Here is a 106,438-nt window from a genome sequence, read left to right on the forward strand (position 1 = left end):
TTTTGCATCTCCTTGTTCTTTGTCTCAGAGACGCGGGAAGGCAGGGTGATAATCAAAATATTTAACCTGGAGAGCAGACCGCAGCAGCAGCAGCTCTGAGAGAGGCACTTCCAAGGAACGGAAAAAGGGGTCATCTCAGAGACGGGAGACAAGCGAACAGGATGGGATGGAAGCAAGACTTCTCAGTCCCTGCTTTTTTTTTTTAGACGGAGTCTCGCTCTGTCACCAGGCTGGAGTGTACTGGCGTGATCTCGGCCTCAGCTCAGTGCAACCTCTGCCTCCTGGGTTTAAGCAATTCCCTTGCCTCAGCCTCCAGAGTAGCTAGGACTACAGGCATGTGCCACAATGCCTTGCTAATTTTTTTTTTTTTTTTTTTTTTTTAGTAGATACAGGGTTTCACCATGTTAGCCAGGATGGTCTCGATCTCCTGACCGCGTGACCCACCCGCCTTGGCCTCCCAAAGTGCTGGGATTACAGGCGTGAGACACCACGCCTGGCCCAGTCCCTGCCTTTTTATCCTGTTTTGATGTTTGGACCATGGGACTATATTGCCTGGTGCAAAAATCATCATTCTTTTAAAAAGCACTGCACATGGAAGAGTAGCTTTCCTTCCCTGTTTCCCACATCACAGAGGTATGGGGAGGCCTTGGAAGAGGAGCAAGTTTGGTGGATGGCGGTGAGCTCTGTGTGTTCCTGCAACACTTCGGCTACATCTGTCAATCTATCTGTCCGGTACTCCAGCTCAGGGGTGAAGCCTCAGACCGTCTCTGGGGGCGTTGACCTCCGTTATATTAGCCGAGGTATATAGAAGATGACACAGGGTAAGGGACAGGGTGCTTCTCCCCTCCTCAAAGACTCCTCAAGCTTTCTATTGGGGGCAAAGACCCTGGAGCTTCCTCAGCTGCCTTAGTACAATGTCCAGCACATAGTAGGCACTTAGTAAGCCTTCGTTTAATTAACTGCTCCCCCGCCTGCCTGGTTGTTTCACCCTTCGGGTGGTAAGCCTCTTACTCACACAAATCTGCCCCTGTGGCTTAAGCCTCAGAGTTGCTGGTACAAGGGACCATATTATCATAATCAGATCATCAGATTACTTCCTCTTTGCATCTGGCAGAGATCAGTGCACTGAGCAAAGGGAAATCAAAGCACGAAGCATCCGTCCCATCGGGCAGAAATTTATCAAGTACCCGCTAAAAAATAAATGTATCAAGAACCTAAGCCATGGGTCTAGGCTCTGCAACGCAGCATGCCTCGGACTACCTGTGCCAGGGCACTCCCTTTGCTCTGTGCACTCCCTCTGTGGGGGTGACAAGTGGCAGCTAACATTTGCGGAGCACTCACAAGTGCCAGGCCCTGTGCCGAGCACTCCATACACAACGTCTCACTCAATCTTCACAAGTGCTTTCGTGATTAGACATGTGCAGGAGCAAGCAACAGAAACAAGACCCAAACTGGCTTAAGCAAGAGGAGATTCTATTGGCTCACACAACCGCAGGTTAGTAAGCCTCAGGTATGGTGGGATCAAAGCTCTGACTGTTTCTCTGACCTTCTTTTTCACACAGGCTTCCCTCATGGCTGCGAGATGGCAGCCAGGAGCAGCCGGACAGAATGCTTCCTATTCCTGTCCAGCAGGAGAGAGACTGAGCTTCCCAGGGCTTGCTTTCCAGAATGAGGAAGATGCCTTCCCAAAAGCCGAAAGTAAGCCTCCCTTTACATCTCATCTCGTTAGCCCAAATTGGCTTAGATCTGCCCATCCCATAATCCAATAATTCTTTTTTTTAAATTTGAGATGGAGTCTTGCTCTGTCACCCAGGCTGGAGTGCAGTGGCGTGATCTCGGCTCACTGCAACCTCCGCCTCCTGGGTTCAAGCGACTCTCCTGCCTCAGCCTCCCGAGTAGCTGAGACTACAGGCACATGCCATGCCTGGGTAATTTTTTGTGTTTTTAGTAGAGACAAGGTTTCACCATGTTACTCAGGATGGTCTCGATCTGCTGACCTTGTGATCCGCCTGCCTGGGCCTCCCAAAGTGCTGGGATTACAGGCATGAGCCACTGCGCCTGGACTCCAGTAATTCTTAACCCTGACTGCTCGTCAGAATTCAAAGGAAGTTTTTGAAAAAATATTGATGCCTAAGCACCAACCTGGCCCTATCAAATCAGAAACTTTGTGGGTGAAGCCCAGGCCTCAGCATTTTTAAAAACTTCCCAGGTATTTCTTTTTCTTTTTTTTGAGACAGAGTCTTGCTCTATCGCCCAGGCTGGAGTACAGTGGCGTGATCTCAGTCCATTGCAACCTCCACCTCCTTGGTTCAAGCGATTCTCATGCCTTAGCCTCCCGAGTAGCTGGAATTACAGGCGCCTGCCACCATGCCCGGCTAATTTTTGTATTTTTAGTAGAGATGGGGTTTCACCATGTTAGCCGGGCCAGTCTCAAACTTCTGACCTCAGGTGATCTGCCTGTCTCGGCCCCCCAAAGTGCTGGGATTATGGGCCAAACCACCACGCCTGGCCCTTCCCAGGTATTTCTAATGCTCAGTGAGTGCCTCAGGGTTAGACCTTGGGCATTGTCTACAAAGGAGGTCACCTGCTCAGTGACAGGGAACCTGGCCCGACTGATGACAACATTCATTAGGAAGCTTCACACCTGCGGCCCACTGCCCGAAGTGTACCAGCAATTAATAATTCTAATAAATCCTATAATTTTCTTGTGAATAGCATAATTATATTGCTTGGCAATTTGTGTGTGTGCTAAAAGCATTAATTTGTTAAATGTAAACATCTAAAATATGCCACAATCATCGTAAGCCATATTAGCATGTCTTGATTTTTTTAAAAAACCAGGAGCGGCGGGGAGCAGTGACTCATGCCTGTAGTCCCAGCACTTTGGGAGGCCAAGGTGGGCAGATCACGATGTCAGAAGATCGAGACCATCCTGGCCAACATGGTGAAACCCCGTCTCTACTAAAAATACAAAAATTAGCCGGGTGTGGTGGTGCGCGCCTGTAGTCCCAGCTACTCGGGAAGCTGAGGCAGGAGAATCCCTTGAACCTCGGAGGAGGAGATTGCGGTGAGCAGAGGTCACGCCATTGCACTCCAACCTGGGCAACAGAGTGAGACTCCAAAAAAAAAAAAAAAAAAACCAGGAGTTTCCAAAACTGGAAGGAGCTCGGGGCCACTCTTGGCTTCTAGAGAGTTCCCATCCTGATATCTGGCCACAGGCTGGTTGCCCAGCCCTGGGCCCTTCCCTTCTGTGAAAGTTTGAGTTCTTGATCCCAATTCTTCATTACCCTGTAGCGATGTTTAGCATTTTACCCATCAACCATGGCCTCCTTGTGGGTGGAGTGTACTCTCTTCTTCTAGACTTTGAGCTTGATCATGTGGCTTGCCAGGACTTGCTGTTCGGACATGAACAGAAGCTGAAACTAGCTTTCCTGGTTCCTTGTGCTTTTGCTGTAGCCACTGGAAGAATAAATACCTCCCAGACGGCTGCTGCTGCCCCTTCAGTCCAGGCCTGTGATGGTTAATTTTATGGACCAACTTAACTGGGCTAAGGGTATCCAGATAGCTGGTATTATTTCTGGGCGTGTCTGTGAGAGTGTTTCTGGAAAAGAATAGCATTTTAATCAATGGACTGAGTAAAGAAGGTTGCTCTTAGGCCAGGTGTGGTGGCTCACATCTGTGATCCCAGCACTTTGGGAGGCTGTGCAGGTGGATCACTTGAGGTCAAGAGTTGGAGACTAGCCTGGCCAATATGGTGAAACCCCATCTCTACTAAAAACACAAAGATTAGCAGGGCATGGTGGTGCATGCCTGTAATCCTAGCTACCTGGGGGGCTGATGAAGGAGAATCGCTTGAACCTGGGAGGCAAAGATTGCAGTGAGCCAAGATCGCGCCACTGCACTCCAGCCTGGGTGACAGAGCGAGATTCCATTTCAAATAAATAAATAAATAAATAAATAAATAAAAGAAGGTTGTTCTCGCCAAAAGGCGTGGCAGCACCCAGTCCCATTAAATGCCTGAATACCACAGAAAGGCAGAGGAAGGGAGAAGTCTCTCTCTCTCTTCTTGAGCTGGGACATCCATGTGCTCCTGATTCTTGGGCCTTCAGATTCAGACTGACTTATATATATGACTAGCTTTCCTGGTTCTCAGCTTGCAGACGGCAGATCGTGGGACTTCTTGGCCTCTATCATCATGGGAGCCAATTTTCATAATAAATCTCATCTGTATACACATACACACTATCGGTTCTGTTTCTCTGGAGATCCTTGACTATTATCGGGCCCCAGGGTGAGACACGCAGCTGGGCTGAGCTGGACCTACCATCTGCAGCAGAGCCACACAGCCAAGTCCGACCAAGTTGCAGGCCTGTGGGCCTGCGAATAGATGATTGCTGATTTAAGCCGCTGAGCTTTGGGGTGCTGTACAGCATTATCACAGCATTAGTTACCTAATATACCTTCTCAAACTGTGCTGTGCACAGATATATCAGCCCTTTGACCTCAGAGAACTTAAGGGGCCTAGCACAATGGAGGAGAGTGAGTGGACAGGGAACGCTTCCCTTTTGGAACCCGATGTTAGCATCTAGCCTTTATAAGGGTTATGGCCAGCCCATAGTCTAAGCACAGTGATTACAAGCATTTTTCTTTTTTCTTTTTTTTTTTTTTTTTTGAGACAGAATCTCACTGTGTCACCCAGGCTGGAGTGCAGTGGCACAATCTCGGCTCACTGCAACCTCCGCCTCCCGGGTTCAAGCGATTCTCCTGCCTCAGCCTCCCAAGTAGCTGGGATTACAGGCACCTGCCACTACGCCTGGCTAATTTTTGTATTTTTAGTGGAGACAAAGTTTCACCATGTTGGCCAGGCTGGTCTTGAACTCCTGACCTCAGGTGATCCACTTGCCTTGACCTCCCAAAGTGCTAGAATTACAGGCGTGAGCCACCGCACACGGCCCTGGCTAATTTTTGTATTTTTAATAGAGATGGGGTTTTGCCATGTTAGACAGGCTGGTCTCAAACTCCTGACTTCAAGTAATCCACCTGCCTCGGCCTCCCAAAGTGCTGGGATTACAAGCGTGAGCCTCCGTGCCTGGACGTACAAGCATTGTTCTTTTAAAAAAAAAAAAAAAAATTGAGACAGGGTCTTATCACTCTGTCTCCCAGGCTGGAGGGCAGGGGTGTGATCATAGCTCATTGCAGCCTTGGGCTCCTGGGCTCAAGGGATCCTCCCACCTCAGCCCCCTGATTAGCTGGGATTACAGGTGTGTGCCACCGAGCCTAGCTAATTTTTAAATTTTTTGTAGAGACAAGGTGTTGCTGTGTTGCCCAAGCTGGTCTCAAATTTCAGCCCTCAAGTGATCCTCCTGCCTCAGCCTCCCAAAGCACTGGGATTACATGCATGAGCCACCATGCCTGGGCCCACAAACATTACTTTCTTTTGAAACCAGACTGCCTGCCAAATTTGAAGCCCAGCTCCACCACTTATATGCTGTGTGAACTTGGACAGGTTGCTTAACTTCTCCGGGCCTCAGGATCCTAATCTGTAAAATGAGAATGATGATGATTGTACCTACCTCTGTTGTACAGATTAAATAAATCTTTGTGTAATGCATAGAACAGTGCCTGGCACATAGTAAGCATCATATAACCAAGAGCTTCTGTTATTAAGTACTCTACATGTATTTACCTCTCTCAACAAACCAACCAGCAAGTTTAATCACTATTTTTGGATAATGGAACTGAGATTAAGAGAGGTCAAATGACTTGTCCAAGGTCACACAACACGTGAGTCACTGAGCCAAGTATGAAAACAATTCTGTCTGATTCTAAATCTTTTTATTTTTATTTTTATTTTTTATTTTTTTGAGACAGAGTTTCACTCTGTTGCCCAGGCTGGAGTGCAGTGGCGTGATCTCAACTCACCGCAACCTCCGCCTGCCGGGTTCAAGCAATTCTCCTGCCTCAGCCTCCCGAGTAGCTGGGATTACAGGCACACGCCACCACGCCCGGCTAATTTTTTGTATCTTTAGTAGAGACGGGGTTTCACCATGTTGGTCAGGTTGGTCTCCAACTCCTGACCTTGTGATCCACCCGCCTCAGCCTCCCAAAGTCCTGGGATTAGACGTGAGCCACTGCGCCCGGCTGTATATCCCCCACATTTAGTTATCTGTATATCCTGCACGTTTAGTGGGAGCTTGGCCCACATTGGGCAGCAATGAATGTCAATGAATACCTGCGTGAACAGGCCTGGCTAGGTGGAAAGCAGGCTGGGTTGTGCTGGGAGTTCACCAGTTGCCCTCTTTACTTCACCTGGCTTCTTTTTTTTATTTTTATTTTTTTTTTGAGACTGAGTTTCACTCTTGTTGCCCAGGCTGGAATGCAATGGCGCAATCTTGGCTCACCGCAACCTACGCCTCCTGGATTCAAGCGATTCCCCTGCTTCAGTCTCCCGAGTAGCTGAGATTACAGGCTGCCCCACAATGCCCGGCTAATTTTTTTTTTTGTATTTTTAGTAGAGACGGGGTTTCTCCATGTTGGTCAGGCTGGTCTCGAACTCCCCCGCCCGCCTCCACCTCCCAAAGTGCTGGGATTACAGGCATGAGCCACCACACCCAGCCCTACTTCACCTGGCTTCTTACCGGGCTGGGGACTGGTTGGCCAGAGGGGACCTCCCCCAGGTTGGTTTGCGGGGCAGGGGCACAGTGGAAGCTGCCCTGGGTTGCGATGTGAAGTCAAGCCATATGACTTGGGCACAACCAGCTCTGCCATATCTGGCTGTGTGTCCAGGGCCAGTTGTTTTCTAGGCTTTCTGAGACTCAGTTTACTCCCGAGTCAGGGAGCAGAACCAGGAAGCAGCAGGACAGACAAAGCCGGGGCTACCTTCCGAGCCCCAGAGCCTCCCACTGTGTCCTCTGCTGCCTGCAAAAAGGCCGCCTCTCTCTCAGAAGGAAACCTGAGACCGGCTGAGTCAGCAGATTTGGGGGCCCAGACAGCTGTGTCCCCTCCCCGCCCCCCAGTGCAGAGCGAAGGCCCGTCCCTCTGAAAGGCAAGGACAGGTGCTGGGCTTCCTTGGAGCCAGAGCACGCCCTGATAACCCAAGAGCCAGATACACTAGGCCTCTCCTGATGCAGAAGGTCAGGCAGAGCCGTGGGGCCTGGCACAGGGGAAACAGAAAACATGTCCCAGCTCTGGTCACTTCACCTCTTGGAGTGTCAGTTTCCTTAACATAGAAATCAAAACTCCTCGGCCAGGCGCAGTGGCTCACGCCTATAATCCCAACACTTTGGGAGGCTGAGGTGGGCGTGAGGTTGGGTGTTCGAGACCAGCCCGACCAACACGGAGAAACCCTGTCTCTACTAAAAACACAAAATTAGCCGGGTGTGGTGGTGTATGCTTATAATCCCAGCTACTCGAGAGGCTGAGGCAGGAGAATCACTTGAACCTGGGAGGCGGAGGTTGCAGTGAGCCGAGATCGCACCATTGCACTCCAGCCTGGGCAACAAGAGCGAAACTCCATCTCAAAACAAAAAAAAGAAAAGAAAAGAAAAAAGAAATCACAACTGCATCTTGGGCCTGTGGAGAAGCCCCTGCAGGTTCAAGAAGACCCTCTATAAACTGCAAAGGCTTGTGCTCCAGGAGGCTGCTCTCGGGTCCTCCGTTTCCATGTCTGTAAAATAAGAGCAAGGAGCTTGCAGGGGCCTTCTAGCCAGGAAGGCCTCCAATCCAGTCCTTTAGGAAACCATCCCCCTAGCTCAGTATCACTCATGATGTGAAGGTGCTTCTGCTGTCATGCTGCATGGCATACCACCATCACCCATGATGTCTTTTTGCCCAAAATGCCTAACTTGGGTCCAACAATTTCCAGTTTACCCGAAATACAGGAGACTAACGAAGAAATGAAACAAGAGAAAAACAACACAATAAACCCTGAAGGTGGGACATTTTGCAAACAAGTCCAGTTTTATGACATGTCATTGTCATAAAAAAGGACTTGCCAGACTAAAAGAGACTTAAGGGCATCCAACCACAGGCTTTGCAGGGTCCTTGACTGCACTCCCGTTTTCAGGTGCCAGCATAAAGGACATTTTAGGAGCAATGAGAGAATTTGAATGTGGGCTGAGCATTAGATAAGATGGAGATGTATTGACAGGGAGAGGCTGAGATAACTGACAAGGACAGCATGATCTCATTTTGATTTTAAAAATTACATATGGCTAGGCACAGTGGCTCATGTCTGTAATCCCAGCACTCTGGGAGGCTGAGGCGAGTGGATCTCTTGAGGTCAGGAGTTCAAGACCAGCCTGGCCAACACGGTAAAACCCCGTCTCTGCTAAAATACAAAAATTAGCCGGGCATGGTGGCAAAGGCCTGTAGTCCCAGCTACTAGGGAGGCTGAGGCAGGAGAATCACTGGAACCTGGGAAGTGGAGGTTTCACTGAGCCAAGATGGAGCCACTGCACTCTAGCCTGGGCAACAGAGTGAGACTCTGCCTCAGAAAAACAAACAAAACACAAAAAATTTACATATGCAGGGCTGGGCGCCGAGGCTCATGCCTGTAATTCCAACAGTTTGGGAAGCTGAGGCAAGTAGATCACTTGAGCCCAGGAGTTTGAGACCAGCCTGGGCAACATAGTGAGACCCTGCCTCTAAAAAAGAATAATAAAAAATTACATAGGCATAAAAAGAGATTCGGGGCCGGGTGTGGTGGCTCATGCATGTTATCCCAGCACTTTGGGAGGCTGAGGTGGGCAGATCACTTAAGGTCAAGAGTTGGAGACCAGCCTGCCCAACATGGTGAAACCCCGTCTCTATTAAAAAGATACAAAAATTAGCTGGGCGTGGTGGCATGCGCCTGTAGTCCCAACTACTTGGGAGGCTGAGGCAGGAGAATTGCTGGAACCGAGGAGGTGGAGGTTTCAGTGAGCCAGGATCACGCCACTGTACTCCAGCCTGGGTGACAGAGAAGACTCTGTCTCACAAAAAAAAAAAAAATCTTAAGAAGAGATATGAGAGGATAGAAACGAGGATACTCCCTAGATGGTAGGAATACAGTGGTTTTGTTTTCTTGTTTTGCTCATCTGCAACTTCCAACTTTCCCCAATGTATGTGCACAGCTGTTGGGGCTCAGAAAATGGTACTCCAAAGTATGGCACTATGGCAGGCTGAGTACTTTGAACTAAAGGAAATTGGAAGGTCTCAAAAGCCAAGTCTCTCTCTGACATTCTCCCATCCTCCTGTCTCCTGCCCCGCTTTCACCCCCAGAGGAATCCATAGACACCAGAATTCTTTTTCCCCAGTCGTAGAAACTAAAACCCCTCTCCCCTAAAGCAAGCCATAAAACCTAGAAAGGGTCACTCTCTCCCTTCTCCCCTGAAGACCCCTATTCCAGAAAGGGTCCTGCCCCATACCTGCAGGAAGGAGTGCCATACAGAGAGGCCAAGAAGCATCTCAATAGACAGGGCTTGCTGGGTGTCCCCGCTCAGTCTATTCCCATGAGTCATGCTCTTTTGTCCAATCACCTTTCTACACGGCTGTCTGCTTTGCATAGAATCTAAGCATAAAAATAGACAGGTTTCCCTGAATCCTTGGGTCTTCATTCTGAAGGCTCCTGTGTCTTGTAAAACTTTGATTAAAATAAATTTATTATGCTTTCCTCTTGTTATCCAGTCTTTTGTTATAGGAGTGTCAGCCATGACCTTCATGATGAATGAGGAAAGAAAGTTAGCACACTTTTCCACCCCTACACAGCTTTACTAATAATAAAAGTTATTTCATTTTACTATTTTTCGAGATGGAGTCTCTCTCTGTCACACAGGCTGGAGTTCAGTGGCGCAATCTCGGCTCACTGCAACCACCACCTCCTGGGCTCAAGCCATTCTCGTGCCTCAGCCTCCCGAGTAGCTGGGACTACAGGTGTGTGCCACCACGCCCAGCTAATTTTTGCATTTTTAGTAGAGACAGAGTTTCACCATGTCAGTCAGGCTGGTCTCAAACTCCTGACCTTAAGCAATCTGCCTGCCTCAGCCTCCCAAAGTGTTGGGGTTATACGCATGAGCTATCACACCCAGCCAAAAGTTACTTTAAAGTAGAGAAGTTCTTGGCATAGCCCCGGGCTCTGACAGTTTCCTGTGGCCTCAGCTTCCTCTTCCAGCTCCTGCCCCATCCAGGACTTGCCCAGAACATTAACCAGGCAATGGCATCTCGGGTCACAGCTTTCCTCCTCTCTGAGCACCGCCCTTCCTTCCTCCCCTCCCTCCCCGACATCATGGTGCTTCCATGGGGAAGTGTCCATTGAATTACAGCAATGCCGTGTGTTCACTCCCTCCTTCTCCCCTGCAAAGAAGTGACTTACCTGATGGCCAAGCTTGGGAGGAGCTCCTGGGCATGCCCAGCCCAGTGCACCATCTCTTTTGGAAGCCTTTATTGGTCTGTTGCTGCCTGGCAGTTAGCAGCCTCTGGTATCCCCACTGTGCCAGGGACTGGGCATTTTCTGTGGGTGAATGTCAAGTTCAAGGGTAGGATAGCAGGAAGCCAACTTGGCCACTGCTCTTAAGTCACAGGAAAATATTTTGATCTCTCTCTGTCTGACTGTTGTGTGTCTCTCTCAGTCGCTTTCAAACTTGGATGGAGAAGAAGGAGCGTCCTTTACTGGATCCTCTAAAATCCAACATCTGTCTCTTCCCTGCCCCAGTGGCCCCTTCTCCCCTGTTCAACTCCACGCCCAGGTAGAAGCTGATTTTCCTTTCTTTTTATTTGAGACAGAGTCTCACTCTCTTGCCCAGGCTGGAGTGCAGTGGCATGATCTTAGTCAGCTCGCTGCAACATCCGCCTCCCAGGTTCAAGAGATTCTTCCACCTCAGCCTCCCGAGTAGCTGGGATTACAGGCGCACACTACCACGCCAGGCTAATTTTTGTATTTTTGTAGAGACGGGGTTTCACCATGTTGGCCAGGCTGGTTTTGAACTCCTGACTTCAGGTGATCTGCCCATCTCGGCCTCCCAAAGTGCTGGGATTACAGGTATGAGCCACCGTGCCTGGTCTAGAAGCTGATTTTCTAGAGGCATCTTCAAGACCCAGGAACTTCAGGACTGAGTTTCTAATGAAGAGAAGAATAGGAAGTCCTTGGGGACAGTCAGAAATGGAGGTGAAGGTGCAGGGGGTGTGGGGTGGTGAGGGTGCAGGGGTGCGGGGTGGTGAGGGTGCCGGGGGTGTGGGGAGGTGAGGGTGCAGGGTTGTGGGGTGGTGAGGGTGCAGGGAGTGAGGGATGGTGAGAATGCAGGGGGTGCGGGGTGGTGAGGGTGCAGGGGGTGCGGGGTGGTGAGGGTGCAGGGGGTGCGGGGTGGTGAGGGTGCAGGGGGTGCGGGGTGGTGAGGGTGCAGGGAGTGAGGGATGGTGAGAATGCAGGGGGTGCGGGGTGGTGAGGGTGCAGGGGGTGCGGGATGGTGAGGGTGCAGGGGGATGTGGGGTGGTGAGGGTGCAGGGAGTGAGGGATGGTGAGAATGCAGGGGGTGCGGGGTGGTGAGGGTGCAGGGGGTGCGGGGTGGTGAGGGTGCAGGGAGTGAGGGATGGTGAGAATACAGAGGGATGCGGGGTGGTGAGGGTGCAGGGGGTGCGGGGTGGTGAGGGTGCAGGGGGTGCGGGGTGGTGAGGGTGCGGGGTGGTGAGGGTGCAGGGGGTGCGGGGTGGTGAGGGTGCAGGGGGTGCGGGGTGGTGAGGGTGCAGGGGGTGCGGGGTGGTGAGGGTGCAGGGGGTGCGGGTTGGTGAGGGTGCAGGGGGTGCGGGGTGGTGAGGGTGCAGGGGGTGCGGGGTGGTGAGGGTGCGGGGTGGTGAGGGTGCAGGGGGTGCGGGGTGGTGAGGGTGCAGGGGGTGTGGGGTGGTGAGGGTGCAGGGGGTGCGGGGTGGTGAGGGTGCGGGGTGGTGAGGGTGCAGGGGGTGCGGGGTGGTGAGGGTGCAGGGGGTGTGGGGTGGTGAGGGTGCAGGGGGTGCGGGGTGGTGAGGGTGCGGGGTGGTGAGGGTGCAGGGGGTGCGGGGTGGTGAGGGTGCAGGGGGTGCGGGGTGGTGAGGGTGCAGGGGGTGCGGGGTGGTGAGGGTGCAGGGGGTGCGGGGTGGTGAGGGTGCAGGGAGTGAGGGATGGTGAGGGTGCAGGGAGTGAGGGATGGTGAGAATACAGAGGGATGCGGGGTGGTGAGGGTGCAGGGGGTGCGGGGTGGTGAGGGTGCAGGGGGTGCGGGGTGGTGAGGGTGCAGGGGGTGCGGGGTGGTGAGGGTGCAGGGAGTGAGGGATGGTGAGGGTGCAGGGAGTGAGGGATGGTGAGAATACAGAGGGATGCGGGGTGGTGAGGGTGCAGGGGGTGCGGGGTGGTGAGGGTGCAGGGGGTGTGGGGTGGTGAGGGTGCAGGGGGTGCGGGGTGGTGAGGGTGCAGGGGGTGAGGGATGGTGAGGGTGCAGGGAGTGAGGGATGGTGAGAATACAGGGGGATGCAGGGTGGTGAGGGTGCAGGGGGTGCGGGGTGGTGAGGGTGCAGGGGGTGCGGGGTGGTGAGGGTGCAGGGAGTGAGGGGTGGTGAGGGTGCAGGGAGTGAGGGTGGTGAGGGTGCAGGGGGTGCAGGGAGGTGAGGGTGCAGGGGTGCAGGGTAGTGAGGCAGCATTCCATTCAGAGGGAACAGCATGGGCAAAGGAGCGGAGGCTGGATGCAAAATGAAAGGGGAGGAGTGTGCTAAGCTGAGGCTGTGCCCTGCACATAGCTCAAGGGACAAACATAAATCATGGGGGACGTGGGGCCACATGAGTGTTTCGAGCTGAGAAGTGTTGATATGCTGGGAGCATCTCCTGGGGCCACTCTGTGGAGGACAGGTCCAGGGGAGAGGCCTGGGAGCAAGAGATTAGCAATGAGGTCATGAACCCAGAACACTTATAGGGAAGAGGAAAAAGCGATTCCAAAGACTAAAGGGCAGCAGCGGCCTGCACCTCTGGGCACTTCATCTCAGAAGCGAATCACTCCCGGTTGCCGAGAGCTCAGAAATGGATTTATTGAATTATGCAAAGGTAGAGAAGTCAGACCCAACCCCCACCCCCAATTACAAATATTTTGTAATGTTTCCTTCACCAAGCTGAAATGAAATTCATAAATAAACTAACCTACCCTCACACATGCTTTAAAAAAAAATCAATGATATCCTAACTATAATATGAAGGAGAAATAAAAGGGTAATTTCTAATAAAATAATATAAATTTCAGGATGAAAATCTGCAGGCAGGCTGGGCGTGGTGGCTCATGCCTGTAATCCTAGCACTTTGGAAGTCTGAGGTGGGCGGATCACCTGAGGTCAGGAATTCGAGACCAGCCTGGCCAACATGGTGAAACCCTGTCTGTACTAAAACTACAAAAATTAGCCGGGCGTGGTGGTGGGCGCCTGTAATTCCAGCTACCTGGGAGGCTGAGGCAGGAGAATCGCTGGAACCTGGGAGGTAGAGGTTGCAGTGAGCCAAGATTGTGCCACTGCACTCCAGCCTGGGCAACAGAGTGAGACGCCATCTCAAAAAAAAAAAAAGAAGAAGAAAGAAAATCTGCAGGCTGACTACAGCCGGAGATGAGGTGGCCCCACACTTCCTCCTAGAGGTGGGGCCACAGAGACCATGGTGGCCACAAGGCAGATGGACACAGGTAGTTGTGATGGTGATTCAGACCCCACAGGCGGTGCTGTTGCCAGTGACATGAAATGGGCAACGAGTCTTGGCCAAATTCCAAGCAAAACAAAGGACAATCTTCTCTTTGTGTACACAATAGTCATGTTCCTAGAAAATTCTGTGTATGTTGAAAGCATGCAAAAATTATTTATTTTGTGTTTATATAAAAACAGGTCTCTGTCTCCCATTTTGACAAAGAAAAATGCCCTTGCAGATTTCCCAGACTCCTCTGAGAGGCCGTCTTGGCCTCATTGGGTGTCATTGTCTTAGAGCCTTTTCTGTAATTACAGCAGCTGAGACCAGAATGCAGATGCCCTGTAAAACCAATTTGCATCTTCTTCTGGTGGCTGAGAGGCAGGCGGGAGGCTGTGGAACTTAGAGAACAGTTGGGAGAAGGGTCCAGAGAGGTGGGAAGTGAGCAGCCCCCAAGAAATGGCAACAGGCCAAGGCAAGAGGAGATGGCAGGCTGCTGAGACGCTTCCTGGGGTGGGGACAGACAAGAGGTGCTAAACTGTAAATCTGTAATCCCCCTCTGCTGTTCCCAATTCATCCATAAAAGTCAGTTACACAGGCTGGGTGCGTTGGCTAATGCCTGTAACCCCACCGCTTTGAGAGGCCGACGCGGATGGATCACCTGAGGTCAGAAGTTCAAGACCAGCCTGACCAATATGGTGAAACCCTGTCTCTACTAAAAATACAAAAATTAGTGAACCATGGTGGTGCGCACCTGTAGTCCCAGCACTTGGGAGACTGAAACAGGAGAATTGCTTGAACCTGGGAGACAGAGGTTGCAGTGAGCCGAGATTGCGCCACTGCACTACAGCCTGGGTGACAGAACCAGATTCGGTCTCAAAAAAAAAAAGTCAGTTACACACTATAGTGCTTGGAGGGGGATCAATAAAAATGATGGCTCATATTCCCTAACTAACTGCTGATGCTTTACTCACACTAACTCATGTGACCTGCAGCAAGGCCTAAGAGGTAGGGGCCACACTTACCCCCAGTTTATATTGAGAAAACCAAAGCCCAGAGAGATGGAGACCATTGCCGAAGGCCAATCAGCTCATCAGTTGCAGAGCAAGGCTTTGAACCCAGGCAGTCTGGCTCCTGTGGCCCCTGTTTGATCACTCCACTAGCAAGGGCCAGGCCTGTGCTCTAGTGAAGCATTGCGAAGGGAAATCGCAGCAGCACGCAGGGAGCTGGGGCGGGGTTGAAGAAATCTGGGCTAAGAGGTAACAGGAGATCATAGGCATTCACTGGAGATTCTCAAAAACATTGAGAAGGATGCTAGCCTTCCCTGGTATGAAGGACAGAGGCAGCCATTTTCACTGGATCTTACAAGGAAGGGTGACTCCAGGGAGGTGGAAGATCGGAAGCATCGTGTCCCAGTGGAAACCCCAAAATGGCCTTGTTGGTTTACATCCAGGGCCCATCTGAACTCTGTTTGTTTCTGAACTCTTAAATTTCAACAGCTTCACCTATTTCCATTCCATTTGTTAATAGCTGTATTTTAATGTATTCATTGGCTGAGAAAATACAGCACAAAAGACTACTTTGAATTCAGAAATGCTTTCAGTGAATTTGAATGTTATTAATCACAGTGGCATCCACATTCATTTGAAAAACATTACATCTGTAGAAGCCAAATGCTTTCCAGCGACAGTGCTTGGGCCACTTACGGCCGATGCTGAGTAAAAGGCATAGGTGGGAACTAGGAAAAGGCAAGAAAGAAGTGACTGATGCACCAGTGCCACAATTCCCCAGGCCCCAGATCAACCCCCTGGGGTGGCTCAGGGTCACTACCACAGTCCTGATCCATGTCACCTGCTCCCTGCTGGTATATGTGCTGAGAAAAGGCTTTGATGGGGCCGTCCTAGTGCCACTCATTATGGAGCAACTCTGTGGGGCACAGCTTAGGCCAGCCCCCACCAAGGGGCTAGCTGACCTCCTGTCCAGCCCAAATGGAGGCGCTGGACAGATTGGAGGTCAGTCCAGGGCAATCACCTGTGCCCAGGGGGGCCGTTGCAAGGGATGGATGAAGTGTCGAGGCGTTTGAACCACAGCAACTCCATCTTGAATAGAGGCTGGATAAAATGAGGCTGAGATCTACTGGGCTGCATTCCCAGATGGTTAGGCATTCTAAGTTATAGGATGAGATAGGTTGACATAAGATGCAGGTCATAAAGACCTTGCTGATAACACGGTCTGCAGTAAAGAAGCCCGCTAAAACCAAGATGGCAATTAGGCTGACCTCTGGTGGCCCTCACTGGTAAACAGTTTACAAATGCCATGGCAATGTCAGGAAGTTACCCTATATGGTCTAAAAAGGAGAGGCATGAATAATCCACCCCTTATTTAGCATATCCTCAAGAAATAACCGGTTGGGCATGGTGGCTCACTCCTCTAATCCCAGCACTTTGGAAGGCTGAGGTGGATGGATCACCTGAGGTCAGAAGTTCGAGACCAGCCTGGCCAACATGGCGAAACGCTGTCTCTCCTAAAAATACAAAAAATTAGCCTTGTGTGGTGGCGGGTGCCTGTTATCCCAGCTACTCGGGAGGCTGAGGCAGGAGAATCTCCTGCACCCGGGAGGCAGAGGTTACAGTGAGTGAGATTGCAGCATTGCACTCCAGCCTGGGCAACAAGAGCGAAACTCCATCTCAAAAAAAATAAAGAGGCCGGGCGCGGTGGCTCACGCCTGTAATCCCAGCACTTTGGGAGGCCGAGGCAGGAGGATCACGAGCTCAGGAGATCGAGACCATCCTGGCTAACATGGTGAAACCCCACGTCTACTAAAGAAATACAAAACATTAGCCGGGCGTGGTGACGGGCGCCTGTAGTCCCAGCTATTCGGGAGGCTGAGGCAGGAGAATGGTGTGAACCCAGGAGGCAGAGCTTGCAGTGAGCGGAGATGGTGCCACTGCACTCTAGCCTGGGCGACAGAGCAAGACTCTGTCTCAAAAAAAAAAAAAAAGAAAAAGAAAAAGAGCCATAAAAATGGTTAACCGGCAGCCTTTTTGTTCTGTTATTTTTCTAATAAACTTGCCTTCACTTTACTCTATGGATTCGCCTCAGATTTTTTCTTGCACAAAATCCAAGAACCCTGCCTTGGGATCTGGACCTGGGCCCCTTTCCGGTAACAAAAGGATCAGGTTGGGGCTACAGTCTTCAAAGAGTGGCTGGAAAATTGGCAAAATTGAAAGGAATGACAATACCAACTGTTGGCAAGGACGTACAGCAACTGAAACCCTCACACATGGTTGGGGAGTGTGTTAGGCCGTTATTGCATTGCTGTAAAGAAATACCTGATGCTGCATAGTTGATAAAGAAAAGAGGTTTAATTGGCTTGTGGTTCTGCAGACTTTACAGGAAGCATGGTGCTGGCACCCGCTCAGCTTCTCATGAGGCTTCAGGGAGGTTTTCTCATGGCGGAAGGTGAAGTGGGAGCAGGCACATCACATGGCCAGAAGGAGAGCATGTGGGAAAGGAGTTGCCACACATTATGAAAGAACAGAGGCCAAGTGCGGTGGCCCACGCCTATAATCCCAGCACTTTGGGAGACCAAGGCAGGTAAATCACTTGAGGTCAGGAGTTCGAGGCCAGCCTGGGCAACATAGTGAAACCCCATCTCTACAAAAATACAAAAATTAGCCAGGCGTGGTGGCAGGTGCCTGTAGTTCCAGCTACTTGGGAGGCTGAGCCAGGAGACTCTCTTGAACCCAGGAGGTGGGGGTTGCAGTGAGCTGAGATCGTGCCACTGCACTCCAGCCTGGGCAAGAGAGCAAGACTCTGTCCTCCTAAAAAAAAAACAAGACAAAAGAAAACAAAAAAAACAGATTTTGGGGGAACTCACTCACTATCGAGAGGACAGAAGCAAGCCATGAGGGATCCACCCAAGCACGTCCCACCAGACCCCACTTCCAACATTGGGGATTACATTCCTTTTTTTTTTTTTTGAGATGGAGTAGTCTGGCTCTGTTGCCCATGCTTGAGTGTAGTGGCCGTGATCTTGGCTCACTGCAACCTCTACCTCCTGGGTTCAAGCGATTCTCCGCCTCAGTCTCTGGAGTAGCTGGGATTACGGGTGTGTGCTACCACACTGGGCGAATTTTTGTATTTTTAGTAGAGATGGGGGTTTCACTATGTTGGCCAGGCTGGTCTCGAACTCATGACCTCGGGTGATCCACACGCCTTGGCCTCCCAGAGTGCTGGGATTACAGTCGTGAGCCACTCCACCTGGCTGCCTTTTCTCTTATTAATCACCCTTTTGTCAGGTGATTTTTCAGCAAACCTTCAGTGGGTGAAGGGGAACTTTTTCCATGGCTCCTACAAAAGGCCAAAAAGACAGGATTTCGGACAGTTGAACACCTGCATGTTCCTGTAGAGTGGCGCCTAGGGGAAAGCGTGGAAACTTAGAGCCCATACCTCGCCCAATGCATCCCTTTATCTGCGTCCTTTGTAATCCTCCATAATAAACTGGTTAACGTAAGTTTCCCTGAGTTCTGCGAGCCGTTCTAGCAAATTAATCGAGGAGGTTGGGGAACCCCAACTTGAAACCAGTCGGTCAGAAGTTCTGGAGGCTTGGACTTGCAGGTGTCTGAAGTGGGGACAGTCTGATGGGAGTGAGTTCTAACCTTGTGGGATGTAATGCTATCTCCAGGTAAACAGCATCAGAATTGAACTGAATGAGAGGACACTCAGCCGGTGTCTGCTGCTTGGTGTGTGGGGGAATAAAACACGCATTTGGTCACAGAAATATTCTGTGGTGTTGACTGTGGTTGTGTTGAGGGATAGGGCAGAAAAACACTTGTGTGTGTGTTTCCTGAGAAATATCTGGTGTGGCCGGGCATGGTGGTTTACACCTGTAATCCCAGCACTTTTGGGAGGCCGAGGTGGGCAGATCACAAGGTCAGGAGTTTGAGATCAGCCTGGCCAACATGGTGAAACCCCATCTCTACTAAAAATACAAAAATTAGCCGGGCGTGGTGGTGGGCACCTGTAATCCCAGCTACTCGGGAGGCTGAGGCAGAAGAATCGGTTGAACCTGGGCGGCAAAGGTTGCAGTGAGCCCAGATTGCACCATTGCACTCCAGCCTGGGTGACAGAGTGAGACTCTGTCTCAGAAAAGAAAGAAAAAAGGAAAGAAAGAAAGAGAGAGAGAGAAAGAAAGAAAGAGAGAGAGAGAGAGAAAGAAAGAAAGAAGGAAGGAGGGAAAGATCTGAATATCTGGGTGTATACATACGTGAAATAAATTCATTGGCCAGGCGCGGTGGCTCACGCCTGTAATCCCAGCACTTTGGGAAGCCAAGGCAGACCGATCACGTGAGGTCAGGAGTTTGAGACCAGCCTGTCCAACATGGTGAAACCCCATCTCTACTAAAAGTACAAAAAAAATTAGCTGGGTGTGGTGGTGCGCGCCTGTAGTTCTAGCTACTTGGGAGGCTGAGGCAGAAGAATCACTTGAACCTGGGAGGCGGAGGTTGCAGTGAGTCAAGATCGTGCCACTGCACTCCATCCTGGGCAACAGAGCAAGACTCCATCTCAAAATAAATAAATAAATAAAATAAAATAAATTAATCAAGCCTTTCATTTAGGATTAGTATGTAACTTTAATAAAGAAGAAAAAATCTTTTTTTTTTTTTTTTTTTTTTTTGAGACGGAGTCTTGCTCTGTCACCCAGGCTGGAGTGCAGTGGCGCAATCTGGGCTCACTGCAAGCTCTACCTCCCGGGTTCACGCCGTTCTCCTGCCTCAGCCTCTCCGAGTAGCTGGGACTACAGGCGCCCACCACCACGCCCAGCTAATTTTTTTTTTTTAGTAGAGACGGGGTTTCACCGTGGTCTCGATCTGACGTCGTTATCCGCCCGCCTCGGCCTCCCAAAGTGCTGGGATTACAAGCATGAGCCACCGCGCCCGGCCTAAGAAAACACCTTTCTTGGCCGGGCGCGGTGGCTCACGCTTGTAATCCCAGCACTTTGGGAGGCCGAGGCGGGCGGATCACGAGGTCAGGAGATCGAGACCACGGTGAAACACCGTCTCTACTAAAAAAAAATACAAAAAATTAGCCGGGCGTGGTGGCGGGCGCCTGTAGTCCCAGCTACTCGGAGAGGCTGAGGCAGGAGAATGGCGTGAACCCGGGAGGCGGAGCTTGCAGTGAGCCGAGATTGCGCCACTGCACTCCAGCCTGGGTGACAGAGCGAGACTCCGTCTCAAGAAAAAAAAAAAAAAAAAAAGAAAAAACCTTTCTTACAAGTGGCCAATAAGTACAGGAAAAGATGTTCAACATCATTAATCATTAGAGAAATGCAAATCAAAACCACAATGAGACACCACTTCATACCCATCAGGATGTCTATTAGAAAACAAAGCAGGCCTTCATGGTAGCTCACGCCTGTAATCCGAGCACTTTGGGTCGCCAAGGCAGGTGGATCACCTGAGGTCAGGAGTTTGAGACCAGCCTGGGCAACATGGTGAAACCCCATCTCTACTAAAAATACAAAAATTAGCTGGTGTAGTGGGGGGTGCCTGTAATCCCAGCTACTCAGGAGGCTAAGGCAGGGGAATCTCTTGAGCCTGGGAGGCAAAGGTTGCAGTGAGCTGAGACGGCACCACTGCACTGCAGCCTGGGCGACAGAGCGAGACTCCGTCTCAAAAAATAAATAAATAAATAAATATAATTAAGGCCGGGCACGGTGGCTCACGCCTGTAATCCCAGCACTTTGGGAGACAGGGGCGGGTGGATCATGAGGTGAGGAGATCGAGACCATCCTGGCTAACACAGTGAAACCCCGTCTCCACCAAAAATACAAAAAAATTAGCTGGGCATGGTGGTGGTCGCCTGTAGTCCCAGCTACTCGGGAGGCTGAGGCAGGAGAATGGCGTGAATCCGGGAGGTGGAGCTTGCAGTGAGCCGAGATCGAGCCACTGCACTCCAGCCTGGGAGACAGAGCAAGACTCTGTTTCAAAAAATAAATACATAAATAAATAAATAAAATTAAAAAAAAGAAAACAAAGCAAAACAAAACAAAAAACAGGAAATAACAAATGTTGGCAAGGATATGGAGAAATTGGAAACTTTGTACCCGTCAGTGGGAATATAAAATGACGTAGCCCCTGTGGAAAATGGTAGAGATGTTCCTTAGAAAATTAAACATTGAATTATCATAAGATCCAGCAATTCCACTTCTGAGTATATACCCAAAAGAATTGAAAGCAGGGACTTGAACAGGCATTTGTACACGTATGTTTATAGTAGCATTAATCACAATAGCCAAAGGGTGGAAACAACCCAAACGTCCATCAGTGAATGAAATGTGGCTTTCAGACATGGATGAAAATACGATCGATACATACGGCTGGGGGCAGTGGCTCACGCCTATAATCCCAGCATTTTGGGAGGCCGAGGCGAGCAGATCACCTGAGGTCAGGAGTTCAAGACCAGCCTGGCCAACATGGTGAAACCCCATCTCTACAAAAATACAAAACTTAGCCAGGCATGATGGTGGGCGCCTGTAATCCCACCTACTCAGGGAGGAGGAGGCGGGAGAATCACTTGAACCTGGAAGGCGGAGTTTACAGTGAGCCGAGATTGCGCCATTGCACTCCAGCCTGGGCAACACAGCAAGACTCCATCCCAAAAAGCAAAAGAAAAAAGAAAAAAAAAAGAAAACATGATACATACAATGGAATGTTATTCAGACTTAAAGAGGAATGAAATTCTGATACATGCTATTACATGGATGAATCTTGAAGACATTATGCTAAGTGAAATAAACAAACCAGTCACAAAGGACAAATATTATATGATTCCAGGCCGGGCGCGGTGGCTCATGCCTGTAATTCCAGCTCTTTGGGAGGCCAAGGCAGGTGGATCGCCTGAGGTTAGGAGTTTGAGACCAGCCTGGCCAACATGATGAAACCCCGTCTCTACTAAAAATACAAAAATTTGCTGGGCATGGTGGCAGGCACCTGTAATCCCAGCTACTCGGGAGGCTGAGGCAGGAGATTCAGTTGAACCCAAAAGGTGGAGTTTGCAGTGAGCCAAGATCACATCAGCCTGGGTGACAAAGAGAAACTCTGTCTCAAAAAATATATATATATATATTTTATATATATATATATAAATAATATGATTCCACTTCTATGAAATATCTAGAATAGTCAAATTCATGGACACAGAAAGTAGAATCCTAGTGGCTGAGGCTGCGGGGAGAGAGGAATGGGAGTTAGTGTTTAATGGGAACAGAGTTTCAGTCTGTGAAGTTGGAAAATTCTGGTGGTGTATGGTGGTAATGATAGCACAACAATGTGTTTTTGAGACAGGGTCTTGCTCTGTCTTGTGAGACCCCATCACAAACCTGCCTTCAGTGCCCTGGAGTTCAAGGGCTTGCGCATCCTTCTTGACATCAACTTCCCAAGGCAGAAAAGTATCTGAAAGGTGCTTTGGCCCCTTTGGGAGCCCATTAGGAAGCCACTATTATTCATGAATTTACCAAAAAGGCCACCTACTGGCTGACACCTCAGGAGAGGATGGGATGACATCAGTTTGCCCAATCAAGGGATCAGCCTTGAGTTTCTGCTAACTGCTCAAGCTCAGCCTTGAATGTTGCCAGTACCCCAGGGCAAAAGCTCAGGGAAAGCACCTCGACTGAGCACCTACTGTGCACCAAGCACCACACCTAGAATCCTTACCAGCACCCAAGGAGGACATTATTGAACCCATTTCCCTAATTAGGAACCTGAGCCTCATAAAGAGTCCCACAACCAGAGAATGAAGGATTCACACTTTAGAGCCAGCTCTAAATCCCAGTTAGGGACCTTCCAGACTCATGGCTGGCCTTGTGGGGTGCAGCAGGCTCTCTGAGCTTAGAGGTAACAGCAGCCCTTTCTCAGAGATAAGAGGCAGGAGAGAGAGGGCAAAGTCCACTCTCGGCCCCCTCTGCGAGGCCTATCAAAATAGAAGCCCTGGCTCCCTGCATATCTGGCAGGGTCTCTTCACCCAGGAATCTTTCAGGTAGAGGAGGCTTCTGGCTAGAGGGACTTCTGTGTCTCCCACAGAATACAGTTCTCCTCTCCTTTTTGCTTACCTCCTTGCCAACAGCCAGGGTCACCCTGATCCTTTACAGAAAGGGAAGCCTTGGGAAGAGAGAATGTACGTGTGTTGGGGTGGTGAGCATATCTTTTTTATCTTTTTTTTTTTTTTAAGATGAAGTCTTGCTCTGTCATCCAGGCTGTAGTGCAGTGGTGCGATCTCAGCTCACTGCAACCTCTGCCTCTCTGGCTCAAGCGGTTCTCCTGCCTCAGCCTCCCTAGTAGCTGGGATTACAGGCGCCTACCATCACACCCGGCTAGTTTTTGTATTTTTAGTGGAGACGGGGTTTCACCATGTTGGCCAGGCTGGTCTCGAACTCCTGACTTCAAGCAATCTACCGCCTTGACCTCCCAAAGTGCTGGGACTACAGGAGTGATCCACCATGCCTGGCCTCTGGGGAGCTATCTGGATTGGAGAAGTTGATGGCTCAGGAATGGGTGAGAGGGGTAGGGAGGGTGGGCATAGGAGCCAGGGCACTCCTAGTGCTCTTGAGTAGAAAGAGCCCTGGAGTGGCTTTTATTCCTAACTCAACCCCCACTATGCTGTGCAACCTGAGGCAGGTCCTGTCCCTTCTCAGTGTCTCTGTTTTCTTATCTGTACAACAGTAGGATTGGAGTTCATGGTTGCTAAGGGTTCATGTACTGGTTACATAAATATTGATTAAGCCCCTACTTCAGCCAGCAGCCAAGCTCTGGGGATACAGTTGGGAGCAAGACTGACCTGTCCCTTGCTCCAGAAGTTGATTCTAGTAGGGAAGACAGATACTGACAAGCAATCACAAAGGCACTGCACTCTGGAGAGAAGTCTAGGGCACTGCAGGGGCCCACAGCTGACAGATCCAACCCAGCCTTAGGCATTGGGCTTAGAACAAAGCAGCAGCTCAAAGAACAACTCAGCTTTTGCCTGGGCTTTGCCTTGGAGCCCCACATAGCTCTTTGTTCCCCAATGCTCCAGATCCCCAATGCTCCAGATCCCCACTACCTGGGGTCAGTACATCAGGGGCTCGGATCCTGAGTGGGCGGCTCCCACCCCTGCTTTCCCGATGAGTCTGAAGGTAGACATAAACTGTCATCCTCGGAACCGGAAACTCCTCAAATCAACCAGAAAGGGGTGAGAAGGTCAAAGGCAGAAGGGTCCATCCCACGGAGGTTTGCAAATGGGAGAGCTGGGACAGACTGCAGAGCTTCCTGAGGCTCCTCCAACAGGCGAAGGCAGAGCCCATTCCACATTAACAGCAGAAAATCAAGTCTTCTGTCAGAGGCGTTCGAACCAGAGCGACTCCATCTTGATTGAGGGCTAGGAAAATGAGGCTGGGATTTGCTGGGCTGCATTCCCAGAAAGTTAGCTATTCCTAGCCTCTAGATGTTACGGTTAAGGAAACAGATTGATAACGTTTACTAAACAGACCCAGACTTAGAGGAGTGTCCTGATATCCTGATGCCTTGAGAACAGAAGCATTCCTAATTTTGCTTTGAAGATAGTAATATCGATTCTTGCAAAATACAGTAATTAAGAAAAGTAATCCTTTATCACAAACCCTTGTAGCAGAGCATATCTCCCCATGATCTTTTTTTAATCCTATATGTAAATGAGTATTATACCTAGGGTGGACACATTCCTCTTCTTACTTTTGGGAACTCCCTATTCTGTCAATGGAGTAGCTGTTCTTTCATCACTTTACTTTCTTTCTTTCTTTTTTTTTTTTTGAGTGGAGTCTCGCTCTGTAGCCCAGGCTGGAGTGCAGGGGCATGATCTCGGCTCACTGCAACCTCCGCCTCCTGGGTTAAAGCAAATTCTCCTACCTCAGCCTCCCCAGTAGCTGGGATTACAGGTGCCCACCACCACACCTGGCTGATTTTTGGATTTTTAGTAGAGATAGGATTTCACCAAGTTGGCCAGGCTGGTCTTGAACTCTTGACCTCAGGCAATCTGCCCGCCTTGGCCTCCCAAAGTGCTGGGGTTACAGGCGTGAGCCACCATGCCTGGCCTTTACTTTCTTAATAAACTTGATTTCACTTTGCACTGTGGCCTCATTCTGAATTCTTTCTTGCACGAGATCCAAGAACCCTCTCTTGGGGCCTGGATTGGGACTCCTTTCCGGTAACACTTCCAGCACAGTGGTTTTCAACCTCAGCTGTATGCTGGAATCAAGAGTTTTAAAACTCCTGATGTCTAACCCCCAGAGTTTCTGAGGTAATTGGCTTGGGGTGCAGCCGGGGCAGGGGATTCTAATGTGTTAAGTTGGGAACAGTGGCCTGCATGAAGGCTGGAGTGTCCTCAGAGGCCAAGAAGGAAGGAGGCCAAACAGGTCAGAGGATGGCCAGCTCAGTCCAGGGAACAAACAGGCTGTGTTGTGGGTAGCATGGGCAGGGTCCCTAGAAAGGACTGCTTGGTAGTGTAGCAAGGATTATCCCCACCACCACCCTGAAGCCCTACCCCAACCCCAGATAAAATACAGAATGCCCAGGGAAATTTGAATATCGGATGGACAGGTAAATTTTTAGTATAATTATGTCCCTTGCAATCTTTAGGGGTACTTATATTAAACAATTATTTGTTGTTTATCTGAAATTCAAATTTAATTGTGTGTCCTGTTTTTTGATTTGCTGAATCTGGCAACCTTACCTCACCCCATCCCTGAGCGGGGAGTCAAGAGTCCCAGTTGCGGGTCCCAGCCCTCTGATTCTAACACGTTGGTGACCTTGGGCAACTCACTGCCCCTCTCTGAGTCTTGGTCACCTCACCTACTTATGATGTCCCTCTTGCCTCAGGGACAGGGCCAGCTGTTCCGAAGGGCAGTAAGCATGGATCACAAGATCCCTGGAAAGGCATCGAGTTGTCTATAAAGGAATACAGAGCCTTTCTCACTAAGAAATCAGCATTTTCCTTCTGTGGTTTGATCCCATCTGTCCATCCATCCATCCATCCATCCACCCACCCACTCAAGATTCTTGAATGGTTTTCAAGAATCTTCTTGTCCTGGGGATGCTGACCTGAGACTAAAGCTGAGGACAGAGGTGATCTCCAGGGTGTAAGTTTCTTTTTTTTTTTTTTTGAGACAATGTCTCACTCTGTCGCCCAGGTTGGAGTGCAGTGGCGCGATCTCGGCTCACTGCAAGCTCCGCCTCCCGGGTTCACACCATTCTCCTGCCTCAGCCTCCTGAGTAGCTGGGACTACAGGTGCCCGCCACCACACCGGGCTAATTTTTTGTATTTTTAGTAGAGATGGGGTTTCACCGTGTTAGCCAGGATGGTCTCAATCTCATGACCTCGTGATCCGCCCACCTCGGCCTCCCAAAGTGCTGGGATTACAGGCCTGAGCCATCGCGCCTGGCCTCCAGGGTGTAAGTTTCTCTCTCTTTCTCCCTTCTCCTCTCCCCTTCCTTCCTTTTCCTCTCTCCTATTCTCACGCTCTCTGACATCCTCATGCATCCAGTTGACAACTCCCCCTCCCTACCAAACAGAAAGAGTTCACCTTACATCCAGCAAGTGGCTGTGGTGGGCCTACTATGTGCCAGGCACACAGCCTACTAAGTGCTGAGGATACCATGGTGGCTCAGTCCCTGCCCACATGAAGCTTCTAGTCTGAGGGTGGAGTGTGAGGGGATAAAGTTAAATAATCACTGAAGTGAAGATGGCATGGCAAACCTTGGCAAGTGCCCTGAAGGAAAAGAACAGAGCACTGAGAGAGTACAAAACAGAGAACCTGGCCAAAACAGAGAACCTGGCCTTGATCCCTTGAGGGAATATCCTTTGAACTGATAATTGAAGGGCAGGAAGGGGAAAAGGCACTCAGCAGATGGCACTCACATGCAAAGGAGACCTTTGAGGAATGGCGAGAAGGCTGGCATGGTGGGAGTGCGGAGGGTGGGGCAGAGAGTGGCAGGAGATAGGGTGGACATGTTGGCAGGGCTGGCCGTGCTGGGTGGTGGAGACCATGGAAAGAATTAGAGTTTTGGCCAGATGCTGTGGCTCATGCCTGTAATCCCGGTACTTTGGGAGGCCGAGGCAGGCAGATCATGAGGTCAGGAGATCAAGACTATCCTGGCCAACATGGTGAAACCCCGTCTCTACTAAAAAGACAAAAATTAGCTGGGCGTGGTGGCACGTGCCTGTAGTCCCAGCTACTCGGGAAGCTGAGGCAAGAGAATTGCTTGAACCCGGGAGGCAGAGGTTGCAATAAGCAGAGATCATGCCATTGTACTCCAGCCTAGGCAACAGAGTGAGACTCCATCTCAAAAAAAAAAAAAAAAAGGAGTCTTTAGCCCCTCCCAGGACCCAGCAATCCTACTCCTAGGCTTCTTCCTGTTTCAGTTTCCTATCGCTGTCGTAACAAATTGCTGCAAACTTCGTGGCATAAAACAAATCTACTATCCTACGGTTTCGAAGGTCAGAAGTCGGAAACTGGGTGTCACTGGGCTGTCATCATGGTGGCAGCAGGACTGCTCCCTCTGGAGGCTCCAGGGGGAGGACCTGTTTCCTTGCCTCTGCCAGCTCCCTGAGGCTGCCTGTGCTCCCTGGCTTATCCTCAAAGCCAGCAATGGCCGGCTGAGTCTTTCTCACGCTGCCATCTCTCTGGTCCTCTCACTCTGCTGCCCTCTTTCACTTCTAGAGATCCCATGATTACATGGGGCCCATCCAGATAATCCAGGATAATACATCATCTCGAGGTCAGCCTATTAGCAGCTCTAATTCCATCTGCAACCTTAATTTCCCTATGCCGACCAGGCGTGGCAGCTCATGCCTGCAATCCCAGCACTTTGGGAGGCCGAGGCAGGTAGATTACCAGAGGTCAGGAGTTTGAGACCAGCCTGGCCAACATGGTGAAACCCTATCTCTACTAAAAATACAAAAATTAGCCAGGCGTGGTGGTGGGCACCTGTAATCCCAGCTACTCAGGAGGCTGAGTCAGGGAGAATCACTTGAACCCGGAAGGTGGAGGTTGCAGTGAGCCGAGATTGTGCCATGGCACTCTGGCCTGGGCAACAGAGGGAGACTCCATCTCAAAAACAAAAACAACAAAACAAAAAAACACCCCCAAAATTAGCCAGGTGTAGTGGCACGCACCTTTAATGCCAGCTACTTGGGAGGCTGAGGCACGAGAATTGCTTGAAGCCGGGAGACAGAAGTTGCAGTGAGTTGAGATTGTGCCACTGCACTCCAGCCTGGGCAATACAGCGAGACTCTGTCTAAGAAATAAATTAATTAATTAATTTAAAAAATTCCCGATGCCATGTAACCTAACACATTCATGGCTTCTGGCAGTTAGGACACAGTCATCTTTGGGGAACCATTATTCTGCCTACCACACTAACTCAAGAGAAATAAGTATAATATCTACCAAAAGACTTGTACAAGAATGTCCATAGCAGGCTGTCTTAGTCTGTTCCTGCTGCTATAACTAAATACCTTAGACTGGGTAATTCACAAGTAATAGAAATTTATTTCTTACAGTGCTGGAGCCTGGGAAGTACAAGATCAAGGCGCTGGCAGGACTGGTGTCTGGGGAAGGCTAGTTTGCTGTTTTCAAGATGGTGTCTCTTGTGTCCTCACATGGCAGAAGGGACAGAAGTTCCCTTGTACCCTTTTATAAGGGTACTAATGCCACCTGCCCTTATGGCCCAATTACCTCCCAAGGGCCTCCTCTCTTAATACCATCACTTTGGGGGTTAAGTTCCAATGTACAAACTTTGGAGGGACACATACATTCAAACCATAGCAAAGCTTTATTCATAAAAGCCCCAAACTGGAAAAAGCTCTGAAATCCACCAACAGCAGAATAGATTATCAAATTATGGTGTATTCATCTCATGAAATATTACACAGCAATAAAAAGAATGTACTACTGATACACACAATAACATGGATGAATCTCACATACATAATGTTGAGCTATAGAAGCTAGACACAAAAGACTGCATACTAGACGATGCCATTTATAGGAAGTCCAGGAACAGCAAAGCCAATGCATAGCACAGAAATCCAAATAGTGGTTACTACTTGGGGGTAGAAACTGACTCTGAAGGGCACAAAGGGCTGGAAATGATCTGCATCTTCATTTGGGTGTGGTCACAGGTATGCACATATATAAAAGTTTGTCATGCTGCATGCTTTACTGTCAGTGAGTTATAACTAAGAAAAATTGAAGTCTGTATTTCTTTTTTTAGTAGAGATGGGGTTTCACCATGTTGGCCAGGATGGTCTTGATCTCCTGATCTCGTGATCCGCCCACCTCAGCCTCCCAAAGTGCTGGGATTACAGGCGTGAGCCACTGCGCCCGGTTGAAGTCTGTATTTCAAAACAATGGGAGATCACAGCAGGGTTTCAAGCAGTGACGTGACATAATCTGGTGTTCACTTATTTTTTATTTATTTATTTTTTTTTGAGATGGAGTCTCGCTTTTTCACCCAGGCTGGAGTGCAGTGGCTCAATCTCGGCTCACTGCAAGCTCCGCCTCCTGGGTTCATGCCATTCTCCTGCCTCAGCCTCTCCGAGTAGCTGGGACTACAGGCGCCTGCCACCATGACCGGCTAATTTTTTTTTTTGTATTTTTAGTAGAGACGGGGTTTCACCGTGGTCTCGATCTCCTGACCTCGTGATCCGCCCGCCTCAGCCTCCCAAAGTGCTGGGATTACAAGCGTGAGCCACCGCGCCCGGCCTGGTGTTCACTTATAAAAGGTCACTCTCGGCCGGGCACGGTGGCTCACACTTGTAATCCCAGCACTTTGGGAGGCCGAGGCGGGCGGATCACGAGGTCAGGAGATCGAGACCACGGTGAAACCCTGTCTCTACTAAAAAAAATACAAAAAATTAGCCGGGCGTGGTGGCGGGCGCCTGTAGTCCCAGCTACTCGGAGAGGCTGAGGCAGGAGAATGGCGTGAACCCGGGAGGCGGAGCTTGCAGTGAGCCGAGATCGCACCACTGCACTCTAGCCTGGGTGACAGAGCGAGACTCCATCTCAAAAAAAAAAAAAAAAAAAAAAAAGGTCACTCTCTCTGTTGGGTAGAAAACAGATGAGAAGTGAGAGCAGCTGCTGTTGCCCTGAAGACAAAGGTGCCCTAGGCTTAGGAGGTACTGAGGGAAATGGACAGAAGTTGGTGGTTTCAAGTATATTTAGGAGGAAGAGTCAATAGGACATGATTTAGGAGATACAGTAGTTGAATAGATGGATGGACAGGTTGAGAGGTGGATGGATGGATGGATGGACGGATGGATAGGTGAATGGACGGATGGATGCGTGGATGGATGGATGGATGGATAGGTGAATGGATGGATGGATGGATAGGTGGATGGATGGATGGATAGCTGAATGGATGGATGGATGGATGGAAGGATGGATGGATGGGTGGATAAATGGATGGATGGATAAATGGATGGATGGATGGATGGACAGGTGAGTAGATGGATGGATGGATGGATGGATGGATGGATGGATGGATAGGTGAATGGATGGATGGATGGATGGATGGATGGATGGATGGATGGATGGACAGGTGAGTAGATGGATGGATGGATGGATGGATGGATGGATGGATGGATGGATGGATAGGTGAATGGATGGATGGATGGATGGATGGATGGATGGATGGATGGATGGATGGATAAATGGATGGATGGATAGGTGAATGGACGGATGGATAGGCGAGTGGATGGATGGATGGATGAGTGGATGGATGGATAAGTGAATGGATGGATGGATGGATAGGTGAATGAATGGATGGACGGATGGATGGGTGAATGAGTGGATGCGTAGGTGCATGGGTGAATGAACAGACTGGGTGGATGAATAGGTGAGTGGATGGTTGGTTGGGCAGATGGGTGAGTGGGTGTGCAGGTGTGTAGATGGGTAGGTGGGTGAAAAGGTAGGGGGGAGAATGAGTATGTGGGATGGAACACCTTCAAGAGGACAGACTCTCTCCTCTGGTTGTTGGTGTCCAGAAAGTGCAGATGAATCACACTAGTCAGTAAATACCCCTGTTTTCCTTTGAGACATCTGTGTTTACTCTCCCATAGCTCCCCAGTGCCCCAAGGAGAAAAACTATTTGCTACCATACCCATCAGCGAGCAGACACAAATAGGCTGGTTTAATGAGATGCAAGGATCCCCCAATCCTCTGGGCATTTCAGGGGAAGTGCTGGTGATACCCAAGCTAATAGAGATTAGGCAGAGGTGGAAAAAACTCCCAGAACTTCCCCTAGGAAGCCATCAGTCCTTGTTTTCTTCCCTCTTGTCATGACCACCAAACTGCTATCACTGTCACCACCTCCAGCATCTCCTCTGTCACCACCCCCATTATAACCACTACCACACAGATTTTTGAGATTCTGACTGCAAATTGTGTTTACCAGGTAAAAGATAGGGGCTTGTAGGCACCCCTCTGGCAAGAGAGAACAACTTGTCTCTTGGTGGTGGGTAACATTTTAACCCCTGGGCTACCAGCAAAGCCATGTGGTCCAGCTCCCACTTCCAGCCTGTTTGGTCCTGTGATCCATTCATGTTACCTTATAGCAGGAGGGACAAGGAAGTCAGGGAGAGAAAAGTTCTGGCGGTGCAGGGATAGTTGCTGCTTTCAGAAGCAAGAAGTTCTGAAATCCTACCAGGAGAAACCCTAGTGATCCAGAGCTGGCTCCAGGTGTCCCGAGGTCCATTTCACATAGATTTCCTAGACTTTGCAACTGGCTAATTTCTCCCTCTGTGGGAGTCTGCAGCCCAGCCTCCAGAGCTTTTCTCTGGCCTCCCCAGACAGGCCGAGTTTGTGCTATTTGGGTAAACAACATTCCCCGTGGTTGTCAGAGACAGACTTATTTACCTGGTAGCAGCAGTTCCTTCCTACCCACCTCGTCAGACGCATCAGGACTCAGGATGGGAACCAGCACTCATCACATTCAAGGGTGGAAGACCCAGCATTGGAGGGGTGGGCGACAGACCTCACACAGCCTACGGGATCTAGGGCTGTGTATTGCAAAGTCACATTCACTGTTTAGCTCGGAGGCCTCTCTGGACTTTCTACGTCTGGGAATAAGCTAGGCTGAAACTATCATGCCCCATAGCTGTGATTTCATCCAGTTATTCTATACCCTGCATCCAAGCTAAAATATAGTCACTGTATCTCCCTCGGCCATGAGCAGATACTTTATACTTTAAAACCCTGCATGCTTTGAATTCCCCTGACTGCTTAGCCAAGGTGTCATATTGGCTCCCCCTATCTCAGGCAGTAAAGAAAGGTGGTCACTCAATCCCTGCCTCCATAGGGCAATGCAGTCAGGGGGTGGTGCTCAGCTTAGGAATTCCGCAGCTGTCTTTCTGCAGGCAGCTCTACCCTACTGCAGTTACTGACCAAGCCATCCCATCCTGCAGCTGCTGGAAGCTGAGTCGGGGCAGGGTACAGCTGTGCCAGCTGTCAGAGATAGATTACACTATGAAGCTCGGCCGTGACTCACATTCCAGCACAGGGGAAATGCGCAAAAGTTCTATGCTGTCTTTGGGGTGCTAAAAATCATCCTGGCTTTGTCTTGCAAGATGTTCGACTTGTGGAGCATGGGGCAGATGGAGGACCCTTCCATCTGGGTCCTCCATGGGGAGAAGGCAGGGGGCAGATCTGTCTGCAGCCAACTGCCTGTCACACAACTGCCACAGCTACTAATAACAACACTCAGCATTTAATCAGCCCCTTTGTGGATGCAGACGCTGTCACACTCATTAATTAGTTAATCTGCACAGCCCCCCTGGGAGGAAGAGTCATGTTATTATCCCCACTGGGACTCAGAGGGAAACTGAGGCTAGAGTGGGAACTTGGCACAGAGCGGAGGGAGCACAGCCTGACAGCTGGACTGGGACCAGTCTATGACTTGTTGTCTGTTCTGGTGCCCTCGCTGTTGTCCTCTGCCCCAGCTCCTGTCTGCTCACAGTGCTGATGACTATCTCCAAAGACACCTGGCCAAATGCTGTCAGAACTGGGCCTGAAGGTGCTCAGAGAGAAGGCCAGGCATGGCTTTGGCGTGGAGAGGATGCAGCTCCAGTAGCTGGATCAGGTCAGGCCTGTGGGGAGTGTGTGCTCTGGAACAGCCACCCTTTCTGATATGTTTCTTCCAAAGTGTCTTGGAACTGGAAATAGAAGTGATGAGGGTGCCTCTCTCTCTCATCAAAATGCCTGTTTCCTGTGCAGGCAGCTCTGGGTTTTGATTGTGTTTGGTGGTTTTAGAATGGAAGGGAGGAACAAATCCATCAGGAGGCACCATTGTGGTTCCACTGGAAATTGGGACTGGCCATTTGGGGATCTTTGACATACACAGACACACACACACACCATGGGTAGAACCCACAACCCCGTGAAGGACCTCTCACATCATTGTGCCCAGTGGTCATTGTCGCTGGAAGCCTGCTGAGATGCCTTACAGCCACGGCTCAATCTGTCAGGCAAAGAATCCTGACCGAATAAGATGCGGGCAGGAGACCTGCAGAACACAGAAACAAGGCGTTAGAGGATGGAATTCGCTAGTACCTTCTAGGAGTTTGTGACCAATTGCAAAAATAAAGACTACAGTCCCTCCCTGTCTTTCCTTGCTGGTTACTAGAGTTGTTGAAGATTTAACAGTTAACCATTTCCCCCTTCAAGAAAATATGAATCACAATTTGAACATGTTTTTCTTATCTTTCCTTTTCCTTTCACCTAACATTTTTGTATGTATGTATGTATGTATGTATTTTTTTGAGAGGGAGTCTTGCTCTGTCGCTGGAGTGCAGTCGCATGATCTCGGCTCACTGCAACCTCCGCCTCCTAGGTTCAAGCAATTCTCCTGCCTCAGCCTCCCGAGTAGCTTGGATTATAGGCACGTGACCCCATACCCGGCTAATTTTTATATTTTTAGTAGAGACGGGGTTTCACCATGTTGGTCAGGCTGGCCTCAAACTCCCGACCTTGTGATCTGCTCGCCTCGGGCTCCCAAAGTGCTGGGATTACAGGCGTGAGCCCCACGCCTGGCCTATTTTTATTTTTATTTTTTTTGAAACGGAGTCTCACTCTGTTGCCCAGGCTGGAGTGCAGTAGTGGGATCTCGGCTCACTGCAACCTCCGCCTCCTGGATTCAAGCGATTCTCCTGCCTTAGTCTCCCGAATAGCTGGGATTACAGGTGCCCATCACCATGCCCAGCTGATTTTTGTATTTTTAGTAGAGATGGGGTTTCACCATGTTGGTCGGGCTGGTCTTGAACTCCTGACCTCAGGTGATCCTCCCGCCTCAGCCTCCCAAAGTGCTGGGATTACAGGTGCCAGCCACCGCACCCGGTCGCCTAACATTTATAATAGTGGTGTTTCTCGGCCTTTCATGTGCATTCAAATCACCTGGGAATCTTGTTGCCAAGCTGAGATTCTTGGGCCTGAGATTATGCATTCCCATTAAGCTTCTGGGTGGTGCCAATGTCTCACTCTGAGTAGCAAGAGTTCAAAGGATTTGGTGATGGTAAAAGTTACCCTTTAATTCAGTTAAATGACCAGATGGGATCAATCACCTTGAAGATCTTGAAATAATAGTAGCCTCATGACATCAAGTGTGAAGGTGACTGTTGGAACTTGTCTGGTGAAGACAACTTTGGAGGAATGGGAAGAAGGACTGGCGCGTGTGGGGACACATGTGTGCACATGGACACATGTGTGCACATGGACACATGTGAGTTTGTGTACATGGGGCAGCTAAGGGGTGGATTGTAGTAGACAGTCTTTTTTTTTTTTTTTTTTTTGAGATGGAGTCTCGCTCTCTTGCCCAGGCTAGAGTGCAATGGCATGATCTCAGCTCACTGCAATCTCTGCCCCCCTGGTTCAAGTGATTCTTCTGCGTCAGCCTCCCGAGTAGCTGGGATTGCAGGCACCCACCATCATGCCAGGCTAATTTTTGTACTTTGGTAGAGATGGGATTTCACCATGTTGGTCAGACTGGTCTCGAACTCCTGACCTCAGGTGATCCGCCTGCCTCTGCCTCCCAAAGTGCTGGGATTACAGGCATGAGCCACCGCCCCTGGCCGACAGTCTTTGGACTGGCTGTTCAGGTCATGATTCTCCTCCTCTGGGAATGTCTCTCAACAGGGAAAAGTGGACTGACATGTTTGTATCACAAAGCACTTTCTGCCCTGGCCATAGCTGATTGACCGTGGCCTGATCTGGACTAATAAGATTCTTTTTTTCTGGGAATCTGGAACTTTGAACCAAGAGATATTCAGTCTGGCAGTTTTGATTCTGATTAATGGCAATGATCTAGAAAGAAGATCCCTAAACTGATACTGCTACAGTTGGCCCTTAAAACCTCCCCTGATCTCTGTCCTTCCTGAGCCTTGAGGAATTCAACTCCTCCTTGAATCCCCTGAGGTGCCCCACTGGGTATATGTGCCCACTCCTCATTTTCCTTGTTACCTACGTGAGTTTGCTTTCTAAATAATCACAGGTAACACAGAACTCCTTCCAGAAGTGGCTCCATCTGCTTCAATAAAAGGCAGTCCTGGACTCACAGCCTCGTTTCCAACCCAAATGTCCACGTAATTTTCGGACCGAGACTTCTGCTCAAGCCGGGCACCCCACTACCCACACCTCCTTGTTCACCTATGGCTCCCACTTGTACTGAACTGCGTGATCACTGTGATTTTGGGGATGGCAACAGGGCCTAGGAAACATTTTAGAGGCACTTCTCTTGCCTGAAAGAAAACGTTCTTCCCCTTTTTGTCTCTGATGAATCTTTACTGGATCTTTGGGACCCAGCTGAGTCATCCCGACCCGCAGACCAGACTCCCACCCCCAGGCTTAAATTCCTTTCCAAGGGCTCTGTCTGTCCTCTCTGCTTAGCTCCTATGTTAAAACCCCCTCCATCTGCGTCTCCTCCCCAGCAGAATGAGCTCCTTGAAGTCACGGCCTGCCTTCTGCTCCTCTCTGTCCTCCACTCCCCCAGTTCAGCACAGCGCTCCCAGGGACGTGTAAGCGACTTACGGTGAATGAATGGGTGTGAAGGGGAACTGGAGGGGCGGTTTTCTTCATTTACCAGAAATTCAAAATTGACCAAGCAACCCCCTTTGGAGGCCAGGCACGATGCTGGGCACTGGGAACGGGGGTGCGGGTGGGGGGTGGGGGGGTGGTAGGGAGGAGGGGGTACCCAGGGTACCCACGGGCTCTGTCGCCCATGGGGAAGGATGGGCATTTACCCTTCCCATTCATCAGGATTGGAGGGCCACGGACTCCCCCCACGGCAGTGCCAGGTAGCCCCCTGCACCACACCATGCCAAGGCCCTTTCTCACAGTCACGCCAGGAACTCTAGCCATGCTCCGACTTCTCAAGCAGAGTTCAGTCACCCCGAGGAGGTGGGACCCGTCTCTCTCCTCCCCACAAATGAACCAGTTCTCCAGTGATCCTACTTCCTTTTTTCCCTCTCCCACGCTAAAACTGGTCACGAGGGACCTAAAGGAGGGGCAGGCACCCAGGCGGCTCCCTTCCCCGCACGCAGCGCGGCCAGTCCAGCCCCTCCCGGCCGCCCACGGGGCCCCCGCCGCGGCCTGAGCCGGGCGCCCACCGCCCCCACGCGCAGGGCCGGCGCCCGCGGAAGACTCGGCTCGCTCGGGCCTCGACGCCGCTCCCCTCCCTGGCGCCAGGGGGCGCTGCCGCCCCACGACCGTCGCCATGGTCACCGCTGGCGGCGGAGAGGGGTTTACGTAAAGGACGCAGCGTCCCCCAGGGGGCGGAGGCGGCCTTCGCGCCGGCGCCGGCGCCCTGCGGAAGCGGCGTTAGTGAATTGGGGCCTTGGGGAGCCCAGGATGGAGGTGGCGGTCGCGGCGACGGGCCGAGCCCTGCGGCGGGCGGGAGGTAAGGGGGGCCTCAGGCGCGGCGGGCCGGTCCTGGGCGCGGGCGCGGTGCGAGCGGCGCGGCGGGCTGGGCAGTGTCCAGGGTGCGCGGTGGCCGGCCCGACGGGTCGGCGGGCGGAGTTGCAGCTGCCACGCGCGCCCGTGGCAGGTGTGAGGTCTGTGGAGCCCCTGGCACAGGCGTGGGGATGGTGACACGCGTGGCATGGGCGTGGGCAACGTGGGTCCGGCACAGGCAGCGTGGTTTTCCTGGCACGGGTCCCAGAAGACTCGCCTCCACCTTGGTGCGGTGGTGGCTGCCCAGGTGTGAGGTGGTGCAGCTGTCTGCCCAGGTAGGTGATGGGCACGGCCTTTGGACTGGTTCTGGGGTAGGTGGCCAGCTCATGCCGGCATGGTGGTGCCGCTGGCATGGGTGTGAGGAAGTGCTGCCATTGCTTGGGTGTTGGGATGGTTCTGGCCTTGGGCTTGACATGGTCTGGAGTGATAGCACTGGGGGCTTGAAGAACTGGTGTCCTCAGCATGGCAAGAGTTCCTGGCGTGACTGTGAGAAAGGGCCTTGGCACGGTGTGGTGCGGGGGGCTACCCGGCACTGCCGCGGGGGGAGTCCGTGGCCTTCGCATCCTGATGAATGGGAAGGGTAAATGCCCATCCTTCCTCACGGGCGATGAAGGGGACACTGCCTCTGTCATGGAGGTCCAGTTTTAATGCCTGTTGTGTACTCTGGACTGAGGAGAGCAGAAGGCTGGGAGAAGGTTGGTGTCCTTTATAATGGGCATAAACAAGAGATGCCAGGAGAAGCTTCTACCACAAGGGCCCTGATGGTAACCCAGATAGAGACCTTCCAGGCACTACCGTTGTCCTGGGCTAAGGTAGAGAGAACTATTCATCTAGCTTTTCATCTAGCTTTGGGAACGAAGGGAGGGGTGGATGATTTTCAGTGGTGATCAGTGTCCCAGAATATGTCCTGAGAAGCAAGCAGGACCGAGAGGTAACCCGGGTCAGCGGGTGAGGGAGTGGTATTACACACCGTCTATCTGTAGTCACGGGGTCCTGCCTTTTCCCTGGGTTGATGGGTTCACTCCAGGGTATCTGGGAGTTGCCTCTCTTCTTTGATGCTTGGGAGCCTTTGGGTCCAGAGGATTGGATCGATTGGGGTATGCTTGAAAGATGATTCTGCAGCCACTGGGAATCTGCTGGGGCCACCGGGACTCCCACCCCCAGGCTTAAATTCCTTTCCTAGGGCTCTGTCTGTCTTCTCTGCTTAGCTCCTATGTTAAAACCCCCTCTATCTGCGCTGAGATTGTGTTTGCTCTCACCAGTCCTTTGGGAAGCTTTGGGTGAAGGTCTCACTCAGCATCACCTAGTGCCTTACTTTACAGAGGAGCAATTTCCAGCTTCCCCTAGAGAAGTCTTACAGTGTAGGGGAAATCTTCAGTTCTTTGTGGATCTCTTGGGGGAGTGGGATCAGTGGTAGAAGAATCACAGGGTTGAGCTTGTGCTGGGGAAGGCACTTGTGAGTCCAAAAAGATGATGTTGAGGATATTGGAGACTAGGGTGGCAGGTGGTCGCCAAATTGCCAAGGTAGGTGCTTGGAGATGCTGATGAGTTCCCTATAACCAGAGTACTGTCCAATGCCTTTGGAGCCATATCACTTTAATTCCAGTGTTGGCTGTGTGACCTTCAGCAGGTGACTTCACCAATCAAGGCATGTCACATGGTGGTCTGGTAGTAAAGAATGAAAGGAAATGGTGCACGTGGAAACACTTTGCAAACAGCGAAAGACTGTACAAAGGTCAGAGAGTCTCATCAAGTAAAGAGACCAGGGCTGGAGGCAGGAGCCATAGGAAATGGTGGCGCGGGATGTGATTGGGAGGAAGGGAGCTGGAAGGTTGAGGGCCTGTCATAGGGAATTAGAGGCCCTGAGCGCACATGCTCCCAGTGGGAGCAAGTGGGATCTGTTGACACTGTGAGTCAGCTGCTGAGCTGGAACCAGGCCCCCAGTCTCCTGAGGACGAGGACGGTCCTGAGCATGGCCCCGGCAGCTGTGAAGTCCTGCAGGAGTGGCCCAAGCAGGAGGAAGCACTTTGGGTGGCAGATGTGCCTCATTGCCAGGGTAGGTCTGGGAGGTGTCTGTGGCTGACAGATCTAGGGTACCTGTGTGGGAGGAAGACTTGGGAAGTGTGTGTGTTTTCTCTTGAGAATTTCCTTTGGCTCTGGGTTCTGAGAACGGGGGTGGGGAGCAGTCACATCAGCGTCTTTTGGGCTGTGGCCTGAAGGAAATGAAGTGGGTCAGACCATCTAGAGATTGATGTGGCTCAGGTCTGGATGGTTCTGCGGGAGGTTGAGGCTCGATGGCAGGGGGACCGGGGGGTGTGGAGGATGCCCTCAGACACATGGGGGAAAGGAAGGGGGGCTACAGGCACCTCTGAGGGCAGACAGGTGTGGCACCTCTCCCAATGTGGCCCCACTTCTGGCTGAAGTGCCTTCCCAGGTGGGGAGGATGAGGGTGGCTGCACAGTGCTTTGCTCTCTGCCACCAGGAGCCTAATTCCCGACAACAAGCTGCAGAGCCTGAGTTGCAGACCCTGCCCCATGGCGCTGGAAGTCCTGTTTTTCTCTCACCCAGGCCATTTCTCCGGCATTCCATGCGCGTGTCTGCCTTAGCCAGCAACCTGTTTCACATCCTTGCTTCCTGAGGAAGGTTTTTGCCCTGTGCCCAGGCTGCAATGTCAAGCCACGGGGGTGGAAGGAGGACACGGCCCTCCCAGACCCAGGGTTGTGAGCTGACTTTTCCATGCTATGGACTCGCCCTGTCCCCGTAGCTGCCACCCAGTCACTGTCCAGCATTGCAGGTGCTTCCCTGGTCATTCCCATGTTGGTCTGAGGGGTGTCCATGGCCCGTCTCACCCGCTCCCTGCAGTGCCTTCATACCTCCCCTGAGGAGTTGCTGGGCACTTCGGCTCTGGAAAGCTCTCTTAAGTGCAGAGTCCATTAAGGAGGAAGCCTCCAGCCTCCCTGTTGTGAATATTCAGTATTCAAGTCTCCTCAGCTCACCCTCCACACCTCCTCCTGTTTGTTCTGATTTGTGGCTCAGCCTTACGGTTTGGGGCTCCAGGAGCCCTTTTCAGCTACCCTTTGCCTTCTGCTTGGGATGCCGGGACTGCACAGCAGAGCTGGGTGGCAGGCAGGGCAGATCTGAAGACACTAAGAGGAGGAGTTGGCCTCTGTTTCCCAAAAGGAGAGCTGAGCTTTCTTCCCAGTCCTGGGGTTTTGGGGCAACAGGGAGCCCAGCCAGGTTAGCACCCTTGTCATTGTGCACAGATGCTGATGCTGATTTCGAGTAAGTTCCAGCCGAGGCAGGGGGCCAGTCACTTAGGAGTGGACCTCGAGGGCAAGCAGCTCCCTGGAGCTGCAGTATTTCAACTCTGGTCCCCAGTCATATTCCCATTTTCCTTGTCCATGTTTCTCTAAAAGTTGCTTTACTCAGCTCCTGGCAATTCCTCAGCTGCCCCATAAATCACAGTGCCTGGCTGCTGTGCTTTAGGGGTGCCGGGGAGCCAGGCATCTGTGGCCAGAGGATGCTGGACCAGAGCTGACAGCAGCAGGCCAGAAGGCTGCAGCTGAAGGCACAGCTTGTCGCTGGAAGCCACTCCTCCCCCAGTCCCTCTCCTCAAGACCAGAGGGGAACCTCAGTGTTTAATCACCTGTTGGCCCATCACTCCGTGACTTCAATTTCTCACCGGAATAGCTTTACATTACACTCCAGTGGACTGGGCAAGTAGCGCTGGGGGAAATATCAATGAGCATGTGGTCAGAGGAAGATAAATCTTTTAGAACCGCGGAGCCCAGGACATTGCAGGATGCGGTTACCTCCCCAGCGGGCAGGGCTGAAAATGGTTTATTTTGATTTTCTTTTTTTGTTTCTGATACTGACTTGGGCTGGGCGTGGTCTTTCTGGGTTGGATGGGAAGCATGAGTGTGGGTGTGGATGTGGGTTGTGTGTGTGGGCAGGAAAGACCCAGGAAACTGCCTTATCTGTGAGGACCTCTTTGCTGCTGAGGAAGGAGTCCAGGGAGATGCCGTGGAGGGGATCGGTGTGACCGGGGGTAAGGGTGTTGTTTTCATGGGGCATTTGGCAGGAACGCCCAAGTCCTCTAGATGGGGATGGGGCTGTTATCACCGCGGGGCTGCCCGGGGAGTGCACGTGTGTAAAGTTGCTTGTGCCCATAAGTGTTTCTGTGGGAAGTGAGGGCGGAGGGGGTGTGGAGCGCCTGGTGGTGTGGGAGCGCGCAGGCTCCCGTGTCTGGCTGGCCTGGTGTTGGTGGGTGTGCGGAGCCGGGGGTTGCCGGGCTCTTCACAGCAGGAGAGAACAGTGGGAGTCGGAGGAGGCTGCCTTCAGGCTGTGGGAGGGCAGAGGGTGGGTTTCATACCTCATGTTATGACTCTTAACTTGAGGAGCCGAGTGCTTTCTCGGTAGTCCTTAGAAGGAAGCTGGGCTGCAGGCGGGGTTCTCACACACCCTTCTGTGCGCTACCTGGGGGCGTCTCACACTCCTGCTTCCATGCTCCTCCTTAAGCCACCTAGAAGTCAGCTGGGGACAGTCCCCTCCCCCCCATGACAGAAGATAGCATTGTAGCCCATGGGTGGTAAAGACTTCAGACTCTGGAACCTCACGGACCCAGATTGGATGCTGGCACACCTCAGTTTCCTAATCTGTAAGATGGGGACATTAAAACCTCCGAGGGCCGAATGGCCAGAATTCTCCCAGGTAATGCCTGGTGTGTAGAGAGATGATGATGAAAGCACGTACTGAAAAAATGTTTTTGCTCTTGTGGCTGGAATCCTTTCCATAGAGAACTGATTATGTCGTGATCTGCATATATTAGCAGCAGGGAAGATGTAATGGGTCTCATTACTTGATAAGAAGTTAGCTCCCCACATCCTTGGGATAGACAGAATCTTGCATATCTGTTAACAGTGTCATCAGCAAGAGTATATCTTAGCCTTGAGGAATGTTTCCACTTGGACATAGTCGATAGTTATTTCTTGAGCACCTGCTGTGAGTTGGGGGTTAGTGAGGGCATGCAGATGAGGTGGGCATACCAGAGCCTGTAAGGTGTAGATTCTGACCTCAAGTTGCTTAAAATCTGTTGAGAAGATATAATTAATTTCTAGAAATGAGTGACGCCAGAGGTCAAAGGAGGGAGAGTGACTCGAGCCAGGGAGGTCAGGGAGACTTGGGTGGCCACGGCCTTTTTATGTGGGCCATGGGGACCGGTGGGAGTGAACAAAGGAAGGTGGTTGTAGAGGAACTGGCAGCAACAGGGGCGGGTTGGGGGGGTGACTGGTGGCTGGGAGGGGAAACTGCTGCCCGTCTGTTATATGCTGTAGGGCGCATACAACAGAAGTGGTGAAAGCTAAGGTTGGAAAAATGAGCTGGAGCTGGGTCCCTGGGAGCCACGACAGCAGAGCTGAAGGTTTAGTCTCCAATCTGTGAATGCATGGGCATTCACTGAAATGTTCTGAGCAAGAGTTTGGGGGCTGGTGCCACCCACCAGGAAGAGTGGTGTGGCAGCAGGTGCCAGGGTACTGAGGGACAGGAGTAGGGGGTGCCCAGGTACAGAGGGCTTGAACCAGGGCAGTGGCCACTCTGCAGGGGAAAGGGGAGAGACAAAGCCTGGTTGATTATGGAAGGGAGACAGAAGCCATGAGATTGGTCAGTGTGGTCACTAGGAGGGGAAGGAGTGGGAAGTGGGGCCGGGAAGCTGAGCTGGGCCTCAGAATCACTGCCTGGAATGTGTTGCCTTCACTTGACTTTCAGCGGGTCTGACTCCCGTCAGTGCTGGGGGGGGAGCGCGAACGGCAGGCTTTCAGGGCTGCCCTTGAGGCCGTTCCCATCCCCGAGGATCCACTGAGGGGGTTCCAGTGTTCACAGCACTTATTTCCAGGCATTTGATCATTTGCTCACCAAATTACCCCTTGAAATTTCGCCTGCCTGAGTTCAGCCCAGGAGGTTACTATTCTGGGAAGTTTCATCAAAACCCTTTCAGTGTTTGGGAGTTCTCTGAGCCTGGAGGAGGATGGAGGAGAACAGGGCTTGCCCTCACCTGTGTTTGTGGGCTGCTCCTGCTAACCAGTCCTACACCTGGAGACGGTCCTGGCCAGGGAGCCTGCGGCTCTGCGGAGGAGGTCGGGATGGTGGCCCTCCACTGTGTAAGGTGAGACAGGATGCTGCCTCGAATTCATCCCTAATGGGCCCCTCGTCATTGTCTCTCCTGGAGCCATTTAATTAATTGATGATTGATGTTCCTGGACTTCCTTGAGTTTAATCTATTATTGATGTCCCTTCGTTAATATAACATACCCTGCACCTCCCAGCCCCTGGCTGCTCCTGATGGGCAGGCCACACAGTGGAGTGGGCTCCCTGGGGCTGCACCTCTGTCTCCTGGGGACAGGGCCCTGCACTTAGCTTTCTCAAAGCCTTTCAGGTTTGGGTTCAGGGAGGGCACCAGGGCATGTCTTTAGGAGGCTTTGCTCAGCCACAAAATAATAGTAATAACAATAACTTCCATTTTCTGAATGTGGATGAACTGAACCCAGGAAAGTGTATAGAGGATGTCATTTACTCCTTGCAACAGCAACTCCCTGCACACTCCCGTCCCTCCAACCTCCGTCTTACAGGCAGCTTAGGGAGCTTGCATCACCTGCTCAGGGACACTCAGCGAGGCAGGGAGCCAGGGTTTGAACCCAGGATGGGTTCTTTTTGGTGTCCCTGTCCATACCCCACCTCTCCCTCAGGTCCCACACAAGCCCACCTCCTCCGTGAGGCCTTTCTCCATGCTCCACTGACTCTAGCACTCTTTTTTTTTTTTTTTTTTTTTTTTTGAGAAGGAGTCTCGCCCTGTCACTCAGGCTGGAGTGCAGTGGTGTGATCCCAGCTCACTGCAAACTCCGCCTCCTGGTTCAAGCGATTCTCGTGCCTCAGCCTCCCCAGTAGCTAGGATTACAGGCACCTGCCACCACGTCCAGCTAATTTTTATTTTAGTACAGACGGGGTTTCACCATGTTGGCCAGGCTGGTCTCAAACTCCTGACCTCAGGTGATCCACCTGCCTCGCTCGGCCTCCCAAAGTGTTGGGCTTACAGGCATGAGCCACTGCGCCTGGCCAAACAAAGGCATCTTCTAGCACTCTCTTATCTGAATAGCGCTGGCACCCCTCAGAGAGAGCATGTGTGTTCCCCTCACTGATCTGTGTCCTCATTGAAGCAAAACAATCATGGCAAAATAACATTTAGAGAGCACAGGTGCCAGGCACCAAGCTCAGCACTTTTTGTATCTTCTCTCATTTAATCCTCATGACCATAACAAGGAGCATGGGACTGCTGGGCCTGGAGTGTTCTGGCTTTGCTGGGCAGCTGTGAACAAGTCACTTTTCTTTTGTTAGCCTCAGTTGCCCTGTCTGTATAATAGCAGCAATGATATTTGTCCTGTCTCCCTTACTGTTCAAAGGTGACATTGGATGGGAAAGGCCTTTGGGAAAGACACTGTGCTAACAAAGGATTAGGGATGGCCGGGTGCGGTGGCTCACGCCTGTAGTCCCAGCACTTTGGGAGGCCGAGGCGGGCGGATCACGAGGTCAGGAGATCGAGACCATCCTGGCTAACGTGGTGAAACCCCGTCTCACTAAAAATACAAAAAATTAGCCGGGCATGGTGGTGGGTGCCTATAGTCCCAGCTACTCGGGAGGCCGAGGCAGGAGAATGGCGTGAATCCGGGAGGCAGAGCTTGCAGTGAGCCGAGATGGCGCCACTGCACTCCAGCCTGAGCGACAGAGCAAGACTCCGTCTCAGAAAAAAAAAAAAAAAGGATTAGGATTGCTCGTATATGAGATTCAAGAGCCGGCATGAAGGCCGGGAATACTTAAGGCTGGGCACATAAACCCAAGCCAAGGCATCTGCACCCACCCTCCAAGCCACCCCAGCCTGGCAGATGAATTCTGCAGCTTGCCAGCTGCCAAGAACTTGCTTGAGGAACCTGTGTGGCCAGGAGAGGGGCAGGAGATCCTTAGAGTGGCTGCCAGGCCCTGGTCTGCTGTCCTGGCTGGATGAGCAGTGCCTGGGTCCTTGGAGGCGGTCCCTCCCACTCTGGGCGCTGGATTTTGTGGAAGTGCAGGGGGCCTGCCGGGGGTTCTGGGCCCTGCTTCCTCTCCCATCTCCCACATGCAGCCTAACTAGGTCAGTTCAGGCTGGGTGTGGGGAGGAAGGAGGATAGCTCGCCAGGCAGCCGCCCAGACCTCCCATCACCCCTCAACACATGCGGAAAGCCTTGTGAGGAGGTGAGCCCTGTGTTTGTTCTGGAAAGCGGTGGGGCCACCAGCCTCACAGTGGCAAGGCTCCCGGGGCGCTGGCTGGGAATCCTCTGCTTTCTCATCAGCTTTACTCAGAGCGCATTTCAGTGCTGGGCTGGGGCTGGGGAAGATGACACGTGCTGCCAGGGCCTGAAGAAAAGGGCAGAGCCCTTGGACTTGTGGGTGGGGGTAAGGCATGCCTGCCATCGCTCATTGGAAATTGTGGCCAGGCTACCATTAGGGGATGTTTTGTTTCGCTTCCTAAGTTTCCGCCTTCTGCGGGCCGGGATTACATCAGGCTCCCCTGGCACGCCCTTTAGCCAACTCCCACTTCATCCAAGCTCTTCCACTGCCCTGAGACAGCTGCCCCGCTGCAGTTTTGGCGCAGGCCGCAGAATCACTGGGCAGCCCTAGGCCCAGTGGCTAAGGGGACTGTCCTGGCCTTTTCAGCCTCAGCTGCAGGGGCTGGGAACTCCCAGTGCCCTGCCTCCCAGTTAGCACCTGCCCACTTCACCCACTCGAGTCTGCCTGGTCTCCAAGATTATCCACTTCTGATTCATTCTCTCTCCCTCTTTAAATTCAGCATAGCATAGGCCTTCAGACACGGGCTTTAGCATAAAGACAGAGCTTTATTTGAGACCACTACTACTTGTGCAAGTCACTTGACCTGTTTGAGCCTGTTTCCTCATCTCTCTTTTTTTTTTTTTTTTTTTTTGAGACGGAGTCTCGCTCTGTCGCCCAGGCTGGAGTGCAGTGGTGCGATCTGGGCTCACTGCAAGCTCCACCTCCTGGGTTCACGCCATTCTCCTGCCTCAGACTCCCAAGTAGCTGGGACTACAGGCGCCTGCCACCACGCCCGGCTAATTTTTTGTATTTTTAGTAGAGACAGGGTTTCACCGTGTTAGCCAGGATGGTCTCGATCTCCTGACCTCGTGATCCATCCACCTTGGCCTCCCAAAGTGCTGGGATTACAGGCGTGAGCCACTGTGCCCGGCCTCTTTTGGTACCGCTTCTATCCACTGCCTTTTCTTTGTCTAACTTTTCCTCTCTGAGGCCTTTGGGGGAAGCCAGTTTCTTCCTCAGACTCTCTGAGTCTCCGCGCACAAAGCCCCTCAGCTCCTTCAGCTGCCCTCCTAAGAGTTGGGGGGTCATGACTTGGCCTCACAGAATTCCATGCCATCCTCTCTGGTCTGGGCAGCCTCTCCAGGGCAATGGGAGCCCAGCCCACCGGGTCTGCAGGGCCCCAGCTGAGGCCTGAGCTTCCAGGCACTGCAAACTCTCCTGGGCTGCAAGGCCAGAGTCAGCCCCAGTGCACCCCCAGGGCCAGAACACCAGCCGTATCCAAGTCTCTTTCCCCCTAGGAACTTAAGGAATTTTTCTTAAGAGTTGTTTCAGTTTCATACCTTTGAAAAGAACTTGGTTCTCCTTTGACACCTTCGCTGGGACTGGGGCCAGACCGTGGAGCAGAGAATAGTTTTGCCATGTGTAATAGTTTTGCCATCTCCCCATTTATTCAAGGACATTTATTAAGCACCTACTTGCTAAGCCTTGTGCCCGGAGCTGGGAATAATGGTATCACTTCGTCCTGAGGGAGTTCCTGGGTTGTAATAAGCGGACACTACCACTCTACCAGCAGCCACAGTGGCAAGCGCTATGTGGTGAGTCCTCTCTGCTACACAGTGCTTTATGTGTAGGGACACATTTAATGCAATGAACAGTGATGGCTTCCATTTTCTAGACACCCACCCCTCTAGGCTCTGTGCTCAGGACAGTCCCATGGCACCCATGGAGGAAGCACTCATTTCACAGCAGGGGTCCAGGTCTAGGACGTCAGCTTCCTTGGGGAATTGAGGGAATCTGTTAGAGGCTGCGTGTTTGTAGCTGGGACTTAGGTCCCGTCTGTCTGGCCCCTGCTCTCAGGGTGTTCTCATTCCCCTCACCTGGCATGGGGTTTGGGGATCCTGTGAGCCATGGGAGGAACAGCCTCCCACAAAAGGAAGGCCCCCTTTGGCTATCCTCTTGCTGCGAAGGCCAGGCCCCGCTCCCAGGAAGCCCCCATGTGTAGACCCGTCTGTGGCTTGCACCACCTTGTTACTCACTGTCAAACCGACTTTCAACTACCCTGTACCTCACCGGCCGTGGCAGGCGGCTTTCAGGCTCGCACAGCATGGCTCCTCTCACCCCACACGCCCCTGCCAGTGCCACTCCAGATTGTTCTCTTTGCTGCCTGCCTGCTACACCATGCAGTTTAGAACACAGCCTAATGGAGGGCTCGGGGCACCTGAGCAGCTGCCGTCTCCATTTCTTCGCCCCTTTAACCCCCTCCCTTCCCCAGGTGAACCCTATTCAGCAGGCTTCCGGCAGCAATAAAGAAGCTGGGCGCCCAGCCCACCAGCTGCTCCGTACTTTATAAAAGTTTAACCTTAATGGTGTAATAAACTCCTATCATAAAGCAGCTGGAGCAGTGCATCCTGGGATGTATAAATTATACGAACCCTCTGAAATTGTAATTGGAAATGGCAGCAACAAGAAGGTTGAAAGTGGCTGGCCTCATTGGGCTGAGCACAGCTATTCTCTGTCTCCTTTCAAAAGGCACAGAAAACTGAGTCTGGCTGTGAAGAAAGAATGTCCTCAGCCCAAATCGAGCTCCTGGTTCTTCCGCCCCGGTTCCCACTTCCTGCCTCCAACTGTGTCTGCAGAGCCTGCAGCCTTTGGAGGTGGGACCCCCCGCTCCAACCTGGCCCTGTGCTCTGGCTCTGTGCCCGCAGACAGAGTGGGCTGAGAGGGGACAAACACAGCCACAGGGGCAGGCTCCACCATGCTCCAGGGAGTGCTTTGGAGCAGTTGATTTGACCTCCTCGAGTCTCCACAAAGTGGAATGAACCCACCTTGGAGTGCTGGTGGTGATTGAATGGGAAACCGCAGGGGGTGTTGGGATGTAGGGTTGAGAGCTCAGGCCAGACGGTCTGGCTTCCTGTTGCAGCTCCTGCTGGGGTAGTCTTGAGCCCTTAACCAGGTCCTTTCACCTCTCAGCTGCAGTTTCCACCTGTAAAATCAGGGAATAATTGGCCTCTGAGGAGTGTTAGGAGGTGACATGAGATGATGCTGGCTCGTGACAGACTCAACATCGTGCTTCTTTGATGGGCACAAGATCACTGGGGAGCTTGCTAACGCAGATTCCAGTTTAGGCTGGCTGGGCCCAGATGTGCATTTCTAACGACTCCCAATAATGCTGCTGCTGCAGGCCCTGGAGCACACCTCACTTTGAGTCTGGAGGGCAGAGTGTTTGACCCATAGTCAGTGTGTTAGAGCCTGCTGTGATCATACGTCCAGGCAGAACCCAGGGCCTGCACAGGTGCCCATGTGGCCCATGAGCCGGCAGCTTCAGCATCACCTGGGACCAGGTTAGAAATGCAGCATCTCAGCATCCCTTCACCACCACCCTCCTCCACATCAGAATCGCTGGGAGGGGAGCCTGCAGCCAGCTCTGGAAGTTCTACTTATGCACACTTGAGCAGTCCTGGCCAGGACTCATCCTTCAGAGCAGGATTTCTGAGTGCAGATGGGTTAACTCCAGCCTCCGAGTCTCCTGGGGTTGGCCATGGTAGAACTTGCAACCTAAAAATATAGGTTCCTGAGCCCTGCCTTGGGCTTACTGATTCAGAATTGCTGGGCGGGGCCTGGGAGTCTGCATAAGTTTGAGAGTCACTGGGGACCACTCACTGCCTGAGAGATGGGAAGAAGGGCAGAATCCCCACTCCCCGCTCCCACCCTTTATGCATAAACCTTTGCCTCTGCCAGGGGGGAGAAGGAACACCAGGCTGGGATCAGGAGTTCCGGGTTCCTGCAGGATCCTGTCACCAAAGCCCAGGACCCCAGAGCCACTCTGCCTGGGGCCCAGCTGTGGGGTTTTCTCACACCGAGAAGAGGGAAACAACCTAACATCCCCCAGTAGAGAGCTGGTTGAATGAACTTCCGTACATCTTGTATGTGGACTACTCCACAATAATGAGGAAGATGGCGGTAGAAAAATGGTTGAGGAGAAGTACTCACCTTTTAGTTCAGTAAAAAAAGTGGTAGGTGCCGAATGGTCCCACAATTAGATAGAGGAAAAAAAAGACTAGAAGGATGTTAATAGTTGATAGTTTTCCTAGAGGGATCATGGGTGATTTATATTTTCTTCTTTTTCGTTTCTTCTTTTTTTTTTTTTTTTGAGATTGGGTCTCACTCTGTTGCCCAGGCTGGAGTGCAGTGGTGTGGTCTGCCTTCTCAGTTCAAGCCATTCTCCTGCCTTAGCCTCCCAAGTATCTGGGACTATAGATGCCCGCCACCACATCTGGCTAATTTTTGTATTTTTAGTAGAGATGGGGTTTCACCATGTTGGCCAGGCTGGTCTCGAACTCCTGGACCTCAGGTGATCCAGCCTCCCAAAGTACTGGGATTACAGGTGTGAGCCACTGCGCCCAGCTAGTTTCTATTTTCTATAGAGAACATGTATTTTTGTAATAAGAAAAACATAAGTCTTTTTTTTTTTTTTTTTTGAGATGGAGTCTCACTTTGTCGCCCAAGCCAGAGTACAGTGGCGCAATCTCGGTTCGCTGCAACCTCTGCCTCCTGGGTTTAAGCGATTCTCCTGCCTCAGCCTCCAGAGTAGCTGGGACTACAGGCGCCCGCCACCACGCCTGGCTAATTTTTATATTTTTAGTGGAGACCGAGTTTTACCATATTGGCCAGGCTGGTCTCGATCTCCTGACCTTGTGGTCCACCTGCCTCGGCCTCCCAAAGTGCTGGGATTACAGGCATGAGCCACCATGCCCGGCCAAAGATAAGTCTTTTTCTTATGCATAAGTCAGCATGTCTGGTCTGGGGTCCCTGGTCACAGTGCACCTGCCCTGCCTGAGGTGAGGCCTCCTGCAGCCAGGGGCAGCCCAGACTCCCCCACTGGGGTGACTTTCACCATGGCCTCCCTCACCTCCAGGGTATGGCCGATGATCCCCAGGGCTTCACACTGCTTCTCCTGCTTTCTGACTTCCTCTCTGCTTTGAGTCTTCCCTGATGATGCCCAGCACTCCTCCCATTTTACATAAGAGGAGAGGGTGGGGAGGGGACAGCTGAGAGGTGGGAAGCCCCCAGCTTGCAAACCTCTGAGGCCAAGTTTAGTTTGGCATCACCTAGGCGACTAAATCTAAATTCCAGAGTCTAGGCACATAGGATATGCTCAGAGAGTAATGGCCGCATGAATGAGGCTGGGAAGGCAGCCAAGGATGGGGCAGAGGCCCAAAGCTGTGTGACCTTGGCATGTCAGCATTCCTCTATGAGTTTAGGGTACTCATCTGTAGGATTCGGGGAATCAGGGAAGCGTGGCATCTGAGTTCCCCAGGCCTCTCCAGCTCTGAACTTCTGGGGGCTGTCACATGTCTTCAGTCTTGCTTCCTTGCCTGTTTTTTTCTAAGCAATTTTTGCTGCCCAAGAAGACCTCACCTGCGTGTTCCAGTCCAGTGAGTTTGCGCGTAAATGGCTGCTCAGGGCAGGGTTCTCCAGGCAAGGGCCTGAGCAAGGCCACTGCTGTCCCCACAGCCAGGCTTCCATGCTGTGGCAGGAGGAAGGGAGACCAATGCTGGGACATGAGAGCGATCCACCACCCATAGCAGAGGGTCGGGGTGCCTGGGTGTGCTTGGACCTGACATCGGCCTCGCGTGCACCCTTTGTGCCTCTGCGCCGGCTGCCTGTCGGTTGTCAGGTATCTGCCTTTCATCCTCTCCTGGCCAAAGCTGCCTTTATTCAAGTGCCCCCTGCCAGGCTTTGTGTCCGATACCCCATTTCCGGCAGCCCTGAGTCTGTGGCCCTTTGAACTGCTGTTTTCCATTGAGTGGCTCCATGGGGAGGAAGGGTGGGAGAAATCCATTCAAGTCATTTGTTTTAAAGACATTGAAGTAAACCCATGGGATTCATGCGGTCACATGTTTTCCGTCTTCTTTCAAAGTAATAGTTGAGTTTCTGGATCGCTCGCATTACCCACTTCCCTGCCTGGGAAGAGCAAGAGGCCTGGTCTTCAGGAAGAACCGTGGAGAGGGGAAGCCTGGAAGTTAAAAGCTGGGGGCCTGGCAAAACCCGAACATGTGCACGTCTCCCCGCCAGTGGAGGGGCTCTGCCTGGGGAGCACCAAGCACCTGTGTTCTGGTGATGCCAGGAAGCAGCCCCATGGGCCCTCTCTGTGTACTCGCAAGCGTGTTTTTCCTAGCCCAAGGAGCCTGCAGAAACTACCTTTGCCAGCAGCTGAGAGGCAGGGTTGGGAGCTAAAGTGGTGCCCAGCCTCTCTGCTGGCTGGAATCTGGCCCTGCACAAGGTGAATCTGCCCACAGGCTCTGGGGAACTGGGTGGGAGGAGGGGGAAGAGGAGAGTAACTAGCTTTGCTTTCCCTGCTCTTTCTGTTCAACCATCAGGCACCTCTAGGAAGCTTTCTCTGTCTGCCTGGGGCTGAGCAGTGGTCTGGGCATCAGTGTCGGAGCTCTGTGCTCACTGACCCGCCCCAGTTTCCTTGTTATTCTGCGCTGTGAGCTACTTGAGGATAGGGCTTGGCATCCTCGAGTTCATGTCCCCAGAAGCTCCTGCCTAAGGGCCTGCTGAGTCCAACCCACCCCCACTTCCCAGTGGGGAGGAGCAGTGGGAGCTTCTTGTCTGGGAGCTTCCAGGTCCTAGGTCTGCTCTCAGGCCGCGGTCTGAGCCTCCCACCCGCCTCCAGCCAACCGGTCTGGCGAGTTTGTGGGGACCTGGCCACAGGCGCTTCTCCAGGGACAGGATGTCCTGCTGTAAGGAGGCTTTGTGCCTGGCTTTCTGTTCTTCTTGGCTCCTCTTTGCTCCTCCTCTCTCTGTCTCATCCCAGGAAGGGTACTGACTTCTGGCTTAACTCTGCTCTCCATCCTGCCTTTTTGGGGTCCAGGACAGCATATAGTGGAGGTGCTGGGCTCAGGCAGAGCAGTCGCCTTGCCTGGAAGGAGGGCAGGGGCAGGGCCCTTCAGGAATGAGGTAGGGTGTGTATCCCTGCGTGCCCCGGTGAGACCCTGGAAAGCCAGATACCCAGAGTGTGGGTGACAGGCTCCAGGCCAGAGCCCAGGGGCTGTGGTGACTGTTCTCCCAGCTCCTCCCCGGCTGATGTTCAAGGGTGAGGGACCAGAGGCCCAAAGACAAGACGGCAGCAGCCTGCGGAGTCCTCGCTCCAGGACTCCGCCCCCCACTGAGACTCCTCCCTGCCCCCACCACCAGGCTCGCTCTCAGGGAGCAGGAAATGGGAGTGGGGGAGCCCGGGTGTTCCTCTCACCCTCTGCGGGAGGGGCTGGGCACCCCGTTCCGTAGGTGTCGGCGGAACCGTCACCAGCGGTGGGCGCCAATGCCGGGATTTCCCTGGCTGACTCACCCTCGGCCTGGCTGTGCCTCAGCCTAGGCATGAGTTCTTTGTGAAGGTGTCTGGATAGTGACAGCGATTCCCATGGAGTCCTGGGAGCAGGAGAGTGGAGGTGGAGGTGCCCACCACCCTGGCTGCCTGCCTTCCACTCCCGGTGGACCTGACGCCCAGCCGTCCTGTCCGTCAAGCACACTACCCCGACTTCCCAGCGGGGAGGAGCAGTGGGGCCGGGGCGCTCCCTGAAAGATCCCCCCCAGGGGCCACATGCCTCCCCTCCCCTTCCCCTGTGGGAGAGGCAGGAGAATAGGGAAGCCATTGATTCCCTCCATCCCTCCCAGAGTAAGAGGCATTTCACAGACTGGGCGACCCAGGGTTGGGGGTGGGGTGGGGTGGGGAGCTGTGAGAGAGGCAGGAAGTGGGGTCAGCACCCGGATCCAAAGACCCCTTGGAGAAAAGGGGAAAACTGTAGTCCCTTCCCCTAGTAAGGTTTGCATGAAGCACATCTTTGGGCCATCCCAGCCCCCTTGGCAGCGAGCAGGCAACGGCAGGCGCTGTCAGTGGGGTGGAGGTGTTGCAATTACGGTGTGTAGGGGGCTGGGGGAGGACTGAGCAGACAGAAATGTGGAGTGTGAGGCTTGTGAGCTGGCCTGTGGGGGCAGTGGCAGCAGAGCCGCGTGGGGTGGGATGGGAGGTGCAGATCTGGGTGGTTCGCCCCAAGATCCTCACCTTCCTATCGCCAAGGGGTGGGAGGTCACCCCTGACTTCCCTGGGATGGCATAGCAGGGGATGGTAGCCTCTGGAGACTTGTCTGCCAGGGCTGAGGGCACAGGGTGACATTCAGGATCCTGGCATGCTTCGGTCTTGGCAGGCAGACTTCTCAGCCCCCTACCTGCTCGCCTGGCCAGTGAGAAATGAAGCAGTTTCTGTGCCCCAGTGCCATGGACAGCTCCAGTGACTCTGATGAGGCTGTTGGCTGTGCTAATTCCTTTGTGGGTAGCCCCAGGGTAGGGTGGCCCTGGAAAGGAATGTGGTTGGTAGGCCCAGCCCTACCCAGCCTCCTGAGCTTAGCCTGCTTCTGTGGTCAGGAGCATAAAAGCCGGGCCAGGGTGAGGGAAGGCCTGGCCTAAACTGAGACGGGCCCTCCAGGCAAGGCCAGCATTACCTCAGTCCTTGGAAATGCGTCGCTCTGCTTGGGGGAATGGCCCCACGTGGCTGAGCCCCTAGGTGGTGCCAAGGACAGGAGGACAGCAGCCATTCCTGTGCAGGAGCACACCAAGGCCCCAGGAGCCTGGGCTGTGGAGCAGGGTTCCAGGTTCTCCTCCCAGCCTGCTGCTGACCTTGGTGTGGCCTGGGGCAGCTGTCTACATCCTTCCTCACCTTCCTCCCTCAAATACGCATTTGTGACTCAGTGGCTCAGAGGTTCCTTCCCACTCAGATATTCTCCTGTTTTTTTTGTTTGTTTGTTTGTTTGTTTTTTTAGACAGGGTCTTGCTCTGTCACCCAGCCTGGAGTGCCATGGTGCAATCATAGCTCACTGCACTCACTGCAGCCTCGAATTACTGGGTTCAAGTGATCCTCCCATCTCAGCCTCCCAAGCAGCTGGGACTACAGGCATGCCCTGCCATGCCCAGCTAATTTCCTCCTGTGATGGCCCTGGTAGCCAGGTGTCTCTGCAGTGAGGAGCAGTGAGGGCCCTTTCTTGGACCCTCCATTTCCTCCTCCCCTGGGAGTCATGGGGCGAAGTGAGATAATGACTGGAAGTTCCCAGTACCAGGTCTTCTGGCAGCTAGTTGGGCTCTCAGTGAGCAATGGCTGGTACTACTGCCCTTATCACCCTTATGTTTACATTATCATCAGCCTTATTGTGGAGTTGCCTTCTCAGAGCCTGTTGGGGGCTCCCTGGAAAAGGCAGTGTGACTCGTGTCCTGGGCTGGCATCCTGGCCCCCAGTCTGCTCAAGAATCAGAAGGTCAGACTGGGCCAGCCAGAGGGTCAGGGCAGGCAGGCAGGGTCCCTGACATCTCTCCTATGGGGCCTCTGCAGCTTGGCTGAGCTGCAGGCTCCCATCTGCAGAGGGGCGGCCCAGCTCTCTGCAAGTTGGCTGGGAGACCTCAGAATGAGGAGCGCATGTTCTGCAAACATCTTGCTCACAGCAGATGGCAGCCACAACTGCCTTTCTCGCTGCAGTTCCGGTGCACTTCCCTTTCCTTTGCTCACCCCCCTGCTAACTTTGGTTTCTGCTTTTGGAGATGGGGAGGCAGCCTGCAAGCCTCCAGAGCCACTTCTGATAGTGGGTGAAGCTTGGTGCACGTAGCACGGACAGTTTCCAAAGGAAAAGAAACCTCGTACCCCACCTGCTTCCCTGGGGAAGCTCACTCTTGCCCTGCTTCCCACATGCCATCCCTGAGTCTCTTTGGCCAAATGTGCTGGCAGCGTGATCTGAGAGGAGCAAGGGAGCTGGGCCGGGGGCCTTGTCTGACATTTCTTGAGCAGCTGCTAGGCACCAGGCGTGGTGCTGGGTGCCAAGGACACAGAGATGCAGAGTGTAGCCCTGCCCTCCTGGAGCTCCCAGCCCAGTGGGGAGCCCGGAATGGAGGGGGCACTGATTAGGTCTGCCCTTGGGGGTTGGCGGGCCCTGGCAGCTTCACAGAGGAGGTTGTGTTTAGGTTGAGCTTTGGAACACTGAGGAGTTCCCAGGGGAGCAAGATTGGAAAAGGCCTTTTGGGCAAAGAGAACAGACTGTGCAAGGGCACAGGCATGCAGACCGCCTGCAGAGCACACTCAACTGTGATGCGCAGCAGAGCAGAGAAAGCAGGACATGCTACGCACCCTCAGAAAGACAGGGCCTCCTCTGGCTGCGTATGGGTCGGGGCCAGCCTGAAGCTGAAGCCCTGGATGGGAGCCACTGGGGGAACCGGCCTTTCTCAGCTGGGGGGAATGCTGCCCTGAGTTTGGGGCCAGTAGACACAGCAGCCCTCTTGGTAGAATAGAACTGGACCATCCTTCCCTCCCGGCTGGCCCTGCAGCCACAGGCCAGAAGTCTGGTGTTGGCCTTACTGCCCTGGAGCTAAGGCCAGGGGGTCACAGATCAGCCAGGTGAGCATGCCCTGGGAGAGTGTGTGGGCCAGACCGCCATGGCACTGTCTCTCCTGCTGCGACCCGCCCTGGCTCCACCGCCCACCCACAGGTGGCACTAAGCTGAGCACCCACGTATCCAGACCCTCTTCTGTGCCAAATCCTTTCTCAGTGGTCCCACACAGGCCTCATCCCATTTAACCTTCATAAAGGCCATGTACGGTGGGCATCCCTGGCCCTGAGGTCCTTTGACTTGCTGCAAGTCACCCAGCCAAGGCGTGGCCCAGCAGAGACTCCAGGCCTAGGTCCGCCTCACCCTCTGCAGACTCGTGCCTTGCCTGTTCTTCCCTGCGCTGCCTCTGTCACCTCACAGTCGGGCCCCTCCGGGGAGTACAGTGGAGGGAAGGCCAAAACATTCATCCTGGAAGACCCTCCAAATACTGTGGGCAGAGTGCTGGGGACACCAGTGGCAGCTGTGGGCAGGGCCACCCGAATGCCACCCCGTAGGGCAGTGGGCCCGCAGCATGGGGGCCCTCCGTGTTTGCTTTTCTCAGCCCTGCATTAGCTGTGCTGCTCACACCTGGCTGACTGTTTGCCCAAAGATTTCTCCCCTGGAAGGAGGGTGGGGCTGGGGAGGGTGGCAGGCAGGTGGCTGGCTGCCTCTGGGCACCCAGTTTTTCTGCAGACCCACACTGCCTGCAAATGCCACACCACCCTGCATCCCCAAGGCTGCCCCAGCAGTGCCTGGCCTCGCCTGCGCAGAGCATGTGACTTGGCAGTGCCTGGGCCTGGCATGCCTGGCGTGCCAGCGCAGCGGCAGCAGCAGCTGGACTGTCAGTAAGGAGCTGGAGAGGCCCCCAGAGCCCTCCTGTTGGGTCACTGGTCCTGGTTTGTGGGGGTGAGGGGATGCATCAATGAGACTTTTGTATGGCAGAAGGCAGAGGAGCACATGATTGAATCTAGGAGTATTTATGGACACATCTGCGCCTTTCTTTTCTGCAGCAGCCTGTCTGCAGGCCCTCCTGCAAGGAGAGCCTGTCTTGATTCAACCAGTCCCTGCCCTGACCTTCTCTTCACCCTCTTTCTGATGAGTCAGCCCCAGGAACTTGAACTTGGACTTCTCCAGCGTCTGGACTGGCCCTGGAGGCAGAAGCCCTGGACCTGCCTCCCCAACACCTGTCCTCCTGAGGGTGTGGCCTCCAAGCGTCCTTTTCTGTCAGACTCAGCTCATGGCCAGTGACTCCTTGAGCCTGTGATCATGGTCCTTAGGCCAAGGGGAACAGATTAGATAATTAGCTGCTGATGGATCTGGCATCCTAGGGAAAAGGGAGCCCTTTCTCTCCCACAGCTGGGACCCCAAAGAGGGGCTTGCATTAGCCAGGCAAGGAGCTGGGTGCCTCCCTCCCTGCAGTCCCACACAGCCCCTCCCTTCTCTTGCTGCTGTGGGGATCTGCCTAAGGAGAGCTGGCCCAGCATACCCACCTGGGACACACCCAGAGAGTGGCAGCCTGAATGGCACTGCCAATAGCCCAATCCTCAGGCCTTTCACCCTGCACCTCCCTGCTCCTCCAGCAGCAATAACGAGACTCCCTGCATGTCACTCACATGTGGCCCCGGGCCAGGCACTTGGCCACCTCACAGTGAGCGATGCTGGGAGGCTGGTGTTCTTGCAATCCTACTGACAGGTGAGGAAATCTGATTTGTGTCACGCTTTCTCCAACGTCGCTCAGATGTTGTTCATCCCCTTTTTCCAGGAATTGGGGCTCAAAGAGGTTGTGACTTGCCCACACGTCTTGAATGGCCGGGCCACATGTCCAGCCTGGATTCTCTGACACCAAGCCCCATGTGTTTTCCACTGTGCCCTGCAGTAAACAGAAGTGCTAATAAAGAAGAATGGTAATACATAATTAATCCCACCTCCATCCCTCAGGACTTTTCTCTCTCAGACACCCTGAGCACCGCCCAGACGTGATCTCATGTGTCCTGCCAAGGCCCCAGAAGAGCAGAGAGGAGGCTGGGCTCCAAGGGGCCACGAGGACTAGGAGCCAGCCTCTCCGCTGCCAGGCCCAGCCCTACCGCATGCCCGCTGCCCGCCTCTCCCTCTGCTCTGGGTAGGGAAGCTGCTGAGGCTCGGGCACGTCTCAGGCACCTGCTGTCTTCGTCTGGTCTCCTGGATTGCACGAACCCGGTCTCCTGGATTGCACGAACCCGGAGGAGGAAAGCAGCCGAGATTTGATGAGCCCCCATGTGGTGGGGATGTGTGCGCGCAGGAGCCCAAGGCTCTGCTTAAAGGGAAGGAGTATTGCTGAGGCTTGTTCTAGTGCCTTCCTCTAAGGAACCCTCAGTATATCTTGTTTGTTCCCACATTCGAGGGAAGCTGGCAAAGGGCAGTTCTGTGTCACAAGGAAGGGGGTGGATGAGGACCCCGAGAACCTGCCCTTTACCGAGTCTCACCCCCGAGCCTGCTGAGGTCGCACAGTGGCAGTCAGTGGGGGGTTAGGTTTTCTTGTTTTGTTAGAGACAGGGTTTTGCTGTGTCACCCAGGCTTCAATGTAGTTGTGCAATCACAGCTCACAGCAGCTTGGAACTCCCCAGCTCAAGTGATCCTCCTGCCTCAGCCTCCTGAGTAGCTAGGACTACAGGCATGTGCCACCATGCCCAGATAATTTTTTTTTTAATAAAGACAGATTCCCCGTATGTTGCCCAAACTAGTCTCAAACTCCTGGCCTCAAGTAAGCCTCCTGCCTCAGCCTCCTGAGTAGCTGGGACTGTAAGCATGCACCACCACATCTGGCTAAATTAAAAATTTTTTTTTTGTAGAAATGGGTTCTTACTAGTTACCCAGGCTGGTTTCGAACTCCTGGCCTCAGTGATCCACCAGCCTTGGCCTCCCAAAGCATTGGGATTACAGGTGTGAGCCCCCACACCTAGCCCATGTTAGGTTCTCTCTCTCTGTCTCTCTCTTTAACTCTGATAATTACAAGCTGAACATGTTAGGTTTCGAACTTAGTTCTGACAGATTTCAAAAGTGGGGATCATTGAAGCACTGGGCCATGGTGTGGAAATTCCTGGCCTCTCTACCTCCAGGACAATGTTGGGGCCCAGAAGAAAGTGGGTGAGAAAGATGGTAGCACCTTAAGGCTCCGAGTCTTCTGTGGGATTATATTCCTGAGCCAGAGGCTGCAGACCCTTATAAACTGAGCATTGGGGGGTGGGGGGAAAAGTGGATCCTAGGGAAATTAGAGATCATCTGGTCAACCCCCTCATCTTCCAGATGAAGACACCGAGTCTCTTAGAAGAGAAGTCATTTCTCCAGGTCCTTCCCCTTCTCACTTGCAGCCAGGCCATGGCTGAGGTGCCCTCCGGGCCCCCAGTTGGGAGAGGGCTGGAGTCTCCTGGCTGCATCCTGAGAATGTAGCTTTCTGTGCTCTTTCCTGGAGGTGCGCCCTCCCTCCCACAGGATGCTGTACAGAGGTGGACGCAAGTCACACTCACCCAGATGCACAGGGAGGTGGAGGGGAGCCAGGCTTGTCAATGCTAGGGAGCCCTCCAGTAGCAGGACCACTCACTGCATTACCACAGGCAGATCACCCCACAGCCCCTTCCTGCCACAGTTGCCTCATCAGTAAAATGAAGATGCTACATTTCCTCCCTGCCTCGCCCACAGCGTGGTCGTTGGTAGCCAGTGAAGTCGCATATGTGGGCAGTTCAGGATAGGGCTTTGGATCCCAGGCATGGCCAGCAGATGGTGTGGAAAGAGGCCAAGGCTGGGAGTCAGGAGCCCTGGGTTCTGGGTGCAGCTCTGCCGTAGCTCCTACAGTCTCCTGTTTCTGTCCTTCTCAGGCCATGCTCCGAAATGGTTTCTCTTTCAGGCGGCAGGGACGTGGTGAGCTCCCCCAACCTGCCAAACCTTTACTCAGTGCAGGGAACCTGGCAAGGAAGAAAACAGGCGAGACCCCTCCCCTGAGAAGCCACACCCTGGTGGAGGGAGCCAGACGGTAAACACATTAACCAGAACTTCAGCTGGTGAGAAGTGCTGATAGGAAAACAGTCCTATGATGGGGGCGCTTGGGGTACCTGAGATTTGGCAGGCAGGTCCCAGTAGGGGATGTTTGAGCTAGGAGCTGAATGACAGGAGGGAGCCAGTCACGCAAAGCTCTGGGGGTGGGGGTAGGGTTGGAGTTCTCTCCAGGCTAGAGGAGGAGTGAGGACAAAGGTGTTCGGCACACCTGGCCTGTTGCAAGAACAGAGAGAAGGCCAGGGTGCCTGGGAGACGGGTGAGGGCAGGCAGAGGCCAGGCCACAGGGCTGGCAGGCCAGCGTGAGAGGGAGCGGGCTTTCTAAGTGTGATGAGCAGTGTAGAATGACTGGAAATGGTGAGTGGGTGGATGGAGGAATGGATGGATGGATGGATGGATGGATGGATGGATGGATGGAGGAATGGATGGATGGATGGATGGATGGATGGATGAATGGATGGATGGATGGATGGATGGATGGATGGATGGATGGATGGATGAATGGATTGTAGGTGCAGCTATGGGGTGATCCCTTTTCTCCCCATCATGAGGGTCATAGCCAACACTCCTGTAACAAAAGACAGTTTAACAAGAGGAAAGCATAACAAATGTATTTAATCAAAGTTTTACGTGACATGGGAGCCTTCAGAATGAAGATCCAAAGATGCAGGGAAAACTCCATTTTTATGCTTAAGTTTGAGGAGGAATGGACAACCATGAAGAGCTGTGATTGGACACAAAGAGTAAGACCCCATGGGAGCAGACTGAGTGGGGAAACCCAGCAAGGCCTGCTCTCAGATCCTTCTTGGCCTCTCTGTGCTGCATTCCTTCCTTCAGGGTATGGGGCAGGATTCTGAGTGGGGATCTTATAATCTACTATCAAACAAAGTAAGTCAGAGAATTTCTTTCTTTCTTTCTTTCTTTCTTTCTTTCTTTTTTTTTTTTTGAGGTGGAGTCTCACTCTGTCACCCAGGCTGGAGTGCAATGGCGCGATCTCGGCTCATGGCACCTCTGCCTCCCGGGTTCAACAGATTCTCCTGCCTCAGCCTCCCAAGTAGCTGGGATTACAGGCGCGTGCCACCATGCCCAACTAATTTTTTATATTTTTGATAGAGAGGGGGTTTCACCATGTTAGCCAGGCTGGTCTCGAACTCCTGACCTCAGGTGATCTGCCTGCCTCGGCCTCCCAAAGTGCTGGGATTACAGGCGTGAGCCACTGTGCCCTGCCCAACCAGAGGATTTCTTTATGGCCAGCTCTTACACAGAAAGGCAGGAGAAGGCTAATACTTTTAGGTTTTACGGGTGGCTTTAGGGGAAAGGAGTTCTGGTTTCTATGACCTGCCTTGGGAAAGAGGAATTCTAGTTTCTATGGCTTGCCTCTCGGGAGAGTGAGGGGCCGGGAAGAGAATTCTAGTTTCTGTGGTTTGTGTCGGGAGAGTGAGGGATAGAGATGGGAAAGCAGGAGAAGGTCAGAGAAAAGCTTTGCTTCTGAGGCTGTTTGTGAGGCCTTCACTTTGGGGTACCATTTTCTGAGCCCCAACACATGGTTGGGAGAGTGGGTGACTGGCATACAGAGACCCTCTTTCCATTCCCCTCCTGTAGTAGGTTGAATTAGCACTGAGAGCTCCTCTGTGTAGTCCTATTTGTGGTCGGGGCCGGATGGCAGGAAGAGTGGGGAGCTGAATGTTCAGGAGAAATGCCTCAAACCCCCGCAAGCACATGATTGGGAACCCTTGGCTGTGGGAGCAGAGCCCACTGACTGCTCCTGAGTGGGACTCCTGGACTGATGTCCTGACCTGCTGTGCCCGGGCTCGCCTGAGCTCGGGACTGGGCTGAGCTGAGACTCGGGGGAAGGGGAGGACACAGACTTCACCTGTGTTCACAGAGCCCAGGGCTGACTCCCAGAGCTGTTGCTCTGAGGGTGGGGTGGGCAGCCCCAGGCCTCCGTTCTCAAGGCGTTCCTCTGGGATCCGGTGCCCCCTTTGCCCACCCAATTGCACGGGCCAGACAGCTGGGGTTGTCTTTGACAGAGCCAGTGTTATAGCGAGCAGTAAACATCCTTAATACCCTCCCTGTCTGTCCCCATTTTGTCTGCTGAATTTCCATCTGGGCCACCCACTTCTCTTCACCCTCGCACCTACCTCAGCTTGTCGTTTCCAGGCTCAGAGCCCAGGGCCTGGCCCTGCCAGCCTGCCTGCTTTAGCCTCCTCTCTGCTGGCCTGGCCCTGGCCTTGGCTCCATCCTCCAGGCCTCCACTGTCCTCACATCCGGGCCCTGCTGCCGAGAGTATCCTCCAGTGCTTGTTCCCCGCCACCCTCTCCTGTGGTCGCTTCCCTCTGCTAGTCTTTCAGAAACAGCTCTAGCTCCTAGTTCTGTAGGCAGCCTCCCTGTCTGAGCACGTGTCAGAGGATTTTTCTTTGTTGTATGTGAAGGTTCACTTGAACTCTCTTTCCTTCTGGTCTGCAGGCTCCATAAGGGCTGGCACCATGTCGGCTTTTATTTGTCACCATCCACCCAATCCCTGGCACATAGTAGGCACTCTGGTGATTTGTGGATGGATGGAGAATGGCTGCATGCAGTAAGTTGACTTTAACCAGATTTCACCTATGTTCACACTACCCAGGGCCCACCCCCAGAGCTGTTTCCGGCCTTTTCTACTCTGAGAGCCTGCCCCTGCCCTAAACCAGGGAGCCTGGAACCAAGCCCTGGCCATCTGTGGGTGTTGGTGTCTTCACACCTGCCGGAGCCAGGACCACCTCCTGTCCTTGCTCCTGGGCCAGCCCAGCCTGGGGTTTGAGGCCTGGGCCTGTCTGGGATCTCTGGAGGAGGGAAGGGCTCACTCAGAAGCATGCTACCAAATGGAAGAATGAAATTGTCAAGGACTCATCTGAGCAACTGCAGAACAGTCTAACAGGGCCCCTTTCAAAGTAGAGTACACCCCAGGGAGGCTTCCAGGGTGGTGACAAGTTTGGAAACCAGGCTGAATCAAGAATCGAGGACAACTGTAGGACTGAGAAGTTGGGGGCGGGGAAGGGACTCAGGATCAAATGGCTTTGGAGCCTTCACCCTTGAGCTGGGCTCCAGAGGAGGGTGGGTATGGAGGAGAATGAATGGCAGCAGGTCTCAGGCTGAGCCAGTGGCCCTGGGTGCCATGTCTCTTTCGGGTCTTGGGCTGGCCAGGGCTCTGCTCGCAGGGACCTGGTATCTGCACCCTGCCCATGAACATGTCGAGGTGCAAGTTGGAGGAAGCTCTAGGTTTGGAAGCCATCTTCTTCAGCGTTGGGGTTTTATCTCCTGGCCAAGGGCCCTGCTCGTGGTTGGGGGTGGGCTCTAACCTGCGAGGATTTTCTGGTCAGGCAGGCTCTAAAACAGGTGGGGGGTGCACCCAGGAGGCCTCAGAGCCCGTGATTCTAGGTCACCTCCTACAACATCCAGAGATAGGAGTGGTATTTATAGCAGCCGGCGGCCACTGAAGGTGGAGGAGTCAGCATGAGCTGTGATGCAGGCTGACCCCGTCGAGGTCCCCTAGCTCTTGCTGACTCCCTTACCGCCATCCCCACCCCAGAGTCTTCCTAGGCCTGAGCCTGCTGAGGAAGCAGGCATTGTCAGATTGCCTCCCCAAACCCTGGAGGAGACGAGGTGCCACTTTCTGCCTGGCAGGAGCCTTGGCCTCTGCCGGTCTCACCAGGACCTTGTCTGGCTTGACAGCCCCAGCTGGGCATCCCATTAGCACTGCTGGTCTCTCTCAGACGTTGCCGTCAGCTCCTTCACGGAAAGGTTCATCCCTTGGAGTTACAGCAGCTTCACTGACCTCCTCTGGGCCAGCAGGGGTTAGCGGGAGCCTGCTTCCTCCCCACTGCAGATAGTTAGGGGGGCCGAGGGAACCAGCCCCTGGTTGACAGGGATGAAGCCCTGCCAAACTCCCGCCACCTCCCTGCCGTGTCCTCATGAAGTGGGAGTGGAGTGCCACTGGGGCCAGAGGGGCTGTGCCGAGCATGTGGCCCCAGCTCCAACTCCCACCACACCCTGAGCAGGTCGGGAAGCAGAGGCCACAGAAGTGACAGCATGACCAGGCTAGGTAAGTCTCTTGGGAAGGAAAGTGATGCCAAACTCTGGGGTCAGAGGTCGAGCAGATGGGCCCTTACCTACCCAGAACAGAGTGGGTCAATGGCCCTGCTCAGGCATGGGCAGGCAGGGGCTGGCACTTGTCAGGGGCCTGATGGGGTTCCCCTCATCGTGGAGGCCTGTTCTCCCCTCTCCCTTCCAGTCTCTATGTTGCCCAGAGCCTTCTGGCCTATTCCCCCACAGGCTGGGAGAAAGGCAGATGGAGGCCAGGGTCTTCTTGGGACCTACAGTGTGATGGAGGAGGCGAGGCAGACACACCAGAAGCATGCAGGAAAGTGGGTCACGGGCTTACCTGGTCATTTGTGGGCTGGTTTGCCAGGGCTGAGGCTGAAGGCCAGGTGGGACAGGCACCAAGCAGGCCTCACAGGCTGTGGAGGCCATGTTGGGGCAGAGTGCCCAAAGCAAGCGGGGCCATCTGGAGAGGAGGAAATGCCCGGGCATGGGGTGCACTCAGTGGCTGAGCAGGTGGAAAGACAGGAGCTGGGAGTGGGCGTGCCCGGCTGGCAGGGACAGAGTCAGACAAGGTGGAGGGTATGGGTGCTTGTGGCAGGGCTGGGCAGGGCGGGGTAGGGGTGCAGTTGGTGGAGAGCTTTATAGCTAATGGTTGGGAGTTTTAATTTTATTTAAAGGGCATTTAGGAGTCATAGTATGCTCTTGAGAAGGGAATTTATGTATTTATTTTATTTTTTTATCATTTTGAGACTGAGTCTTGTTCTGTTGCCCAGGCTGGAGTGCAGTGACGCAGTCTCGGCTCACTGCAACCTCTGCCTCCCTGGTTCAAGCGATTCTCCTGCTTTAGCCTCCCAAGTAGCTAGGACTACAGGTGCCCCCCACCATGCCTGGCTAATTTTTGTATTTTTAGTAGAGATGGAGTTTCGCCATGTTGGCCAGGCTGGTCTTGATCTCCTGGCCTCAAGTCATCCGCCCGCTTAGGCCTCCCAAAGTGTTGGGATTACAGGCGTGAGCCACCGTGCCCGGCTTGGGGGTTGATTTAATTAAAGCTCTATGTCACCAATTGCCTCCTCTGAGCGATAGCCTGCTTTCAACACTTTACAACTTTTTTTGTTTATTTGAGACGAGTCTCACTCTGTCGCCCAGGCTTGAGTGCAGTGGCGTGATCTCGGCTCACTGCAAGCTCTGCCTGCCGGGTTCACGCCATTCTCCTGCCTCAGCCTCTCGAGTAGCTGGGACTACAGGCGCCCGCCACCACGCCCGGCTAATTTTTTTTTGTATTTTTTAGTAGAGACGGGGTTTCACCAATTTAGCCAGGATGGTCTCGTCTCCTGACCTCGTGATCCACCTGCCTCGGCCTCCCAAAGTGCTGGGATTACAGGCGTGAGCCACCACGCCCGGCCTAACACTTTACAACTTTTAACTCTCTTTGTCCTGTCAGCCACCCCAAGAGGGAGGCACTGTCATCATCCTCATCCTGTTTTATAGACGAGGAGAGGACTGCATTGTATATCGAAGGTCACAACTCTGTGGCCGTTTGAGTAAATCAAGGCACTGGGACCAAAGCCGGGTCCAGTCCTGTCCTCCACCCAGCAGCAGGGGGCCTTCTGAGCCCCTGCCGCTTCATGGAGGCCTTGTGCTTGGGTCTGGCTTTGCCCTGCCTAGGGTGATAGGAGGGAATAGGGAGGTCTGAAGGACAGAATAGTCAGCTATAGGCCCAGGTCTCTAAGCTGGGTCAGTGACTTTTTTCTGTGGCCCCTTTTGCCCTCCTGGCTCAGGCGAGGGGAGGAAATGCTGTGATCATTGTGTGAGCTCAGGCACCTGTATGGAGCCCCCAGGCTCTCTCCTTGGCCATTCTGCAAGTAAAACTCTAAAAGTCAAGACTAGAATGAACCTGAGAGCACATCCTGTTTAGTGGCTTTCAAACTTTTTTTTTATTTGTTTGTTTTTTGAGACAGAGTCTAGTTCTGTTGCCCAGAGCTACTTTGGGAGGCCAAGGCTGGCTGGAGTGCAGTGGCACGATCTTCGCTCACTGCAACCTCTGCCTCCTGGGTTCAAGCAATTCTCCTGCCACAGCCTCCCAAGTAGCTGGGATTACAGGCGTGCGCCACCACGCCCGGCTAATTTTTTGTAGAGACAGGGTTTCACCATGTTGGCTAGGCTGGTCTCGAACTCCTGACCTCAGGTGATCCAGAGCAGCTGAAAGCTGCTCTGGTTGACATTGCCTGCAAGCCCGCTGAAGCCTGCCCACTATGGCCACCTCCTCTCACCTGGGGTCCTTAAGGGCTTCCGGAAACCCACTGAAGAGCACTGAGATCCCCCTCATTGAGCACAGAAGGAGAGGAGGGTGACAGAGGGAGGGGACAGGGCCGCAGCCTGTGTGCCATTGGTGGTGGCAGGTGCCACCTCCCTCTCCAGTCTCCATGGGGTCAGGGGATGTTGGCCCTTCCTGTCATATACTAGAGCTCTGCAGACCTCTTCCCCTGGGGAAAGAGCTCCTGTTACAAAGTCACTTGATCCCTGCTTGCTTCCGAGATGCCTGGGGTACAGTCGAAGGGAAACCCAATAGCCCAAGCGGCCAGCCTGTGCCCTAGATGGCCATGCAGCTTAGGGAGGTCCCATGAAGCCTCCCCACCTTTGAGCAGCATGCACCCACGCCAGCGAGACCCCGAGGGCCAACTCACAGCCGGAGGAGAGGAGGCGGCAGGACCAGGGCTCGGGGTAGGCTGGGCAAGGGGGCGGGGGCCCCAAGAGGGGAGATGTCAGGCTAGGTGTGCCCATTTAGCATATCATTAACAGCTTCATTAGGGGGCCCCTAATGAAGTGGAAGGTGCTAATTCTTCACTGAGGCGTTGCCAGCACCCAGACGGAGTCTCCTCTCGAGGAAGTTCTGAGAAGCCAGAGCACTGGGATTCGTGCTGGGAGCTGATGAACTGCCTGGCAGGGGGGCCATCTGGGGAGTGAGCTCCCAGGAAGTGGCTCCTAGGAGAGGGGGTGACTCTGGGGGAAGGAGCAGAGGGTGGGGCCAGTGGAAAGCTAGAAGGGCAGATGGGCTTAAAGGGAGGGGGGACTGCTACCTCTCAGGGCACCCTGCGTTTGAGCTGGGAAGGGGCCTGCAATGAGACACCCTGAAACTCAGACATGCAAGCAGATAGATGCGGGGCATCCTGCCAGGATCTCAGGCTTTGGAGTGTTCTAGAGTCTTGTGGCCTTCGGCGAGAGCTCTGTGGTTCAAGCTGTCCCGGGGTGTTGGGTCCCCTCTCCCTGGGTGGTTGTGGATTAAAGGAGGCAGTGCCAGTGTGGCCGTGCTGGGCTCCTAGGAGTTGGAGCCCTCCCTTTCCAAGAAGGCAGGTCAGAGGATTACGCAGGCTGGAAGGGTGAGGGCAGGTGCAGGTCAGCCTGCTCACCTGTCTGGGAGGGTTGACTTAGATCGCGGAGAGTTATTGCCCCCACCATGCAAGGTGAGGAAAAGGTTCTGCGCACACTGGGGAGAGATAGTTACTAAATCACAATGATGGCAGCTCCTGTTTTCTAAGAGCTGAGCACTTCATGTGCGTTATTTCGTTAACTCCTCATGACTCACTCCCTTTGAAGTGAGTACCTTCATTATTCCATCTTACAGATGATCATGGAGACTGATGCTCAGAGAAGTGACAGTCATAGACAACTAGAAGTGATGGAACTAAGATTCAAATTCAGGGCTGCCCCGCTCCAGGGCCAGAAGGCAGGCCTCGGTCAGCTTATTGGATGGCCACCCCCTCCAAGTCAATGCCTTTGAGAGAGTTGCGTTCCCGGGAGAGTGGGGTGAAGATGTGTTAGGGCATGAGGGGACTGACTGAGAAGACCACAGGGGCAGGTAGAAAGGATGCAAACCACAGACACCCTTCCCCACAGACAGGCAGGAGAAAACAGCCTGGTGCCACTCAGTGTGGGGCGGTGTCAGCCTTTGCGTGAGGGCTTGGAGATCCAGGCTGCCTGGCTGCACCCATCACAGAGGCCAGCAGAGCCCGCCTGTCTGGGCCTCTCCAGAGGGGATGTGGACGTGTGGGACGTGGGCTTGTTCCGAGTTTCAGAAAAATGAATAATCTCCAAGGAAGAATCCAGAAGTCAGACCTGGCCTGGCCAGAGCCTGGGGGACTCCTTCCACTATTGGAAAACATCATCGGAGCACAAGACTGAGTGGGCTCTGGTGTGAATCCCCCTGGGAGGAGAGGTCAGAGGAAGGCTGGGGGCAGGAGGAGGGCCCAGCCTGGCCGCCAGGGAAGGGTCCTGCTGCCCTCCTGGCCCTCACTCCCCGCTCTCCAGCAGCCAGCCATCCTTCCAAAACAACCAGCAGGAAACGAAAGGCCCCAATTGATTCCCAGGGAGTTGGCTGGTGTCAGTAGCAGGGCTGGTGGCAGATGGCAAATTCTGCTCATTGTAGACGAGTAGAAAATAATTAGCGTGAGAACGAGTAGCTGGAGCCTTGGTAATAAATGGAGCCCTGGTGAAGCCTTCTGGGGAGAGGCCTGGAGCACAGGCTCTGCAACCTCAGGCCTGGCTGTGCCGCTGAAGAGCTGAGTGACCTTGGGCAACTTATTTAGCCTCTCTGGGCCTCCATTTCTTCATCCATAATACAGGGCATAAGAGGTTGTTAAAAGGATTATACTAAAGGAGGTAATTTTTGTGAACTGCTTGTTAAAGTAACCAGCATGTAGTAAATGCTATATAAGAGTTTGTTTTTAAATAAACACGATCGAATAACTGTTGGAACTATTTCTGGGTCTGGCCCAGGATGGCACTGCCCCCAAGTCATTGGAGCTTCTCTTTCCGTCCTCCTCCCTGAACTCTGTGCCCAGCTCCCTGACTGCTGTTTTATAGGGAGGGGTCTCTGGCCAAGAAGCACGAGGAGGGCACAGAGAGAACACAGCAGGTAGACCTGGCTTCAGAGCCTGACTTGGCCACTCACTTGCTAGCCTCTTTAAATTCTTGGAGCCTCAGTTTCCCGATCCACGACATGTGAACAGCTAGACCCACCGCTGGGGTTGTAGTGAGGATGGTTATGTGGCTGGCACATGGCGAGGGGTGGAGGAGGTGCCTCTTCTGGTCCTTCCAGACCATCCTGGGGAAGAGTGGGAAAGGTGTCTGTTAGCCTAAGACCCTGGGCGGTGGGTAGGAGGGGACAAATGTCAGTGGCCTCCCACTCCTGCCCCCGGCTGCACCAGGCACACTGTTTTCATCCCTAGGCCTGGGCGTGTGAGGACCTATCTCATGCTGAAATCTGGCCCCAGCCCTGGGCAGGCTCCACTCTGCCTTCTGCTCTAGCACAGCTGACGTGTGAAAAGCAACAGCTTTCAGGCCCCTAACTTGGGTTGCACACACCCGGGTACAGGCTGGTGGCGCACGCGGCCCCCAGCCCACACGTGCTTTCTCTCCATGGTCTCCCTTGTCACCTTCCCCCTCCTGTGCTTTCAGAGGCCAGCCTCTCGGCCACTGGGAAGAAGAGGAAGGTACTATAGCCCCGGGGTGGGACCTGTGGGTCCTACTGTCTCTGTGTTTGTGAAAATGAGTCAGACTGACAGGCAGAGAGGGTATTTTTTTCTTGCAAGTAATTCAAGGAGGCTACTTGAAATCCCAGCTCTGTGACGTCCTCGTGGAGGGATCTTCGGACAAACCATTTTGCCTCTCTGAGCCTTGGTTTCTTCATCTGTAAAGCTTGGGTAATACCCTGTGGCCTGATGAGGCTGGAGTTGGATGACACATAGTGTTTCTAGTGCCGTGCCCTCTCCCGACTCCACAGCCTGCTCCGTGGAATTCCCCTGGGCTCAGTTTTCCTCATCTGCAGAGTGGGTCCCATGCTATCCCACATGATTGTGAGTCTGAAGCTAGATGAAGACCCAGAGAGCTCCTCAGTCTGTAAGAAGAGGTTTAGAGCCAGCTTTTGAGTTCGGAAACAGGCATTTAGCTGAATCCTGCTTCTCAGAAGCAGCATACAGACGTAAAGACCTGGGTTCTGGGCCTAGGCTGTGTGTCTGTGGGCAAGTCACTTCAGCTCATCTGTCAAATAAGGGGAAGGGTAGTAGTACCTACCTCACAGAGCTGTTATGAGGACTAGGTGAGTTCATGTTTGTAAAGGGCATAGATGTGCGCTGAGACCTTGTAGGGAATTCATAAATGTTAGGAGAACCGAAGCAGCCCAGTCCCCGACTCATAGGTGGCTGAGGTCATTCTGTCCCTGTCACCACCCAGGATCCTGGAGCCTGCAGTTTCACCAGTGCAGAGAGGTTAACTCACTACCACAGTCCTGCAGCTGCAGTGAACAGCTGGAATCTCACCATGACCAAAGCCTGTGCTAAAGAGAGCAGGACCTGTCTGCCAGCCCAGCGAAGCCAGACAGCGACCTGCTGGTGAGCCCACCCTAGCTAGGGTGGAGCCTCTGAACACAACGCCTCTGCTGGGAGGCGGGCCACCAGTGTCCTGCAGGGGGCAACCGGGGTCCCAGCCTCACTGTGCTGAGTCCCCCAGATCAGATGCCCACCCCCAGACCAGATAAGCTCCAGTGCCCAACAAGGCGCATTCAGAATCGGATGGACCATGAGAGCATAGCAGGCAGCAGGCATCAGTTCCTCTCAACTATTCTGGACCACCTTCCAATTTCAAAGCCCTTTCACACAGGAATCCCATTCATCATGGAAATGGGAGTCCTGGGCTCTCGCTTCAGGACACCAAGGGTCAAAAAACCCCGCAGAGCAAAAAAGAGCCCTTACAGACTTGCCAGTTTCCACATTTACTTTGGCCACCAGGAAGTGTGGCGTCCAGTGTTAGTTTTACGTATAGCAACCATGGGGGCCCTTATGTCTCACATGTTGCAATGGACTCATCCTCCCGGCCCTCTATTTTGATTTACTGGGGCCTAGAGGGGTCGGGACTTTCTGTCCTGGGGACACTGCTCTTCGTTCAGCACTAGGCAGCTCTAGGATGTGGCTGGACCTGGTCCCCATCACCAGCCCCAGGAGACAGGAGTAAAATGGGGGCCCAGGGAAGGTGGCTCTCTGGATCTGTCTGAGAGTCTCCTCTCTGTCACCACAGCTGCTGCAGAGCAACAGGGACTCCACCACTGGAGGCAGGAGAGCCAGCCGCAGGTGACTGAAGTAGGCACATGGTTGATGCCTCCCTGCAGATTTATCTCCTGTGAGGGAGCTTCTGCTGATTTTGCTGGCTTCTAGGAGGGTTAGGCATCTCCAAGAGCGTGAAAGAGAGGATCTCAGCCCAGGCTCCCTGTGGTGACATGCTGTTAATGTTGTTGTCACTGGGGAGTTTGAGTGGGGTATGTAGTGAGGTAGAAGGGAGCAGGCTGGCTTGGGGGCTCGGGTTGTGTGTCCAGCACCCAGCAGTGACGCTGCAGGGATGGATATCATGGGAAGAGCTAGGGCCTCTGTGTTCTTTCTGAACCTCAGGTTCCTCACCCATAAAAGGGGACAGTGGGACTGTTCTGAGACTCCTTTTAACTCTGACCTTTGTTAGGTGTGGGCTTTGGATGGCAGCAGGAATGACCTGCACCTCCTGCCTGCCTGGCCTCTTGATCCTCGGATAGTGTCAGGTAGTCTCTGCATCTCAGTCTCATTCTTCAGTAGTAATAGTAATGGCAGTGGCAGCATTTGCTGAGCAGTTACCAGATGACAGGCGCTGTTTGAAGTGTTGACTGATTTAGCCCTCCTGATAATTCAGAGGTAGGTACTCTTCTTATCCCTGGTTTAGAAGTGAGGAGACTGAAGCACAGAGAGTTTAAGTACCTTGTCCAAGGTCACACAGCCAGTAAGTGGCAGAGCCAAAACTCAGATGCAGCCTGTTTTAGAGTGCAGGGTCTTAACCACCCCTTGCACACAATGTGGAATGAGAGCGACACTGCGACCCTGTGTTACTGCTGTGAGGACAGAAGGCGGTTAGTCTAGGACTTGGGACACAGAAGGTGCTCAGCTAATGTCAGATGGATCCCTATGGCTGGACCTGGCTGTCATCCCCTCCTTCAGGCACAACGTCTATCACATCCCCAGGCCAATGACCAAAGCCATCTCTGGCCAGATGGGAAATCTCATGGGCTGGAGGTGGCACTCGAGGGGGTTCCCAAGCTCATTGTCCAGTTTCCTGTGGACACTCCAGGGGGCTAAACCGGTACCTTCTTCCCCCGCATCCCCCTGGGAGCTCTTGGAGCCCCATCTGCTGGGAGTCTTGCTGCCAAGGACTCTGCTCCCTAAAATCTGCTCCCAGGGCCAAGCCCACAGGGTACCTTAGGACGAGGGGGCGAATCCCAGCCTGGGGTGCTTTTACCAGCAGCACCAGAGCACTCACGGTGGGGGCAGGCTCCTCGGTCAGGGCTTCTGTTTGCTCACTCCAGCCCTTTCCGACCAGCTGGGCACCAGCAGCACCTTCCAGACCCCAGCACCCAGTCACAGGTCACATCACAGGAGGTCCCCACAAAGCCCCTCAGGTGTCTGCTAATGCAACAGTAGCCATCAGCAGATCCTTGGGGTGTGCAGGGCCTGTGCAGTGTCCGTAGTGATGTCACCGCAGTCTGTTCTGACCACGGCCTTGAGAGGGATGTTGTTAGCCCCATTTTACAAGAGAAGAAACTGAGGTCCCAGAACAGTTCGTCTAGCCAGAGGAGGGGGAGAGGGTTCTCCCTGAGCTGTCAGGGAAGGCACTGGGGTGGGAGCCCAGCCTGGCAGTCAGGAAGGGAGGGACGTTTCCCCAGAAGGGAAGGGTGTGAGCTCAGAGGGGGAAGGAGCCACTGTCTCAGCCCTTGTGACTGGGAGGGGAGCTGTGCTGAAGAGGCCATGGGGTGGGACTGAGGAGCTGGAGCCACGCACTGCAGCTGGCACCCGGAGGTGTGGCGATGGGTACTGTGAGACCCTGGCCCCGGGGACTGTCTATTGAGCTGGGGTGGGGATGGGCAGCAAGGAGTCAGCAGGTTAACTGTAACACAGTGTGACCAGGGCCACGCTGGGGGAAGGGGTCTAGGGTTCCCATAAGGGAGCGGCCTGTTTCCCAGGAGGAGAGTGGGGTGCATGAGGGCTGTCAGGGAGGGCTTCAAAGAGGAGGTGACTTTTAGCTGACCTAGAGAGATGAGTTGGATTTCACCCATCAGAACTGGAGTAAGCAAAGCATGGACCCTTCCAGTGATGTGTTTCTGGGGAGCAGCATGTTTGGGGGGTGTCGAGAAAGAAGGATGTGGCAGTGTAAGAAGGTGCTGGAGAGCCTCCCCAGCCAGAAGGATTTGTCAGCTGAGGGTGGGCTCTGTGCTGGAGTCTGTCTGCACCGGGATCCCTTTCTGCTCAGGGGATAAGGGAATGCATGGAATCAGAGAGGGCGAGGCATATGCCTGAGCTTTCACCGCTTGTCAGTGCAAGGGTAACAGAAGCCTTTAGCTGTCGCCTGAGGGGCTTGGACTTTGTCCTGCAGGCCATGGGAAGCCAGGAAGGTTTTTAAAGTAGGGGGCAGCATGTGCATTTTTAAACAGAGTTTGCATTTTTAGAAAGAGGAACTCCCAGAATGGTTAGTACTTAGTCCAGGGGCCTGAATCACCAGCAGGAAAATTGGGCTGTGTGGGTGGGGGAAGAAGGAGGCTTCCTTGGTCTGCTTAAGTCATTCCATCCATGTGAGAGGGGTCCTGGCACCCCATTCACACTTGCCTGTGCTGGGGCTCCAACCAGAGGCAGGAGGAGCCCCCAGCAATGCCCCTGTGGCCCCTGCTGGAAGGTATGCCGTGCCTGCCCTGGAAGCCCCACTGGTGTGGGATAGGAAGGGCAGGCAGCACCTACCCCTGCCCCACTGTGGCTGTTAGAGGGGAGGACCCTGTGCCCCAGGGGAGGAGAGCCAGAAGAGGTGCTTTGTGGCAGCCCCAGACCAGGAAGTAGCCTCTGCCCTCCCTGCTCCTGAGACATTTCCTCCAGATGAAATCACATCCCCAGCAGGGGAACAGGCCCTTATTGTGATGGGCCGGGGTCTCTAGAGAAAGGGCACCATTCAGGCCCTTAAAAATAGCAGCCCCAAGAGATGTATGAATTGGCCTGGAGAGTGGTGCAGCCCACCCCCAACCCTCATGCAGCACAGGCTCTGCCATCCCCCCACCAGACCTTGACTTGGTGACCAACTGGAGATTCCACCAGCCCAGGCGGGAGGGGTGGCTGGTCCATCAAGGGGTTCCCTGCACTCCCTCCGCCTCGCCCGCCCCAGCTAAGACAGCTAGGGCCTCTGCAGACCTTCTCTCATGTGATTCTCACCAGGACTTTAGGAGGTAGGGATAATCGACATTTTACAAATTGACATTTTACAGTTGAGGAAACTGAGGCACAACTAATAAGTCACACAGTGGGTATGTGGTAGAGCCCAGGTTCAAAACCAGCCAGCCTGGCACTTGCGTCCCAGCCTCTGTGCCTCGGACTCTATGGTGGTGGGCCGGCCACTGGTGCAGGTCTGTCACTGGGTACCCAGCAGGGTTGGCCCCCAGGAGCACCACCACATGCTGTAGGTAGGTACTGGCATTGACCATGGCAATTGGCCTCAGGCTGGTCACCCTGAGGTGGGGGCAGTGGTTACCACTGGTCATATCCCTCCAGCGTCTTGACAGTCCTGCAGCCATCTTTGCAGGGCCCAGTGCCAGGTTCGGCTCACTCCTTCCAGCCTGAGAGCTGGGGCGAGCGGGCATTGTTCGGGCAGAGGAGGGGAATGCAGAGTGAGTGTGTGTGTTGGGTGGATGGTGTGTGATCTCGAGGAGTGTTAGCTATCCTGGGTTCCATGGGGCCAAGGGTGGGAGTGAGAGGAGGGACCTCCCAGGGTGACCGAGAGCGGCCATCCATGGGGTGGACCTGAGAAGGAGATATTCTGGGCTGCTGGCAGAGGCAGGCCTGGGGGCAGGCTGGGTAGGGCCAGACCCTAGCCCTCCAGCCAGCCCCTCTGGGACAGCACTGCTCCCTCCTCCCCTGGTCTGGCCAGATCAAAGCAGGATGCGGCTCTACAGCACCTGTGGGGGCGTGCTGCCCCCCCAACCTCTAGATTCATTCCATTTCATTCCGTTCCATTCATGTGAGGGGCTCCTGGCAGCCCTGACAGCCCCCTGAGCCCGACCCAGCGCTGCACCTTACCCTCTGTGAGCCACCTGGAGAAGGGAGGGGGCGGCAATACCAGCTGTTGGCAGCTCTGTTCTGCCCCAGCCCAACTGCCACCCGCGGTGCCCCAGCCCCCCTCCTGTCCTATCATGTCCAACCCTAATCTGAAGCTGGTGCTGTCAGCCACATGTCACAGGCACTGCTGACGCCCCGGACCCCTGCAGTCCACAGACCACCCCCCACCCCCAAAGCCTAGCCACCCCACCACTACCCTCCCTCATTCTCCACCCTTCTCCCCGCTTCCCAGAAGCTGAGCTCCGACTCCTCCTTGGAGAGAGAGTGGGATGATGTCACTTCCTGAGGGTGGGGGGAGGAGTAGGCACGACCCCGGCAGGCTAGCCCGCCAGCCCGCCAGGCCACAGCTCGCCAAGTGGCTGCACCGGGGATAGGGAGGCGGGCCGGGCGGACATGCGGGCTGGCCACCTGGCCCCACGCCCTCTCGCCCACCCTGAGGGCTATGCCCACTGGCCAAGGGAGACTTGGCTGCTTCCTCCCCGAATGATGCCGGGCTCCTCGGACACACATTTTCCCTGGAGCCGCCACTGGGGAGAGGAGGATCTGCCGCCTGCCCCGGACCAGGTGCCATGTAAGCCTCTACTGGCCGCGGGGGGGGGCAGCTGCCCACCAACTTGGTCCCCAGTCCCCTGCGGCAGGGCTCCCTCTGCACAGTTTAGTGCAGGGCTACCCTGGAGCCCTTTATGGGTATCTCTGGGGACCTAACTCCCTGTGGGGTCACCTCCCACCCATGCTGCTTCCTTTCTCTTTGGGGTGCTGAGGAGTGAGGGCCCTGAGTTTCTGGGCACTCTTTCCTGAGCTTGCTCGGGGCTGATTTGAATTCAGCTACTTCAGAGAGTTGAAAATCCAGCTGTAAAAGCTGCATGGCTCACGGTAGGCTTGGGAGGTATGGTTGCCAGGAGGGGCGTTACCCTGCAGGGCTTACCCCATCCTTCCAGCAGTGTGGAGTGGAAGGTGTCCCAAGTCCTACTCCTGACCCTGCACCTCAACCGTGCCCTTCCCTCCCTGGAGGCATAGCTGTGGTGGGGACTTCTGTCTGATGGGTTCAAAACCAAGTCACAGAGCATGCTCTTGGCTTCCAGCAAAGCAGGAAACTGAAGCCCTCATTCAAGACTTACTGAGCACCTGCTCTAAGCCGGGCACTCCTCACCTTCCATGTTTGTCAGTCCCAGCTGCCAACCATACAGGGTCCCTTGCCCCCACCTTCCCAAGGCCTTCAGCCTTCCTCCTGCCCTGCTGGGCTTTGTGCTGTTGGGTGGGCTTGTTCTTGGTCTGGGAAGCCCCTCCCTTGACTCCAAGGACAGTGTGCACTGGGCCAGGTCTAAAGATTATAGGGTTTGAGGGCTGGGCTGAGGGTCCCACTGATCCCATGAAGGAGGAAATGGGGTCTTTAATAGAGCTGAACAGTGACTGCTGGGGTAACCCCAGGTAGAAGCCGATCCCTAGTGGCCAGTGCCAGTCTCGGGGGACAGGAGAGACCCCAGGGGGAAGGCCGAAGTCTGTGTCCTGCTGCTAAGGTCCTTTGTGCTGGCTCCTGCCCGGAGATGGGTCAGCACTTCCAGTGGCCAGCTCCAAAAATGCCTGTGCTTCTGGCCACACCAGGGACTGGTCCCGTGGCCCAAGGAATGCAGTGGCCCTGGGTGCCTTCACCTCCTCAGGCAGCTACAAGGTCCTCTGCTTTCTTTCAGGAGGTGAGCACCAGGCCCGCTGAGCCTCTGCAGAGCCACCAGCCATGCCCGGGATTGTGGTATTCCGACGGCGCTGGTCTGTGGGCAGTGATGACCTCGTCCTACCAGCCATCTTCCTCTTTCTCCTGCATACGACCTGGTGAGTCCCCAGGCCCGGGGCCACAGGCCTGGGTTTGGAGAGAAAGTCCTGGAAGGAAGCTTTTTGGCCATTTGTTCCTCCCTGCTTGGGCCCAAGTCCCGACCCTGTCATGCCCCCAGCTGCCCAGAGGAGGTGCCTAAAACATCTAGCCCCTTAGGGCAATGAGACCCCTGCTACCATTGCTGGACCTGACCCCAACACTGGGGGGAGTTGCTGCCGCTGTCTCCCCATGGCTGACCCTGAGTCTTTTACTGGCCGCCCGTGCCCTTCTAGGCATTTGATGCCAGGTGGACAATGGTCTTATGGAGGAGGCGCCTGCTGCCACCCCTCCTTGCACTGAATTGGGCTGGGGAAGGGCCTGCCTGCTAGTGGCATCTCGAGGTGCAGGGGCCGCCTGGCCTTGCTCACACGGGCATTCCTGTGACAGGTTTGTGATCCTGTCCGTGGTGCTCTTCGGCCTGGTCTATAACCCGCACGAGGCCTGCTCCCTGAACCTGGTGGACCACGGCCGCGGCTACCTGGGCATCCTGCTGAGCTGCATGATCGCTGAGATGGCCATCATCTGGCTGAGCATGCGCGGGGGCATCCTCTACACGGAGCCCCGCGACTCCATGCAGTACGTGCTCTACGTGCGCCTGGGTAAGGGCCACCCACCCTGGGGTGCTGCCCCGGACGACTCCCACCTCTCCATTCACTCAGCCATTATTTACTGGGCACATGTTGCGAGCCAGGCCCTGTTTTAGCACTGGGGTACAGCAGTGAACTAAGGCCTTCTATAGCTTACATTCTAGACTAGGGACTAGCAAACTGCAGCCTGAGGGCCAAATCCAACCTGCTGTATGTGTTATTAAATAAAGTTTTAGGCTAGGTGCGGTGGCTCATGCCTGTAATCTCAGCACTTTGGGAGGCCGAGGCAGGTGGATCACAAGGTCAGGAGTTCGAGACCAGCCTGGTGAACATGGGGAAACCCCGTCTCTACTAAAAATACAAAAATTAGCCAGGTGTGGTGGCACACGCCTGTAATTCCAGCTACTTGGGAGGCTGATGCAGGAGAATCACTTGAACCCAGGAGGCGGAGGTTGCATTGAGCCGAGATCGCGCCACTGCACTCCAGCCTTGGGTGACAGAGCAAGTCTCCGTCTCAAAAAAAAAAGAAAATAAGGTTTTATTGGAACATATCCATTCAGTTAGGTATTGTCTCCAGCTGCTTTGCCCTTACAATAGCCGAGTTGAGTAGTTACTACAGTGACTGTAGGACTCCCAGAGTCTAAGATATTTGCTCTCTGGCCCTTTACAGAAAAAGATGCTGACCCCTATCCTAAACCATGTGCATCTCTTCAAAGCACATCTTCCTTGTGATCCTTCTCAAAACAGGCCCCCTGCTTCCTGGGAACCCCCTCAGGAGTCTGGGCCAGCTCCCCAGAGGACCAGCCTGTGTCCTCTTCTTGGGCTCAGGTTGCAGCCCCTTCTTCTGGTCATTTCTAGTGATCCCTGCTCTTGTGCTTCTGTGCACTGGGCTAAGCCCTTTTTCCTGTGTTAACTCACAGGGAGTGGGTGTTATTGGTCTCCATTTATAGATGAGGAAACTGGGGCCCAGGCCTAGCCCTCACACAACTAGTAAGCATGTAAATGTCGGAGCTGGGATTTGAACCCACGCTGTCTGGCTCCAAAGTCTGGTCTCTGAGCTGCCACACTACTGCCCGTGGAGCTGGGGCTTTCCAGGCTGCCCCCATGAGGCCAGCAGATCTTCTCAGCTATCACTCCGTACCCCTCCCCTCCAGTCTTAGCCCCTGAGGGGCCTGAGCTGGATGCAGACCAGCTGCTGGGCCCTTCCTCTCTCCTCCATCAGGTTCCAGAGGCCTCTTGCTGGGAAATAGTTTCCATGAAGTGAACATGCTCTCATCTAATTTTTGCACAGTCCTATGACATAAATGTTGTCACTCCCATTTTACAGATGAGGAAATGGAGGCTCAGAGAGATTAGGTAACTTGCCTAAGATGTGTCTGATTCCACAGTTCAGACATGATTCTGAAATCCTGATAGAATGAGGAAACGGGCCAGGCGCAGTGGCTCACGCCTGTAATCCCAGCACTTTGGGAGGCTGAGGTGGGTGGATCACTTGAGGTCGGAGTTCAAGACCAGCCTGGCCAACATGGCAAAACCCCGTCTCTACTAAAAACACAAAAATTAGCTGGGCCTGGTGGTGGGTATGTGCAATCCCATCTACCCTAGGGGCTGAAGCAGGAGAATCGCTTGAACCCAGGAGGCAGAGGTTGCAGTGAGTCAAGATCGCACCATTGCACTCCACCCTGGACAACAAGAGCAAAACTCCATCAGGGAGGCCCTGGGGACTTGAGAGCACAGAAGCTAGGAGAGGTGGTGGGCACAATCCAAGCGGTCAGTCAGGGGCCAACAGGACCAAATGGTGACAGGACAGGCTTGAGGCCTGGGAGGCGGGGGGGTGGGGGGTCTGCTGCTGGCCCGCTGCCTCTGCCTTTGCTACTGAGCTGGCTGAAAGCCCAGCGATAGGAAAGGCCAGGCCGGGGTTCTAGGCCCTTCCCTGGTGGGCAAGTGGCAGCCATCCTTCAGCCAGGCCTGGTCTCCTTGCAGCCATCCTGGTGATTGAGTTCATCTACGCCATCGTGGGCATCGTCTGGCTCACTCAGTACTACACCTCCTGCAACGACCTCACTGCCAAGAATGTCACCCTTGGTACGTCTGGGTGAGGCCTGCTGGAGCCTCAGCAGCCCCAGGGGCACAGGGGACGGGATCAGTTTAGAGAGGAAGAAGCTTGGGCATTGCCAGAGGGCAGTGCCTTCTGTGAGGGCACCAGCAGGTTGGCTGAGTGAGGCTGCTTCCCTCACCCTTGAGGCCTGCCAGCTACCTGGTCTGGGGTGGGCTGCGGCAGGCACAGAGCTGCTCACGTTAAGCCGAGGCTCCTCAGTACCTCCTTGGAAACCCACAGAGCTGCCTGCTCTGAGCCAAGAGTGGCCCTTGGGGTTGTGGGTGGGCAAGAGGGTGGCCACGTATGTGGCCAGAGACTGGGACCAGGGGCTTTGGAGCCTGGCTTTTGTCCCCAGAAGCATTTGGGGTTAGGGAGGCTCCAATGTCCCTTTCTTCAGAGAGCATGAGCCAGAGAGGTGTCCCCAGCGTCTCTACCTATTACCTCCCACTGCTGCCTGCAGGAATGGTTGTCTGCAACTGGGTAGTCATCCTCAGTGTGTGCATCACTGTCCTCTGTGTCTTCGACCCCACGGGCCGCACCTTTGTCAAGCTGAGAGCCACCAAGAGGAGGCAGCGTAATCTGCGGACCTATAACCTGCGGTCAGTCAGTGGGCTGGGTGGGCAGTCCCAGGGTGGGCTTTGCTGTCTGGTAGGCAGAGGTCTCCATTCTCCAGGAGGCTACCCCAGGCCTCCCAGATTGCATGCCAACCTCGTGTGAGCCGTGGGCATTAGTCAAAGGGCTTAACTGCTCCCTGCCTCAGTTTCCTTGTCTATAAAGTGGGAATAATAACAATTCTTGTCTCATGATGTTGTTGTGAGATTTAACTGAGATAATACCTGCAGAGTGACCAACACAGTGCTCATACTGGGTAAGTGCTCGGTTAATAGTAGCTGTTGTCATCATTGTCCACTGCTGATAATAACAATGGTAATAACAGTGAAGCCAAGCATTGCGTGTAGTAAGTTACAAGTCCACCAGGCAGCTGTCATCTTCCCCGTAATATGGGTGGAGAAACTGAGGTACAGAGAGATGATGGGACTTGCCTGAGGTTACGCAGCTAGAAAATGGTAAGGCTGGGAACTAGCCCAGGCAGTCTGGCCTTAGAGTCCTTGGTTAACTAGCTATTAAATTAGGTTAGGCTGCCTCTAGGATTCAGAGATTGGGAGAGGCAAGTCAAGGAAAGCTTCCTAGAGGGGATAAGTTTTGCATGATGTTTTAAAGATGGGGTAAAGTGTGCCATGGCAGACAAAATGAGGGAGGGCATCCAGGCAGTGTCACAGTAATTTCTGTTTGTTGAAAGAAAAAGGGGCTTCCAGGGTAGGTCCCAGTACCTCCTGTTAATGGGGCTTCTACAGTGCATTATGTAAGGAGCTCCTCATGCCGAGCCCTTTACACAATTCATCCATTTAATCCCTTTGTGAACCCCAGCATGGTTGTGAGATCCATTCTACAGATGAGGAATCCAAGTCCCTGAGAGGGCAAGTCACCTGCCCTGGGTCGTGCTGCTGGGGTGCAGAACTGACACCACACCTGCAGCCCAGAGCAGCTGGCTCAAGCACCCTCACCTGGGGAGCAGGCTGTCTGGACCCCCGCTGCCCAGCAGTAATTCTCACCATCCCACCCTCCTGCGCTGCTGTGTTCGGCTCCCCGTGGACCTTCCACGTCAGCTCAGCACTGCAGCCAGAGCCACACCCGTGCCTGCTCTGGCCACATCCCAGCCCAAAATGTCAGGTCTGGGAGCCAAGGCCCCAAAGCCCATTTTCCCTCCCAGCCCAGCTGGCCACCACCACCCATCCCACAGTGCTCTGGGAACCCTGCTTGGCCAGCACACTGTCCCTTCATGCCCCTGGAAGGTGGGACATTGGTTTAGGATGTACAGCTGTCCAAGTCCCTAAGAGCCAGCAGGTCCCCAGAGTAGCAATTCCCTGCACCCTTCCCTACCTGCCTCCTGTAGCCCTGGAAGACCCTGTTGCCCTCCTTCTCCTCGTGGCCATTTGCCTTATGAAGCCAGGGTTGGGGAGCGGGAAGTGGTCCTTAGACACACGGAGGAGCCAAGAGGCTCAAAAAGGGCCTGGCCTGTCACTCCAGATGGATGTTAAGTGCCTTGAATGCATCTGAGGGCCACCCTTGCCTTCCTCTCCTGACCACCCAGCATCAGGCTTTTAAGGGGCCAGCACATGGCACAAAAGCAAGCTAGCCCTTTCTTGCTCGGTTTGGAGGTCTGCACTTTTAATGTTGGATCTGTTATCTTTATGCTCAAAACACACTGACTGCAGACATCCAGGCTAGGAGGAACCTCTATGAATAACTGGCCCATTGCTCTGCCTTTGGGTACAGACTCCTGGAGAGACCCTGATTCTCCATCCGAGCAGCCAGACCCACTGGGGGTGGGGTTGGGGGGTGAGAATAGACAAGGGCAACCATGTGGGTGAGGGGTAGAGCCCTCTCCCTACCTAGGTATCAGATCCAAGGAATTGGGAAATGCAGAGCCTTACTCAGCCCCATAAATTTCCTATAAGTAGAGTATGTACGTATGTAAGTGTCTGAAATCCTTTCTGGGGAAAAGCAGGTCTTTCTGGAAGGTCTGTTCCAGGCCTTAGAACGAGACGACAGAGAGGCCCAACACCCTGCTGACCTCTCCCAGGGTTTGAGCCTTTGGACACCTGAGCTGCAGGGTAGCCCCCACATTGAGCTCCCAGCTCTGAAGCCCCAGAGCCTGCCTGTGTTCAGTCTTCCAAAAGCCAGGGAGCCTCTCCACCGCTCCCCACGTCCCTCTTCCACCCACCCACCCTTGGCCAACGGCACACACCATCTTAGGCTAGCAGGAGTCTGTCAGGGAGTGCCCCTGCTGGCCAGCAGCAAGGCCACTGGCCACCAGCTCTGGCAGGGCCTGGGCCCTGTTCTCCCCCAGAACCCACTGTGGGAACCCTTTGGTAGGGTCCTGGGAACAGGCTGCCCTGTTTCCATAACGTCTGGGTCCCAGCTCTTCTGGTCCAGCCCTCTGACCTCACACATACCGCCTCTCCTGCTTTGCAGGCACCGCTTAGAGGAGGGTCAAGCCACCAGCTGGTCGCGCCGGCTCAAAGTGTTCCTCTGCTGCACGCGGACGAAGGACTCCCAGTCAGTAAGTACTGGGAGGTCGCTCCCCTCTGGCTCACATCCTGTGGTCAGGTGATTAAGGGGCTGTTTGCTCCTTTGGCAAAGCAGGATGGGGCAGGGCTGGTGGGAAGGAGCTGGGTTTCCAGCGTGAGCAAGTACGGCCTGCTCACACAGGGCCTGGTATTCACTGAGCCACTCGCTCCAGCACGCAAGACCACGTCCACTTGCTTTGTCAAGGGAACAGAAAGCTGTGAAGACTGCATCGACTCCCTTGGAACTTACACTCTAGTTTAGGAGAAGAAATACGCAAAGTCAGGGTGACCTGAAGACAAAGAAAAGTAGCGTTTCACCAGCAGCAAATTAATCAAGGAGGCCTGGCAAAGCCGATAGGCATTTAGCACAGACCTAGATGGGGACACATAGCCTTCAGCACCTGGGAGCTCAGAGGAGTGACCAGAGAGCCGGACTTAATGCCAGGGCACTGCAGAAGGAAGACAGGGCCAGCTGGGGGCGGCCCCCAAGGGGAGGGAAGGGAGGCAGGCCCCGGGATCACCCGGGGCGCCACGCAGCGGGCAGGGACCTTAGAGATCATCTAGTCCCACCCCTCATTTTACAGATCAGGCAGCTGAGGCCCAGAGAGGTGGAGTGACTTGCTCAGCGTCCCACAGCTAGTTAGTAGCAGAGCCAGTGAGGTCAGGAGACCACTCCTCCCTGAGGCAGACAGCAAAGTGCCTTCCACGGAAGCCACCGGGAAGCCTCGAGTGGCTCCTGCCCACCAGCATCCCCTGGTGAGCCGTAGAGTGAGTAATCAAGTGTAAGAAAGCCCCCAAGGTTCCCTGGTGGGCGGGGAGCACCCCCTTGGGTCTCTCTGGGGCGGTCTGAGGGTCTGGGCTGCAGGCAGACCATGCAGAGGGCTGAGAGCCGGCCCCTGGCAGATGGAGGCTGGGGCTGCTGTGTGGAGGGCATGCCCGCCCCTCCAGGTGCACGGGCAGAGCTGGGGCTGTTGTCAGAGTCTGGGGAAAAGATAGCACATCACAGTGGAGCCCCAGGGCAAAGGTCCCGTTAGACACTGATGGCCTCAGGGGCCAGGTCCGGTCCCAAGCACGTTTTGATCAGTGTGTGTTGTGTTGCTTACACATTTTAATTGGATGCCAGCATTTAAAAATCAGGGGTGTTTCCATAAACTTCTGTATTTCTGAATCTGGTGAAGTGGGCCCTGGAGGGCCTCGGGTCAGCTGGAGCCGAGCAGTAGCTGGCTCCGTTTGGCTCCATTCGGCATTTGAATTTGCAGCCCTTGATTTATTCACTTACGAGTGCCAAACACTCTGGGGCGAGACCCAGTGAGACAGACTTCATTGCCATGTGGTTGTTCCCACCTCAGCGTCTCCTGACAGGTCAGGGAAGAGGCTCTGGGCTGCAGCGTGAGGCCAGGAAGGGAAGACTAAGAGTGCACTAGCAGCAGGGCTCGCCTCCTGCCCTGAGGCCCAGACATGCACTGTCCTCAGGCCAAGGGCCTGGAGAGAAGCCATGGGGGGCCACTGGGCCAGAGAGTACACCCCCTTCTAGGGCACATTGTGGGGGTCACTGAGCCAGCAGCCTGTGGGTAGCTGGGTGATGGTGCCTGAGACCTGGCAGGCTCCACAGAGGCCTTAGGAGGGACTTCCAAGGTCCCAGCTGGTGGGGCAGAGGCAGCCAGGAGCTTAGTTTGTTTCTGTGCTGGAGAGAATGGCTAGAGGAGAAATGAGCCAGAGCCACCCGGCCTTGATCCTAGCGTCTGGGAAAGCAGAAAGCAGTGGCTCAAGTTGGCACCTTCTCTTGGTAGACAGTGGGCACCGTGCGAATTCCAAGGAGAGGAGAGGACTGGGTGGCTACTGCCAGGTCTAGGAGCCCAGAACCCTGGGCAGGGCCCTCAGGGTCACAGGGCTGCATGGGGTCAGGCTCAGCGGGTGCCGTGGAGATGCCGGGGAGAACCTGCCCAGGGGACCCCGAGCAGACACCTGCTTCTGCAGCCTCCCAGCCCTGGGGGATTTACTCCTGGCCTCTCGTCCTCTCTCCTGCTCCCCTGCCACTGCCTCCTGCCTTCCTGGACCTCGTAGGATGCCTACTCAGAAATCGCCTACCTCTTCGCGGAGTTCTTCCGGGACCTTGACATTGTGCCGTCCGACATCATTGCTGGCCTGGTGCTGCTCCGGCAGCGGCAGCGGGCCAAGCGCAACGCCGTGCTAGACGAGGTGAGCACCACCAGCCCCTTCTCCAGGTCACCTCTCCACACCACCCTCCTTTCAGGCCCCTTCCCTGTGGCCCCTGCAGCAGAGGGCTCGGCTCCCACGCAGCTCCCCAGTGACCACGCACCCTCTTGGACCCTGGAGGTCACCTTTACCTCTGGCTCCCCCTGCCTTCCTGAGCTTGTCCTTTGGCCAGGCTTTCCGTGACTACTATTCGAGGGACTTTCTGGGCCATACATGGCTACCTCTGGGGCTGGCCCTCAAAGGACTTCTAACCGCAGGCTTATTGGATGTGGCGAGCTCCCGAGTCGGTCTTCTGCATGGCCCCTCCGCCCACCCCACATCCCCACTAGCACACCAACCCCAGTTAAGGTTTCTCAGTGTCTCATACAAAATACCTTTCACCTGCTGTGGGTCAGGAATGTCCTCAGGGGCTTGATGTTTTGGGTAGAAGGGGAGCATCTGGAAATATGGGGAAACCTCAGATTTTGGAAAAGTGGCTGAATCTTGGAAGAACTAGAAGCTGCATGCTCGTTTGGGCTTCTCGGCCTTTGGGAAGCAGGCGGATGCCAGGGCCTGGGCCCCCTTTCCCAGTCATGCAACTGGGCCTGGGCCAGTGATTGTCCCTCTTCACCTGCCCGTCTTACAGGCAAACAATGACATCTTGGCCTTCCTGTCTGGGATGCCGGTGACCAGAAACACCAAGTACCTCGACCTCAAGAATTCGGTGAGTCAGACATCAACTCTTACCCCACCCTGTCCCCATCCCTCCCACTCTGCCACAATGACCTAAGCAAACTCCTCCCAGTGCCAGCCACATTGCCCCTGCCCAGTCTCCCCCCGCTCTCCGGAGAGCCTCTCTGCTCAGATCATGCCTCTCACAAGAACCACCCACTTCACACCGGTTCTACAAACAAATCCCCTGAATTCCTTTACCAAGTTCAGAAGTGTCTGGTCCTGGCCTCTTGAGATGACAGAGTGCTTCACCAGGGTGAGCTGCTAGCATTTTTGCTGCTGCTGCTGCTGTTAATGAAACGCAACGGGCATAGTACTTGATTTCCAAGCTTTTTCAGTAGTGGAACCTTTTCTCAATCGCCTTTCGTAGAAATCCAGTGTGTAATAGGGAAAGGTGGTGCCAGTACCATGGTGGGAGAGCCCCAGCCCAGGGCCCAGCACAGCCCAGGGCCCAGCATAGTCCAGGCTGAAACCCAGCTGGCAGCCGGGAGAAACAGGCCCTGCCTCAGGAAGCAAACGACTGGAGCGTGCATCTGCTCTGATGCCTGTCACTGCGACCTCCAGCAGGCTCCTCATCCCCTCTGAGCTGGATCCTGAATCTGTGAAATGACACTGGGCACACCTTCTACCACAGCTGTGCTGAGAGGACACGAGCCATTCCCATCACAGTGCCAGGAAGCCTCAGTGCCAGCCAGGATGCTGATGGAAAGGATTCCGTCTCTTAGAAATCTCAGTCCTTTAGGCCACGTGTGCTGTCTTGTACCTGCAATCCCAGCACTTTGGGAGGCCGAGGTGGGAGGATTGCTTGAGGCCAGGAGTTTGAGACCAGCCTGGGCAACATAGTGAGACCCTGTCTCTACAAAAAAAAAAAAAAAGCCAAGCATGGTGGCACATGCCTGTGACCCCAGCTACTTGGGAGGCTGAGGTAGGAGGATTTCTTGAGCCCAGGAGATCAGGGCAGCAGTGAGCTATGATTGCCACTGCACTCCAGCTGCACTGTCCCTTAAAAAGAAGAAAAAAAAAAACAACACTCAGTCCTCTAGAAAAGCCTCAGTCCTCGCTGCCTGTCCCTACTCCCCACTAAAGCAGGCATTTGTATCCTCTCTGAAAATAGCCACATCCATAGTAAGTGCCCCAAACCAGCCTATTTCTGCTTGCCAGGCTCTGCCTTGGCTGTTCTCACCACCCTCTCCCTCCCACTCCTCACAGGGAGCAGGGAGGGCAGACAGCTGTGACTCCCATCAAGTGACACCCATCAAGGTGCCAGGGTCACACCTGCCACCTGGCAGGGGCTGCCAGGGCCCACCCCGCCTCCGGGGCTGCAGGGAGCTCCTGACAGGGAGAGGATAATTACCTCTCCACTCTCGTTCCTGAAGAGCAGCCGAGCTGGCCAGGGATGTTTCCACCCCTCCGGGCCCTGATCAAGGTGCCACCTATTTCACTTCACAAGGTGACTAATCACCCTCCTTAACTTTTACAAGGTGACTAATTCCCTCTCCCGGTGCCTGGGGCACTTGGGAAAGACTGGAAGCTGGCAGACACTTTGCTGGGACACCCCTGCCTCTTCCTCCCTCCACCCCAGCAGCCAATAACCTCCTCAGCGTCAACAGTGGCCACTGGGCCTCAGACACACTGGCTTTCACACTGGCGCCTTTCTCCCAAGAGATCCCAATCTCCCACCAATGCAGCCCCTGCCTGGAGCCCTGGGAGCCTGCAGCTGGCTGAGTCAAGTTGAAGCCTCCCAATATTTGCAGTCAAAGAACCCAAGGGCCAGAGATTTGGTGATTGGTCTCCTGGCCCAGTGTGGCTGCCCTGTTGCCCAAGGCCCACACACCCCGCCCAGCTGGAGGGCTGGGGCCTCTCAGGGCTACATTTTCCCAGCATCAAGGGCCCTTCTCAGGGCTGATTGCTGAGGTGGGGGGATTACTACTCATGTCCCTCAACTCTTCCCTTCTCTGGAAAACAGGCAAGGAAATGGACCAAGTGATTTTCTGTCCCCAAATCATTAATTCTGAGACTGGAGCAACAGGACAGGTCTCTGAGGATTCATGTCCTGGTTGCATGGAGATAATTAGGGAAATGCAATTATCACCTGGAGGAGTGTCCTTCCTCCAAGGCCTGGGCCCCACACCTCAACAGGGGACCAGCAGCCCATCCCTGCCAGGGGGTGGGTCCACAGGCTCCCACCCTGGGGAACTGCTGGGCCCTGAGGCTATAGGCAGGAAGGGCAGGAGGTGATCGCCCTCTGCCTCTTCTCTTCTAGCAAGAGATGCTCCGCTACAAAGAGGTCTGCTACTACATGCTCTTTGCCCTGGCTGCCTACGGGTGGCCCATGTACCTGATGCGGAAGCCCGCCTGCGGCCTCTGCCAACTGGCTCGGTCTTGCTCGTGAGTACCCGTCCCATCCCCCAGCGATCGCACCTCTCCTCCCGGGTGGTGTGTGAGGAAGGGCTACCGGGCTGCGCCCACTGCTTTGCCCTGAATGGCTTCTTTTCTACACCTTCTCTGGGCCTCAACCTTTCTAGATCTGTGTCATCCCTGAGCAGTGAAGTTGTAGGCTTCGGAGTCACACAGTTATGGGTTCGAATCCAGATGTTGTCACTTTCAGCCTGGGGCAAGTGGGTCCACCTCTCTGAGCCTCGGTTTCTTTATCTGCGAAGTGGAGATGTTGATACATACCTCGTGGAATTTTTTGGAGAGGGCTAGATGAGATATTGCATAACACCCACACTGCTGCCTCCCCTCCCCTTCTGGTGTTCTCTCTCTGCCCCCTCAGCCATTCCCTTCTGCCCACATCTTCCCTTCTCTCGGCTCCCCTCATGTGCTCTGCCTTTCTAGAAGAAAGGACTTTTCTAGTAGGGAGGCCCAATCCATAGAGGTCTCTGAAAAGGCACCAAGAAGGCCTGTTAGTTAAAGGCTCCAACCTTCTTCGTAGGGATCTAGGAAAGGCCTTAGCCCCAGACCTGGCCTGCAGCCTGGCTCTGCGCTCAGCCCACCGCTTGGGGGCTGGGTGGACTCTGCTCTCCTAAGTGGGCCAGAGAAGGGTGCCTGCTCCAGGAGGAACCCCTCCCTGTCCTAGGTGTCTCCGCCCTCAGCTCATGCCAGGCAGAAGGAGGACAGCTCCCTGGGCTCCCGTTCTGGAAAGGCTGGCATGCTGGGCAGCAGCTTCTTTCCTTGACACCCCTGCCCTTGGGACCCACAGCAGCCACACCCACTCTGCAGCGCCCTCCCTGTCCTCAGAAAGCTGGGTGGCTCTCGGGGCCTTATTCTCACCATCCCTCCAGCGACTGATCAGAGAAGACTAGAGCCCCTCATGCCCCCTTCCCATCTTTGTCAGCTGCGTGTGCCTGGCATTCTTGCCTGCATCCCTGGGAGTCCCAGCCGTGGCAGAGAACTTTTCAAAATGAGCACTAGGCTCCATTACTCACTGGCAGTGTGGGGATATCTCTTGGAGCCTTAGTTTCCTCAATTGTAACAGGTGGTATCTGTCCTGCCTGCCCATAGGGTGTTTCAGAACCCAGGGTGTCACTGGCAGGCAGGGCTCTTTGGTGCTCTGCAGACAGGAGGGGTGCTGGCATTTGCATTAGGTGCCTTAGTGCTGCAGAGAGAGCAGAGTCCCTAGACCTCTTGAGGGCCCAGCCAGGCCCCTGCCTGGAAGAACCAGGTGCCTGTGGGGCAGAGAGAGGCAAGCCTGCAGTCCAGGATGTCGGGAGGAGGCCAGAGTCCAGTGCCCTTCTCAGTGCCCCAGCCTGTCCATAACAGCCTGGCCAGAGGGAGAAGGGCTGCCCATCTGCCTCGGGCCCAGGCCTCTCCCCCAGCAGCAGTTCTCAGCCCATGCAGAGCACAGCGAGCCAGGCCTGCTTCTGGCTTGGCCCCAGCCCTGCCCTGGATGAGCCCCAGGGCCCTCCCATCCAGGGTGCTGGCCCTGCTCCCCTGACTGGTCCCCCTGGCCCACAGATCACTGACTCAGAGGCAGCCCTGTCACCAGAGAAGCGAGGAGCCACTCATTAAGAACCTACTATAGGCCAGACCATTTCTGCATCTTGGACCCTTGATCTCACACCAGCCTTGTGAAGTAGCTGTCACCACCTGCTCTTACAGAAGAGGAAACTGAGGCTTAGAATGGCTGAGTGACCTCCAGGCCCTTGCGGTCAGGAAGTGACACAGCAAGGGTTCAAACTCAAGCCTCCAGTCTCCAAAGGCCACACTGTTACAGCCTCATGCTCAGCTGAGGCTGGAGAGGGAACAGCTGCCGAGCACAGGAGCTCAGCCCCTAGACCCTGGCCCGTCACCACTTGACCTGCAGTGTGGGAGACCATGCTCTCCCATTGTACATCGGCATTGTCCCCCCAGCAAGCACCGTGGCTTTCTCAGCAAAGTCTCTCCCCATTGGAAAGTGTGTAATAGTCACTCAGGTGATGCTCCGAGTGAAGACAAACCTCCCAGCATCACCAGAACCCAAGCTTCTTAATAAAATCTCAGCTGTCATCCCGTGACACCTGGCAGGCCCAGTCACGTGGGCTCCAGCGCCTGGTGCCCTAGCAGTTGGATGCTGGCTCCCTCTGGTGGCCTGAGGTGCAGCTGCACCTAGCTGGGTGCCCAGCTCCCACGCTGCCTCATTCATTTCTGTGGGGAGGCTACTGTGTGCCTGGCCCTGTTTGGGTGCTGGGGATACAGCTGTGGACCTCTCTGCGGTGCTCACTGCCCAGCGAGGAGGCGGACAGCGCATAGACAAGGCAAATAGGGCACATGGTGGAGCGGATGGGCACTTTGGACCCACATAAAGCCAGGTGCCTGGGATGGTGAGTGCTGGGGGCCTGGGGAGCCCTGGCTGTTAGATGAGGTGGCAAGAGAGACCTCACTGTGACAGGACATTTGAACAGAGGCCCAGAGGAGCAAGGGCCAGGCCACGCTGTCTCAGGTGCTGCTGAACATGCCGGCAGCAGGTCAGAGAGACCAGAGCCAGGTGGGGTAGACGGGGCATTGCCGTAGGGTCTTAAAAAGAAAATGATGTGGCTTGACTTATCTTAAAAGGGCCACTCTGTTGCTGAGCTGAGAGCGTAGGGGCAAGTGCAAGGAGGCCAGTCAAGGCCACCATGGCAGTCCCAGGCAGAGTTGCCAGGGCAGGGGTAGGGGAGGTGAGGGAGCGCCTGGAGTCCAGCTCTGAGTCTGAAGGGAAGCTGAGCATGTGTACTGACCGAGTGGCATGGCTGTCGGGGTGAGGGCCGAGGAGCCACAGACAGCTGCAAGCCAGAGGCCAAGCCACCGAGGGGCCTTGGGAAGACCTCAGGAGGGTTGGGGTACACAAGCAGGGAAGGGGTTTGAGAGCTGGCAGGGTGTCAGGTGTCCAAGAGTGGTGCTGGCTAGGCCACTGGATGGAAGCATCTGGGTATTGGGGCAGGCCTGGGGTGGATTCCTGAGCGTGCAGATGGTGTCTAAAACACAAGACCACATGAGTGCATGGAGGAGCCAGTGCCCCCAGAGGGACCCCAGGGCCTCAGTGTTGGGTGCATCGCTGAGTAGGCCCTGCCCAGGGGGAGATCCCAGAAAGGAGGGGGCCCCAGCCAGGTGGGGAGAGGGAAGGGCCCACAGGATCAGGTGCTGCCAAGAGCTCAGTTAAGAGGAAGGCTAAGAATGGCCAGTGGATTTGATGACGTGGGGGTCACCAGGACTTAGCAAGGGCGATTTGGTAGAGGCAGTGGGGCTGAATGCCCAACTGAAACTGGTTCCAGGGACGGTGGCAGGAGACAATTGTTCCCTCGGGGACTCCCTGGCCCTGAACTCTCTTGTCACCACACCCCAGGTGTTGCCTCTGTCCTGCGAGGCCACGGTTCGCCCCTGGAGTCACCATCGAGGAAGACAACTGCTGTGGCTGTAATGCCATTGCCATCCGGCGCCACTTCCTGGATGAGAACATGACCGCGGTGGACATCGTCTATACCTCCTGCCACGATGCGGTGAGGCCAGGCAGGGCTGGGGCCTGGTGTCAGGAGCAGGCAGCTGAGGGCCTAGGGTGCCGAGGCTGTCCTTCCGGGCTGGCAGGAGCCCTCGCTTGGCTGGCGCTGGCTGGTTGCAGCTTCCAGGCATCCCTAGCTGGGCAGACTAGAGGTGGCCCCCTCCTCTTCCCCAGACCCTGGCCTGCCTATACCACCTCTGGGGCTGGGAAAGCAGACATCAACCCCACACCCAGTGTTTGGGTTCCCGAGCCCTAGCCCTTTGGGGAAAGGAATTGAGGGCAGAAGCAGGGAGGGGCAGCCATCACCTGGACTCAGGGGCAAGTGGTGGCACTCAGGGCTGCCAGAGCCAGCAAGGAGCTGGGAGGGCAGGGCAGGCCTGTGGCTGGGGTCGGGAGGAGATCCCCAGTGACCCTGGGAGCCCGTCAGCCTTTCTGGCGGCAGAGGCCCCGTGGCTGGTGGAGCCAGAGTTCCTGGCCAGGAAGGAGACCTGCCTAGGTCACTTTCCCTGAGTCTGGCCCCACAAGGGCCGCTCAGGCTCACGAGCTGCCCGCCTCCTAGGTCTACGAAACGCCCTTCTACGTGGCGGTGGACCATGACAAGAAGAAAGTGGTGATCAGTATCCGGGGGACCCTGTCCCCCAAGGTACGCTGCCCATGGCTTCCAGCCCCTGGGGGTGCCTGCCTCCCTCTTCCTGTCCTCTTTAGCCCACCCCTCACCTGTCTCCTCTCTCCCCAAGGATGCCCTGACTGACCTGACGGGTGATGCTGAGCGCCTTCCCGTGGAGGGGCACCACGGCACCTGGCTGGGCCACAAGGTAACCCACGTCATGGACCCCAGGGCCCCTGGGCTTCTTTCCTGCCCTGCCAGTGTACAGAGGCGTGTATGGTTGGGGGTTCCTCCCCGCTCGCTGGACTCACTGGAAGAGATTGGTCAGAGAGGCATGGATTAGTCTGGAAGGCCCATTGCAGCCCACTGCTGCGACCCCACTGCCCTGCGCAGCCCAGAGCCTGACCATGGAAGAACCTGAGAGGCAGCTGGGGAGAGATCATACCAGCTTCATTAGCCACACTGCCCCTCTGAGCCTCAGTTCCCACTTGTGAAATGGAAGTGACATGATCAGTGTGTCTGCCAGCCCCCGCAGCCGAGTTGTCACGAGGCCCAAAGGGAAAAATGGATGGGGCAGGGTTCCTGAGCTGCAGGTCACTGTGGGTTTGCTGGTCACTGGGAGGCCTCCCACCAACACCTGCTTCTGTTCCTGCCCACCCAGGGAATGGTCCTCTCGGCTGAGTACATCAAGAAGAAACTGGAGCAGGAGATGGTCCTGTCCCAGGCCTTTGGGCGAGACCTGGTGAGGCATTTTCCATGGCACCAAGCCCTTTCACACCTGGGTCCCCCTCCTCCAACGCAGCAGAGAGAGGAGAGGATGGATGGGTGATGGAGCCTTGCACCTCCCACACAAGCCAGGCTCCTGCAACCCCTTCGAGCCTGGCTCCCAACCCCTCCTCTTTTGTGCCAGGTCCTGTGGGCGTCCTGCTCCTCCCTACCTACAGTCATTGGGCACCTGATTCATGCCAGACACTAGAGGCACAAAGATGATTCAGGGCAGGCGGCTTTTAAGCCTCATAGTTGCAGAACTGTTTGTCAGAAGGAAACATGGAGAGGCTCAAAATACAGAGCAGAGAGAAGGGGTGCTGTTCTGCCTAGTGGGGAACTGAGTCCTGCCCACTGGCCACGGTCTGTGTAGGTAGCTCCTGAGGTGCCACTAGCTGCCCTTTCCAAAGCAAAGCAGGCTCTGGCCTTAGGAGACTTCAGTCTAGTGGTGAGGGTAGAGAGATGGGGTCAGGTAACCACATGTTTATAGTGATAAAAAGCTCCATCCCAGGTACAGATGCAATGACTAGAGGGAGTGAGCCACTCCTGGAAAGTCAGGAGGGCTTCCCCAAGGACATAACCTCTGAGCAAGGTTTGGAAGCGTAAATAAGAGTTTATTAGAACAGTCTGCCTAAGCAGTTACTCTGTGGGGACCTAGCTTGGTTCTCTGTGCCCCAGCATTCACACAGCACAGACATGGTCCCAGGACTCTGGGAAGATGGGAAGACCCTCTGCCTCCCTTGGGTTGGCTAAGACAGTCACTTGGCAGGCAGTGGGGCAGGGCTCTCAGGCTTCTCTCGGTCTCCAGGGCCGCGGAACCAAACACTATGGCCTGATTGTGGTGGGCCACTCCCTGGGCGCGGGCACCGCTGCCATCCTCTCCTTCCTTCTGCGCCCACAGTATCCAACCCTCAAGTGCTTTGCCTACTCCCCACCAGGGGGCCTGCTGAGGTGAGCCATCTGGGGCCTCAGAGTTGGCTGGGGCAGTTGGGACCCGTGGAGGCTGAGGGTTGGCTGGTGCTAGGGGCTGGACTGGGAGTCTGACTTCTGGTCACGTGGAGGTCTGGGAGTGGCCTGGAGGGTGGAGCGTGGGGGCTCTGAAATGCCATGCACCCCCCAGGATCTACCCAGCAAAGCCTTACCAGCGGGAAAGACAGAGCAGGGAGCTGGCAGCCCATCCTGCCACCAGCCAGCTCCCCGGGAGCCATCCCAGGAGTGCAGGAGCAGGGCTTGCTTGTAGCTGGGCCCCCCGATTCCGGAACACCACCACCCCTCCCCCTTGGTCTTAGCTTCTGCTTTGGCTTCCCTTGCAGTGAGGATGCAATGGAGTATTCCAAGGAGTTTGTGACTGCTGTGGTTCTGGGCAAAGACCTCGTCCCCAGGTGAGTCCTTGGCCCTGCTCCATGGTCCCTTGCCAGGCTGTTCCTCCCTCCTCCAGGCCTCTCCCCACCCCCTAGGCCCCGCATCTCTCTCACTCCGATTCCTGTCTCTCAAGGGACCCCATGCCCCTCCCCACCCTTAGTTGCCCAGTGGTGAGAAGCCCAGGTGAACGCACGTGCTGGTGCCCGCCCTGCCTGTCCTCTCACTCCTCGGCTCTGCTCTGGGGAGCTGCTCTGTGGATGCCTCTCCACCCCATGACCCTGGCTGACGTGTCTTCTTGTTCCAGGGGCTAGGCGTGTGCCTGCCCCTCCACCCCTGGCCCTATACCTCTCATAGCCCCTGACCAGGCCTGGCTGACGGCCCTGTCTCGTTCCCTCCCCAGGATCGGCCTCTCCCAGCTGGAAGGCTTCCGCAGACAGCTCCTGGATGTCCTGCAGCGAAGCACCAAGCCCAAAGTGAGCCCCGGCCTGGGCACCCTGCCTCTGTGCAGCCTCATCTGTCCCTGCCCTTGACCCCCACCGGTTTCTTGGCACAAAGCACAAGAGGCCCTGCCATGGGAGGCCAGGGCAGGGTGTGGCTGGTGTCATGGGAACTTCAGGAAGTCAGACCCTCAGCATCCCCAAGCTCAACCCATCTAACCCCTGTCATTGTGCAGATGGGGAAACCGAGACCCAGAGTGGGAGGGAATTGCATTTGCTCACATAACAAGTTAGAACAGAATCAGGACAGGAACCGAGAGGCTCCCATCACACAGAGCTGGGAGCTGCCCACAGTCAGGAGAAAGCGATCCGGAGACTTTGAGCGGTGAGGAAAGGCCTCTGCCGAAGCCTCTGAGATTCCCCAGGCTCAGGGAGGGCTGGGAATGACCTGTGGAGAGGATTTGGGTACAGTTTGTTCTGATTTTCTGCTGTGACCAAGAGGAGAGGGTCAGCCCTTCCTAATCCGCATCAGGTCTCTGGAGGACACTGGCGGGCGGGTTGGCCCGGTGGGGGTGGGGACGTGGTGGCCAGGCACACTGAGGCAGGCCAGCGCAGGAGGAGAGGGTCCTCTGTGTGGTCACCCCTCCTCGCCCCCTGCCCCCCGCCCCCTGCTCTGGGTGGGCCCTCAGCCCATTCACCGTCTCAGCCCCGTCTGGACCGTTCCCAGCTTTGGTGCCCTAGACCCTGTGGCAGGCAGGGCCCTGGGCCAGGTACCAGGTGCCAGGCGGTGAGCAGGGCAGCAAAGCTTTGTGGGACTGTGCCTGCCTGGAGGAGCCTGGTTCTGGGGAGGTGGAACTGCTCCCACCAGATTAGTCCTGGGCTTTTGTCAGGCCAGGCCTGGCAGGTCCAGCTGGACTCAACTCCAGGGTGTGTTTGGCCTTGAACTTGTGGAGTGACCCAGAATAAGTCCCTTCCCCTCACTAGGCCTGTCTCCCCATCTACTAGATGAGGGGTTGGCTGGGCTTCCAGCCCCTTGCCAGCCCTGAAATTCAACAATTCCATGTCATCTGTCCTTGGCACCTTATTGGCCATCTGGCCACCATGCACCTCAGCCACTGCCTCTTCAGGTGGGCACCGACCTTTAATACTCCGGCCACTGCCCTTCCCCTTCCCCTTTGCCATCTCACCGCCCACCTCTCACCTGCTGAGCCCTCCGTCTCAGTCCCCCTGCCCCTGTCCCCCAGCCAGTGCCACTTAGCTCTGTCTCCATCTGTCCCACTCCACTCCACACAGTGGCGGATCATCGTGGGGGCCACCAAATGCATCCCCAAGTCGGAGCTGCCTGAGGAGGCAGAGGTGACCACCCTGGCAAGCACGCGGCTCTGGACCCACCCCAGCGACCTAACTATCGCCCTCTCAGCCAGCACTCCACTCTACCCACCCGGCCGCATCATCCACGTGGTCCACAACCACCCTGCAGAGCAGTGCTGGTAGGTTCTGCCAGGGTCTGCTGCTGCAGGGGGTAGTGGCCAGGGCAGGGGCAGTGGAGAGCAGGGCCAGCCTTGGCTCAGTCACCCCTCAGGGCTGGGGGTGGAGGCTGGGAGAAGATGGCCCAGGGCCTCCATGGAGGGGTTTCCCCAGCGTCGGGCTCCGGAAATGGAACAAAAGGCCGGCCCTGAGCAGGACTCCAGGCGTCTTTCTCCAAAGTTTAGCTTTGCCTCCAGTGTCAGCCCTTCCCTGGTGTCCCCCAGGGCAGCTCTCCCGACTCGTGGTCCATTTAAAAGTAGGTGCCCTGGAGGGCTCCCCCCTCAGGCCCTGGCCAGCTCACACCTCAGTTGTCACTTGGCTTCACCAAGGGAATTCCTCGAAGACAGCTGTGAGCAAGGTGGGGGCTACACCAGAGAGAGAGGACAGGAGCAGGCAAGTGGGTAGCCCTTTCCCACTGTGCTCCTTCAGACGGCTGGGCCCTGGCTCCTCCCTCCAGGGTCGGCTTCCTCCCCTGACACAAAGCTGGTGAGCTGGGCCGTGCAGCAGGTGGAGCAGGTGTGGCCCAGGCCAAAAGCAGGTCGAAGGCTGTGGAGGGACCATGGCTGAGGCTCAAGATCAGCCTTTCCCAGGCTGAGGACAGGGCAGGAGCCAGGCCAGGGAACAGAGCCCTGCTGCCAGGCAGGCCAGGGGCCTCCAAACCATGCCAGCTGTGCTGAGCAGGGCAGAGAACAGAGCCAGGAGGCCCTGGCACTGAGGGCCAGGCCATCGCCCCACCCTTAACTCCCCTCTGTCCATGTCCCTCTCAGCTGCTGTGAGCAGGAGGAGCCCACGTACTTTGCCATCTGGGGTGACAACAAGGCCTTCAATGAGGTGATCATCTCCCCAGCCATGCTGCACGAGCACCTGCCCTATGTGGTCATGGAGGGGCTCAACAAGGTGAGGCAGCTCCCAGCAGGGTATCACCAGGGAACAAGGCACTGTCACCCCATCAGAACCCCGTAAGCACCATCAGATCACTGCCCGATTTTACAGACAAGGGTGCTGGGGCTCAGAGAAGTAGGTAGCTGGGCCAGAGAGCCCCACTCAAATACTTCAACCTCACACCCCTGGCTCTATCCACATCACCATGTTGCCCCATGGTGGGGAGGAGATAAGGAGACTCCCAGGGGCCTGTCCCTGAGGCAGGCCCAGCTCAGAGGCCTAGAAGGCCACTGGCCCTTAACAGATGCATGGGCAAGCAGCGACAGCCACAGCCATCCCCTGGCTGCGGAAAGGCTGAAGGCAGGCAGGGCAGGAGCACTCGCTGGGCTGTGGGGTAAGTTGTGACCAGATGGGCAAGTCTCAGGCCTTAGGGAGTGGTGACCTCAGGAGGAGGAGAGTGGGACCCAAGTGACTCCATGAGGCTCTGCTTGGCCTGAGAGGCCTGGGCCCTGGCTACCTATCGGCCCCAGGATAGGGCCTGATGTCCCTCCACCACCCCCAGCCTCCTCTGTCTGTCCTCAGGTGCTGGAGAACTACAACAAGGGGAAGACTGCTCTGCTCTCTGCTGCCAAGGTCATGGTGAGCCCTACTGAGGTGGACCTGACTCCTGAGCTAATCTTCCAGCAGCAGCCACTCCCCACGGGGCCACCCATGCCGACTGGCCTTGCCCTGGAGCTGCCGACTGCAGACCACCGCAACAGCAGTGTCAGGTGAGCCTTGGCCACTCCCAGCCCCACCCCAGGGTGAGTGTGGTTCAGAGCACATAAACTTGTGTGCATGTGCATTTAGTGCATGCACTGGGCTCAGCTCTGCACACGTGCACAGGAGGGGTCAAACTCACCCTCTGTGCTCTAGGGCTCTCTTGCTGTGCTCCAGCTGTTCCCCAGACTGCTGTCCCTGAATCCCACATGAGCCAGGGGAGGCATACAGACCCACAAACCCTGGGCCACGAAAACACAGATTCACTCTTTTTTTTTTTTTTTTTTTGAGACGAAGTCTCACTCTTTTCCCCCAGGCCGGAGTGCAATGGCGTGATCTTGGCTCACTGCAACCTCTGCCTCCCAGGCTCAAGCGATTATCCTGCCTCAGCCTCCCAAGTAGCTGGGGTTACAGGCACCTGCCACCATGCCCAGCTAATTTTTGTATTTTTAGTAGAGATGGGATTTCACCATGTTGGCCAGGCTGGTCTCGAACTCCTGACCTCAGGGGATCTGCCCGCCTTAGCCTCCCAAAGTGCTGAGATTATAGGGGTGAACCACCATGCCCGGCCTGCACAGATTCACTTCTTGCACACTTAGACCCAAACAGATGGACACCCATTTACTTACATATTTGTATTGAAGCTTACACATACATGTGCACACAATTATCAGTTATAAGTACACAGGTCACCCCCTACAGACATGCACATGTACAAGACACACACCAAGACAAAGGTGGAGACACATATACAAGGACACATGTGGACAGGCAGCCGCTCATGGAAATGCATGAATACACCTGTGCGCAGACCCAGACACACAAGCCAGCTGACATACACAGACATCTGGTCTACACACTCAAACACATGAACAGAGGCGTGCACACATGCTCACAGGGGCGTGCACACATGCTCACAGAGGCACGCACATGCGGGCCGCAGCGCCCTTGCTATTCACACACTCTTTGAGGGGTGCGAGGCTCTTAAGTGGTAGTCCTTCCAGGGGAGGATTGTCCTGCCTAGAATTCTAGGACCTTCCCACACAGGCCCTGTGTGCTTGGTCACAGATCTGGTCAAGAGGCTGCTTCCTGGCCCTTGGTAGGGACACCTGGACGTCTCTCCCTGCCATTTGTGCATTTCCTGTGGCAGCTGCACAAACAGATGAAGAAGCCAGTGTCCACTTCCAGCTGCGGTGACTGCTGCAAGCCACCCACTCCCTGCCCCATCACTCACTCCCTGCAGGCTGGTCTGCGGAGCCAGGGGCACCAGGCTCCCCACCCAGCAGAGGGCTGTGGCCCATGGGAGAGACAGGAGGAGACCCGGATGAGGAAGGAAGTGATGAGATCCTGGGAGTGGCACCCAGGGTTGCTGGCTCTGAGATTGGGGTGGAACCAGTTGGGCAGCTCTGGGCAGGGCTCTCTCCCTTCCCTGTCTCCCTGCTGCCCTCTGTCCCTTCCTCCCTCTTTCCCTCCCTCTGCCTCTCTCATTCTACTGTGGCCTCATGAGTGACCTGGGGCAGCCTCATGAGTGATCTGGGGCAGCCCATCTCTCGGAGCCTCATTCTCGCATTGGTACAATGACAGGGGTTCTGGTGCAGAGAACCCCAGCAGCACTCCTGAAGTCCTAGTGCTGCCAGCAGGGCCTTAGCCCCTCAGGGACCCCCCCACCGCGGCTCAACCCAGCATCAACTCTTTTGTCTTCTATCTTGGGTTCTTGTGAGTTGTTTTTAAAAAATAATCATTCCTGGCTGGGCGCAGTGGCTCATGCCTGTAATTCCAGCACTTTGGGAGGCTGAGGCAGGCGGATCACCAGGTCAGGAGATCGAGACCATCCTGGCTAACATGGTGAAACCCCATCTCTACTAAAAATACAAAAAATTAGCCAGGCATGGTGGCAGGCGCCTGTAGTCCCAGATACTCGGGAGGCTGAGGCAGGAGAATGGTGTGAACACGGGAGGCAGAGCTTGCAGTGAGCCGAGATCGAGCCACTGCACTCCAGCCTGGGCAACAGAGCAAGACTCCGTCTCAAAAAAAATAAATAAATAAAATAAGCATTCCCTGCCGCAAACCATCAACAACTGCTAAATGAACTGTACCCTTTATTCCCCGCAAGTTCCTTTTAGCCAGGGAGCTGGGGTTCAGTCCCCTCTCCCTTCTGAGTCTCATACCCCCTGCTCTCCCCTCCCTCTGCAGGAGCAAGTCCCAGTCTGAGATGAGCCTGGAGGGCTTCTCGGAGGGGCGGCTACTGTCGCCAGTGGTTGCAGCGGCGGCGGCCCGCCAGGACCCGGTGGAGCTGCTGCTGCTGTCCACCCAGGAGCGGCTGGCGGCAGAGCTGCAGGCCCGGCGGGCACCACTGGCCACCATGGAGAGCCTCTCAGACACTGAGTCCCTGTACAGCTTCGACTCGCGCCGCTCCTCGGGCTTCCGCAGCATCCGGGGCTCCCCCAGCCTCCACGCTGTGCTGGAGCGTGATGAAGGCCACCTCTTCTACATTGACCCCGCCATCCCCGAGGAAAACCCGTCCCTGAGCTCGCGCACTGAGCTGCTGGCGGCCGACAGCCTGTCCAAGCACTCACAGGACACGCAGCCCCTGGAGGCGGCCCTGGGCAGCGGCGGCGTCACTCCTGAGCGGCCCCCCAGTGCCGCGGCCAATGACGAGGAGGAAGAGGTTGGCGGTGGGGGTGGCGGGCCGGCCTCCCGCGGGGAGCTGGCGCTGCACAATGGGCGCCTGGGGGACTCACCCAGTCCTCAGGTGCTGGAATTCGCCGAGTTCATCGACAGCCTCTTCAACCTGGACAGCAAGAGCAGCTCCTTCCAGGACCTCTACTGCATGGTGGTGCCCGAGAGCCCCACCAGCGACTACGCCGAGGGCCCCAAGTCCCCCAGCCAGCAAGAGATCCTGCTCCGTGCCCAGTTCGAGCCCAACCTGGTGCCCAAGCCCCCACGGCTCTTTGCCGGCTCGGCCGACCCGTCCTCGGGCATCTCACTCTCGCCCTCCTTCCCTCTCAGCTCCTCGGGTGAGCTTATGGACCTGACGCCCACGGGCCTCAGTAGCCAGGAATGCCTGGCGGCTGACAAGATCCGGACTTCTACCCCCACTGGCCACGGAGCCAGCCCTGCCAAGCAAGATGAGCTGGTCATCTCAGCACGCTAGCACCCCAGTTGCGTGGCCAGCCGGGCCCAGGCAGAAGCAGGTGGCCCTGTGGGCACCTGGTGCCTGCCCCCTGCCGGGCAGCTTTGAGGACAGACCCCCAGGGGCAGTTTAGCCTCAGGCACAGGCATCGCTGCTGAGCTGGGGGTCTGCATCCCTACCTCAGCTTAGGACCCCCAGAGCCAAGGTGGCTGGGATCTGGCCCCACAGATGGGGAAAGATGGGGAAGGGTGTGGAGTGGGGAGGAGCCTGGGCAGCCTGCTGGGTGGGCCACACTCAGCCTGACTGCCCTCTATGGGGCATTCTGGCACCCCCTGCTCCAGGACAGGCCATGGGCAAGCTGCCTCCCATCACTGCCTGCTGGCTGCTCTCCCAGGGGCCAGGTGGAGAGCAGTGCCCCCCAACACATGTATTCTCATCTGTCGTCCAGGCCGGCATCTGCCCTGGCCACCCCCCAGATCTGGTGCCTGCTGGCCAGCCCCCTGGGGTGCCCCTGCCGAGGTGGCCTGCAGTGCTGTACGTGTTTACAGAAGCTGCTGGGCTTGGCTCAGGATGTGTTCTGGGCTTGCAAGTCCCCCGCCCAATCGTGTTCAGTAGCCGTCCACCAATCAGGGCCCAAGGCAGCCAGGGGCCTGGAGGGGCCAGAGGAGGGTGGGGTCAGGGCCGCCCCTTCTTTGCCTTGTGCCTCTCATGCTGCATCCTCTGCCCATGGGTCCTGGGCACCCAGGCCTGCCCTGCCTGCTGGCTACTTCCTGGCTTACCTTCTACCCCCAAGGATCCTCGCCACCCAAAGGGTGGTGGGCACTGCTGTGACCACCCCAGCTGCAGAGTCAGTGCCCTGGGTGGAAGGAAGGCACTGAGAGCCCCCTTGCTCTGAGGGCCCCACCTGACCCCTTGGTGTCACCCCCACCACGCCTAGGCAGCGCTGGGCCCTGGGATCTGGAACCAACACACCCCTGTTGCCCTCAGCTTTCCCTCCTCGCTGGCCTGGGCACCCTCCTGGGAGCAGGCCTTCCTCCCTGCCACACCCAATGTCCTGTTGGTAGGAGGTGGGGCCAAGAGTGGGGTATGGTGGGCCTTGGCTGGAGACCTCTGTCCACTGCCCAGGGAGGGGCCTGGGGCTGGGAGCAGTCCAGGTTTAGCCTGAGGTCCCCACAGGGCTTCCTCCCCTGCTGGGTTTGGGAAGCAGTTAGGGAGATAGCGACCCGGAGTTTCCCCAGAAGCGGGGTGGGAGGGTGTGCATGCTAGTGTTGGCACGTGTGCATGTGCATGAGTGTGCACCATTCCTGAGGAAGGGGCCCCTGGGGCTGCCCACCCTACCTGCCCTGCTTGCCTGCTGCCCCTCCCAGCCTGCCAAGAAAACGGTAGGGGAGCATGATGGGGCCTTTGAGGCAGGGTCGCAGGGACAAGCTCAGCTTTAGACACCATCTGTTCCCATCACGCCTGCTGCTGTGACCCCTGTTTTGGAAAACTGGTGTGTACCGAGGCGCTGACTGCACGGCTGACCGCCTGCTCGTGCCTTCATTCTGCGGTGGCATGGTCCCTCCCACTCTGGCCCCACCCGCAGCCTCCTTGGGTGGCCCAGGCTCCCCTGACCAAGAGACCCCCATCTCATGATCACTGGTACCTGTGGGGGCCTGAATTCTGGCCCCCGGCTCCCCACACAGCTGGGACTGGCCTGGATGGCTGTCCTGGGAACCCCTGCCCACCCTGACAGAGGGAGCTGGGCCTCCCCTCATCCTCTGTAACTCCCGCCTACACCAGACTCAAGGACACCCTGGCCCGGCTGAGGCATACATAGCTTCAGCCCAGCACCGAAGCAAGACAAAATCAGTGGCCCTTAGAGTTTAGAAAACAAGACAGACTCTCAGAGGAAAGATCTGACAAGCACCCCAGTCAGTCACAGGGAGAGACTTGATGTCTGGCCTTTTAATTCCTCCTCTGCCAGGGTGGGTCCTGGGACCTCTAATGTGGGCTTGTCGTCCACCCCGGGACTGAGCCATCAGGGACAGACCCCCCACCCCCAAGGCTGCAGCCACACCATGTTTCAGGCTTGGGGCTGGGGCAGGTTTGGGCTCAATCCTGGGCACCCAGGGGCAGCCCACCCCTAACCTGGCTCCTACCCACCTCGCCCCTGAAGGATGGGCCTGCTGCACGTCTCCCTCCTCCACCTCATACCACACTGGGGGGTCTGAGCCACCCCCCTCAGCCCGGTTCGGCTCAGACCGACCCCCACTCCGTCCCTAGACCTGCAGCACAAGTGCGTGGGCCTGTCCTCCCAGGGGCCTGGGCAACTCCATATGCAATCAGTAGCGAGCAGCCGGGCCCCACAGACCCTCACGCACTCTCTACATGCCATTCTCCCCAGACTTTTTTTGTACTTAATGTATGAAAGATCCAAACTAATATTGCTGTAAAAAGGAGAGACAAATTAATATAGCTTATTCTATAAATATATCTGTATATAAAGGTTTCTGTATATTGTATAGAGCTGTGTATAAACTGGATGTAGAAGCACGCTGGCTGCCTCGAATGTCTTTGCATCAGGTGGGGACTGGGTAGTAGAAACTTGATGTCAAGGTTGCAGCAGAGCAGGGGGTCGGCATGGGGCAGGGGGCCAGGGGGGCCTCTGCCACTGTTCCCTGAATGGAACAGAAAGCCTAAGGGGGAAACAGATTCCTTGGGACCAGAGCCCGTTTCACCGCCAAGACGCAAGGTGTGTTTGGGTGGTTCAGGTCCAGCCCTTTGTACTGGGTTAGAACTTTGTTTCTCAAAGTTCACGGTGCTCATGACTCACTGGGGCGCTTGCTAAATGCAGGTGTAGGTTCAGTGGTCTGGGGTGGGGCCCAGGTATAGATTTCTTGCCTGCTCCTGCTCGGCTAGTGCCCTGGCCCAGGGCCACACTTTGAGTTGCAGGGAGGGAGTAGAAGACCCTCGAAGCCCCCTGTGAATGAGGGCAGCCACTTGCGGAGTCCTGCCTGTGTGAGAGATGTACCAGCGGGTGCACGTTCATACTACAGCCTGGAAAGATACAGCTTGCTGGCCACCCCTTCCTCCCTGAGGGGTCTGAGGCTCAGAGAGGATTAGCTGCCCAAGACTGCCAAGCCTGCGATTGGGGGACAAGGCTAGTCTGACCATGCCCACCTCCCTCCCCAACAATGCAGACAGCTAGGGCAGGCAGGGGTAGAAGATCCCAGTGGGACAGCATTGAAATGCAGGGGCCACTGGAAGTCTTTGCTGAGGGCTTTCCTAAGAGGGTGCAAAATACCTGGCCAGGCCCAGTCAGCCCCCGAACCCCAGGCCAGCCTAGCTTCGGGGCAGTGAGGCCTGAGGAGTGGCTGGAAGGCCCAGGTGGTGGGGCCTGCCCCCTCCACACAGCAGGTGGCGCTGTTCAGCCAGCCAGTCCCGCCTTGGCTGCAGAGTCCGGCCTCGGCACTGACCCAGCCAAGCTGACCGGACCTTTCCCTTCCCCCCACCCTGCCCCCATCTCGGCCCCCAGTGTCCAGTGGCCCTACTTGGTGAGGAGCTGAGGAGGGTGGTAGAAGAATGCCCTCGGCCTTAGAGCCTGTCTTCACCCACAGCCACTGAACAGAAGCAGAAACGGGCCAAACAAGGGTGAAGACCTGCCCAAGGTCGTATGGGAGGTGGGGACAGACTGGGGACCAGAATCAGGGCCTTCCAGCCTAGGACTCTGGCCTCCACCACACCTGATGGCTTTCAGAGGTTCTTTGCCCTCAGTGGTCTCATTGGTCTGCAAATTATCCTGTCCAGTGAGCACAGCACAGACAGAAGAAACTGAAGGCCAGAGAGGCTCTGTGGCTTGCCCAGGGCTGTAGCCAGGGTGTGGCATTGGGGAGGGTCTTGAGAGGGCAGCGCTGGGAAGGGCTAGAGAGGCACCCTGCCTCAAGCTCCACTCAGTACCTGCAGCAGCCCCCTCCTGTCCCGGTGCCACTGCAGTCAGGAAGGAGTTCTACCCTGCAGGCCACTACACTCAGGTGCGCCCTTGGGCCCTAGTCCAGGGAAGCTGAACCACCAGCCTCACTGGCTTGCTGGATTGACACTCACCCCACTTTGAGCCCTCCTCTTCCTCTGCGAAATGGCTTGATGCCAGTGCTGTGTGGGTCCACAGGAGGCCAGGAGAGTCCCAGGGTAGGGAGGACAGGCCTCTACCTTCTCCTGGGCTGGCCTCTACGCCCATTACCCATTAACCCTCAGGTGCCAGCATCCCTCTCCCCAGTGCTGCCTTCTGTCTGCCACCTCCTCCTGGCCCTGATCCCACTCAAGGGCCAGTGATGGGTGCTGGGAGCTGATTGGAACTGGAGAGGGCACCATTTACTGATCACTGACCTGGCACTTTACCTCCACTGTAAGGCAGGGATACTGAGTGTGCTTTATAGATGAGGCCTCTGAGGACAGAGGGCAGGCCTTGGGGACCAAGTGGAGCTGGCCACAGGGGACAGCCATGTCTGCCGGGCTAGGGCTGAAATCTCAGCCCCTCACTTATTGTGGCTCGGTAGAGAAGCCAGGGGCACAGATGAGGACTCATCTCCATTGATGGGCCCCCCTAGGTCCTGGTATGCAAGTCCCCTGGGCTACTTTCACCGGTCCAGTCACCTTCCCGCCCCAGCCTCTGCCCCAGCGCTGCTTGGGACCCAGCTTCATTATGGAGTTGGCAGATGGGAGCCTCGACTCTTGGCTGAGCCCTTGAGTCTGGGACATTTCAGCCACCTCTTTCTTCCAGTCCAGAGATGAACATCCCTGGGGACAGTTGCTCCTTTGCTCAGTGACCTAGTGTAACAGGGGAGATGGCAGGGCCTGAGCTCCCTTAGCCAGGTCGGCTCCTACAGGGTTAACAGGGGGCTCCATTCCACCCCTTCCGACTTCAAGGCTACCCCAGAGACTGAATAATCTATACTTTTAATTGATTATAATGCAGTGGAGTTGGGGTGTTAGGGACAAAGTACGAGTCTTCCCTTCTACCTCCAGCCCTTGCTGACCAGGACAGGGACAATGTGTAGCTCAACGGATGGTGGTGAGACCTTAGATGATGGTCAGTTATGCAGCACGCGGGATACGGAGGAAAGATCCATGGGTACGTGGAGGCTTATAGAGAAGCTGGTTCTGTGGCTGGTCCCAGGCAACTCATAATGTAAATCCATTTTTAAGAATCGCATGGTGTAGGCAGGTGTCTACTTTGTCCGCAGGCAGGCCTGACCCCGGGTGGAGGAGGGGCAGGGTGGAGAATAACAATTGTCTTAAGGGAGTCTGCGGAGGGAGAAAAACCTCTGGGGTGTATCAGCTGGAAAAGAATAGGAGTCTCAGTGTGGCCCCTCTCCCCCCTCTCAGCCCAGCCCCTGCGGGGGCGGTGGGGGAGCTGTGGTCAGCACACACAGCTGGGGCCTCCAGCAAAATCCCATTCTATATATCTAAGAGCAACAGCTCCGAGAGCGGCCCCCAGAGGGACAAAACCTCATTGTGAGGCACCCGCCGGCCTCAGCACCCCCTCCCCCAACCCCAGAACTGTCGTGGCATTGACCCTCTTCGGCGGGCCACCACGGGCCTGCTGACTGGGCCACATCTGGGGCTCAGGCATTGGCTGCCCCTCCCCCACGGCTGGCCACTGAGAACTGACAGGGAGGCTGGGGTGGGAGCGGCTTCCAGGCCTCTCACCCCATCCCCACGGGGTGGCCTGGCTTG

At 55.0% G+C, this 106,438-nt stretch overlaps 1 protein-coding gene across 3 annotated transcripts; it reads left to right on the top strand.

The window, feature by feature from the left end:
- The first annotated feature begins 36,493 nt into the window (after nt 1-36,493).
- Nucleotides 36,494-103,258, top strand: DAGLA (diacylglycerol lipase alpha). Of its 3 annotated transcripts, none has more exons than XM_055283194.2 (20): nt 36,494-36,612; nt 76,373-76,511; nt 76,939-77,150; nt 79,122-79,223; nt 79,697-79,835; nt 82,273-82,360; nt 84,432-84,566; nt 85,210-85,287; nt 87,559-87,683; nt 91,099-91,252; nt 91,811-91,894; nt 91,989-92,066; nt 92,520-92,600; nt 93,432-93,574; nt 93,937-94,005; nt 94,386-94,458; nt 95,716-95,912; nt 96,717-96,846; nt 97,414-97,601; nt 99,784-103,258. In XM_055283194.2, the coding sequence occupies exons 2-20, from the start codon at nt 76,417-76,419 to the stop codon at nt 100,742-100,744; spliced, it is 3,132 nt and encodes a 1,043-aa protein (XP_055139169.1). In that variant the 5' UTR covers nt 36,494-36,612; nt 76,373-76,416; the 3' UTR covers nt 100,745-103,258. The 3 variants fall into 3 exon arrangements, with proteins under 3 accessions (XP_055139169.1, XP_055139324.1, XP_055139233.1); XM_055283349.2 differs by lacking the exon at nt 36,494-36,612 and adding an exon at nt 69,897-69,911; XM_055283258.2 differs by lacking the exon at nt 36,494-36,612 and adding an exon at nt 75,002-75,255.
- Nucleotides 103,259-106,438: the final 3,180 nt, after the last annotated feature.

Source organism: Symphalangus syndactylus, chromosome 1, assembly GCF_028878055.3.
Source record: "Symphalangus syndactylus isolate Jambi chromosome 1, NHGRI_mSymSyn1-v2.1_pri, whole genome shotgun sequence".
NCBI lineage: Eukaryota > Metazoa > Chordata > Mammalia > Primates > Hylobatidae > Symphalangus > Symphalangus syndactylus.

What these genes read in the sequence shown, in the direction of transcription:
- DAGLA (XM_055283194.2), top strand. Translation starts at nt 76,417, where the DNA reads ATGCCCGGGATTGTGGTATTCCGACGGCGCTGGTCTGTGGGCAGTGAT. An exon ending in GCAACGCCGTGCTAGACGAG is followed by an intron (nt 84,567 to 85,209) that starts GTGAGCACCACC and finishes CCCGTCTTACAG; the next exon opens with GCAAACAATGACATCTTGGC. An exon ending in CACCCTGCAGAGCAGTGCTG is followed by an intron (nt 95,913 to 96,716) that starts GTAGGTTCTGCC and finishes TGTCCCTCTCAG; the next exon opens with CTGCTGTGAGCAGGAGGAGC.